Source organism: Carcharhinus amblyrhynchos, chromosome 10 (genome assembly GCF_965287045.1).
Source record: "Carcharhinus amblyrhynchos chromosome 10, sCarAmb.v2.hapA, whole genome shotgun sequence".
NCBI classification, from domain to species: domain Eukaryota; kingdom Metazoa; phylum Chordata; class Chondrichthyes; order Carcharhiniformes; family Carcharhinidae; genus Carcharhinus; species Carcharhinus amblyrhynchos.
This window is the reverse complement of record NC_137333.1, coordinates 28028639-28172817: the sequence shown is the minus strand read 5'-3', so window position 1 is coordinate 28172817 and position 144179 is coordinate 28028639. Positions and strand designations below refer to the sequence as shown.

Genomic DNA, 144179 nt, shown 5'->3' with positions numbered 1-144179 from the left:
TTCAAAGTAAAACTTATCGTCTAGGCTGACATCATAAAACACCTTGAGTTTCTGGCCTGGATCATAGCAAAGGCAAGATGTTAGTCCACCAGGTGAGTGTGAAACATTTTAGATAAGGAAGATAGACAAGTTCACTGCGTGATTGCCGAGATGTTCATAATCTTTTTAAAATCACATGGTCCATTGCATAGTGATTCATCATGTCGAGGATATCTTTGATTTGATTTGACTTTGATTTGATTTATTATTGTCACATGTATTAACATACAGTGAAAAGTATTGTTTCTTGCACACTATGTAGACAAAACATACCGTTCATAAAGAAGGAAATGACAGAGTGCAGAATGTAATATTACAATCATAGCTAGGGTGTAGAGAAAGATCAACTTAATGCAAGGTAAATCCATTCAAAAGCCTGACAGCAGCAGGGAAGAAGCTGTTCATGAGTCGGTTGATACGTGACCTCAGACTTTTATATCTTTTTCCTGAAGGAAGAAGACGGAAGAGAGAATGTCCAGGGTGCGTGGGGTCCTTAATTATGCTGGTTGCTTTGCCAAGGCAGCTGAAATGTAGACAGTCAATGGATGGAAGGCTGGTTTGCGAGATGGATTGGGCTACATTCACAACCTTTTGGAGTTTCTTGTGGTCTTGGGCAGAGCAGGAGCCATACCAAGCTATGATACAACCAGAGAGAATACTTTCTCTGGTGCATCTATAAAAATTGCTGAGAGCCATAGCTGACCTGCCAAATTTCCTTAGATTTCTGAGGAAGTAGAAGCATTGGTTGGCTTTCTTAACTATAGTCTCGGCATGGGGGGACCAGACCAGATTGTTGGTAATCTGGATACCTAAAAACTTGAAGTCTCAGCCCTTTCTACTAGCTCCGTATTGATATAGAGAGGGGCATATTCTCCTTTACGATTCTTGAAGTTGATGACAATCTCCTTTGTTTTGTTGACATTGAGGGAGAGATTATTGTTGCTACACCAGTTCACCAGATTCTCTATCTCATTCCTGTTCTCTGTCTCTTCATTGTTTGAGATCCAACCCACTATGGTGGTGTCGTCAATAAACTTGAAAATCAAATTAGAAGGGAATTTGGCCACATAGCGATAGGTGTACAAGGAGCATAGTAGGGGGCTGAGAACACAGCCTTGTGGCGTACCGGTGTTGAGGATTATCATGGAGGAGGTGTTGTTGCCTATCCTCACTGATAATGGTCTGTGAGTTAGGAAGTTCAGGATCCAGTTGCAGAGGAAAGTGCCAAATCTATGGCTGCCGGGTTTGGAGATGAGTTTTGTGTGAATAATAGTGTTGAAGGCTGAGTTGTAGTCAATAACTAGGAGTCTGACATTGGCATCCTTGTTATCTGGATGTTCCAGGATTGAGTGCAGGGTCAGGAAAATGGCTTCTGCTGTGGACCTGTTACAGCAGTATGCAAACTGTAGTGGATCCAGGTAGCCCGGGAGGCTGGAATTGATTTGTGCCATGATTAACCTTTCAAAGCACTTCATAATGATGGATGTCAGAAGCGCAGGCCGATAGTCATTATTGCACGTTTCTTGGTTTGTCTTAGGTACCAGGATGATGGTTATCTTCTTGAAGCAGATAGGAACCTTAGAATGTTGTAAAGAGAAGTTGAAGATGTCTGTGAATACCCCTGCTGGCTGATCCACATAGAATCTGAGTGCACATCCTGGTACCCCATCCGGGCCGGTAGCTCTCCATGAGTTGACCTTCAAGAAAGCTGCTCTGACATCTGCAATGATAACTCTAGATATAGGTTCATCCAGAGCTTCCAGGGTAGAGGGCATGCTCTCGCTGATCTCTTGCTCAAAATGAGTGTAGAATGCATTGAGCTCATCCGGGGGATAGAACATAGAACATAGAACATAGAACACTACAGCACAAACAGGCCCTTCGGCCCACAAGTTGCGCCGATCACATCACCTACCAACCTACAGACCTATCTATAACCCTCAATCTCATTAAACCCCATATACTCATCCAGAAGTCTTTTAAAAGACCCCAGCGAGTTCGCCTCCACCACCACTGACGGCAGCCGATTCCATTCACTCACCACCCTCTGAGTGAAAAACTTACCCTTAACATCACTTCTGAACCTCCCTCCCCGCACCTTAAATCTGTGTCCTCTCGTAGCGACCATTTCAAACCGGGGAAATAGCCTCTGAGAGTCCACCCTATCTATTCCTCTCAACATTTTGTAAACTTCTATCAGGTCGCCTCTCAACCTTCGTCTCTCCAGGGAAAAGAGTCCCAGCTCCCTCAACCTAACTTCATAAGGCATGCCTCCCAGTCCAGGCAACATCCTTGTAAATCTCCTCTGCACCCTTTCAATAGCTTCTACATCTTTCCTATAGTGAGGCGACCAGAACTGCGCACAATACTCCAAATGAGGCCTGACAAGGGTCTTATAAAGTTCCAGCATTACCTCCCGACTCCTAAACTCAATCCCTCGATTAATGAAGGCCAGTACACCATACGCCTTCTTGACCACCTCCTCCACCTGCGAGGCCGATTTAAGAGTCCTGTGGACCCGGACCCCAAGATCCTTCTGCTCCTCAACACTACTCAGACTTCTGCCCTTGATAGTGTACTCGTTCATCCCGTTGGTTCTGCCAAAATGGACGACTACACATTTATCCGCGTTGAAGTCCATCTGCCACTTCTCCGCCCAGTCCTGCATCCTATCTATGTCCTGCTGCATCTTTTGCCATCCTTCCAGATCATCCACAACACCACCGACCTTCGTGTCATCAGCGAACTTACTTACCCATCCCTCCACTTCCTCATCCAGGTCATTTATGAAAATGACAAACAACAAGGGTCCCAGAACAGATCCTTGAGGCACTCCGCTGGTGACTGACCTCCATTCAGAAAAAGCCCCATCCACAACCACTCTCTGCCTTCTGCAGGCAAGCCAGTTCTGGATCCACAAGGCCAAAGGCCCTTGGATCCCATGCCCTCTCACCTTCTCAAGATGTGTGTTGGAGCTGGCGATTTTGAAGAACAAAGAATAAAACAGCACGGGAAACAGGCCTTTTGGCCCAACGAGCCCGCACTGCCATTTTAAAATTATGAGTGCCCTCCTCTACCCATGACCTTTGTCTACACCTATTGGGGAAGATTGAGGGAAGACTAATTTAGGGACAATTTGTTACACCAATCAGCCTAAGAGCACGTTTTTGGGATGTGGGAGGAAACCGGAGCACCCAGAGAAAACCCACACAATCACGGGGAGAATGTGCAAACTCCTGCAGACACCGGCCCAAATCCATGTACCTGCACAGCAAACAGTGATAGTCACTGAGCTGTCATGGTGTCACATTAGGCTGGAATCAAACCTGGATCCCTGCCACTATGAGGCAGCAGTGCTAACCACTGTGCCACTGTGCCACATCTGCTGACCAATTGTTATCATCTCAACTGAGTTACCAGAATCACCTCCAGAATCTCAAGCTGCTGGTGTTGTGAATATTACTATGGAAGCTTTAGTTGTATCTGAGCTGATTGAGTCTCTGCTGCTTTGCTGAATGAGAAAGATACAGAATTAGTTCCAAGGGAAGAGACGGCCACTGAAATTCCAAATCAAACTTCCAGGGTCAAGAGCATCTAAATCCCGGAGCACTGCAAACAACCAAAGAGGAATTGACATCTTCCGATCACCTTTTTTATTGATGGTATATAATGATTAATGCGTCCAGACTATTATTGATCCTGTGTATAACATTGGAGTAATTTGTAATCATGACGACAGAAGTAAAAGGGAAGGATGTTATGTATTTAAAAATAGGGTGCAGGCTCCTTTAACAGCTGACCGCATGTTTTGATAGTGATGTCATTAGGCTGCTGTTTTACTTTCAGTTCTGGAGTTGACACAGTGCAGAGAGCAGCTCCTCAATAAAATCTGTTGTGTGTTGTTTGAATCCAAGTGTGCAAACCACATTCTTTTCTTACTGGTAAAACCCACAACCCCTAACATAGTTAGGAAATGAGAGTAATGATCCCGTAAGGATGATCCTGCAACCCAGCTCCTCATGATGAAAGAGAATCTGATAAATTCCATTTGATCTTTAAGCCTGAACATTGACCCTCCATTAAATTCAATCATTGATCGACAAGCATTTAACACAAATGGTCTTAAAGAATGGAGGAGATAGGGAATGAGGATTTAGATCCAGGTCCACAGAGAATGGGATTGGAAAGGTCTAACAGGTTGGTAGGACGGCTGAGGAACAGTGGAGGATTTTGAATGAGATCTTTTTCGGTACTCAGCAGAAATATATTCCGACGGTAAAGAAGGAATGTAGGAGAAGGGATAACCAGCTGTGGTTATCTAAGGAAATAAAGGAAAGTGTTAAATTAAAAGCTGATGCGTTCAGAGTGGCTAAAAGTAGTGGGCGACTAGAAGATTGGGAAAAATTTAAAAATCAACAAAGAATGACTAAGAAGGTGATAAAGAAAGGAAAGATAGACTATGAAGCTAAACTAGCACTAAATATAAAAAAGGACGGTAAAAGTTATTACAAATATATAAAGAAGAAAAGGCTGGCTAGAGTGAATGTTGGACCCTTAGAGGATGAGAGGGGGGATTTAGCGGTGGGAGATGAGGAAATGGCTGAGGCTTTAAATAAGTTTTTTGCCTCGGTCTTCACGGAGGAGGACATGAATAGTTTGCCGATCTTAAAGATAGAAGGATGGTAGGAGTTGAGGGCCTGAATGCGATTACTGTCACTAGAGAAGTAGTGCTTGATAGACGAATGGGACTGGAGGTGGACAAGTCCCCAGGACTGGATGGAATGCATCCCAGGGTTCTGAAAGAAATGGCAGAGGTGATAGTGGATGCCTTAGTAATTACTTACCAAAATTCTCTGGATTCCGGGGAAGTGCCGGAAGATTGGAAAACGGCTAATGTTACGCTGCTGTTTAAACAAGGTAGCACACAAAAGGCAGGGAATTATAGGCCGGTTAATTTAACGTCTGTAGTTGGAAAAATGCTAGAATCCGTCATTAAAGAAGAAATAGCGAGGCATCTAGAAAAGAATGGTTTGATCAAGCAGACGCAGCACGGATTCGTTAAGGGGAAGTCGTGTTTGACGAATTAATTGGATTTCTATGAGGATGTGACTAGTGCAGTAGACAGAGGGGAACCGGTGGATGTGGTGTTTTTAGATTTTCAAAAGGTGGTTGATAAGGTGCCTCATAAAAGGTTGCTACAGAAGGTTAGGGTGCACGGAGTTGGTGGTAAGGTGTTAGCGTGGATAGAGGATTGGTTGTCTAATCGGAGGCAGAGAGTTGGTACCAATGGATGCTATTCTGATTGGCGGTTGGTGACTAGTGGAGTGCCGCAGGGACCGGTGCTGGGGCCTCAGCTATTTACCATTTATATAGATGATCTGGAGGAGGGGGCTGAGTGTAGGGTGACGAAATTTGCTGATGACGCAAAGATGAGTGGAAAAGCAAATTGCACGGAGGGTGTGGAAAGTCTGCAGAGGAATCTGGATAGGCTGAGTGAGTGGGCAAGGACCTGACAGATGGAGTATAATGTTAGCAAGTGTGAGGTTATCCACTTTGGCAGAAATAATAGTAGGAGGGATTACTATTTAAAAGGCGAAAAGCTGAAGCGTGCTACGGTGCAGAGGGACCTGGGGGTCCTTGTGCACAAGTCGCAAAAACCCAGACTGCAGGTGCAGCAGGTGATCAAGAAGGCGAATGGGATGCTGGCCTTTATAGCGAGGGGGATAGAATATAAAAGTAGGGAGGTCTTGCTGCAACTGTACAGGGCACTGGTGAGGCTGCAGCTGGAGTACTGTGTGCAGTTTTGGTCGCTGCACTTGCGCAAGGATATTTTGGCCTTGGAGGGAGTGCAGAGGAGGTTCACTAGGCTGATACCGGAGATGAGGGGGTTAGACTATGAAGACAGACTAAATAGACTGGGTCTGTACTCATTGGAGTTTAAAAGGATGAGGGGGGATCTTATAAAGACGTATAAGATAAAGAAGGGAATGGATAGTGTAGAGGTAGAGAGATTCTTCCCGCTTAGAATGGATAGCAGGACTAGAGGGCGCAGCTTCAAGATAAGGTGGGGGCAGTTTAGATCAGAGTTGAGAAGGAACTTCTTCACTCAAAGGGTGGTGAATCTCTGGAATTCTCTGCCCGTTGAAGTGGTGGAGGCTACCTCGCTAAATATATTTAAGTCACGGGTAGATAGGTTTTTGACAGACAAGGGAATTAAGGGTTATGGGGAGAAAGTGGGAAAGTGGAACTGATCCACTTCAGATCGGCCATGATCTTATTGAATGGCGGGGCAGGCTCGAAGGGCTAGATGGCCTACTCCTGTTCCTATTTCTTATGTTCTTAACAGGAGTAGATGGGATAATTATAGATAAAGAAGCAATATGGACAAAGAGAGGAGAAGACTTTGGATGCTGATTGGCGTATTCAATGCTCACAATGTGTTCTGCTCTACATTGGGGAGTTCAGATACAGACTGGGTTTCCGCTTTGAGCAACACGTCCACTCCTTCCACACTCATGGCCCTGAGCTTCCTGTGGTTTGTCATTTCAATCCTCCACCTTGCTGACACTCTGACCTTTCTGTCCTTGTCCTGCAACGGTGTTGGAATGAAGCTCAATGCAAGCTGGAGGAACAGCAGTTCCTCTTTTGAATGGACTCTTGACAGCATTCTGGACTCAGCTCTGAGTTCAACAAATTCACGTCAGACTCTCCACCTTCATTCCGGCTTTTCTGCTGCTTTCATTTTGTCTCATTGCTTTCTTTATTCCTTCCTGTTACATTCCGACAGTTACCAGGCAACCAGTCACACCTGGAGACTTTGGGGGCACAACTGTCCCAAAAAATAAGTAGTTTATTTGTTCGTGTCATGGCTTACCTTAACACTGCAATGAAGTTACTGTGAAATTCCCTTAGTCGTCACACACCGCCACCTGTTCGGGCCAATGCCTTTCAGCACGCCTTTCAGACTGTGGCAAGAAACTGGAGCACCCGAAGGAAACCCACACAGACACGGTGAGAACATGCAGACTCCGTACAGACAGTGACCTAAGCTGCGAATTGAACCTGGGTCCCTGACGCTGTGAGGCAGCAGTGCTAACTACCGTGCTAGTGCTCAATGTGCAGGAATATGGCAGTTTTTGGCACCTGTGTTGTGGGAGAGTTTGGTTTAATGAATTTCCAGCACTCTGTACTGCACAGAGGCCATCAAGGGATTTATGCCAGTAGGTGTGTGGGGGCTAATCCCACTCGAGAGGCAGGCAGCAGCGTGCTGAGGGTCCCTCTGTTTGTGCACAGATCTCCCTGGGACATCCCTCGCCCCCGAACCGTCCAGGGGTCTTCAATGGCTTCTAGTCCCACCAGCGAGCCCACCACGCCAGGTCCCTGTTGATGGGAGAGTAGACGTGATCCCCACTGATGTGCACCTGCACTGGCAGGGTGCAAAACCTTTTCAAGCCCAGACGATTGGGTCCTGGGCTCGCTAAATAGATACAGAGCATCTTCTGCATATTGTAATCAGCCTCACGCTGTTCCCCGGAGCCAGGCTGCTTCAAATGGACGGGGAAGATCGCAACTGACCCCACGCTGGTCACCAATCCCATTTGTTTCCCTCCCACTGACATTCCCCGGCTCACTGAGCTACTCGAGCAGCGCAGCGGGCCGGGAGAATTGCACCTCATTGTTCCGTGGGAGCATTGAAGAGAGGCTGCGATTTGAGAGTGGAGAGCTGTGGGTGAGTAAAAGTGACTTTTTCTTTTAGAAACTAACTTTATTTTTTAGTGGGTTTTTTTTTGATTGTTTTTTTTTTAAGTTTGACCCCGGTTTGACCCCGGAAGTAGTTGCGAGGGCACTCGGGTCGCGTTTTTTTTTCACCTTTAAAAGTTTACTCACCTCGGGGGTCCAGCCTCATTGTTCCGTGGGAGCATTGAAGAGAGGCTGCGATTTGAGAGTGGAGAGCTGTGGGTGAGTAAAAGTGACTTTTTCTTTTAGAAACTAACTTTATTTTTTAGTGGGTTTTTTTTTGATTGTTTTTTTTTTAAGTTTGACCCCGGTTTGACCCCGGAAGTAGTTGCGAGGGCACTCGGGTCGCGTTTTTTTTTCACCTTTAAAAGTTTACTCACCTCGGGGGTCCAGCCTCATTGTTCCGTGGGAGCATTGAAGAGAGGCTGCGATTTGAGAGTGGAGAGCTGTGGGTGAGTAAAAGTGACTTTTTCTTTTAGAAACTAACTTTATTTTTTAGTGGGTTTTTTTTGATTGTTTTTTTTTAAGTTTGACCCCGGTTTGACCCCGGAAGTAGTTGCGAGGGCACTCGGGTCGCGTTTTTTTTTCACCTTTAAAAGTTTACTCACCTCGGGGGTCCAGCCTCATTGTTCCGTGGGAGCATTGAAGAGAGGCTGCGATTTGAGAGTGGAGAGCTGTGGGTGAGTAAAAGTGACTTTTTCTTTTAGAAACTAACTTTATTTTTTAGTGGGTTTTTTTTGATTGTTTTTTTTTAAGTTTGACCCCGGTTTGACCCCGGAAGTAGTTGCGAGGGCACTCGGGTCGCGTTTTTTTTTCACCTTTAAAAGTTTACTCACCTCGGGGGTCCAGCCTCATTGTTCCGTGGGAGCATTGAAGAGAGGCTGCGATTTGAGAGTGGAGAGCTGTGGGTGAGTAAAAGTGACTTTTTCTTTTAGAAACTAACTTTATTTTTTAGTGGGTTTTTTTTGATTGTTTTTTTTTTAAGTTTGACCCCGGTTTGACCCCGGAAGTAGTTGCGAGGGCACTCGGGTCGCGTTTTTTTTTCACCTTTAAAAGTTTACTCACCTCGGGGGTCCAGCCTCATTGTTCCGTGGGAGCATTGAAGAGAGGCTGCGATTTGAGAGTGGAGAGCTGTGGGTGAGTAAAAGTGACTTTTTCTTTTAGAAACTAACTTTATTTTTTAGTGGGTTTTTTTTGATTGTTTTTTTTTTAAGTTTGACCCCGGTTTGACCCCGGAAGTAGTTGCGAGGGCACTCGGGTCGCGTTTTTTTTACCCGACTATAAATTAGACCGGAGGGGTTTCCCGATACTCTACACGGGTAGAGTATCCCAGCCCTCCCCCCTCCCCTAACCTAAAAAAAAAGAGAGAGAGCTGGTAAGACTGCTTTTGTATTTGTGTGTGCTGTAAGTGCTTTGGCTCACAGGGCCAAAGAGATAAGGTAAGTTGTAAGTTTTTTTTTCCCTTTTTCCTTTGGGTTGCTATAAGGGGTAAATATGAGTGTGAGACCTGTATGTTGTTGCCAATGCAACATGTGGGAGGTCTTGGAGGCTCCTGGCCTGCCAGACATCCACACCTGTGCTCGGTGTGTGGAGTTGCAGGCCCTACGAAACCAGGTTAAGGAGCTGCAAATGCAGCTCGAGGACCTTCGGCTAGTTAGGGAGAGTGAGGACGTTATAGAAAGGAGCTACCAGCAGGTAGTCACACCAGGGCAACGGGATGAGGGCACTTGGGTTACCATTAGGAAGGGGAAAACACGGGTGATGGGGAGCACTCCGGTGGATGTCCCCCTTCAAAATAAGTACTCCGGCCTGAGTACTACTGGGGGGGACAGCTCATCTGAGGGAGGAAGCGATGGCCAGCTCTCTGGAGCTGAGCCAGTGAGCCAAAAAATCAAAAAGGGAAGCAGAAAGGTAGTATTAATAGGGGACTCCACAGTGAGGGGCGCAGACAGGCGTTTTTGTGGACGTAGAAGGGAGTCGCGGATGGTGGTTTGTCTCCCTGGGGCTGGGATCCAGGATGTCTCTGGGCGGGTCCCAGACATCCTGAAAGGGGAGGGTGAGGAACCGGAGGTAGTAGTACATATAGGTACTACTGATGTAGGTAAGAAGAGGGAGGCACTTGTGAAAAAGGACTATAGGGAACTGGGTAGGCAGCTGAGGAAGAGAAAAGCGAAGGTAGTAATCTCAGGATTGCTGCCTGTGCCAAGGGAGAATGAGGGAAGAAATGAAATGAGGTGGAGGGTGAATGCGTGGCTGAGGGACTGGTGTAGAGGGCAGGGATTTCGGTTCCTAGATCACTGGGACCTCTTTAGGGGTAGGTGGGACCTCTATAGTAGGGACGGGTGGCACTTAAATACCAGGGGGACTAGTATCTTGGCGGGAAGACTGGCTAAGGCTACCGGGGGGACTTTAAACTAGAAAGGATGGGGGGAGGGAACTGTGTTGGGGAAACTGGGACGGAGGAGGTTCGCTCCCAGGTAGGGGAGGACCGCAGGCAGTATGCGAGGGAGGTTAGACAGGTGGTGGAGATGGGAAATGCCCAGACTGAGGGGCTGAAGTGTATATATTTTAATGCAAGGAGTATAGTGAATAAGGTAGATGAGCTTAGGGCGTGGATAGCTGTTTGGGATTGTGATGTGGTGGCCATTACGGAGACTTGGATGTCTCAGGGACAGGACTGGGTACTTCAGGTGCCAGGCTTCAGGTGCTTCAGGAAGGACAGGGAGGGTGGCAGAAGGGGTGGTGGCGTGGCACTGTTGATCAGGGATAGTGTCATGGCTACAGAGAAAGAGGATGTCGTGGAGGGATTGTCTACAGAATCTCTGTGGGTGGAAGTTAGGAACAGCAAAGGGTCAAAAACTTTGCTGGGTGTAATCTATAGGCCGCCCAATAGTGACAGGGAAGTTGAAGTGCAAATAGGGAAACAGATTCTGGAGAGATGTTTTAATAACAGAGTTGTCGTGATGGGAGACTTCAATTTCCCAAACATCGACTGGAATATCCCTAGGGTAAGAGGTATAGATGGGGAGGAGTTTGTTAGGTGTGTTCAGGAGGGTTTCCTGACGCAGTATGTGGACAAGCCTACGAGGGGAGAGGCTGTACTTGACCTGGTACTGGCGAATGAACCAGGGCAGGTGATGGATCTTTCGGTAGGAGAGCATCTTGGATATGGTGACCATAATTCTATCTCCTTCACAATTGCGTTGGAACGAGATAGGATCAGGCAGGCTAGGAAGGTGTTTGTCTGGGGTAAGGGGAGATACGAAGAAGTCAGGAAGTTACTTGGACAAATAAACTGGAAGGAGGCGTTCTTAGGGAAAAGTACCGAAGGAAGGTGGCAGATATTCAAGGAATGTGTGTCTGGAGCTCTGAATGACAACGTTCCGATGAGACGAGGGGGTTTTGGTGGGTCGAGGGAACCGTGGTGCACAAAGGATGTGTTGAACCTAGTCAGGAAGAAAAGGAAGGTGTACAAGAGGTTCAGGGAATTAGGAGATGTTAAAGATCTTGAGGAGTATAAGGACTGTAGGAGGGAACTTAAAAGGGAAATTAGGAGAGCCAGAAGGGGTCATGAGAAGACCTTGGCGAGTAAGATTAAGGAGAATCCCAAGGCCTTCTATAAATATGTGAAAGGTAAAAGGATAAGAAGAGAAGGGATAGGACCGATAAAAGGTGAGGGGGGAAAGGTTTGTGTGGAACCAGAAGAAATGGCGGAGGTGCTTAACGAGTACTTCGCCTCAGTATTCACGGTGGAAGCCGATCTGGGAGATTTTGTTATGGATTTGCAGCAGATGGAAAGGATTGAGTACGTGAATATTAAGGAGGAGGATGTGTTGGAACTTTTGAATTCTATCAAGGTAGATAAGTCGCCGGGACCAGATGGGATGTACCCCAGGATACTGTGGGAGGCGAGGGAAGAGATTGCAGAGCCCCTGGCGATGATCTTTGCGTCGTCAATGGAGACGGGAGAGGTTCCAGAGGATTGGAGGATTGCGGATGTAGTTCCTATTTTTAAGAAAGGGAACAGAGATAGCCCGGGAAATTACCGACCGGTGAGTCTGACCTCAGTGGTTGGTAAGCTGATGGAGAGGCTTCTGAGGGACAAGATTTACGAACATTTGGAGAGGTTTGACATGATCAGGAATAGTCAGCATGGATTTGTCAAGGGCAGGTCGTGCCTTACAAGCCTAGTTGAGTTCTTCGATAATGTGACTGAACACATTGACGAAGGAAGTGCCGTGGACGTAGTGTACATGGACTTCAGCAAGGCGTTTGATAAGGTCCCCCATGCAAGACTTCTTGAGAAGGTGAGAGGGCATGGGATCCAAGGGCCTTTGGCCTTGTGGATCCAGAACTGGCTTGCCTGCAGAAGGCAGAGAGTGGTTGTGGATGGGGCTTTTTCTGAATGGAGGTCAGTCACCAGCGGAGTGCCTCAAGGATCTGTTCTGGGACCCTTGTTGTTTGTCATTTTCATAAATGACCTGGATGAGGAAGTGGAGGGATGGGTAAGTAAGTTCGCTGATGACACGAAGGTCGGTGGTGTTGTGGATGATCTGGAAGGATGGTAAAAGTTGCAGCAGGACATAGATAGGATGCAGGACTGGGCGGAGAAGTGGCAGATGGACTTCAACGCGGATAAATGTGTTGTCGTCCATTTTGGCAGAACCAACGGGATGAACGAGTACACTATTAAGGGCAGAAGTCTGAGTAGTGTTGAGGAGCAGAAGGATCTTGGGGTCCGGGTCCACAGGACTCTTAAATCGGCCTCGCAGGTGGAGGAGGTGGTCAAGAAGGCGTATGGTGTACTGGCCTTCATTAATCGAGGGATTGAGTTTAGGAGTCGGGAGGTAATGCTGGAACTTTATAAGACCCTTGTCAGGCCTCATTTGGAGTATTGTGCGCAGTTCTGGTCGCCTCACTATAGGAAAGATGTAGAAGCTATTGAAAGGGTGCAGAGGAGATTTACAAGGATGTTGCCTGGACTGGGAGGCATGCCTTATGAAGTTAGGTTGAGGGAGCTGGGACTCTTTTCCCTGGAGAGACGAAGGTTGAGAGGCGACCTGATAGAAGTTTACAAAATGTTGAGAGGAATAGATAGGGTGGACTCTCAGAGGCTATTTCCCCGGTTTGAAATGGTCGCTACGAGAGGACACAGATTTAAGGTGCGGGGAGGGAGGTTCAGAAGTGATGTTAGGGGTAAGTTTTTCACTCAGAGGGTGGTGAGTGAATGGAATCGGCTGCCGTCAGTGGTGGTGGAGGCGAACTCGCTGGGGTCTTTTAAAAGACTTCTGGATGAGTATATGGGGTTTAATGAGATTGAGGGTTATAGATAGGTCTGTAGGTTGGTAGGTGATGTGGTCGGCGCAACTTGTGGGCCGAAGGGCCTGTTTGTGCTGTAGTGTTCTATGTTCTATGTTCTATGTTTCTTTACTTTCCCCATTCCCACTGTCTTTATCTTTTGTCCCATAAAATCATTTCATCATTTCATCTCTCCGCCCTCCACCCTATCACACAGCTTCCCTTCTGTTCTTCCACACCTCTCCCCATTGGAACCACTCCCTCCGGATCTGTCCAGCGAGGATGCCCGCAGAGTCCTGTGGGAGGACCTGCTGCAGGTCAGCCCAGAGGGTGTCGGTCGGCTGGAGGCCGATATCACCCTGGCTGAGCTGACCGGTGCCCTAAACGGCCTCGGACGGGGTAAGGCCCCGGGAATCGATGGGCTGACCGTGGAGTTCTTCAGGGCGTTCTGGGACGTCCTGGGGAGCGACTATGCGGGGGTCCTGGCAGAGAGCGTTGCGACCGGGGAGATGCCCCTCTCGTGGTGCAGGGCCGTCATTGTCCTGCTGCCCAAGAAGGGGGATCTCCGGCTGCTGAAAAACTGGCGCCCGGTCTCCCTCCTCAGCACGGATTACAAAATTTTTGCCAGGGCGTTGTCTTTACGCCTCCCATCCGTGCTGGACCACATGATCCACCCTGACCAGTCCTACACGGTCCCGGGCCGCTCCATCCACGATAACATCCATCTGGTCCGGGGCCTGATCCACCATTCCCAGAGGGCTGGTAGGTCCAGCACATTCTTGTTCTTAGATCAGGAGGAGGTGTTCGACAGGGTGGAGACGAGTATTTACTCGGGACTCTGCGGGCATTCGGGTTCGGGACGCAGTTTGTGGCCCGGATCCGATGACTGTACTCTGCCGCAGAGTGTCTGATTAAGGTTAACGGGTCGCTGACGGTGCCCCTTCGCTTCGGGAGAGGGGTACGGCCGGGCTGCCCCCTGTCCGGCCAACTCTATTCCGTATGTGTGGAGCCCCTCCTGTGCCTCTTGCGGAGGAGGTTGTCGGGTTTGACTCTGCGCGGCCCGGACGTAGGGGTGGTCCTGACGGCCTACGCCGACGACGTGCTCCTGGTGTTCACGGACCCGGCTGACCTGCGGAGGATGCGAGAATGCCAGGTGGTGTACTCCGCCGCCTCCTCCGCCAGGATCAACTGGGCCAAGTGTTCCGGACTCCTGGTCGGTCCTTGGGAGACGGACCCCCTTCCGGAGGAGCTCAGGCCTTTCACCTGGAGCAGGACCCACCTCCTCTACCTGGGGGTCCAACTCTGCCCAGCCGAGGAATCCTGGCCAGAGAACTGGGGGGAGCTGGAGGCCAAAGTCTCTGCCCGCCTGGCTCGCTGGACAGGACTGCTCCGAGTGCTGTCCTACAGGGCGCGAGTCCTGGTCCTAAACCAGCTGGTCACCTCCATGCTGTGGTACCGGCTGGTCGCTTTGACCCCTCCCCCTGGCTTTGTCGCCAATATCCAGAGAACCCTCGTGCGTTTCTTCTGGAATAACTGACTGCACTGGGTCGCTGCCGAGGTTCTGCATCTCCCGATTGAGGAGGGCGGCCAAGGTCTGGTGTGCCTCCGCACGTAGGTAGCGACCTTCCGCCTCCAGACCCTGCAGAGATACCTTTACATCGAGCCTCCTCCCCGATGGTGCGCCCTGGCCACGTATTTCTTCCGCCAGCTGCACAGCCTCAATTACGATGTGCAGCTCCTGCACATCAGTCTGGGGCGCGTTCCGACCTCGTTGCAGGAGTTGCCCGTCTTTTACCAGGACCTCCTCACCGTCTGGAACGCGGTCGCCTGGCGACGCAGTTCTCCTCCGTCAGGAGTAGTGGCCCTCGTGCGGGAGCTGTTGCTCAGGAATCCGCACCTCCAGCTGTGTAACTTCAGGTGGCTGACGGAGAGGAAGGCTGTGGGCGCCGGGGTGACCAGGATCGGGGACGTGCTGGATGGCGGAGGAGCGAGCTGGATGAACCCTGGCGTGCTGGCTGAGCGCGCGGGGGTGGCCGTCTGGCGCGCGGCCAAAGCCATCCAAGACCTTAGGACGGTTGTGCTCGGCCCTGAAAGCGCACGCGAGCTCGAGGCGGCTCAGGCGTGCGGTGGGATCCCGTCTGAGCGTTCCCCTGTTTGGACGGAATTTCACATTGGCCCGAAGCCGAGACCTCCCTCCCCGGGTCAGGTGCCCCACAGCGCGAGCCGCCTCGCGGGAATGTCCTCCGTGCCCTTTTGCAGCGCGCGGAGGCGCTTCCTGTATGGGCTGCTGCTGCACACCTTCCACTACCGCGTCCTCGCCCATCACCCGGATACACCTTGGTGGGCCTTGTTGCCACCGGGCGGCGGAGGTCCCTCTACGGAGGGATCTCCCCCAATTATCTCGGGGACCTGGGGTGGAGGGTGCTGCACGCGGCGGTGCCGTACAACAGTAGGATTCACTGGTTCACGGGCTCCCGAGACTGCTCTTTCTGTGGCCTTGTGGAGTCCGTGGACCACGTCTACGTTTCGTGTTATAGATTGCACTCCCTTTTTGATTTTCTGAAGAACCTTTTATTGATGTTCTGTTTGCATTTCAGTCCCACGCTCCTGATCTACGGACACCCGGTGCGGAGAGGGGAGGGTCGGGACGCCGACCTCCTCGTGAACCTGCTCCTGGGCCTGGCGAAACACGCCATCAACAGGTCTAGGCAGCGGGCGATCGACGGGGCCGTCCGTCCCGACTGCCTGCCCCTCTACTGCAGCTACATTCGCAGCCGGGTGTCCCTGGAGAGGGAGCACACGGTGTCCGTGGGCACTGTCGAGGCCTTCCGTGCCCGTTGGGCACAGCAGGGGCTGAGGTGCCTTATAGACCCCGATAATCACATTTTGATTTGACGTGTCTTAAGTTTCCTTTGTATCTTTTGTTTCTGTTCGGGCCGTTCCCCCTCTTTTTGGGGAGCTGCCCCCCTTTTTCTTCGTCCGAGCGTAATTTAAGTTTGTTTACTTGTTTGGCCCACCCAAAAGACCGACCCAAAAGACCGACCCGAAAGATCATGGGGGATTTTGGAGTGAGGGGTTTCTTCCCAGTGCTGAGGAAAAAAAGACCGACCCGAAAGATCAGGGGGCTGGTTAATTAGTTCAATTGTTGTTATTTTTTCTGGAATTATTGCTGTCAGCTGAGTGTGGTCTGTGTCTATAAAAGGTGCTGCTTGGTGTCTGAAAGAATAGTTCAGTTGTTTGGAATGATGGGGGATTTTGGAGTGAAGTTTTTCTGCCCACTGTTGATGTTAGTTGGAGCTGTTTGTTGCTCCGATACTTGGCAACAGCCTCCTGGCCAAAGATTTCCATGGATATTCCAAGCCACCCTTAGGCCTCAGACAGTCTCTCCTCCTGGGCCTCCCATTGATTCCCATTTCCGTGTGTCTCCAGTGCAGAGTGTGAGGGTGCAGTGTGGAGAAGACAAGCTACTGGTCAGGGTCCAGCTGGATTTATTTGGAACCGGGCACCTAGTAAAAGCTGCTGATCTGACCTTGGGGACAGCAGGTTGTCGGCCAACCAGGATCTACTCTCAGAACCACACTGTCCTCTTTGACTATGGGCTCCATGAGTGTGGCAGCAGATTACAGGTAATGTGAATCCTCAAACTCTGCTTCTGAGTTTGGGCTGTAGGCTGTTCCCCACTCTTGACTCTCTCTCTTGGTGAGATGTCATTGATATTGAGGAGACAGCTGTCTCCTGCTTTATAAACCCCAAACTAGCTTTCTATTCTGGATTGTACTTTGCTCTCACTGGTCTGAGTCTCTCCAACCCCATTGTTCTGGAACTTCTCTTTGCTTCTTCCAAGTTTTCCCTCTTGTTGTTTTGAGGATTTTGTTTGATTTCCCCTCATTCAAGCCAACTCAACTGAATGTTGAGTTTTAGCCCAATTTAACCCAATTGGATTGAGTCTGAATGAAATGGGAATTGAGATGGATGGGACTAAAGAGGAACTCCACACTTCCCATTTTCCCAGTCATTGGAATAAATAGGGCCCTGATTACAAACTGTTCTATTCCCATGCTCCAAGTTCCTGACAACTTGTGGCTCATTTTCCTGTTAACTGAAGCTGTTGTTGAATCACTTCCCTGTTAATTGATTCTGGTCTTGTGCTAATGATTCCCTCCTTGCAGCAAGAGCTGAGGTTGCATAGCAACACAGCTAACCAGATGAGGCCATTCAGCCCCTGCAGCCTGTTCCCCAGTCATTACAATCAGGACTGAGCTTACCACAGCCTCCATGTTCCTGTCTTCACAACATGATTCCCTCAATGGCCAGAAATAAATGCCTCTGTCCTGAATATCCTCAGTGAGTGACCATTCCCAGCTCTGTGGGGCTGGAGAAAATTCCAAAGATTCATCAGCTGCTGAATGAAGAAATTACTCATCACATTAATCATAAATGACTGACCTCTTTCCTGAGATGACTCCCCCCTAACAGATGAACAGACAGCTTGGGTGAAGCAGCCTCTTCAGTGACCCTGTCAATCCCCCGAATTGTTTTAATGGGATGAGTTCATTGTTAAACCTGGTATAGAACATTCTCATTTCAGATCAGTTCCTCCATTCCTTAAGCTGCTGTCTTTCAGATGACTGGAGATTTCCTGATCTACAGCACCCACCTGAGCCACAGCCCACAGTATCATGGATCTGTTATTGTGAGAACCAATGGTGCTTTCGTTCCCATTGAGTGTCGTTATTTCAGGTGAGAATCTTTACTCAATTATCAATAAGATCTCCAGCTGTTAGTGACCTCTGACCCTGTCCTAAAATGGCTCCACTCCCTTTCCAGAAAAGGCAATGTGAGCAGTAACCCCATCAAGCCCACTTGGATCCCATTCAGCTCCACCAGGTCTGGGGAAGGGCATCTGTCATTCTCACTGCGCCTAATGAATGGTATGTGATGGCTGGATGCTGAGTGATTTCCTGTCCTCACTCACTGGGAGTTACACCCACTGTCTCCAACTCTTGTTGTCTTGTCCTTCAGGTGACTGGTTTACAGAGCGCACTTCGACTGTCTACTACCTGGGTGAGCTCATTCACGTTGAGGCCTCTGTTTCAATGAGCAACCACATGGCCCTGAAGCTCTACATTGACAGCTGTGTAGCTACATTGAGGCCAGGCCAGGACTCCAGCCCAAGATACAGCATCATTGACTACAATGGGTAAGGAGCTCTCTGCTTTCTTCAGCTGCTCCCATCTCGATGGTTTCTCTGAATTCACTTCATGTCCCTTTGTCCGTCTTTCTTCAGTTGCCTCCTAGACAGCAAAGCTGAGGACTCCTTTTCAACCTTCGTGCTCCCAGGAAATGAGCGGGAGCCGGACAAGCTCCGCTTTGACCTGGATGCCTTCCGTTTCTTTGGAGATGAGCGTTCCTTGGTAAGAGGAAGCTGATCGTTGGGGTCTCCATGTTGGGAGGGAGTCATTAAATAACAACTTGTGCTGGATGTGTCCCTCAGATTTTCATCACCTGTCACCTGAAAGTAGTTCCAGTGGATCAGAGAGATTCCAGGAACAAAGCTTGTACTTGGCAGAAGAGACAGAATGTGTAAGTTTCCCCCTCTCCCTCAGGGATGTTTGTGTGCATCGCTTCTCCACAATCTGATGGATTGACCGATTCAATTCTCTCATTTAGCTGGACACCATTGGAGGAATCGCACTTTGATATTTGTGCCTGTTGCCATGTGGGGAACTGTGGGGCCACAAGGGATTCTGGAATTGGATCCAGAGGAAGGAGAGATCTTGGAGCTGAAGCTGGTAGGTCATTGATCCTCTAGATGTGGGAGCTTCCCCTTTTCCCCTCTCTAACTGGAATGGTTGGTTATTGCAGAGAGTGAAGCAGGATTGAAGTGGGAGGCTGAGGCCTCACTTGGACCCCTGCTCATTCTGGATACTGATGGGACCAACCTGGCAACAATCTCCCTGAATGAGGCTGAGGGAAGGATACAGGAGAGATCTCCAGGGGGTGAGTTGGCTGGCTGCTGGTTTCCATTTCCCCCTCAGTGTTACTCTACTAACCATTGGTTTCTCATTGCTTTGAAGGTGTGGAGTCTGAGGTGGTCCTGATTGTGACACTGACTGTGTCAGCTGTCTCTCTGATCTCTACTTCATTGATCACCTTGTTCCTGTACAGGAAACACAAACAAACTGTTAACCAGTTGTCAAATGATCAATAAAGCACTGACTCCTTGTTTCTAGTGTCTGGGAGGTGATTAGCACATGTTAGCTCAATGGCTCCATGGGACTGTGAGCCAATTCCAGCACAGAACTGGGTCTGCTGAATGATTGGTTTACTGAGGATTGAGAGAGAAACAGACTCTCTGGATTTGATGGAGCTGCTGCTGGTTTTCTGTCTGTTTTCAGAGCCTAGTGTGGGGCAGGGGTTGTGATCAGGTCAGGATCTCCTTATGGAGCTGAGCCAGGCTGCTGTGGCTGCTTCCTTATCTCCCATGATGATACTCACCCCTTTGTAGAGGTGCAGACTGATTAGAGAGTTTGGGCTTTGCTGGAATCATTGGGTATTGACCACACTGCAAACAGGATGTGCATTTGATCAGAATCATTCTGCATTTTTTTGAAGTTGTCTGATTTTTGTTTGACTCTCTGATCAGCCAGTTAACCAAGGCCTGTCAATTGTGGGGAATAGTGAATCTTCAGCTTGAACAGAAGGTGACCTGAGAGCTGGTGTGGCTTTCAGTGGATGGGACTGAACTGTCCTTCACTGGAGGTCACTGAAGTTTCTGTATGAACTTCCAGAATATCACAACATCCTGGACAGAGCAGCTCATTGAAAGACATCCTTGCTACACTCCCCCTGCACTACTGACTACATCAGCAGTGTATACCATTGACAAGATGTGCTGCAAGTCATAAAGCTTCCTTTGCACCTTCCAAATCAGTCACTGTCAAATAATGGACAATGGCAGCACTCACATGGGAACTCCATCACTGGGAATTTCTCCTAAAGTTGCCCACCATCCTGACCTGGAAATGTATTACTGTTCCTTGGATCATGATCCTGCATCTTCCTCCCTATCTGCATCCACGCTGGGTGTACCTATCCCACAGCAGCAGTTTAAGGCAACTCCCCACCACCTTTAACAGCAATGGATTGGCAATGAATGCTGAGCTATCCAGTACCCCCACAATACTGTAAATGAATATATAGAAGATAACTACCTATTCTCTAATGGGAACATTCATATGACAGATGTTGGAGAATGCAAGATTTAATGTGGGAAGAACTGAGGGAGTTCAATAGTAGAGAAATGGTGCTGGGAACATTGGGACTAGAACCACAGAACGCTACAGCACAGAAGCAGGCTTTTTGGCCCTTGCTTGTGCCAAATTTGAGGGATTTGGGGTTGTTTTCGCTGGAAAGAAGGAGGCTAAGAGGGGATCTTATTGAAACGTATAAGATGATTAGAGGTTTAGACAGGGTGGATAGTGATAGCCTTTTTCCTTGGATGGCGAAAGCTAGCACGAGGGGGCATGGCTTTAAATTAAGGGGGGGTAGTTATAGGACGGATGTCAGGGGTAGGTTCTTTACCCAGAGGGTGGTGAGGGACTGGAATGCCCTGCCTGCTGCAGTTGTAAATGTGCCTAGTTTGGGGGTGTTTAAGAGATCTGTGGATAGGTTTATGGACAAAAAGGGATTGGTTTAGATTAGTGGGTCAGTGTTTTTTAAACTGGTCGGCGCAACATTGTGGGCCGAAGGGCCTGTTCTGCGCTGTAATGTTCTATGTTCTAAACCATTTTTCTGCCTAGTCCCACTGACCTGCACCTGGACCATATCCCTCCACACCCCTCTCATCCATGTACCTTTCCAAGTTTTTCTTAAATGTTAAAACTGAGCACTACTTCATCTGACAGCTCATTCTACACTCCCACCACTCTGTATAGACCCCCCCCACTTAATATTGCCTTTAAACTTTCCCCCTCACCCTTAACCATGTCCTTAGCTTTTTCCTCCCCGTCTCTCAGTGGAAAAAGCCTGCTTGCATTCACTATCAAAGACCCATTATAATTTTATACACCTCTATCAAATCTCCCGTCATTCTTCTATGTTTCAGGGAATAGTCATAACCTATTCAACCTTTCTCTAACTCGGCTTCTCAAGTCTGGCAACATCCTTGTAAACCTTCTCTGTACTCTTTCAACCTTAAGATCCTTCCTGTAATTAGGTGACCAAAACTGCACACTATTCTAAATTTCAGTCTCACTAATGTCTTACACACCTCACCATAACATTCCAACTCTTATACTCATACTTTGATTTTATAAAGGCCAATGTTGCAAAAGCACTCTTTACAACCCCATCTACCTGTGATGCCACATGTATTAGCATACAGTGAAAAGTATTGTTTCTTGCACACTAAACAGCATCCTGCTCACAGAAGTAGAATGCAGAATGTAGTGTCAGTTATAGCTAGGGTGTAGAGAAATATCAACTTGATGCAAGGAAGGTCCATTCAAAAGTCTGGCAGTAGGGAAGAAACTGTTCTTGTCAGTTGGTACATGATCTCAGACTTGTATCTTTTTTCCCCAATGGAAGAAGGTGGAAGAGAATGTCCAGGGTGCATGGGGTCCTTGATTATGCTGGCTGCTTTTCCAAGGCAACAGTGATGCAGACAATGGATGGACACTGGTTTGCATGATGGTCTGGGCTACATCCATGACCTTTCGTAGTCTTTTGCAGTCTTAGGCAAAGCAGGAGCCATGCCAAGCTGTGTTACAACCAGAAAGAATGCTTTCTGTGGTGCATCTTTCATGGTTGAGTCACAGCAGACATGCCAGATTTCCTTAGCCTTCTGAGAAAGAGGCATTGGTGGACTTTAACTATAGTGTTGGTATAGGAGACACCAGGACAAGTTGCTGGTGATATGGACATTTTAAACTTGAAGCTCTTGACTCTTTTGTCCCTGTTGATGTAGATGGACATGTTGTCCACTACACTTCCTGAACCCAATGACAATCCTTTGTTTTGTTGACATTGAGGGAGAGATTACATCAGTTATTGGAGCATTTAGAAAGCAGTAGTAGGATCAGACAGTCAGCATGGATTTATGAAGGGGAAATCATCCTTCACAAACCTGTTGGAATTCTTTGAAGATGTCAACTGTACTAACAAGGGGAGTCAGTTGATATAGTATATTTGGCCTTTCAGAAAGTGCTTGACAATGTCCTGCATAAGAAATTATTGAGCAAGATTAAAGCACATGGATTGGGGCAAGTGTATTGAAATGGGTAGACAACTGGTAGAGGAAACAGAAGGAATTAATGACACTTTTCAAATTTGGCAGGCAGTAACTAGTGTGGTGCCACAGGGGTCTGTGCTGGGACCCTAGCTAATCACAGTATGTCAATGATTTGGATGAGAATAAAATGTAAATCTGTTTGCAGATGATACCAAATTGGATGGGAGGGTGCACTGAGGATGCAGAGATCCTTCAGTATGATCTGGACAGATTGATTTGCAGTGGGAACTGGGTGTCCTTGTGCACCAGTCACTTATGTCTTGCAGACCTTGCCAGAGTTGGCAGCAGTCAGTGTGGCTAGCTGGAGACTCCAACTTGGTCTGGTACTGTCTTTTGACATTTTTGATGGATCTCCTTAGATCATATCTGGCTTTCCAGTTGGGCAACACACGGATTTGTTTCTTTGGCATACAGTCTTCTACACACTTACTGATGAAATGGTGTACTCGTTCAGGTTGGTCGCAGAGTGTTTAAATACTGACCAGTCCACTAACTCCAAGCAGCCCTGTAGGAGATCATCCAATTCCTCAGACCAACAGATATCTTGGAACAAACTGGCTTTCAGTCTTGGACAGCCCAGGTAAATCCAGTTGGGCTCGTCTTTCAAACAAGGCCAAATATATTGAAAAGAGATTATTTGCAGTGTTAAATTAAAATATATAGGGTGATTGTTCACTCTTTTCACTCAAGTGCAATAACAAGCACTCTCGGTTGGAATGCTCTGCTGATGGAGGAAAGAACTGGACCAATTCACGCTGCTGAAGTCCTCAATACCCAGATATAACATTATCTGATCTAAAGTATGGTTGAATTCTTGCACAGATGACAGCCAGGTAATACTGGTTGAATACTTGCTCTTCTAAATAAATTTTTCTTCTAAACCTGCTACTTTGTAGTATTCACAATAAACTCTATATCCTTTGTCACTACTCTCCATATATCCCTGATGAATGTGACCCTAGGGCTGGGGTCAATGAGGAGATGAGTCACCATAGCTACTGACTTGGAATAGGCCCAAAAAGTGATGCCTTATGGATCTTGATAAGGATCCAGACAAGGAATTGCCTCATATTAGTCTGCAGCACTACCCAGGGAGGCAGTGGTGTAGTGTTGTTGTGACTGGACTAGTAATCCAGAGACCAAGGGTAAAGTTTGGGGACCCAGGTTTGAATCCCACGATGGCGTTGGTGAAATGTGAACTCAACAGAACACTAGAATTTATGATGAATAAAAATACATCTGGTCCACTTTACCTGTTCTGGTCTACACGTGATCCAGATCCACAGTCATGTGGCTGATTCATAAATGCCCCTCAGTGATAGAAAATAAATTTTGGCTCACGTCCCATGAATGAATCAAAAACCTCTCTGGGACCTGGTGCTGAAGTTCACTGCCTCATCTTGTGCAGGTGTCTTTAATAAGATGAGCAACTGCATAGAGCTGTTGGGCCAGATCAGTTTTGAAGACCATGTGCAGCAGCTTGCTCTGTTGATCAGTGGGCAAACACTTGAAAATTAGTTCTACAGTCTGACACTTTTGAAGGATGCAACAGCATTCATTGTGTTTTCAGAACATCTAACCACTCCTGTTGCTGTTCCAATCTGACACCTTCATATGATAACTTAGATGGATAGCATGATGTACACTGTGTCCAGGGAACATCTGTCAAAGTGGAAGCAGATAGTCTACACAGCACAGCATCAGCCCTCCAAGTAGGGTCCTCACTATTTCCAGCTTCCACTTGAGCTTCATCGCGCTTCACCAGCTCTGTAGTTGTACGTATAACCCTCTGCAGCCCACGGTCTTCACTTAAAGTGATTGCCTCATTGTTGAATATATGGAGTTCAAAAATTCCAGTCTGTAATCTTTCACCATGCCTTACTGCCCCGTCTCTGTTATACCCCACTGTGTTTCTTGTTTTTTCTTTTATTTTCATTTCTGACAGAAACGCACTTTTTCTAGGCATGTCTATTGTTACATTGTTTCTTGCCCATGTCATTCCTTTTGGACCTATATTACTAACATTTGTCATTCAATATCTCCTGTCTCCCATTTCTTCTAGTTCTGGTAAGTTAGAAATAATAGCACCTTTAATTCAAAATTTTGGAACTTCATTTGAGTGCCTTTTTTGTTAATCTCCATGCATGTGGCTGGTAAACTGAATTACGTAGAATCCCTACAGTGCAGAAGGAGGCCATTCAGCTCATCAAGCCCGCACTGACCACAATCCCACCCAGGCCCCACTCCCACAACTCTACACATCCACCCTGCTATTGGGCAGCACGGTAGCACAGTGGTTAGCACTGCTGCTTCACAGCTCCAGGGACCTGGGTTCGATTCCTGGCTTGGATCGTTGTCTGTGTGGAGTTTGCACATTCCCATTGTGTCTGCATAGGTTTTCTCCAGGTGCTCCAGTTTCCTCCCACAGTCCAAAGATGTGTGGGTTAGGTTGATTGGCCATGCTAAAAATTGCCCCTTAGAGTTGTGAGATGCGTAGGTTAGAGGGATTAGTGAGTAAATATGTCAGGATAGGGTGGCCTGGGTGGGTTTATGGTCGGTGCAGACTCAACGGGCTGAATGGCCTCCTTCTGCATTGCAGGGTTTCTATGATTCTATTGCCCTTGACACGAGGGTCAATCTAGTATAGCCAACCAACCCAACCTGCACATTCCCAGACTGTGGCAGGAAACTGGAGCACCCAAAGGAAACCCACACAGACATGGGGAGAATGCGCAAACTCCACACAGCAACCTGAGGCCGGAATTGAACCTGGGTCCCTGGTGCTGAGAGGCAGCAGTGCCAACCACCGTGCCACCCCACATTTGTATATCATGTCTAATTATTTCCCAACCTTTAGCTTTGTTTTACTGAAAGTTTCTATTTGAATCCTTTCCCCATGTCAAAACTATGGGGGAGGGAAGCAAATATATATCTGCACAAATAAAACGTTATCTTTGTCCCAATGTTACAATTAAACTGAGAGATTTCTTCCAAACACAACATCTCAATCACTGATAAAAGATCACAACTAGGAACTGACATTGTATTCAGAAAGTACAGACTGCAGTCATGTGGCAAATAACTGACAGTGTGACAGTGAATGCAGCTGAGATATATATTCATATTTGTATAGTTCCTAGCTCTTTAAAATACATTTGATGCTACAATATTAAATAACTATTCCAATCATGAACTTTTTTATAAACTAAAGAAAATTAGAAGGGATGTGCCCTCCTTCGCTGCTCTCCTTTAACTCACATGGCAATGCCAGTGTTGGGGTAAGCACAGTAAGAAGTCTCAGAACACCAGGTTAAAGTCCAACAGGTTTATTTGGAATCACAAGCTTTTGGAGCACTGCTCCTTTATCAGGTGAGTGGAAAGGTAGGTTCACAAACTCAGCATGTATAGACAAAGACACAATTGCAAGATAATGACTGAAATGTGAGTCTTTATAGGTTCAGACAATGCGAGTGGAGAGAGGGATAATCACCGGGTAAAGAGATGTGAATTGTCTCAAGCCAGGATAGTTAGTAGGATATTGTAAGCACAGGTCAAATGGTGAGGGTTACAGGTTGTATGACATGAATCCAAGATTCTGGTTGAGGCTATCCTCGTGTGTGCGAAACTTGGCTATCAGTTTCTGCTCGGCGATTCTGCGTTTTTGTGCGTCTTGAAGGTTGCCTTTGAGGAACGCTTACCCAAAGATAGGAGGCTGAATGCCATTGGCTATGAAGTGTTCCCCAACTGGAATGGAACACTCCTCCCTGGTGATTGTCGTGTGGTGTCCATTCATATGGTGTCATAGCATTTGCATAGTCTGGCTGATGTACCATGCCTCGGGGCATCCTTTCCTGCAGTGTATGAGGTAGACAATGTTGGCGGAGTTGCATGAGTCTGTACTGTATACCTCATAGGGTGGTACACTCACATGTGATGGTGCTTTTTGCATCGATGATCCGGCATGCCTTGCAGTGATTGCCGTGGTCGTTGTTCTCCTGAAGGCTGGGTAATTTGCTGTGGACCATTGTGAACCCACCTCTCCACTCACCTGATGAAAGAGCAGTGCTCTGGAAGTTTGTGCTTAAAATAAACCTGTTTGACTTTAACCTGGTGTTGTGAGACTTTGTACTGTGCTCCTTTTACATCTTGCTGTTGGATCACTGCTGCTGCTTCACTCTGTCGCAATTGGCCTGAATGAAGAAGGTCAGGTACGACAGGGACTTTGCAATTCGAGCAAAGGCAAATCACTACGGAATGGTAATTTGCTGGTGATGGCCACTCTGAGGAAGTTACAAGCCATGGTGTCACTTGCTGGTGACATTGATAATGATGGACTGCTTGTTGGTGATGTTGTCTTGTTCATTAATGGTGTTGCTAATGTTGATCGTTTCGACTTTTCAGGTGTAGGTGGAAGATGTTCCTTTTCGTTTATTTACCAGTTTCCATCTTTACCAACAACATTTGCTGAGTTCCAGGTTTTCATGATCAGATTCTGCACATGTACAGTTTGTTCTTTCAATAATTCAGACAGGGATTTGGCATGTTTGTTAAAGTGTTAAACATCTATCTGTGCTTCAGATTTGTTGTCTTACTTTCTCTCAGTCACTTGGAGGGAGCATCTTGCTTATAAGACATTCTGCTACTTATTGCGGACAATTATGTAGATCAGAGTGACAATGAGGCAAGATTTTGATTTGGAGCACTGGCTCCCCATTTCATGGTCCGCTCAAAAATGTGGATGGTCCTATTAACCTATGCTATGAAGTTTAAAAAGTCAAAGTAAAACTCAGCATTTCAGCAAGTAAAAATCACCATTTTACCCAATCCCACCGGTTAATCTGACCTGCAAAAAGACACAACAGGTATTTGACAGCCAAAGTCAATGTTTACACATAGGATATTTGCACAGATACATACTTTTAATAAGATATAGACACAAATGACTATACTATAAGCATAAATGGGACACATTTCTATTAAATTTCATTGAATTCATAACATAACTGCTCATTTACGAGGTTCTGTTACAAATTTTTTGCTATTCTGAGTAATAAACATAGTCAAGAAGCAATACATTTTATTTGCTTGTAACTAACTAACCAGCTGAACCATATCAAAAAACTGAATTTTTAATCTAACTTTTTTTTGCTGCTGGAGTCTGCGTGTTTTGCCAGATTAACTACTGCTCAATTGAAATATAATGTTCTTGAAAATTAGGAAATTAGTTGCATCAAAAGATATATTTTCATAAAGCAATATATAGACAAAAATATTCTCAGGTCAAAAGCAGTAATTTGAAAAACTGCAGTTGTTTTTAGAATTATTGTGAGAAACAAATATATTTTTGTAAGTTAAAGATTTTTTTTTATGAACTGAATTTGATTAAAGTATTCATATCTTTATCTTAACATTTTTAAAAAAACTTAAACATATGCATTCTTATCAAATTGCTTTGGAGGGATCCCTGCGTTCCTAGTTGATTTCATGTCCTCTGCGACATTGTGTGCCATTGACCGGGAAGAAAAGAGAGACGCTGTAGCACTGTAGCCATAACCCACTCTGAAAGAAAGATTCATAAAGTTCAACAATCAGTTCAATTCCCTATTAAATCTATGAATTAAAAAAATCTATAAAGATGCTATTTAAATATCTTGTTTAGGTTGTGTTCCTGATTCGTCAATAGAGAAACCTCATCAAAATGGACAAATCTGTCATTTTGAAAACAGTAATGTTTCACAACTACATTTATTTCCTCCTGTTTCCTCTCCTATTCATGCTGCAATTCATTCAAGTGGTTGTTACTCAAGTGCAAACTCAAGATATTTTTGGCTGTTTAATTACCACAGAAGATATCACATCAAAGGCATTTCCTAACGTTATACATCCATGCAATAACACCTAGAATATTTGTGTAGTAATTAAGAGGTGGAACCCCAGCTGAGGCTTTTTATCTGTCCCTTGACCAGCAGACTGAAGTTGTTCAAGTGCCCCAATTTCCTTCATTTCCTTACTCAGCATCGCTGGGCCAAATGAACAATCAATCCCTAACCTGCTGTCCTATAACGCTCCTTTTTTGATGATTTAAACAAAGAACAAAAACAGCCCGGGAAACAGGCCCTTCGGCCCAACTCTCAATGTTCTGTTCGACAACCACTGTCTCCCTGACCCCATATTTACCAGTTGATCTCTGGCATTGTTTCCCTGAGACTCCTCTCTTTGATTCCCACCGTCTCCCTAACCCCATGGAGCCAGAGATGCCAGGGAAGAGAGGTGGGCGTTGTTATGTTGATTAGATCAATCTTGGTGAAGCACATGGTTAATTGAGCACATATAATGAGACACTTACTGACACAACTAAGGGATAGGGTGGCAACAGGAGATAAATAACTGTAATGTTTTACTCTCTGAATACATCTATTCCCAGTAAAGGCCTGCTTTGGTTTCTTCTTTCCCAAACTGGCTATTATGAGTATATCACAGGATTTTGGTGGGGGGCAGAGGGAATCTGCTGGAGGTGTGAGGACCAGCACATCCTTCCTTGGATATGGAACCCAACATTGCTCACAATATTCCAAATGTAGCTCTTTCTGGTTGTATCAAAGCTTGGTATGTCTCCTGCTCTGCCCAAGACCAAAGAAACTATAAAGAGTCGTGAACATAGCCCAGTCCACACTCAAACCAGCCTCCTATCCATTGACTCTGTCTATATTTCCCGCCAACTTGGAAAAGCAGCCAGTATAATTAAGGGCCCCACACACTCTGGAATTCTCTCTTCTACCTTCTTTCATCGGGAAAAAGATACAAAAGTCTGAGGACATGTACCAACCGACTCAAAAACGGTTTCTTCCTTGCTGCCATCAGACTTTTGAATGGACCTGCCTCGCACTAAGTTGATCTTTCTTTACACCCTAGCTATAACTGTGACATGACATTCTTCACTCTCTCTTTTCCTTGTCTATGGATGGTATGCTTTGTCTCTATAGCATGCAAGAAACAATACTTTTCACTGTATACTAAAACGTGTGACAATAAAAAATCAAATCAAATTACCAGAGCCTTATAAAGCCTCAGCAGTATATCGCTGCTTTTATATTCTAGTCCTCTCAAAATGAATACAAACATTACATTTGCCTTCCTAACTACAAACTCAACCTGCAAGTTAACATTAAGTGAATCCTGAACTAGAACTCTCAAGTCCCTTTGTGTTTCTGATTTCTGAATGCTCTCCCCATTTAGAAAATAGCCTATGAACATAGAACAACATAGCACATAGAACCCTACAGTGCAGAAACAGGCCCTTCGGCCCATTGAGTCTGCACTGACCACAATCCCACCCAGGCCCTATCCCCATATCCCGACACATTTACCCGCTAATTCCTCTAACCTACACATCCCAGGAGACTAAGGGGCAATTTTAGCATTGCCAATCAACCTAACCCGCACATCTTTATGCCTCTATTCTTCCTATCAAAGTGCATAACCTTACACTTTCCCACGTTGTATTCCATCTGCCACTACTATGCTCATTCTCCTAATTTGTCCAAATCCTTCGACAGCCTCCTCACCTCCGCAATACTACCTGTCCCTCAACTATCTTTGTATCATCTGCAAACTTAGCCACAATCACCTCAAATCCTTCATCTAGATCAGTGACGTATAAAGTGAAAAGTTATGGTACCAATACTATCCGCTGTGGAATTCCACTAGTCACCCACTGCGATCCTGAAAAAAAATCCTTTTATTCCCACTCTCTGCCTTCTGTCACTCAGTTGATCTTCTATCCATGCTAGTACCTTGCCTCTAACACCATGGGCTCTTATCTTAGCAGCCTTGTGGAAATCCAGCAGGCGGGCGACACAGTGGTTAGCACTGGGTCGCAATGCCAAGGACCCAGGTTCAAGTCCAGCCTCGGATCACTGTCTGTGTGGAGTTTGCACTTTCTCCCCGTGTCTGCATGAGTTTCCTGTGGATTCTCCTCCTACAGTCCAAAGATGTGCAGGCTAGATTGAATGGCCATGCTAAATTCACCCTGGACTCAGAGGATTGGCAGGATAACTATGTGGGGTTACGGGAATAGGGCCTGCGTGGGATTGTAGTCAGTGGAGACTCGATAGGTCAAATGGCCTCCTTCTGTGCTATAGGGCTTCTATGGATTCTATGATAACATCCACTGGCTTATCTTTGTCTAATCTGCTTGGTACCTCCTCAAAAAAACTCTCACAGATTTGTCAGGCATGACTTCCCCTTGAAACCATGCTGACTTTGTTTGATTTTATCATATGCTTCCAAGTATTTTGAAATCTCATCCGTAATAATAACGGATCTTAAAATCTTACCAATGCCCGAGGTCAGGCTAACCGTCCTGTAATTTTCCTTCTTAAACAGGGGTGTTACATTAACAATTTTCCGGTCCAGTCCTCTGAAGCTTTCCCTGACTCCAATGATTCCTGAAAGATCACCACTAATGGCTCCACTATCTCTTCAGCTATCTCCTTCAGAATATAGTCCCTGACACAGGTAATTTATCCACCTTCAGACCTATCAGTTTCCCTAGCACCTTTTCCTTGGTAATGGCCACCATACTCACCTCTACCCCCTGACTCTCTTAAACTTTTGGTATGTTACTGGTCCCTGCCATTGTGAAGATTGATACAAAGTTCCTACCATCCTACCTCTGCCATTTCTTTGTTCCACATTACTACTTCTCCAGCATCATTTTCCAGTGGTCCAATGTCCACTCTTAACTCTCTCTTACCTTTTATATATCAAAATATCTTATTTTACATTACTGGCTAACTCACCCTCATATTTCAGTTTCTCCCTTTTTTTGTTGTCTTCTGTGGGTCTCTAAAGACTTCCCAATTCCCTGGCTTCCCACTAAACTTTGCCACATTGTATGCTTTTTCTTTTACTTTTTGCTGCCCCTGACTTCCCTCATTAGCTATGGTTGTCTCATCCTCCCCATCATATGCTTCTTTTCCCTTGGATAGAAATTTTGCTGCATCTCCCGAATTACTATTTTATATAGTCCCAGCATAACTTCCCTGCTCTTATACTCTATGCCTCAGCTATTAAAGGCATCTACCCAATATGTCTTCTTACTTTATCCACCTGTTCTACTACCCTAAGGGACCTGTGTACATGCAGACATAGAATCCCAATGGTGCAGAAGGAGGCCATTTGGCCTATTGAGCTTGCACCAACAAGAATCCCACCCAGGCTGTATCCCCATAACCCCATGTATTTACCCTACTGAACCCCTTGACACCAAATGTCAATTTCACATTGTCAATCAACCTAACCCACACATCTTTGGATCCTGGGAGAAAATCAAAGCACCTGGAGGAAACCCACATGAACATGGGAGAACATGCAAAATCCACACGGTCACTCAAGGCTAGAATTGAACCCGGGTCCCTGGCACAGTGAGGCAGCAGTGCTAACTACTGTGCTATCACGCTACCCAAGATCCATCAGATCCCCCAGATCTCCCTCTGTGCCTCCCAGGGTCCTGCTGGTTCATCATGTACTCCTTTGCCTGATTTTTCCTGCCCAAATGTATCACCTTACATTTATGCATCTTCTGTGGAAGCCAAGATGGATCACTTACTCAACACTTCTGTCCTAAAATTGTTGCAAATGCTTCAGCCTTGCCTTTTGTATTTATGATCATAGAACCCTACAGTGCAGAAAGAGGCCCTTCAGCCCATCGAGTCTGCACCGAACACAATCGCACCCAGGCCCTACCCCCATATCCCTACATATTATACTCACTAATCCCTCTAACCTACCCACCCCTGGACACTAAGGGGCAATTTCTTAGTATGGCCAATCAACCTAACCCTCACATCTTTGGACTGTGGGAGGAAACTGGAGTACCCGGAGGAAACCCACGCAGACACAAGGAGAATGTGCAAACTCCACACAGACAGTGACCCAAGGCAGGAATCGAACCCAGGACCCTGGAGCTGTAAAGCAGCAGTGCTAACCACTGTGCTACCGTGCCACCCTGTGTTGGTGTTATGTGTTGGTCTCCCCCCTTCATTTAGGATGGGAATATTTGTAGAGCCTCTTCCCCCAGTGTGTTGTTTAATTGCCCGTCACCGTTCACCACTAGATACAGCAGGATTGCAGAGCTTGGATCAAATCCATTAGAATTGCTTGGCTCTGTCATTCACTTACTGCTTCCGCTGTTTGATATGTAAGTTATCCTATGTTGTAACTTCACCACTTGACATTTCATTTTTATGAATGTCTGGTGTTGCTCCTGGCATGCCCTCTACACTGTTCATTAAACCAACATTGATCTTCTGGCTTGGTGGTAATGGTAGAGTGGGAGATATGCCAGACCTGAGATTACAGATAGTGGTCAAATGTAATTCTGCCACTGCTCATGGACCACAGCACCTCATGGATATCCAGTTTTGAGTTGCTAGATTTGTTTGAGATCTATCTCATTGAGCCCAGTGATACTGCCACACAACATGATAGAGGGTATTCTCAGTGTGAAGACAAAGGCTCTTCAGTAGTCACTCCTACCACTATGTCATGGATAGATGCATCACAGGAGGCATGGTGGCACAGTGATTAGCACTGCTGTCTCTCAACGCAAGGAACCTGAGTTCAATTCCTGCCTTGGGTGACTGTAGCTTGCATTGCATGGGCTTCCTCCGGATGCTCCAGTTTCCTCCCACAGTCCAAAGATGTGTAGATTAGGTGGATTGGCCATGCTAAATTGTCCTTCAGTGACAGTGAGACTAGCAAGGTAAATACATGAGGTTACGGGGATAGGGCCTGGGTAGGATTGGTGTAAAGCAGGTTTGGTGGGCCAAATGGCCTTTTCTGGAACCATAGGAATGCTATGATTCTGCAATCTGTGACAGGCAGATATGCGAGGATGAGGTCAAGTAAGATTTTTTCTCTTTGCGATTCCATCAACACCTGCTTGTCCTTTACGACTTGGTCAGCTTAGTCAGCAGAGATGCTACCAAGCTATTCTTTGTGATGTTAATTGAAGTCCTCCACACAGAGTGTGGCCATGCTCAGTGCTTCCTCAAAGTGGTGCTTGACCTGCCTTAAGTCAAAAATTGTCAATCTTATTTGCAAATTGCTCACAGGCTTGTCATTCCCCATCTTTGCAACCCTCCACTCCTCCCACACCTCCCAGCCTTGTAATTGAATCTTTTGAGAACGTCCTCTAAATTGACTCTATGCTCCCCAGGTGATGCCTCTGTTATTAAGACATTGTTCAGATACATGACCACTCTGGGGATCCCTGCAAGAGGCTTTGCATGGTGCACTGAAAGATAGAGCAAGCAGATGAAATGCTAAAGGATAGTCTCATGCATTGTAATGAGCTGTTATGCATACTAATTGTGACAAATTCCTTTGAATGTTCTTCCAGCTTAAGCTGTCGGTACATCTGACAGTTAAATCCATTTTCATGTACTTGGGGACTCCTGACAGTTTAGAAGAAAGATCTTTTATCCTAGCAATAAGATTTCTGTCTATTTGAGCAGCTCTGTTTACCATCAGCTTTTAATCACCACAAATCCTCACTGTAATTTCTAATTTAGCACGATACTATTGGTGTAGCCCACTCCAAGAACTGTAAGGTTTGATTATCCCTAGGTCTTCCAACCTCTTCAACCCAACCTCAGCTTTTCGATGTACTGCACGACTGATGTTTTGGATCACTGGGACTGTTTCTGGGGAAGATGGGATCTGTACAAATGAAACACCCTGCACCTGAACCACATTGGGACCAACATCCTTGTGGGTAGGTCTGCTGGTGCTGTTTGAGCTTAAACTAGTCTGGCAAGTGGACAGGGCACAGTACATGAGTAAAATAGAAACACATCATGGTATAGTAAAGGAAGCAGTCAGAGTGAATTCAGTTAAGTTGAGTGAAGAGTGTTAGGCAAGGCTGGGTGGTGTTTACTTCAATGCAAAGAGTGTAATAGGTAAGGCATGGAAATGTGATATTGTAGCCATCACAGAGACATGTTTGAGAGAAGGGCAGGACTGGTAATTCAATGTTCAGGGCATAGGATCTTTAGGTGAGACAGCAGAGAGTGTAAAAAGGGAGGTGGTGCAGCTCTATCAATTAAAATAAGGCAGGATCTGGCGAAAGTTGACTGGGAACAGCTCCTTGTAGGTAAATTTACAATGGAGCAGTTGGGAACATTCAAATAGGAACTGGGGAGAGTACAGATCCAACATGTATTCTATAGGGGGAAATGTAGGAGCAATGACTTCAGGGAACCCTGGCTGTCCAGGATAATTCAGAAATGGATGAGGAGGAGGAGAAAGGTTTTTAGCAAGTCCAAAGGAAGCAACTCAGCTGTGGCCTTAGAAGAATATAGGAAGTGCAAGAGGGAACTTAAGAAAGCAATTAGAAGAGAAAAAGAGCCGGGGATGGGGGGACGGTCATGAAAAGGGACCTGTGAACAAAATTAGAGAGAATCTGAAGATATTTTATAAATCCATCAAAGGGAAGAGGCTAACCAGGGAAAGAGTAGGGCCCATTGGAAACCAAGGGGGTAATTTGTGTGTTAAGCCACAGGACATTGGAAGGGTGTTAAATGAATACTTCTCATCAGGAAAAGGAGAACACAGGTATAGAATTCAGGAAAAGGGATTGTGAGGAACTTGCACAGTTTGATATAAGAATGAGGAGGTCTTGGGAGGATTTAACGGGCTTAAAAGTGGACAAGTCTCCAGGCCCGAATGAACACATAGTAAATACATGGGGTTTGCATTTGCCTTAGGGATGGTCTCCCCACAACGATAACACTCAAACTCTTGCGGCTGAGGATTTCTCTTCTTTCTCTGGAGCTCCACTGGGCCTTCACTACTGGTACTCTGAGCAGCCACTACTTCTCTCCCAATTTTGGTCACCTCACCCTTCATGCCTTTCTCTTGTGAGACCTCATAAAGGCCCTGTGGCCCATGGTCATTCACCCCTTAAATGGACCAAGCTACCACAGGCGGTTAAACTGGAATTTCACCACCTTTGGTCGCAACACAGGAAGATATTTTAAATTGTATGCTCCCTCATAAAACAACATGATAAATGGGCACAAAAATAAGCAAAATACTCATATGCTGGAATCTGAAACAAAAACAGAAATCTGGAAAAATGCAGCAGGTCTGGTAGCATCTGTAGGGAGAGAAATCAGAGTTAACACTGAGTCAGTCTGACTCTTTATTGGAACTAAAAGAAAGGGAGAAGTGTGTTGGATATTACACACAGTAAGAAGTCTCATAACACGAGGTTAAAGACCACCAGGTTTATTTGGTAGCACAAGCTTTTGGAGCATTGCTCCTTCTTCCGTTGAGTGAGTTGACAACTGAAAAATGAGGAACACTACAGTTGTAAACCTGACAGTTTCTCACAGATCAGACCAAAAAACACACCCGTCAATTCAATGGACTGATCAAGACCTTTGATCTGGACCTTAAGAGCACCCTCCATTGCTCTCACCCAACCTACTCCCTGCACTGGAGAGCTCTACAGCCTCCTGAAGATACACATGGCCAACGCACCTCACTGTCCCATCGTATCAGGCAATGGGACCCTGTATGAAAACCTCTCTGGCCACGTCAAGGGCATCCTGAAACCCATCATACAAAGGACCCCCAGCTTCTGTCACAACACTACAGACTTCCTATACAGAAACTCAGCACACACGGAGCAGTTGAACCAGGAGCACTCCTCGTCACAATGGATGTCTCGGCATTCTACACCAGCATCCCCCACGTATGCTGGTGTAGAATGCATACGTGGGGGATGCTGGTGTACTCAATGCCAACAACTGCCAATCTCCAGATGCAATTCTACAATTCATCCACTTCATCCTGGACCACAACGTCTTCACCTTCAACAACCAGTTCTTCATCCAGACTCACAGAACAGCCATGGGGACCAAATCTGCACTTCAATATGCCAACATCTTCATGCACAGGTTCGAACAAGACCTCTTCACTGCACAGGACCTTCAACCGATGCTATTCACTAGATACATTGATACATTTTTGTCCTTTGAACTCACAGCGAACAATCACTGAAACGTATGATGAATCAGTAAGTTCCATCCCGCCATCAGACTCACCGTGGATTACTCTCTGCAATCAATTGCATTCTTGGACACACACATAAGAAAGTAAGAACATAAGAAATAGGAGCAGGAGTAGGTCATCTAGCCCTTCGAGCCTGCCTCACCATTCAATAAGATCATGGCTGATCTGAAGTGGATCATTTCCACTTTCCCGCTTTCTCCCCATAACCCTTAATTCCCTCGTCTATCAAAAACCTATCTACCCGTGACTTAAATATATTCAGCGAGGTAGCCTCCACCACTTCAATGGGCAGAGAATTCCAGAGATTCACCACCCTTTGAGTGAAGAAGTTCCTCCTCAACTCTGATCTAAACTGCCCCACCCTTATCTTGAGGCTGTGCCCTCTAGTCCTGCTTTCCTTTCTAAGCAGGAAGAATCTCTCTACATCTACCCTATCCATCCCTTTCATTATCTTATATGTCTCTATAAGATCCCCCCTCATCCTTCTAAACTCGAACGAGTACAATCCAGTCTATTTAGTCTCTCTTCATAGTCCAACCCCCTCATCTCCGGTATCAGCCTAGTGAACCTCCTCTGCACTCCCTCCAAGGCCAATACATCCTTGCGCAAGTGCGGCGACCAAAACTACACACAGTACTCCAGCTGCGGCCTCACCAGTACCCTGTACAGTTGCATCAAGACCTCCCTGCTTTTATATTCTATCCCCCTCGCTATAAAGGCCAACATCCCATTCGCCTTCTTGATCACCTGCTGCACCTGCAGACTGGGTTTTTGCGACTCATGCACAAGGACCCCCAGGTCCCTCTGCACCGTAGCATGCTGCAGCTTTTCATCCTTTAAATAGTAATCCCTCCTCTATTATTTCTGCCAAAGTGGATAACCTCACACTTGCTAACATTGTACTCCATCTGCTAGGCCCTCGCCCACTCGCTTAGCCTATCCAGATCCCTCTGCAGACTTTCCACACCCTCCACGCAATTTGCTTTTCCACTCATCTTCGTGTCATCAGCAAATTTCATCACCCTACACTCAGTCCCCTCTTCCAGATCATCTATATAAATGGTAAATAGCTGAGGCCCCAGCACCGATCCCTGCGGCACTCCACTAGTCACCAACTGCCAATTAGAATAGCACCCATTGATACCAACTCTCTGCCTCTGATTAGACAACCAAACCTCTATCCACGCTAACACCTTACCCCAACTCGGTGCACCCTAATCTTCTGCAGCAACCTTTTATGAGGCACCTTATCAAACGCCTTTTGAAAATCTAAAAACACCACATCCACGAGTTCCCCTCTGTCTACCGCACTAGTAAGAAGTCTAACAGCACCAGGTTTTAGTCCAACCGATTTATTTGATAGTAAATAATTTGATAGTTGGACTAAAACCTGGTGTTGTCAGACTTTTTACTGTGTTTACCCCAGTCCAACGCCGGCATATCCACATCATACCGCACTAGTCACATCCTTATAGCAATCCAATAAATTTGTCAAACACGACTTCCCCTTAGCGAATCCGTGCTGCGTCTGCTCGATCAAACCATTCTTTTCTAGGTGCCTCGCTATTTCTTCTTTGATGACGGATTCAAACATTTTTCCAACTACAGACGTTAAACTAACCGACCTATAATTCCCTGCCTTTTGTGCGCTACCTTTTTTAAACAGCGGCGTGACATTAGCCGTTTTCCAATCTTCCAGCACTTCCCCGGAATCCAGCGAATTTTGGTAAATAATTACTAAGGCATCCACTATCACTTCTGCCATTTCTTTCAGAACCCTGGGATGCATTCCATCCAGTCCTGGGGACTTGTCCACCTTCAGTCCCATTAGTTTATCAAGCACTACCTCTCTAGTGACAGTAATCGCATTCAGGCCCTCAACTCCTACCATCCTTCTATCTTTAAGATCCGGCAAACTATTCGTGTCCTCCTCCGTGAAGACTAAGGCAAAAAACTTATTTAAAGCCTCAGCCATTTCCTCATCTCCCACCACTAAATCCCCCCTCTCATCCTCTAAGGGTCCAACATTCACTCTTCACTTCTCCATCAAGGACAGTCACCTCAGTACTTCACTGTACCGCAAGCCCACAGATAACCTCACAATGCTCCACTTGCCCAGCTTTCACCCTAAACATGTTAAAGAAACCATCCCCTATGGACAAGCCCTCCGTATACACAGGATGTACTCAGATGAGAAGGATCACAGCAGAAACCTACAGATGCTGAAAGATATCTCATAAGGACAGGATATGGCACTCGACTCATCGATTGACATTTCCAATGTGCCACAGCGAAAAACCGCACCAATTTCCTCAGAAGACAAACACGGGACATGACGAACAGGGTACCCTTCGTTGTCCAGTACTTCCCCGGAGTGGAGTAGCTACGACATTTTCTTCGAAGCCTTCAACATGTCATCGATGAAAATGGACATCTCGCCAAGCCCATCCCCACATCCCACTTCTTGCCTCCAGACAACTGCACAACCTCAAACAGCTTATTGTCCACAGCAAACTACCCAGTCTTTAGGAGAACAGTGACCACGACACCACACAACCCTGCCACAGCAACCTCTGCAAGACATGCTGGATCATTGACACGGATGCTATCATCTCACATGAGAACACCATCTTCCAGGTACATGACACATACTCTTGCGACTCGGCCAACATTGTCTACCTGATATGCTGCAGGAAAGAATGTCCCGTGGCATGGTACATTGGTGAGACCATGCAGACACTATGACAACAGATGAACGGACACCACTCGACAATCGCTAGACAGGAGTGTTCCCTTCCTGTCGGGGAACACTTCAGCAGTCACGGGCATTCAGCCTCGGATCTTCGGGTAAGTCTTCACACTATCTGTAATCCCCCACGACTTGCCTGGGTTTACAAAATCTCACTAACTGTCCTAGTTTGAGACAATTCACACCTCTTTAACCTGTGCTTAACCCTCTCTCCACTCACATTGTCTGTACCTGTAAAGACTTGATTATCTGTAAAGATTCGCATTCCAACCATTATTTTGTAAATTAAGTCTGCGTCTATGTATGCCCTGTTTGTGAATACAACTCTCGACTCACTGAAGAAGGAACAACGCTCCAAAAGTTCATGCTACCAATTAAACCTTTGAACTTTAACCTGGTATTGTGAGACTTCTTACTGTGCTTACCCCAGTCCAATGTCATCTCCACATCATGGATATTATACAGTCAGTAACCGATGGAGGAGAAAGGTCACTGTCTAAAGTTGTTGAATTCAATGTTGAGTCCTGAGGGCTGTAATGTGCTCTATCGGAAGATGAGATGCTGTCCCTCCAGCTTGATAAAGAAACAAATCCTCTGTAAGAATGCGTAAATTGCTTTGTGTATTATCGTATATTTATTGCCATAAAAGTAGGATTTTAAACACTTCTTCAATCGATATAGTATCTCAGTAAGCTTATTTGATCTTACCTTGGAGTATCTTTACCACTAGATAAGGAGAAACAAAGTATTGCACCTCCTAATATGGAAAGTGAAGATCCAGCCCAACCAATAAACAAAGCAGCTCCTAATTCATATCTACAGAAGAACATAAACATTTTTAATTTTTTCTCTTTGACAAGTGGACTTAATGTTTAAAAATTTGTAGCAATTTTGTTAAACTATGGGCTCACTGGCATGAATTAACACTTCAAGTATTCGGTTTTTGTGACAGGGACACACAAAACCAGGACCTTAAAAAGTTGCTGCCTTGAACTCTATCAATTGCTATAAATTCATACCTACACTGTTTGAAACCACAACTAAATGGGCATCATTTATGGCCAGTTTATAGCACACTTGCCTCTGAGACGGAAAGTTATATATTCAAGTCCCATTTCACAAGAATCAAGGCTGATACTTCAGTGCACTTTCGGAGTGCTGACTTTTGGGTGAGGTATTAAATAAACTGAGGTCAGCTCTGCTCTGTTCGGTGAATTAGCTGTTACGTGAATGCATTGTTTTGGAGAAGAGCTAGGAGTTATCCCTATTGTCCTGGCCATTATTTATCCCTCAATCGACATTAAAAAATAGATTGCTGTTTACAATTTTGCTGTTCATAAATCAGCTGCCACATTTCCAAATTACAACAGCCACCATCCTTCAAAAAATAATTCTTTAGCCGTAGAGCACTTTGGCGTGTCCAGTGGTTGGCAAAGGAGTTATATAAATGCAAGCCTTTATTTCCTGTATGTAAAAGTTTAACATATATAAATCAGCATAGATCCAAAACAACATGATGGAAGTGAAATTATGCAAAACCATACAAAAGCTACAAGGAGAGATGAAGAATGGCTTAAAATTACTACAATTAATCAGGTAATAGTCACAGATTTTATATAGATTAAACATTTATGATAAATGTCACAACTTGTTACTGTTCTAATTGAAGCAAAGGAGTAATGAAACAGTTGTTAAAAAATTAAGGATAGATTATACAAATACAAACATTGCTTAATTAAACTGTTAGCATTATTGAAAGACAAGAATACAGGGTTCATATTCCAGTTAGCAGACATTGAACTCCAACACTTCCATCTGGATCAGGACCCTATCATCAAACATTAGGCAGTTGATTCCAGGACCATCACTAACCGGATCTCCTCTGCAGGTCTGCCCTCCATGGCTTCCCACTTTATAGACCACAGCCCTGAAAAACCTGCTCTACCTCATTCACATCATCCGGTCTTTCACGGGGCTACCTCACTGAACATATTTCCTCCTATCTTGATATGGCACCTTTTCTCCACTTGTCCAGCCTTTCCCCATTACATCCATATCTCTTCTGATGCCTCATCATTTCAACAATTTCCAGTTCCTGGTTGACTATGGACTTCCAATTCCTCCAAACTTCTATCTCCTGCCAGGTCGGAAGCTCTCCATTTCATTCCTAAATAGAGCTTCAACTATTTTCCATCCAAAAACTTCTTTCTTTAGGATTAGGCCATTCAGCCCATCAAGTCTTTTCCACCATTCAATATGATTATGGCTGATCGTATACTTCAGCGTCCTTTATCCACATAACTCCAGAATCAGCTGTAAAGGAATAGTGCTTTTTTTGCACAAAATAAAGAAAGGCAAAATCACAAGCCTGTGTTGAAAATAAACAAGTCCCAACCGCAATAATACAATCATGGACCCACTCAGGGTTTGCTTTATACAGGACTCGGTATAATAGTTCCACCTACTGAGTTAATTACCAAGCCCTGTAGGGGTCATATTCAATGACCCCTACAGGGAGGTGATTCTCCATACAAGTCCTGTGGGTTATTACAACCCACACTCTGCCCATAACCCTTAATGTAATTAATCAGAAATCTGTTGATCTCTGTTTTAAACATACACAATTACTGAGCTTCCACAGTCCTCAGGGGTAGAGAATTCCATACATTCACAACCCTGTATGTAAAGAAATTTCTCCTCACCTTAGTCCTAAGTGACTCCTCCCTTATTTTGAAATTGTACCCCTGGTTGTAGACTCCCTAACCAAGGAAAACATCTTATCTGAATGTACCCTGTCTATTTTAAATATTTTGTAGGTTTCAATGAGATCATCTCTCCTTCTTCAATACTGTAGAGAATACTGACCCAGTTTTCCCAGTCTCTCTTATAAGACAGTCCCACTATCCCTGGAACATGTCTGGTGAACTTTCAGTACACTCCCTCTATGGCAGAAATGTCCTGAGGTGAGGGGACTAAAACAGCACATGCTACTCCAGATATATAACTGAAGCAAAACCCCACCAGTCATTTACTCAAATCCATTTCATTCCATTAGCCTTTCTGACAGCTTGCTGCACCTGCATATTAGAGTTCAGTTACTATACACATGAGTACCAATGTCCCTTTGTACATCCACACTTTCTAATTTCTTAGCATTTAGCAAATACTTAGCACCATCTGTTCCTTCTATCAAAGTGGATAACCTCACATTTTTCCCATGTTATATTCCATCTGCAATGTTTTTGCCCACTCAGTAAGCCTGTCTAAATTCTCCTGTAGCCACTTCATATCTTGCTCACAATTTGCATTTCTGCGTAGCTTTGTATCACCTCCTAACTTGGAAATATTACATTTGGGCCCCTTATCCAAATCATTGATATATATTGTGAGTAGCTGGAACCCAAGTACTGATCCTTGTGGTACCCCAATCATCACAGCCTGTCAATGCGAGAATGACCCATTTTCCTACTCTGTTTTGGCCTGTTAGCCAATCCTTAATCAATGATGGAATGTTGCCTCCTATCCTATGTACTTCTATTTTGCTAATCAAGCTCCTGTGGGAGACTTTATCAAATGCCTCCTGAATGTCCAAATATACTACGTCCATCAATGCTCCTTTATCAATTTTGTTAATAACATCTTCACAGAACTCCAACAAGTTTGACAAACATGATTACCCATTTGTAAATCTAGCTGACTATATCCAATCAGATCATGATTGTTAAATTTTTTTTATCACATCCTTTATAATAAAATATAGCATTTTCACTACTACGGTCAATGCAGGCTTGGAGGGCCAAAGGGCCTGTTCCACTACTGTAATTTTCTTTGTTCTATTCACGTCAGGTTAATAGGCATCTCTCCCTTTTTCAGTGGTAGCGTGAAGTTTGTAACCTTCCAAGGACAGCAGGGTGGTACAGTGGTTAACACTGCTGCCCTACAGCGCCAGGGACCTGCGTTTGATTCCAGCCTTGGGTCACTGCCTGTGCGAAGTCTACACGTTCTCCCAGTGTCTGTGTGGATTTCTTCCAAATGTTTGGAGTATTGTGTATAATTCTTCCAGAAGGATGTGGATGCTTTGGAGAGGTTCACCAGATTTTGCCTGGTGTGGAGGATATTAGCTATAAGGAGAGGTTGGATAAACTTAAGAACATAAGAAATAGGAGCAGGAGTAGGCCATCTAGCACTTCGAGCCTGCCCCGCCATTCAATAAGATCATGGCTGATCTGTCGTGGCTCAGTTCCACTTTCCCGCCCTCTCCCCATGACCCTTAATCCCCTCTCTTATCAAAAACCCATCAACCCGCGTCTTAAAAATATTTAGCGAGGCAGCCTCCACCACTTCGGGCAGAGAATTCCAGAGATTCACCACCCTTTGAGTGAAGAAGTTCCTCCTCAACTCCGTTCTAAACCGCCCCCCCTCTATCTTGAGGCTATGCCTCCTAGTCCTGTTATCCTTTCTGAGAGGGAAGAGTCTCTCCACCTCTATCCTATCCATCCCATTCATCATCTTATACGTCTCAATGAGATCTCCCCTCATTCTTCTAAACTCTAACGAGTACAAGCCTAGTTTATTCAGCCTCTCCTCATAGCTCAACCCCCTCAACTCCGGCATCAGCCTAGTAAACCTCTTCTGCACTCCCTCCAAGGCCAAAATATCCTTGCGTAAGTACGGCGCCCAAAACTGCACACAGTACTCCAGCTGCGGCCTCACCAATGCCCTATACAGCCGCAGCAAGACCTCCCTACTTTTATATTCAATCCCCCTCGCTATGAAGGCCAGCATCCCATTCGCCTTCCTGACCACCTGCTGCACCTGCAAGCTGTGTTTTTGCGACTCATGCACAAGGACCCCAAGGTCCCTCTGCACCGTCGCCTGCTGCAGTTTTTCGCCACGTAAGTGATAATCCTTCCTACCATTATTCCTACCAAAGTGGACCACCTCGCACTTGCCAACATTAAATTCCATTTGCCATTTCCTGGCCCATTCGCCCAGCCTATCTAGATCCTTCTGTAGACTCTCCACACCCTCCGCACAATTTGCCTTTCCTCCAATCTTGGTGTCATCAGCAAATTTCGACACCCTACACTCGGTTCCCTCCTCCAGATCATCTATATAAATGGTAAATAGCTGAGGCCCCAGCACCGACCCCTGAGGCACTTGAGGGGTGACCTGATAGCGGTCTACAAGATTATGACTGGCATGGACAGAGTGGATAGTCAGATGGTCTTTTCTAGGGTAGAAAAGTCAAGTACTAGGTTTAAGGTGCGTGGGGAAAAGTTTAGAGGAGATGTGCGAAGCAAGTTTTTTTTACAGAGAGGGTGGTGAATGTCTGAAACGCACTGCCTGGGGAGGTAATGGGAGTAGGTACGATAGCAGCATTTAAGGGGCAACTAGATGAATACACGAAGGGGATGGGAATGGAAGGATATGGATTCTATAAGTAAATACAGTTTAGTTTAGGCAGGCATCATGATCAGTGCAGGCTTGGAGGGCCGAAGGGCCTGCTCCTGTGCTGTACTTTTCTGTGTTTGCTCCAGTTTCCTCCCACAATCCGAAAAATGTACTGATTAGGTGCATTGGCCATGCTAAAATTCCTCCTCAATGTACCTGAACAGGCACTGGAGTGTGGCGACCAGGGCATTTTCACAGTAACTTCATTGCAGTTTTGCAGCATTAATGTAAGCCTACATGGAACCAAGAAGGTAAACAAGGGCAATACAGTTGATGTTGTCTACATGGACTTTAGCAAGGCCTTGACAAGGTGTCGCATAGTAGGTTGTTGCATTTGGTTGAATCTCACAGGATCCAGGGTGAAATAGCCAATTGGATACAAAATTGGCTGGATGACACAAGATTGAGGGTGGTTGTAGAGGGTTTCATAAAGTCCCTACAGTGCAGAAGGAGGCTATTCAGCACATCAAGTCTGCACTGATACTAATCCCACCCAGGCCCTATCCCCGCTTAGTTACCCTGCTAATCCCTCTAACCTATCTCATCCCAGAACACTAAGGGTTAATTTAGAATGTCCAGTCAACCTAACCAGCACATCTTTCGACTGTGGGAGGAAACCAGAGCACCCAGAGGAAACCCATGCAAACACGGGGAGAACGTGCAAACTCCACACAGATAGTGATCCAAGCTAGGAATCAAATGTGGGTCCCTGGAGCTATGAGGCAGCAATACTAATCACTGTGCCACCATACCACCCGCTGTTTTTCAAAGTGGAAACGTGTGACCAGCAGTGTGCCTCAGGGATCGGTGCTAGATCCACTGTTACTTGTCATTTATATTAATAATTTGATAAGAATTTAGGAGGCATGGTTAGTAAGTTTGCAGATGACACCAAGATTAGTGACATAGTGGGCAGTGAAGAAGATTATCTAGGATTGTAACGGCATCTTGATCAACTGGGCCAGTGAGTTGCTGAATGGTAGATTGAGTTTAATTTAGATAAATGCAAGGTGATGCAGGGCAGGACTTACTCAGTTATGGTAGAGTACTGAGGAGTTGTAGAACAAAGATATCCAGGGGTACAGGTTGATTGCTCCTTGAAAGTGGAGTCACAGGTGGACAGGGTGGTGAAAAAGGCATTGGGCATGCTTGGTTTCATTGGACAGAACACTGAATGCAGCAGTTGGGATTTCTTGTTAAAACTCTACAAGACATTAGTAAAGCAACACTTGGAATGCTGTGTACAGTGCTGGTCACCCTTTTATAGAAAGGATATTACTAAACTAGAAAGAGCGCAGAAAAGATTTGCTAGAATGCTACTGGGACTTGATGGTTTCAGTTATAAGGAGAGGCTGGATAAACTGGGACTTTTCTCCCTGAAGCGTAGGAAGCTGACAGGTAATCTTATAGAGGTGTGTAAAATAATATGCATAAAAGGGCATAGATGAAGTGGATAATCAATATCTTTTCCCAAAAGGTAAGGGAGTCTAAAACTATGGGCATAGGTTTAAGGTGAGAGGGGAGAGATACAAAAGGTTCCAGAGGGGCAATTTTTTCACACAGAGGGTGGTGAGTGTCTGGAACGAACTGCCAGAGGTAGTATTAGAGGCAGGTACAATTTAGTCTTTTAAAAAGCATTTGGACAGTTACACGGGTAAGATTTGTATAGAGGCATATGGGCCAAATGTGGGCAATTGGGACTAGCTTAATGGTAAAAACTGGGTGGCATGGATAAGTTAGGTTGAAGGGCCTGTTTTCATGCTATAAACCTCTATGATTTATGTCCATCATGGCCCTTTTTTGGGCTTCAACTTCTCTTCAACAGGGTGTAATCTGTCCTTGTGGACTCTATACACAAGGTACATTACTTTGTTTACCTGGGACACAAAAGTTTCCCTTTTCACCCTGACACCAGCCTTGGAGCCTAATGCTCTATCACCTGCCCAGACTTTGGCAAATCAGACCACAGGACTGGGCTCCTGCTCCTGGCTTACAAGCAAAAACTGAAGCGGGAAAATCCATCAAAGAAAGTTGTGCGATGTTGGTCTGAGGAATCGAATGATCTCCAATGGGACTGCTTAGAGTTAGTAGACTCATCAGTATTTTAAAAATCTGCAAGCAGCCTGAACGAGTACGCCACTACTGAATTCATTAATAAGTGTGTGCCAAAGAGACAAATTTGCGTGTTTCCCACACGGAAACCATGGCTGAACAGGGATACCCAGTGCTTGCTGAAGTCTAGGTCTGAGGTGTTCAAGTCAGGCGACCCGGACCTATACAAGAAAGCCAGATATGATCCAAGGAGATCTATCAAAGTTGCCAAAAGACAATACCAAACCAAGCTAGAATCCCAGGCTAGTCACATAGACCCCTGGCAACTAAGACATAACAGACTAGAAGATGAAGGCATGTAAAATCTCTAGCACCCCTCCCCAATGAGCCCAATGCATTCTATGCCTGTTTTGAGCAAGAGGTCAAGCGAGAGCATGCCCTCCAACCCAGAAGCCTTGGACGAACCTGTGTCTGAGGTCACCATTACAGGTGTCAGAACAGCCTTCTTGAAGGTCAACCCATGGAAAGTGACTGGTCTAGATGTGGTATCCAGATGAGCACTCAGATCCTGCACAGACCAGCTGGTGGTGATATTTGCAGACTCTCTTTACAGTAATCTGCGGTCACTAGTTGCTTCACAAAGATGACTGTCATCCTGGTACCAAAGAAAAGCCTAAAAACTGTCATCTGGTGGCTCTGACATTCATCATTATGAAATGCTTTGAAAGGATACTCATGGCTCAAATCATTTCGCCCTCCCAGATTGCCTGGATTCATACAGTTTATCTACCTCTACAACAGGTCCGCAGCAGACGTTATCTCCCTGGCCCTGCAATCAACCCTGTGATATCTAGATAATAAAGATACCTTTGTCAGACTGCTATTTATCAACTACAGCTCACTTCAACACCATTATTCCTATAAAACTCATTGCCAAACTCTGTGGCCTGGAGCTCAGCTCCTCCCTCTGTGACTGAATCCTGAACTTCCTAACACAGACTGCAATCAGTAATGACAGGTATCACCACCTCCACTATCATCCTTAACACCAGTGCCCCATAGAGCTGTGTCCTCAGTGCTTTACTATATTCCTTTAATACCTGTGACTGTGTGGCCAAATTCTCCTCCAACTCAATTTTTAAGCTTGCTCATGACACCACGATAGTGGGTCAGATCTCAAACAATTACAAGACAGAGTATAGGAAAGGGACAGAGAATCTGGTAGACTCTCCCTCAGTGTCAACAAAATGAAGGACAAAGAACAAAGAACAAAAACAGCCTGGGAAACAGGCCCTTTGGCCCAACGAGCCCGTGCCGCCATTTTAACATTACCAGTCCCCCTCCGCCCATCACCTTTATCTATGATTATGGCATTCCACATTGAGGGAAACTAATTTAGGGACAGGATTAAGGAGATAGTCATCGACTTCAGGAAGCATAGTGGAGGACATGCCCCTGTCTACATCAATGGGGTGAAGTAGAAATGGTTGCGAGCTTCAGATTTTCTAGGTGTCCAGATCACCAACAACCTGTCCTGGTGCTGGTGCTATCATTAAAGCCTTTCTTTCGTAGAAGACTAAGGAAATTTGGCATGTCCACTAAAGCTCTCACTAACATTTACAGATGCACCATAGAAAATATTTAGAGTTTGGTATGGCTCCTGCTCTGTCTAAGACTGCAAGAAACTACAAAGGGTCATGAATGAAGCCCAGTTCATCACTCAAACCAGCCTCTCGCCCACTGACATGTCTACAACTTCCCACTGCCTCAAAAAAACAGCCAACATAATTAAGAGTCCCACACACCCTGGACATACTCTCTTCCACCTTCTCCCATCAGGAAGAAGATTCAAAAGTCTGAGGGCATGTACCACCTGACTCAAGAACAGCTTCTTCCCTATTGCCATCAGACTTTTGAATGGACCTATCTCACATTAAGTTGATCTTTCTCTACACCCTAGCTATGACTGCTATGACATTCTCATGGGCGTTAACAGCAGTAAACTGATGTTAGGTACAGAACTTTCCCTCCATTCCTGATTAATTCAGTCAATGGAAAGTTCTGTACCTAAAAAGCAATGACCCTCTAACCTAAACCAATCCCTTTCCATCCATAAACCTATCCACGGATCTCTTAAACGCCCCCAAACTAAGCGCATCTACAACTGCAGCAGGCAGGGCATTCCAATCCCTCACCACCCTCTGGGTAAAGAACCTACCTCTGACATCCGTCCTATATCTACCACCCCTTAATTTAAAGCCATGCCCCCTCGTGCTAGCTTTCTCCATCCGAGGAAAAAGGCTATCACTGTCCACGTTATCTAAACCTCTAATCATCTTATATGTTTCAATAAGGTCCCCTCTTAGCTGCCTTCTTTCTAACAAAAACAACCCCAAATCCCTCAGTCTCTCCTCATAGGACCTTCCCTCCATACCAGGCAACATCCTGGTAAACCTCCTCTGCACCCTCTCCAATGCCTCCACATCCTTCCTATAATGTGGGGACCAGAACTGCACACAATACTCCAAGTGCGGACGCACCAGAGTTTTGTACAGTTGCAACATGACGCTGCGACTCCTAAATTCAATCCCCCTACCAATAAACGCCAAGACACCGTATGCCTTCTTAACTACCTTATCTACTTGATTCCCAACTTTCAGGGATCTATGTACACATACACCTAGATCCCTCTGTTCATCAACACTATTCAGAGTCCTACCGTTAGCCCTATACTCTACACATCTGTTATTCCTGCCAAAGTGAATTACCTCACACTCTTCCGCATTAAACTCCATCTGCCACCTCTTGGCCCAGCTCTGCAACTTAGAACGGCACCTTCCTGGCTCGCTAATGTCTCCCATCCCACCAGGAGAGATTACCATTGGCGGGGATTAAAGCTGGTCCCCAGGATTAAAGGGGGTCAGATGTGATCACCCTGCTAGTGGGGACAGAGGCCATTGAGGACCCCCAGGAAGTTGGGGGGGTGCCCTTTGAACAGTGCCAACCTGGCATCCTAGCACTTCTCAAGAGGCACTGGGCTGATTGGTGGTGGCAAGGGGTTGGTGCGGAAAGACCCACTGCATCAGTGGGGTTGGGGGAGGGGGGGAAATCGGGGCTGGAAAAGGGGTGGAATTAGGGCTGTACATGGGGTGGGTGGGGGGAGGGGGAGGGGACTGTCACTGAGGCTGCCAATTGGGGGGATGGGAGGGTTCCTGGGAAGCAAATGGAGGGCCAACAATCAAGTGGCCAATGCCACTGCCACATTTGTTAGGGACTCTATGATGCACCAAGTCCTAGAGATCCATTCCACTCAGCTCGCCTAAAAACAGGTCAGAAAAGCTTTCATATTCCTCCCCGAAGGACACTTCATTTTTTTCGGAAGAATTGCCCCTGTGGTCTCACCAGTAACTTCCACAGTTGCAGCAAGACTTCCCTATTCTTATACTCCAAAATCCTTGAAATAAGGGCCAACGTTCCATTAACCTTCCTAATCAACTGCTGCACATTTGTGCTAACTTAACTGTATTTTATGTAAAAGTAGCCCCAAGGCACTGTGTTGCAGCTTTCTGCAGTTTTTCTCCATTGAAATAATATTCTATCCTTTTGTACTCCCTTCCAAGATAAACAACTTCACACTCTCCCACATTATATTCTATTTGCTATTTTTTTGCCTAGTTACTTAAAATCTCAATATCTCTTTGTAAACTGTTTACCTCCCTCTTGCAACTTGCCTATCCATTGTTTTAGTATCATCTGGCTATTGTACATTCACATCCTCCCTTCAAGTCATTAATATACATTGTAAACAGTTGCAGTCCCCGCACTGAACCCCACTCTAGTCACCAACCTGAAAAAGTACCCCTCATTCCACTCGCTGTTTTCTGCCCATTTGCCAACTCTCTATCCATGCCAAAATACCATCTCCAACACCATGGACCCTTATCTTATGACTTAAACTTTTGTGAGATACCAGGAAGAATGCCTTCTGAAAGTCCAAAAATAACACATCTACCAGTTCCCCTCTATCCTCTCTGGTTGAGATTTCCTCTAAGAATTAGTCAGACATGTTTTCCCTTTCATGAAACCATGCTGATTTTGCTTGATTAGATTATGATTTTCTAAATGTACTGCTATTACTTCCTTAATAACTGATTCCAACATTTTACCAACAATAGATGTTACGCTAATCTGCCTATCGTTAACTATGTTTTGCTTCCCTCACTTTTTGAATAGTGGTGTCACATTGTCAGTTTTCTAATCCTCTGGCACTTCTCCAGAATCCAAGGAATTTTGGAAAATTACATGCAAAATGCATCCACTACATTTGTAGCTACTTTTAAGTTCCTAGAATGTAAGCCATCAGGGCCAGAGGACTTTTCTGCCTTCAGCTCCATTAATTTGTCTAATACTATTTCTCTAGTGACGGTGATGGTACTTTATTCCTCCCACCGTAAAGACTGGGCAAAATATTTGTTTAACTATTTGCCATTTCCTTGTTCCCCATAACTAGCTCCCAGATTCATTTTCTAAAGGGCCTATATTTGATTGCTTTCTTTCATTTAGGTATTTAAAGAATCTCTTACAGCCTGATTTTACTATCAAGTTGCACCCATTTTCGGGCGTGAAAGCTTGGTAGAGTCAGGCATGAGGCGAATAGCATGATCCGTGCCTGCCCTTGCACCAGTCTTCCCTTTACCAAGAACCAAAAATGGACATGCCCCTCTACCACGGCTACGTTCGCGGCTGGGTGTCCCTGGAGAGGGACATATATCTACTGCTGAGGCCTTCCGTGCCCGTTGGGCACCGCAGGGGCTGAGGTGCCTTATAGACCCCGATAATCACATTTTGATTTGACATGTCTTAAGTTTCCTTTGTATCTTTTTTTCTGTTTGGGCCGTTCCCCCTCCTTTTGGGGAGCTGCCCCCTTTTTCTTTGTCCGAACGTAATTTAAGTTTGTTAACTTGGTTTGACCTGAAAGACCACCAAAAATGGACACGACGGCCATTTAAATGTATTTGCATGCATTTAAATTGACCTGATGGGCTGCACGTCCAACTTTACCATGACAGTGTTCGCCAATCCGGAATCAGCGCGAAACAGACATCCTCCATAAAAGTCTGATTTGGGCACTCCATCAGTGAGGGATAGCGAGGATAACTATCTCATCTGACGAAGGGGCAGAGCCCCGAAAGCTAGTGGCGTTTGCTACCAAATAAACCTGATGGACTTTAACCTGGTGTTGTGAGAGTTCTTACTGTGTTTATCCCAGTCCAATGCCAGCATCTCCACATCATGACTACCAGAAAGTGACCCAGAAACCTCCCCACTAACTGGATCCACCGACTTGTCAGTATCTGGGGTGGTGATTTGAGGTGGAAGCTGATGCCAAGATGGTGTCACCCTCAGAAGTCCCTTCATTCATATCCTCTGACAACACATCTGAGCTGCCCTGAACAGGGTGGGTGGGAACTGCAGAGGGGCTTGTAGTCCAGAAAGCCCTGGGGCGTCCAGTTCTGCCCCTGCAACACAGGACACAAGATTAATTGCAAAGGAGGGAGAAGAATCTGGGATGCAAAACATGTGATTCACATTTCTCCTTTGTGCATAGAACAAAGCCAAAGAAAATTACATCACAGAACAGGCCCTTTGACCCTTCAAGCCTGTAGCGACCAGGCTGCCCATCTGATTGCAATCCCCTAACCTTCTGGGGACCATATGCCTCTATTCCCATCCCATTCACATAGCTGGAAAGATGCCCCTTAAAGGTCACTATCGTATCTGCCTCTCTGACATCCCCCAGCAGTGAGGTCCAGGCACCCACTATCCTCTCTGTGCAAATAAATATGCCTCGTACATCTCCTTTAAACCTTGCCCCTCACACTCAAAACTCGTGTCCCTGAGAAGTTGCCTCAAAGTGAGTGGAGGAATGACAGGTGCTCACATCTCAATGGCAGTCTGATCATACTGTTGCTGACAGCCCGCATCTCACCTTACCTTGAGAGCTCCAGTGGCCGTTCCTCAAATAGGGAGAGGAACCCAGAGGTCTGGCTCACCAACCTCTGCCTTAGCCCTCTCGTGGGGTTATGTTCAGTCTTCTCCTATGGTGACAGAAGGAACCAGGAAAGAAATGATGGTGTGACTACTGCAGAATATCAGGTGGTGGTTCTTACAGGCCAAGCGCAGTTGGGCTCTTGGGGGGCATAGGAAGGTGGTTCTTGGGAGTCAGGAGCCAGAAGCATGCAGGGTGCTGGGGATGGGAGGATCTGGAGGAAGATGCAAGTTGGAGTCTACCCTTGTTGCCCAGATGACTTCTTGCAGCATTGCTTCCTGGTTCAGTGGGAGGGGCGGGTGGGGGAGTGGTGGGCAGGGCCACTGACCAAGGTGGTGACTGCCTCCCAGGCCACATTGCTGTCAGAATCCCTAGGTCTGCATCTTCCTAGCGGGAAAGAGAGTTCCTGCCTCGCCTCTGCTCATCCAGTAGTCAGCCCGGGTCACCCTCAAAAAAATCACAGGGCTGGTTGTGCACACATGGTCCTGTACTACCTCCCTGTCCATTCTTGAATTTTTAATGTGGCTGCCCCTCACTAGGGCAAATCAGCTGCAGGCAGTTTGACAGAGCATTCCAGCAAGTTACATGCAGTTTGCTTGTTAGCATTGAGTGGAAGGCAAGTAAGCACTTGCAGGTGTGCTGATTAACAGGGGGGAGAAAGAGGGAGATGTCACACAGCCATTGGAGCCCGGAGGAGATGGGAGCCTAATGCGGGAAGGTCCAGGGCGAGGGCAAGGGCGAGGCTAAGGGTAATCTCACTCTGCTTGAGATTGGTGGGGGGGGTCCACTGCCACTCTGCCTGAGATCAGTGGGGGGAAGGGGTCCACGATCAGTCTGGGTGGTGGACGTAGGGAGATAAGGCAACTAGTAACATTATGGGGAGTGGGGCAATGTCTGTGGGGACCAGGGGAAGTGTAATCTGGCCCGGGAGGGATGTGGTATGGGCACGCTAATCTGTCATTTTTTTCTGTGCGTATGCAATTGGAGGTGCCGATCGGAGCTGCAGGGTTTTGGGTGAGTTAAGCCCCGCTCACAGGCTTGTGCAGCACGGTTCAGACTAGCTGCTATTTCTGCAGGCACAGTGCATGCAGGCACACCTGAGAATGGGTCTAAAAGTCAGATCTGAAACTCTCCCAGTTTCAAGTCTGCCCAGCATTTAGAATCAAAATGGTAAAATAGGGTCCTTTGTCAGTTTACTTGCTTACTTGTCATTCCTTACTCGTTATTTTCTTGCTCTTTATTATCTTTTAGTCCTCCTTAGCTAGGTTGTGAATTTATCCCACTCTTCAGGGCTATTACTTTTGCCTCTTCATATGCTTTTTCTTTAAATTTAATACTCTCATTAACTTCCTTAGTTAGCCACGGTTAGTTTATCTCTCTCTTAGAATCTTCCTCCTTATTGGGATATATTTTTACTGAGTGTCATGAAATAACTTCTTAAATGGCTGCCACTGCTTATTTGCTGTCTTTCCTGATAATCTATCCATCCAACTAGCTAACTCTATCCTCATTTCAAAGTATTTCCCTCTATTTAAGTTAAACACAGTTTTTTCCAACCAAGCTTCTTTCTCTCAAACTGAATATTAAATTTTATCATGTTATGATCATTACTTCCTAGGGGATCTTTTACTCTGAAGTCACTTATTAAACCTGCCTCATTACCAATGACCAGATTCAAGATAACCTTTCCCTGGTTGGCTCCATAAAAAATTGCTCTAAGACACCATCTCTAATGCATTCTATGAATTTGTTGTCATAGCTACCCTTTCTAACTTGATTAACCCAGTCAACATGAAGATTAAACCATCCATAATTATTGCCCTATTCATTACATACTTTCATTATTTACTGATTTACCCTTTTCTACAGCATGGTTGCCGTTTGAAGATCTATACACTACTACTACCAATGTCTTCTTTCCCTTGTTTTTTTACATCCACCCGAAATGACTCTACATCATCCGAGTCTAGATGGTCTGTCACTACTGACCCAGTTTCATCTCTTATTAACAGTACCCCCACTACCTTTTTCCTCCTCCCTTCCCAAAAGGTCAAATATCACTGGATATTAAGTTCCCAGTTTTGATCTTTGTTTAACCATATCTTGGTAATGTTATGAGATCATATCTATCTCGATTTGTGGCATCAGTTCGTCTACCTTATCCTGAATGCTTTGTGCATTAAGATACAAAGGCTTTAAACATATCTTTTTGCCATTTTTAATCATCCTAACTTTCCTTTGTACTGTGCCCCTATTTGTCTCTCACTCTTGAATTTTTTGTCTACAGTTTTTGTATCCTGCTCAGAGTTCAGGATGGTTAGGTGCCTGGTTGCCCTTGTTGACCTTCCATTTTTCTTGCTGGTACCAAAGTGAAGAAAGGAGAAATTAATTATTGACACATCAGGTTCCTTAATTAAAGCAAGATCTCATTGTGTGTTTGAGCTGACAAGCTGTTGAGCTCTGAGGTCTGCTCCTCTTACCAGCTTCGGATGCTAATGTCTTACCCTGGAAGAGCACACAGATCATTCACCTACTTATGGCACTATTGGGTGTTCCTATGCTGGGCCGCCCACGCACCAACATCCACTGTGACTTCTGTCCAGGCTGTTCTGGCCAGACTGGAGAACCTTCTGTTGCTATCCCTGGAAAACGACAGCTCCTGCCTCTCCTGGATAGTCAAGAACAGAAGATTCTACCCTCACTCTCACTGGGGTTCAGCTCCCACAAATACAACAGGTTCTACACGTATTGACTTTCACCGAGGCATAAGCTCCACACATGCACTGTTGCTGAAGTACAGGGTCAAGAGACACTGACGCCAAAATTGTTAAGGGTTTCACTGACATTTGTTTTCAACTTCAGGTTCCAAGGCATAGACTCTCAATGGGGTACAGGTCCCACACATACTATCACTGGATACAGGTTCCACAAGTACTGACTTTCTTGAGGTATGGGTTCTACTGACATTAACTATCAAAGTTTTATGGGTTTCACATCTAATACCCCTTGAAGGTACACAGGTTTCATAAACACTGATTTTCACTGAGATATAGCTTACAGAGTTGTATATTCCACACACACTGACACTTACTGAGGCGCAGGTTCCAGACACACACTGACTCTTATTGGGTTACAGAATCATAGAATCTACAGTGCAGAAGGAGGCCACTCGGTCCACCAACCTCAAACCTACCCAGGTCCTATTCCCATAATCCCACATATTTACCCTGACGATAGGATCAATTTAGCATGGCCAATGCACCTAGTAAAAAGTCTCACAACACCAGGTTAAATCCAACAGGTTTATTTGGTAGCAAAAGCCACTAGCTTTTGGAGCGCTGTTTCTTCATCAGGTAACCAGCATATCTTTCAGACTGTGGGAGGGAACCAGAGCACCCAGAGGAAACCCACGCAGATACGAGGAGAATGTGCAAATTCCACACAGACAGTGACCCGAGACTAGAATTGAACCTGGGTCCCTGGTGCTGTGAGGTAGCAGTGCTAACCACTGTACAGGTTCTATGTACAATGAGTCCTGCTGGAGGAACAGTGGAGGGACATAGAGCATTGCCGGAATTTTACTGCCCTGCCTGCCATTGGAATCAGAGTGGGCAAGGAGCGGACAATGGGAAGGTCGTTGACCTCGGGCGGGATTTTATGGTTTTGGGATGTTCGAGGCTGTAAAATCTCACCCCATAGGTTTTGCACTTTGATTTTAGTACGGGTGAGCAGTTTCACTCCAGATATGACTCAGGTAACCCACTATGAAACTTACCAAATAAAGTTTATTTAAGAACACAGTTAACATATAAATAAAACTCAGTATAACTTCTATCAACTACAAATTTTAATCATGAAACAGTATAAACCTCAACAGCCAGCTAATTATACTGTTCCAAGCAAACAGTATCATTTAAACATACACCCCTTCCCAGGCTTGGCACGAAAAAACTATTAAGCTCACATGATGCTGGATTTGGCAGTTTTTATTATCTGCTGTGAATTGATCCAATGAAATGTTGGATTACAACTGACACTTTCCAGTCCTGAAACTTTCAGCACATCGAGAGAGAGAGAAAAAGAGGGAGAAAAAAAGAGAGAAAAGAAAGGGAGAGAAAGAGAGAGAAAAAGACAAAGAGATAAACGAGAGCAAAAGAGAGAATGAGAAAAACAGAGAGAGGGAAAGAGGGAGAGAGAGAGAAAAACAGAGAGATAGAAAAAGACAGGTAGAGAAACAGAGGCAGAAACAGAAAGAGAAAAGAAAGAGGGTGAGAGAGAGAAAAAGAGAGAGAAATAGAAAGAGAGAAAGAGAGAGAAAGAAGGAGCGAAGAAGAGAGAGGGAGATAAAGGGGAAGAAAGAGAAAGATTGAAAGAGAAAGAACGAGAGAGAAAGAAATAGAGAGACAGAGGAAGAGGGAGAGAGAAAAAGAAAGGAAGAACAAGAGAGGAAGAGAAAAAGAGAAAGAGAGAAAAAAAGAGTGAGAGAAAAAGAGAGCGAGAAAGAGAGACAAAACAGAGAAAGAAAAGAGAAAAAGAGCAAGAGAGTGAAAGAGAAATGAGAGAGAGAAGGACAGAGAGATTGAGAGAGAAAAAGGGAGAGTGAGACAGAAAAGAGGGAGAGAGTGAGAGAAAGAAAGAGAGAGAAAGGGGAGAGAGAGAGAAAGGGGAGAGAGGAAGAGGGAAAGAAAGAACGTGAAATACAGGGAGGGAGAGAAAGAGGGAGAGAGAGGGATAAAGAGGGAGAGGGAAAGAAAGAGAGAGAAATACAGAGAGGGAGAGAAAGAGGGAAAGAGAGAGGGATAAAGAGAGAGAAAAAAGAGAGAGAAAGGAGTGAGAGAAGGAGAAAGAGGGGGAGAGAAAAGAGAGAGAGAAAGAGCAAGAAAGAGAAAGAGAGAGAGAAAGAGAGAGAGAAAGAGCAAGATAGAGGAAAAGAGAGTGAAAAAAGAGAAGAAAAAGTCAGAGAAAAAAAGGAGCAGAGAGAGAAAGAGGGAGAGAGAGAATGACAGAGAAAGACAAAAGGAAGAGAGGGACAAATGGAGAGAGAGAAAAAGAGGGAGAGAGTAAGAAAGGGAAAAAAAGGAGAGAGAGGGAAAGGGGGGAGAGAGAAAGAGGGAGAAAGAGGGAGAGAGAGAGAAATAAAGAGTGTGAAAGAGGAAGAGAGAGAGAAAAAGAATGAGAGAGAGAAAAAGGGAGAGAGAGAGAAAGATGGAGCAAGAGTGAGAAAGAGGGAGAGAGATAGAAAAAGAGAGAAAGAGAGAGAGAAAAACGAGAGAGGAAAAGAGCAAGAGAAAGAGAGGGAGAGAAAGAGAGAAAAGGGGGGGGGGGAGAGAGAGAAAGAGCAAGAGAGAGAAAAGGAAAAAAGAGAGCAAAAAAGGAGAGAGAGAAAGTACAAGAGAGAAAGAGAGAGATAGAAAGAGGGAGAGAGAGAGAAAGTGGGAATGAGAAAGAGAAAGAGGGAGCGAGAAAGAGAAAGATAGAGAGAGAAAGAGAAAGGGAGAGGGAAGGAGGGAGACAGAGAGGAGGAGAGAAAGATGGAGAGAGAGAGAAAGAGGGGGAAAGAAATAAATAAAAAGAGAGAGAGGAAGGGGAGAGAGAACGAGAAAGAGGGAGAGAGAGAGAAAGAGAATGAAAAAGAAAAAGAGCGAAAAAAAGAGAGGCAGACAAAAAGAGAGAAAAAGCAAGAGGGAGAAAGAGAAAAAGAGAGAGTGAAAAAAAGAGGAAAAAGACAGAGAAAGAAAGAGAGAGAAAGGGGAAGGGAAAGAGAAAGAGGGAGAGAGAGAAAGTTGGAGAGAGAAAGACAGAGAGAGAAAGAAAGAAAGAGAGCAAGAGAAAGAGGGAAAGAGAGAGAGAAAGGGAGACAGAAAGACAGAGAGAGAGAGAAAGAGAGAAAGAAGTAAAAAGAGAGAGTGAAAAAAGAGAAAAAAGAGAAAAAAGAGAGGGAGAAAGACGGAGAGAGAGAGCGGGAGAGAGAGAGAAAGAGGGAGGGAGAGAAAAAGGAGAGAGAGAAAAAGAGGGAGGGAGAGAAAAAGAGGGAGAGACAGAGAGAAAGAGGAGAGAGAGAGAGAAAGAGTGGGAGAGAGAGAGAGGGGGGAGAGAGAGAAAGAGGGAGAAAGAAGGAAATGAAAAGAGAGAAAAAAGAGAGGGAGAGAGAGAAAGAGGGAGACAGAGGGAGAGAGAGGAAAAGAGGGAGAGAGAGAAAGAGGGAGGGAGAGAAAAATAGGGAGAGAGAGAAAAAGAGGGAGAGAGAGAGAAAGAGGGAGACAGAGGGAGAGAGAGGAAAAGAGGGAGAGAGAGAAAGAGGGAGGGAGAGAAAAATAGGGAGAGAGAGAAAAAGAGGGAGACAGAGAGAAAGGGAGAAAGAGAGAGAGAGCAAGAGAGAAAGAAAGAGCAAGAGAGAGAGAAAGAGGGAGAGCGAAAGAAAGATGAGAGAGAGCGAGAGAAAGAGGGAGAGAGAGCAAGAGAGGGAGAGAGAGAGAGAAATAAATATGGAAGGAGGTAGAGAGAGAAAAAGAGGGAGTGAAAGAAAGAGAGAGAGAGGCAGGGAGAGAAAAAGAAAGAGAGACAGAGAAAGAGCAAGAGAGTGAAAGAGAAAAAGAGAGTAAGAAAAGGAGGGAAAAAAGAGAAAGAAAGAGAAAAAAGAGTGACAGAGAAAAAGGGAGGGAGAGTGAGAAAGAGGGAAAACGAGAGAGAAAACGCGAGAAAAACAAGAGACAAAATGGGAGAGAGTGAAAAAAGAGAGAAAGAGAGAAAAGAAAGAGGGAGAGAGAACCAAAGAGCGAAAACAGGAGAGAGAGAGAGAGAGAAAGAGCGAGAGAGAGAAAGATGGAGGGAGAGAGAGAGAACCAGAGAGAGAGAGAAAGCCACAGACAGAGAGAAAGAGAAATAGAGAAAAGGAGAGAAAGAAAAAAGGGAGAGAAAAGGGAAGTGTGAGAGTGAGGGAAAAAGAAAGAGAGAATGAGAAAAGGAAAAAGAGAAAGAAAGAGGTTGAGAGAAAGAAAGCGTGAGAGAGAGAAATAGGGGGAGAGAGAACATGATAGAAAAAAGAGAGTGAAAGAGAGAAACGGTGAGAGAGAGTGAAGGAGAGAGAGAGTGAAAGAGAGAGAGAGAGACAAGAAAGAGACGGACATGAAAGAGAAGGAGAAAAATAGAGAGAAGACAGAGGGGGAGAAAGAGAGGGGGAGAGAGAGAGAAGGGGAGAGAGAGAGAAGGTGGGGAGACAGAGAAGGGGAAAAAGAGAGGGGGAACGATGGAATGAAAGAGGGAAAAAAAAGGGAAAAAGGGAAAAAAGGGAAAAAAGAGGGAGAGAAAGGGGGAAAAAGAGCGAGAAAAGATAGAGTGAGAGAGAAAGAGGGAGAGAGATATGGTAGGCGAGAGACAGAGGAAGAGAAAAGGAGAGAGGACAAGAAAAAAAGAGAGAAACAGAGAGAGAGTGAGAGATTTAGTGCAAAAGAGAAAGAAAAGGGGAGAAAAAGGGAGAGAGAAAATATGAGAGAGAAAGAAAGAGAGAAGTAGAGATAGAAAGAGAGAGCAAAAAAAGAAAGAGAGAGAAAGAAAAAGAGAGAAAAATGAAAGAGAAAGAAAGAGAAAAGGAAAGTGTGATAGAAAAGAAAGAGTGAGAGAGAGAAAAGGAAGAGAGAGAGGGAGGAAGAGAGAAAAAAATAGAGACAGACAGAGAGAGAGAGAAAAAGAGAGAAAAAAGAGAAAGAAAAGGAGAGAGAAAAAGAGAGAGAAAAAGAGAGAGAACAGAAGAAAGAGAGAGAGAGGGAGGGGGAAAAGAGAGAGAGAAAGTGAGAGAGAAAGAGAGGGAGAGACATACAGAGCAGAAAAGGCCATTCTACTCATTGAGTCTGCATCACTCTCTGTCAAAGTTTCTTACCAAGGCCTTGTTCCCCACCTTACCCCTGTAAACCTACACATTTATCATGGCCAACCCTAACCTCCAGATCTTTGGACAGTGAAAGGAAACTGGAGCACCTGGAGGAAATCCAATAGCATGGGGGGGAATATGTGGGAAGTTCACTTCAGACTTCAACCACCCTCTGGTGAACAACAAATTTCCTCACATCACTTCTACTCCTTTTTCCCATTATATTGAATCTGTGCTCTTTAGAATCATAGAATGCCAACCATGGAGAAGGAGGCTATTTGGCCCATCGAGACTACACCAACAACAATACCAACCGGCCCTATCCCCACAAGTCCAAGTATTTGCCCTGTTAGTCCCCTGACACTAAGGCCAATCAACCTAACCCACACAATTTGGAGCATGGGAGGAAACCAGAGCATTCACAGGAAATTCATGCAGGCACAGAGAGAACATGCAAACTCCATACAGAAAGTCACCCAAGGCTGGAATCAAACCCATATCCCTGGTGCCGTGAGGCAGCTGGGCTAACCAATGTTCCACCTTGACGTACTCTCAAGAGGGAACAGTTTCTTACAATTTACCCTGTCCATGCTGTAGAAGTGTTGGGTTCTATTTACTAGTGACTAAGGATTTTGAACAATAAAAGTTTATTATGTACTTCGGAGCGAATGCCTGCACTACCAACCCATGGCCCCTCATGTGCTCATGTAATCCTAGTGTCCATGTGACCACCCAGTCTATACCTACTCCTCAGAACCTTGAATACCTCTTTCAAGTCTCTTCTCAGTCTTCTTTTCACCAAGGAAACCTGATCCAACCTCTCCAATTTATCCTCATAGCTACCCTATTATCCCTGGAATCATTGTTGTGAATCTGCCCTGTATGCTCTTCAATGCCTTAATATTGTTAACATAGAACATGGAACATTACAGCACAGTACAGGCCTTCGGCCCTCAATGTTGTGCCGAGCTATATCTGAACCCAAGATCAAGCTATCCCACTCCCTATCATTCTGGAGTGCTCCGTGTGCCTATCCAATAACTGCTTGAAAGTTCCTAAAGTGTCTGACTCCACTATCACAGTAGGCAGTGCATTCCACACCCCAGCCATTCTCTGGGTGAAGAATCTACCTCGGACATCCCTCCTATATCTCCCACCATGAACCTTATATTTATGCCCCCAAGTAACAGCTACATCCACCCGAGGAAATAGTCTCTGCACGTCCACTCTATCTATCCCCCTTATCATCTTATAAATCTCTACTAAGTTGCCTCTCATCCTCCTCCGCTCCAAAGAGAAAAGACCCAGCTCCTCAACCTTTCCTCATAAGACCTACCCTCCAAACCAGGCAGCATCCTGGTAAATCTCCTCCACACTCTCTCCAATGCTCCCACATCCTTCTTTTAGTGAGGCGACCAGAACTGAACACAATATTCCAAATGTGGTCTCACCAACGCCCGGTATAGTTGCAGCATAACCCCTCAGGTCTTGAACTCAAACCCCCCAGTAATTAAACGCTAACACACTATAAGCCTTCTTCACAGCTCTATCCACTTGAATGGCAACCTTCAGAGATCTGTGGATATGAATCCCAAGATCTCTCTGTTCCTCCACATTCCTTGGAACCCTGCCATTGACCCTGTAATCCACATTCAAGTTTGTCCTACCAAAATGAATCACCTCGTACTTATCAGGGTTAAACTCCATCTGCCTCTTTTCGGCTCAGCCCTGCATCCTATCAATGTCTCTTTGCAGCCTACAATGGCCCTCCACCTCATCCACTACTCCACCAATCTTGGTGTCATCAGCAAATTTACTAACCCACCCTTCAGCCCCCTCTTCCAAGTCATTGATAAAAATCACAAATAGCAGAGGACCCAGCACTGTGTTACACCCTGGTAACTGGTCTCAGTCTGAAAATTTTCCTTCCACCACCGCCCCCTGTCTTAGAACATAGAACATAGAACACTACAGCACAAACAGGCCCTTCGGCCCACGAGTTGCGCCGATCACATCAACACCCACCAACCTATAGACCTATCTATAACCCCCAATCCCATTAAACCCCATATACTCATCCAGAAGTCTTTTGAAAGACCCCAGCGAGTTCGCCTCCACCACCACTGACGGCAGCCGATTCCATTCACTCACCATCCTCTGAGTGAAAAAATTACCCCTAACATCACTTCTGTACTTGCCTCCCCGCACCTTAAATCTGTGTCCTCTCATAGCGACCATTTCAACCCGGGGAAATAGCCCCTGAGAATCCACCCTATCTACTCCTCTCAACATTTTATAAACCTCTATCAGGTCGCCTCTCAACCTTCGTCTCTCCAGGGAGAAGAGTCCCAGCTCCCTCAACCTAACTTCATAAGGCATGCCTCCCAGTCCAGGCAACATCCTTGTAAATCTCCTCTGCACCCTTTCAATAGCTTCTACGTCTTTCCTATAGTGAGGCGACCAGAACTGCGCACAGTACTCCAAATGAGGCCTGACAAGGGTCTTATAAAGTTCCAGCATTACCTCCCGACTCCTAAACTCAATCCCTCGATTAATGAAGGCCAGTACACCATACGCCTTCTTGACCACCTCCTCCACCTGTGCGGCCGATTTAAGGGTCCTGTGGACCCGGACCCCAAGATCCTTCTGCTCCTCAACACTACTAAGACTCCTGCCCTTGATAGTGTACTCGTTCATCCCATTGGTTCTGCCAAAATGGACGACTACACATTTATCCGTGTTGAAGTCCATCTGCCACTTCTCCGCCCAGTCCTGCATCCTATTTATGTCCTGCTGCAACTTTTGACATCCTTCCAGACCATCCACAACACCACCGACCTTCGTGTCATCAGCGAACTTACTTACCCATCCCTCCACTTCCTCATCTAGGTCATTTATGAAAATGACAAACAGCAAGGGTCCTAGAACAGATCCCTGGGGCACTCCGCTGGTGACTGACCTCCATGCCGAAAAAGACCCATCCACAACCACTGTCTGCCTTCTGCAGGCAAGCCAGTTCTGGATCCACAAGGCCAAAGGCCCTTGGATCCCATGCCCTCTCACCTTCTCAAGAAGTCTTGCATGGGGGACCTTATCAAACGCCTTGCTGAAGTCCATGTACACCACGTCCACAGCACTTCCTTCGTCAATGTGTTCAGTCACATTTTCGAAGAACTCAAATAGGCTCGTAAGGCACGACCTGCCCTTGACAAATCCATGCTGGCTATTTCTGATCATGTCAAATCTCTCCAAATGCTCGTAAATCTTGTCCCTCAGAAGCCTCTCCATCAGCTTACCAACCACTGAGGTCAGACTCACCGGTCGGTAATTTCCCGGGCTATCTCTGTTCCCTTTCTTGAAAATAGGAACTACATCCGCAATCCTCCAATCTTCCGGAACCTCTCCCGTCTCCATTGATGACGCAAAGATCATCGCCAGGGGCTCTGCAATCACTTCCCTCGCCTCCCACAGTATCCTGGGGTACATCCCATCTGGTCCCGGCGACTTATCTATCTTGATAGAATTCAAAAGTTCTAACACATCCTCCTCCTTAATATCCACAAACTCAATCTTTTCCATCTGCTGCAAATCCGTAGCAAAATGTCAGGGGCAGGTTCTTTACCCAGAGGGTGGTAAGGGATTGGAATGCCCTGCCTGCTGCAGTTGTAAATGCGCCTAGTTTGGGGGCGTTTAAGAGATTGGTGGATAGGTTTATGGACGAAAAGGGATTGGTTTAGATTAGTGGGTCAATGTTTTTTTTAAAAAAAAAAGACTGGTCGGTGCAACATTGTGGGCCGAAGGACCTGTTCCGCGCTGTAATGTTCTATGTTCTATGTTCTAAATCTCCCAGATCAGTTTCCACTGTGAATACTGAGGCAAAGTACTCATTAAGCACCTCTGCTATTTCTTTTGGTTCCACACAGACCTTTTCCCCTTCACCTTTTATAGGTCCTATCCCTTCTCTTCTCATCCTTTTACTTTTCACATATTTATAGAAGGCCTTGGGATTCTCCTTAATCTTACCTGCCAAGGTCTTCTCATGACCCCTTCTGGCTCTCCTAATTTCCCTTTTAAGCTCCTTTCTACAATCCTTACACTCCTCAAGATCCTTAACATCTCCAATTCCCTGAACCTTTTGTACACCTTCCTTTTCCTCCTGACTAGGTTCACCACAGCCTTCGTGCACCACGGTTCCCGCGACCTACCAAAACCCCCTTGTCTCATTGGAACGTTGTCATGCAGAGCTCCAGACAAACATTCCTTGAATATCCGCCACCTTCCTTCGGTACTTTTCCCTAAGAACGCCTCCTTCCAGTTTATTCGTCCAATTGTCTGCCTGATGTCATCATATTTCCCCTTACTCCAGACAAACACCTTCCTAGCCTGCCTGATCCTATCTCGTTCCAACGCAATTGTGAAGGAGATAGAATTATGATCACCATTCCCAAGATGCTCTCCTACCGAGAGATCCATCACCTGTCCTGGTTCATTCGCCAGTACCAGGTCAAGTACAGCCTCTCCTCTCGTAGGCTTATCCACATGCTGTGTCAGGAAACCTTCCTGAACACACCTAACAAACTCCTCCCCATCCAAACCCCTTACCCTAGGGATATTCCAGTCGATGTTTGGGAAATTGAAGTCTCCCATCATGACAATCCTGTTATTACTACATCTCTCTAGGATCTGTTTCCCTATCTGCACCTCAACTTCCCTGTCACTATTGGGCGGCCTATAGATTACACCCAGCAAAGTTACCGACCCTTTGCTGTTCCTAACTTCCACCCACAAACACTCTGTAGATAGTCCCTCCACAGCATCCTCCTTCTCTGCAGCCATGACACTATCCCTGATCAACAGTGCCACTCAGCCACCTCTTCTGCCACCCTCCCTGTCCTTCCTGAAGCACCTGAATCCTGGCACCTGAAGTACCCAGTCCTGTCCCTGAGACATCCAAGTCTCCGTAATGGCCACCACATCACATTCCCAAGCAGCAATCCACACCCTAAGCTCATCTACCTTATTCACTACACTCCTGGCGTTAAAATATATACACTTCAGCCCCTCAGTCTGGGCATTTCCCTTCTCCACCCCCTGTCTAACCTCCCTCTCATACTGCCTGCAGTCCTCCCCTACCTGGGAGCTAACCTCCTCCGTCCCAGTCTCCCCATCACAATTCTCTCCCCCCATCCTTTCTAGTTTAAAGTCCCCCCGGTAGCCTTAGCCAGTCTTCCCGCCAAGATATTAGTCCCCCTGGGACTAATGATACAGCCAGTTACTTATCCAATCGGCCAAATTTCCTTCTATCCCACACCTCCTTACCTTCTTCATGAGCCTACCGTGAGGAACCTTATCAAACCCTCAAGGTTCTCAGTGATAGTTGCACAGAACTGGATGCAATAATCCAGATGAGGCCTAACTTTTATTTCCTTTTTTATTAGCAATTCTGAAAGAAACCACGCCATTTAAAAGCTATTTGCAATTACAGAAACACCTTCTCATTGACAATAGAATCATCTTCTGATAAGCATAAAGTGCCTTTTGGTTAAATCATAGAATCCCTACAATGCATAAAGGAGCCATTCAGCCAGCACTGGGAACAATCCCACCCGACTCCATTTCCATAGGCCCATATATTTACTCTGCTAATACCCCTGATTCTAAGGGGCAACTTAGAATGACTAATCAACCTAACCTGCACATCTTTGGACAGTGGGAGGAAACTGGAGCACCCGGAGGATATCTGTGTAGACATGAGTAGAACATACAAACTTCACAGTGACCCGAGGCGAGAATTGAACCCAGGGCCCTGGCGCTATGAGGTAGCAGTGCTAACCACTGTGCTACCATGCCACAGTTGCCGCTAAGTGACTTTATGGTGTGTCTATTTACAGCAATTAGACCTTCTGAGGGTTAAAATTGGGATGTTTAGCATCCATTTCTCAAAGTGCTATGAAATCAAACAAAACACAAAAATGAGTTCCAAAATGCACATACACATTTCTGATGGGAAGTGTGGAGGATGCCATTTTGATAAGTGGGTTTATGCAGACAAACAATGACCGCCAGCTGCATGCAGAGCAGACAGATGATGATGATGTGAATCTCTGCCTGACATTGATTTGAACACACTGCTGCCGTTTTGCAATACTGCTCTCCAATCAACGCGTAGCAAAACATAATATTAAACAACAGGAAGAACTCCACCCCTGGGCCCCACCACAAATTTCATTATTAAAGGAATCAAACAGCACTTGCAGCTTAGTTACTGGATTTATTCCAGATACTGATGTGACTTGAATATAGTTTTGAAGGTTTCACTTTGTGAATTCCCTTTATGCATATTCTCCATCTCCCTTTCCTAGTACTCCTACAAAGCTGCTTCTCCAGTAGCTGCAGCAAGTGAGGTGCATGACTTCCAGCTTTGAATGTAGCCACGGTAGAGGGGCAGACAGTTGGTGCTAACCATTGTCCTACAATGCCACCCCAATCAATTAGAGATTCCCCATGAAACTCATGGGGATAATCACAAGCATTTCCAATGTGTTACTTGTCAGTTTAAATATTTCCTGTCTACATGAATATTTACCTCACCCAAAAGTTTCACAAAATAGAACAGCTTAAATAACATACAGACACTCCAATATGCTCACTCGCTTGTAATCTCTCAATTCGAGGATGATGTCTACTCAGGGTCGAGTTTCTGCCATGTGTCAACACAGAAGCATAGGAAACAGCAGCAAGAATAATTCATTTCAGTCCCTCGAGCCTGCCCTGTCTTTCAACTCAATCATGGCTGGTCATCTAGAATCATAGAATCCTACAGTGCAGAAAGAGGCCATTCAGCTCATCAAGTCTGCACCAACCACAATCCCACCCAGGTCCTGTCCCAATAACCCCATGCATTTACTCCAGCTAGTCCCCCTGACAATAAGGGGCAATTTAGCTTGGCCAATCCACCTAACTCACACATCTTTGGACTATGGGAAGAAACTAGAGCACCCGAAAAAAACCCCACAGACATGGGGAGAATGTGCAAACTCCACACAGACAATGACCCAAGCCGCTTATTGAACCTAGGTCCCTGGCGCTGAGGCAGCAGTGCTAACCACTGTGCCACCCTCAGTGCTGTTTTCTTATCCTATCCCATATCCCTTGATGTCTTTAACATCCAGACATCTATTCATCTCTGTGTTGAACGTACAAAATGAGTGAACCTCCACAGCTGTCTGAGATAGAGAATGCCAAGGATTTACCACCCTCTGAATGGAAAGAAATTCTTCTGAACTCAGTCCTAAATGATTACCTGTTATTTTGTGACTGATCCCTGGTTCTAAACACCCTCCAGACTGGGGAACCACCCTTCCTGCATCTACCCCTTTTGTGTCCTGTAAAAATTTTATATGTTTCACTTAGATCACCTCTCATTCTTCTAAAGTCTTAAGAATACAGGGTCAGCCTCTTCAATCTCTCCTCACAGGACAGCCTATCATCCCACAAATTAGTCTTGTGAATTTTCATTGCACCCCATCTATGGCCATCATATTGTACATAGATCCCTGAAAGTTGGGAGTCAAGTAGATAAGGTTGTTAAGAAGGCATACGGTGTCTTGGCATTTATTGGCAGGGGGATTGAATTTAGGAGTCGCAGCGTCATGTTGCAACTGTACACAACTCTGGTGCGGCCGCACTTGGAGTACTGTGTGCAGTTCTGGTCCCCACATTACAGGAAGGATGTGGAGGCTTTGGAGAGGGTGCAGAGGAGGTTTACCAGGATGTTGCCTGGTATGGAGGGGAGGTCCTATGAGCAGAGGCTGAGGGATTTGGGGTTGTTTTCGTTGGAAAGAAGGCAGCTAAGAGGGGATCTTATTGAAACATATAAGATGATTAGAGGTTTAGATAGGGTGGATAGTAATAGCCTTTTTCCTCTGATGGAGAAATCTAGCACGAGGGGGCATGGCTTTAAATTAAGGGGTGGTAGTTATAGGACGGATGTCAGGTGTAGGTTCTTTACCCAGAGGGTGGTGAGGGATTGGAATGCCCTGCCTGCTGCAGTTGTAAATGCGCCTATTTTGGGGGCGTTTAAGAGATCCGTGGATAGGTTTATGGACGAAAAGGGATTGATTTAGGTTAGTGGGTCATTGTTTTGTAACTGGTCGGCGCAACATCGTGGGCCGAAGGGCCTGTTCTGCGCTGTAATGTTCTATGTTCTATCATATTCTTCCTTAGTGAGAGACAACATGGTTTTGAGAAGGGGAGATCGTATCTCACGAACTTAATCAAGTTTTTCGAGGAAGTGATGAAGATGCTTGATGAAGGTAGGGCAGTGGATGATTTGACAAGGCCTCTCATGGCAGGCTGATGGAGAAGGTGAAGTTGCATGGGATCAGAGGTGAGCTGGCAAGGTGGATCCAAAACTGGCTCGATCAAAGAAGACAGATGTTAACAGTGGAAGATGCTTTTCTGAAATGAGGGCCATGACAAGTGGCGTTCCTCAGGGATCAGTGCTGGGATCTTTGCTATTTGTAATATATATATAAAACTGATTTGGAGGAAAATGAGATTGGTTTGATTAGTAAGTTTGCGGATGACACAAAGGTTGGTGGATTTGCAGATAGTGATGAGGACAATCAGAGGATACAGCAGGATATAGATCAGTTGGAGATTTGGGCAGAGAGATGGCAGATGGAGTTTAATCCAAGCAAATGTGAGATAATGCAGATACAGAGAGGAAATACATAGTAAATGGCAGAATCCTAATAATATTGATAGGCAAAGGGATCTGGGTGTATAGGTACACAGATCACTGAGAGTGGCAATGCAGGTGGAGGAGGTAGTCCAGAAGGCATATGGCATGCTTGTCTTCATAGACCAGGGCATTGAATTTAAAAATTGGCAAGTCATGGTGCAGCTTTATAGAATGTTAGTTAGGCCGCACTTGGAATATAATGTTCAATTCTGGTCGCCACACTACCAGAAGGACGTGGAGGCTTTGGAGAGGGTACAGAAAAGATTTACTGGGATGTTGCCTGGTATGGAGGGCATTATCTATGAGGAGAGGTTGGAGAAACTTAGTTTGTTCTCACTGGAATGATGGCGGTTGAGGGGAGACCTGATAGAAGTCTACGAGATTATGAGGGGCACAGACAGAGTGGATAGTCAGAAGCTTTTTCTCAAAGTGGAAGAGTCAATTACTAGGGGGCACAGCTTTAAGGTGCGAGGGGCAATGTTTAAAGGAGATGTACGAGGCAGATTTTTTTTTACACAGTAGATGGGGGTGCCTGGAACTTGTTGTTGGGGGAGGTAGTGGAAGCAGATACGGTAGTGACTTTTAAGGGGCATCTTGATAAATACATGAATAAGATGGGAGTAGAGGGATATGGTCCCCGGAAGGGTAGGAGGTTTTAGTTAAGTCGGGCAACATGGTTGGTGCAGGCTTGGAGGGCTGAAGGGCCTGTTCCTGTGCTGTGATTTTCTTTGTTCTTTGTTTATAAGGAAAGTGTACACAATACTCAAGGTCTGATCTCACCAAGTCTCTGTACTATTGGCACCTTTACTCATGTACTCAAATCCTCTTGCAATAAAGGTCAACACCCAGTTTCTCTTCCTAATCACTTGCTGCACCTGCGTGTTAGCTTTCAGTGACTTATTATCAAGGAAACCCAGATCACATTGGATATCACTATTTCCCAATCTCTCCACATTTAAGAAATACTCTGCATTTTTGTCTTTCCTACCAAAACAGATAACTCCAAATTTTTCCACATTATATTCTAGCTGCTATGTTCTTATCCATTCCATTACCTTGTCCAAATCCCCTTAAAGCCTCTCTGCATCCTCCTCACCACTTCCATTCCCAATTTTGTGCCATTAGCAAACTTGGAAATATTATATTTGATCTCGATATTCAATCACTCATATAGATTGTGAATAGCTGGGATCCCAATCCTTATGGTACCCCATGAGTCGCAGACTGTAAACCTGAGAATTTATTCTCTGTTTTCTATCTATTAACAAATTCTCAATCCATGCAAGTACATTACACCTAACCCTATGCACTCTAATTTTGGACACTAATCTCTTGTGTGGGACTTTACCAAAAATCTTCTGAAAATCTGAATATACCAGATAAATGCTTCCCCATAACTATTCTGCTAGTTACATCCTCATACAAACTCCATCAGGTTTGATAAATGTGATTTCCTTTCATAAGTCGTTATTGACACTCCCCAATCCTACCATTAATTTCTAAGTCTCCAGTTTACATATTCTTTAGAAATGTTTCCAGTACTTTTCCCACTACTGATATCTGTAGTTTCTTGGTAATTAATGCCCAGTTAAGGGCTTCACCTTACTACCACTGGTATTAAACCAGCAGCAGCTAGGTGACTCACCATGTGCAGAGCATGAAAAGCAAAGCTTGGCATATTTGCTTGTGGGCTCTGTAGGGGCAGGAACTCAGTGCACCAGCATCCGAAAAGAATGGAGACACTGAAAGCAATCCTACTGCCCTTGCTCCTAATTCTCCCCAACGTACTCCCTTCCCTCACTTGCCTATACCTGGATCCCAGGCCTCAGGTTGGTGTTAAATCTGCAGCACCACTGCATCTCCAGTGATCTTGCTGAGTACAGAAGAATTGCCAGCTTCATTGGCTGATAATTTTTGACAAGCAGGATTCCTGTCCTCAGGGTCCTTGATCCTCAGGGCAGAATCACTACTGCCTGCAAAGTGACTGAGTGACTCAAGAACCCTCGTCAGGAACAGTGATTCCGAAAGCTTGTGGGTTTACTATCAAATAAACTGACTGGACTTTAACCTGGTGTTGTGATACTTTTTACTGTGTTTACCCCAGTCCAACACCGGCATCTCCACATCATGACTCAAGAACCAGCAGGCCTTCCCTAAAAGAGACAACATGGAGGTTTCATTGAATCCACAAATGGCAGCTGAAGAGAACTCATAGGATTCATCCATTGACACTATATGTCTTTGCAAAAGCACCATGAAGATAGGATCTGCATATGGTGGGATCCTGGCCAGGAGTGACCTGCAACCAGAGCAGGGGAAATGAGTTGGGTGGATGCTAGTTGGCTGGAACATGAGATCACATACAAGTGCTATGGCAGAGGGTGGGGTGATTTAAGGAGAAAAGGTGATGGTATGTACACAGAAATGATTGGTACATTGGCTTACCAGAAAACATGTGGAAACTGGGTAAGGAGACACAGAGGAATCTAGCATCAACCTTGCAAAGGATTTTGTTCATAATTTGGAGTCCATCATTTCTAATGCGGGCATGGTGCCCAAATATGTCACCATCCTTGTGGATCCAGACAGGATGCAGCACCAAACGAACATGATGCAGCACCTGACTCATTGTTCTCTGGAGCACTGTACCTGGTGGCTGCGGTGAGTGGTTGATTTTCTTTGGAACTTCTTCTCTGTATTTCTGGTTCTCAGGGTTTTTGCTTTTTATTTCCGTAGTGGAAGTTAGGCGAGGGGGTAGTTGGGAAGGGAGAGCGGGGGGGTATAAAAAAAAGGCAATAGTAGGCAGCGCTGGGAGCGGGCAGCAGAGTGAGGTGGGAGCAGAGTGAGAGCTGTAAGGGCTTTGGCTCACTGGGTTTAGGCGAGAGCAGGCTTAGGCAAGGTGAGTTACTGGTTCCATCTTTCCTGTGTTCTATTTCTGTATACATAATTCCAAGGGTGGTCAGGTAAATGGCAGGGTCTATGGGGAGACGCTTCAGCTGTGTTAGGTGCCATATGTGGGAGTTCCTGGAGACAGCACGTCTCCCAAAGGCCCACATCTGCATCAAGTGTTTAGAGTTGCAGCGTTTGAGGGCCCGGGTCAGGCAATTAGAGCTGCATTTAGAGGATGTATCAGGTCAGGGAGAACAAGGCAATAATGGATATGAACCACGGTCAAGTGGAGATCCCAGGGCCTGGGGGTGGGGGGTGGGGACGGGGGATGGTGGTGGCGAGGGGGAATGGGTGGGTAACCATTAGGAAGGGGAAAAAGAAGAATAGTCCTGGTCCAAAGACTACCCCAGTGGTCTCCCAAAAGACATCAACAGGGGTACAAAAGGTAAGACAGGAGGACCAGAGTGCCTCAGAGGGAAGGAAGGGGGCTGGCAATGAGATAGTGGTGAGGGATGGGAGGGTTAAAGGAATTGATAGGTGGTTCTGTGGACAAAAGTGTGACTCCAGGATGGTAGTCTGCCTCCCTGGATAGGGGTACAGGATGTGTCAGAGAGGATAGAGGGAATTTTGAAGGGTGAAGGGACCCAGACTGGAGTAATTATACACATAGGAGAGAAGGACATAGGAAGGAAGAGCGGGGTGGATGGACATAGGAAGGCAGAGCAGGGGTGGATGTACGTAGGCCATTCAGGGAGTTGGGGGCCAAGCTGAAGAGCAGGGCCTCCAGGGTGGCGTTCTCTGGGCTGCTGCCTAGTCATGATGTGGATGTGCCGGCGTTGGACTGGGGTAAACACAGTAAAAAATCTGACAACACCAGGTTTAAGTCCAACCGATTTATTTGATAGTAAACGCACTAGCTTTCGAGGGGTTTCCCTCGAAGAAGAGGGAAACCCCTCGAAAGCTAATGAGTTTACTATCAAATAAATCGGTTGGACTTAAACCTGGTGTTGTCAGACTTTCTGCTGCCTAGTAACAGTATGGCTAGGAATAATGAGATCCTACAGCTGAATGTGTGGCTGAGGGATTGGTGCAAGGTAGAGGGCTTTATTTTTGTCGATCACTGGGAGGTATTTGTGAGAGAAGGGCACCTGTACAGGAGGGATGGGGAACATTTGAATGGGCGGGGGACAGATATCTTAGCTGGGAGGTTAGCCAGAGTGTTTCGGCAGGGTTTAAACTAATATGGGGGGGGGTGGGGATGAGACTGATAGCTCAGTAGGTACTGGGATTGGGAACGAGTTGGGTGACAGGGTAGGTTTGGTTGAGAGGAAAATTATGCAGGGGAAGGAGAATCCGAGTGGGCCTGGAGGTTTGGATTGCGTCTGTTTTAATGCGAGGAGTGTAATGGGTAAAACGGATGAGCTTAGGGCCTTGATGTTTGTGAGAAATTTAGTTGTGGTGGCAGTGACAGAGACGTGGTTAAAGGAAGGGCAGGACTGGCAGCTAAATATTCCCGGGTATAAGTGATTTAGGTGTGACAGAGGAGGGCTGAAGAGAGGTGGCGGGGTGGCGTTGTTAGTTAAGGAGCACATCACAGCGTTGCAGAGGGAGGATAATATGGAGGAGTTAGGGATTGAGTCGCTGTGGGTGGAGTTGAGGAATAGGAAGGGAGAGATTACTATGCTGGGGATGTACTATAGGCCACTCAATAGCCCATGGGCAGTGGAAGAAGGCATTTGTAAAGACATTTTAGATAGGTGCAGAAAGAATAGGGTTGTTGTAGTGGGTGATTTTAATCTTCCTGGAGTGGATTGGAAGGAGCCTAGAGCTGGGGGTTTGAATGGGGAGGAATTTGTAAAATGTGTGATGGAAGGGTCCTTGGAGCAGTACGTAACTAGCCCGACTAGGGAGGGGGCTATATTGGATTTAGTTTTGGGTAATGAGCCGGGTCAGGTGGTTGAGGTTGCAGTGGGTGAACACGTGGCTAACAGTGACCACAAGTCTGTCTACTTTCGGATAATAATGGAAAAAGATGAGTGCTGTCCGAAGGGAAGGGTGTTGAACTGGGGGAAGGCTAGATACAGCCGGATTAGGCATGAGCTGATGGATACTGATTGGGAGAGGTTGTTTGCGGGGAAATCCACGTTCGGCAAGTGGGAGGCTTTCAAGGGAAAACTGAAAAGGTTGCAGGAAATACATGTGCCAGTAAAGAGGAAGGATGGGAAAGGCAGGATTAGAGAGCCGTGGATTACAGGAGATATTGAAGACTTTGTCAGGAAGAAGAGAGGGGCATATGTTAGGTGTAAGCAACTGGGAACGGAGAGTGCGCTGGAGGAATATAGAGAGAGTAGGAGGGAGCTCAAAAGGGGAGTTAGAAGGGCGAAAAGGGGGCATGAAATGGCTTTGGCAGATAGGATTAAGGAATCCAAAGGCATTTTACTCTTACATTAGGAACAAAAGGGTGGTTAGAGGGAAAATCGGTCCCCTTAGGGACGGAGGAGGGGAACTGTGCGTAGAGATATAAGATGATTAGAGGTTTAGATAGGGTGGATAGTGATAGCCTTTTTCCTCGGATGGAGAAAGCTAGCACGAGGGGGCATGGCTTTAAATTAAGGGGGGGTAGTTATAGGACGGATGTCAGGGGTAAGTTCTTTACCCAGAGGGTGGTGAGGGATTGGAATGCCCTGCCTGCTGCAGTTGTAAATGCGCCTAGTTTGGGGGCGTTTAAGAGATCCGTGGATAGGTTTATGGATGGAAAGGGATTGGTTTAGGTTAGAGGGTCATTGTTTTTTAACTGGTCGGTGCAACATCGTGGGCCGAAGGGCCTGTTCTGCGCTGTAATGTTCTATGTTCTATGTTCTAGAGTCTGAGGGAATGGGGGGGATCCTGAATGAATACTTTGCATCGGTATTCACGAAGGAGAGGGGCTTGGTGTCTTGTACTGTCTTGGAGGGAGCTGTAGGCCAGTTGAAAGAAATACCCATTACGAGGGAGGAAGTGTTAGGGTTTTTAGGCAGCATAAAAACTGATAAATCTCCGGGGCCTGATGGCATTTATCCCAGGCTGCTTAGGGAGGTGAGAGATGAAATTGCTGGGCCTCTGACACAAATCTTTGTCTCTTCCTGGACACAGGTGAGGTCCCAGAGGACTGGAGGATAGCAAATGTGGTACCGCTGTTTAAAAGGGGCAGTAGGGATAACCCTGGTAATTATAGGCCGGTGAATTTGACGTCAGTGGTAGGAAAGTTGTTGGAAAAAATTCTTAGGGATAGGATGTATATGCATTTAGAGCGTTGTGATCTGATTAGGGATGCGCAGCATGGCTTTGTTAAGGGGAGGTCTTGCCTTACGAATCAGGTAGAATTTTTTGAGGAGGTGACAAAAACGGTTGACGAAGGACGAGCCGTTGATGTTGTCTGTATGGATTTCAGTAAGGCGTTTGACAAAGTCCCTCATGGTAGGTTGGTTGAAAAGATTAATGCTCAGGGATACAGGGACAGGTATCTAGATGGATTGAAAACTGGCTAGGTAACAGGAGACAGAGAGTAGTAGTGGAAGAGTCCTTTTCTAGCTAGAGGTCTGTCACCAGTGGTGTGCCACAGGGCTCAGTACTGGGACCTCTTCTATTTGTAATATATATAAATGACTTGGAAGAAGGCGTACGTGGTGTGATCAGCAATTTTGCAGATGACACAAAGATGGCAGGATTGGCGGACAGTGAGGAGGGGTGTCAGGCAACACAGCAGGATATAGATAGGCTGGTATATTGGGCAGATAAATGGCAGATGGAATTTAATCCTGATAAGTGCGAGGTGATGCATTTTGGAAGGAATAATGTAGAGGGGAGTTACATGATAAAGGGTAGACCTATTAAGAGTATAGAAATGCAGAGGGACCTGGGAGTGCAAGTGCACAAGTCTCTGAAGATGGCAACACAGGTGGAGAAGGTTGCGAAGAAAGCTTATGGTATGCTAGCCTTTATAGGAAGGGGTGTAGAGTACAAGAGCTGGCGTCTAATGCTACAGTTGTACAGAACGTTGGTTAGATCGCATTTGGAGTATGCATCCAGTTCTCGCCACCTTACTACCGGAAGGACGTGGAGACCCTGGAGAGAGTGCAGAGGAGGTTTACCAGGATGCTGCCTGGTATGGAAGGACTGGGTCATGAGGAAAGATTGGGTAAATTGGGGCTGTTCTCCTTAGAAAGAGGGAGATTGAGGGGGGGATCTTATAGAGATGTATAAGATAATGAAGGGTATAGATAAATAGAGATGTATAAGATAATGAAGGGTGGCAGGCTTTTTCCTAGATTGGAGACAAATATCACGAGGGGCCACGGGCTTAAGGTGAGGGGGGAGAGGTATAATTTGGATACTAGAGGGAGGTTTTTCACACAGAGGCTCGTGGGGGTATGGAATGCACTTCCAAATAAGGTGGTGGAGGCAGGCACGCTGGACTTATTTAAGGTTTACTTAGGTAGACACATGAGCGAAATAGGGATGGAGGGTTATAGGAGAATGTTTTAAATAAGGATCAGAGCCACGGGACGTTCCTGGAAATCAACTGTTACATGTGTTGATGTTTTTTCTCTTTTACTCCGCAGGTGCATCGGTCCACCTTGTTGTCTAACGAGGGGCATGCACATGGTGGGTCGTGCGTGGGCTGCTCTTGGATGTTTCGAGAGTGGCCTAGTACTTCGCGTCGTTTGTGTACATTGTTAAAACTGGACCAGCAGATGGGCACCACGACAGCTCAGTGACTATCACTGTTTGCTGTGCAGATACATGGGTTTGGGCCAGTGTCTGTGGGAGTTTGCGCATTCTCCCTGTGGTTGCGTGGGTTTCCTCCGGGTGCTCCGGTTTCCTCCCACACCCCAAAGATGTGCTCTTAGGCTGATTGGTGTAACAAATTGTCCCTAAATTATTCTCCCCTTAATCTGGTTTCCAATGGGGGTACCATAAGCATAGACATGGGTCAAGGGTGGAGGAGGAAAAACACATTGTTAAGATGGCAGCGTGGGCTCGTTGGGCCGAAGGGCCTGTTTCCCGTGCTGTGTTGTTCTTTGTTCTTTGTTTATTCTCCTAATTCTGGGAAATAAAGCTGGATAGGTGGTAGAGAGCATTTTAGTGATAGAGATGTTCACACAGTACAATTTAAGATTGTTACGAACAAAAATAGACAAGTAACAAAAAAAAGGTTTTGAATGGGGGAAAGGTGGATTTTAATAAAATAAGGTAGGATCTAGTTTAGGTAGACTGGGAACAGGGACTAGTGGGGAAATCTACACAAATGCAGTGGAGGGGTGTTCAAAAAGGCAAGCCCAGCATGTTCCCTAGGGTAACAGGAAGGAGCAACAAGCTCAGAGAACCATGGATGACCAGAAATCTTTAGGATATGATGAGAAGAGAAAGAAAGACTTTTAACAGGTACAAGGAGAACAAATCAATCAAGGCATTAATGAAATACAGAAAGTACAGAGTGGAGCTCAAAAAAGCTATTAGAAAAGTAAAGAGGCGATATGAGAAAGCTCTGGCTCGTAAAAGGGAAAATCCCAAGATATTCATTAAGTGTATCAATGGGACGAGGATAACAAGGAAAAGTATAGGGCCCATTAGGGACCAAGGGGGTAATCTGTGGATGGAGCTAGAAGACATTAGTGGAGTGTTGAATGAATACTTCACATCTGTCTTCACCCAAGTGAATGAGGATGAAGGAATGGAATTCAGGGAAAGAGATTTCGAGGTTCTTGAGCAAATTGACATAGGGAAGGACAAGGTGTTGGCAGGCTTAAAAGTGGACAAATCACCAGATCTGAATGAATTGTGTCCCAGGCTGCTGTGGGAGGCAAGGGAGGAGATTGCACAGGCTCTGATACAAATGTTTAATTCCTCTCTGGCCACAGAGGAGGTGCCAGAGGATAGAAGAACAGTTAATGTCGTTGTGCTATTTAAGAAGGGTTGTAGAGGCCATCCCCACACCCCCACTAGCCTTCAAACAACCACGCAACCTCAAACAGACCATTGTTCACAGAAAACTACCCAGCCTTCAGGAAAACAGCGACCACAACACCACACAATCCTCCAACGGCAACCTCTGTAAGATGTGCCAGACCATAGACAAGGATACCAGCTTCACACATGAGAACACCACCCACCAGGTACATGGTATCTACTCATGCGAGTTGGCCAATGTTGTCTACCTCATACGCTGAAGGAAAGGATGACCTGAGGCATGATTCATTGGCGAGACCATGCAGACTCTATGACAACGGATGAACAGACACAATGCAACAATCACCAGACAGGAGTGTTCCCTTCCTGTTGGGGAATACTTCAGCAGTCAAAGGCATTCAGCCTCCGATCTTCAGGTAAGTGTTCTCCAAGATGGCCTTCAAGGAACACAACAATGCAGAATTGCCCAGCAGGAACTAATAGCCAGCTGAGGCCATGAGGATGGCGTCAAACAGGATCTTGGGTTCATGTCACACTGCATGTGGCTCCCACCATTTGGCTTGGGCTTGCAAAATCTTACTAACTGTCCTGGCTTGAGATAATTATAGAACATAGAACATTACAGCGCAGAACAGGCCCTTTGGCCCACAATGTTGCGCCGACCAGTTAAAAAACAATGACCCTCTAACCTAAACCAAACTCTTTCCATCCATAAACCTATCCACGGATCTCTTAAACGCCCTTTAAACACCTCTTTACCTGTGACTATCCCTCTCTTCACTCAAATTGTCTGAGCCCTTAGAAACACCACTTGTCACAGCCCTCCATTCAGAAATGCACCCTTCCACTGCTACCCTCTGTCTTCTATGACTGAGCCAGTTCTGTAACCATCTTTCCAGTCCACCTCTGATCCCATGTGACTTCACCTTCTGCACCAGTCTGCCATGAGGGACCTTGTCAAAGGCCTTACTGAAGTCTATGTGGACAATATCCACTGCCCTAACCTCATCAATCATCTTCATCACTTCATCGAAAAACTTGATCAAGTTAGCGAGACATAACCTCCCCTTTACAAAACCATGTTGCCTCTCACTTATACATGCGCTCATTTCCAAGCGGAAATAGATTCTGGATATGGATCCTGTCTGCACTTTTATAGAAATCCGTCAGAGATTTTTTGACTCCAAGATAACAAAAATACATCCTTAAAGTTGCAAAAACAATGCTCGGAGTGGACCGGGCAAACACAAATCCATTCCTTGCTACGCCAAAAAACAAATTCAACTTCTAATTGAATCCAATTCAAGGTCCTCACAAAAGATAGAAACAAGACCCAAGCTGACAAGGAAAGGTATTTTACTCCATCTTGAGCTTGATCTAACATTTGATTTTAGCCAAAAGGCTGAAAAGCGATCTTAAACCATTGGGATTCAATTTTTGTTTTAACACAGGAATTGAAGCAAAATAGGTCATTCCCCCATGCCACCTTGCACCCCTGACACAACGAGGATATAGTAGGGTCAAATCTGTGTCTGCATCTTGGAGAATTAAAGAAACATGCTGAGGGCTACATTCCATTATAACCAATGGACATTCCTGGTTTTTAAAGTTAGCAGGTGACATTCACCTCAGTATTCATGCTAGGTCATCCCTGTCAACGTGATAAATAGTATCACAAAATCAAAAAGTGTGTGTAACGACAAGGGTTAAAGTCTAGGACTAGTGCTGAATTGCAGATTATGACTGTAATTTATTGCACACAGAGAGAGGCCAAAGCCATGCTTAAAGATCTGTCAGATGTAGATCTCTCAGAGTGGCAAAATAGAGCAGATGGAGCAGGCTAAACTGCATTCGGGTCGCTTTCAAACAATTTCCAGCTTCACCGAAATCTCTGCAACAGAAGTTATGAAAAAGCACAATTGCTGGTCAGGGGTGGGTCAGGCCTCAAACAGGATACAATATGCCCCTTCAAGATTAATATGCTCAGCTTTCAGGTCATGATTAAGAAAACATGGTTCTCAAAAAATGTAGCTAGGTGCCTCCTTCTGATCCTTTTGGAGAACTGGTCACATGGACACTCCTCCAACTGAGGAAGCTGTATTCTCGATATGAAGGTTATTTCCTCAGCTTCACACAGCTTTTTATCAGTGCTCTGCAATTCAGCAACACGAGCGTGCAGATTCTGTGCCAGAAAGCTCATACTGGTAATCATCTACAAAGCATTCATTGCTGGGGTCGAGAACCCACTCACTGACAAGTTGCCCTACTGAAGGCTTGGCTTCACCCCGTTGGCCTCTGACTATTTCTTTGCATAGAGGATTTTCATGACTTTATCTGGCACCTTGACCCAAAACTGAACCAGAAATCTTCCAGACACAAAGTAGAGTTTTCACTCCAAGATTAGGTACTTGTTAGCTATGCAGCAGGATAAATGAAAGAAATAAAAGATGAATAGCACCAGAGCAGGCAGAAATGCAACTATTCCTGTGCTCTCTTCATGTGAACCCCCTATCCAGAGGAGTCATATTTAATCAGCCTAATGGTCTGTTCCATGGCATTTTGTGAATGTTGATAACATGGAGTCAAAATATCCTGTTTATCATCCAGCGGTCACACTCTGGTTTCTTTTGGCAGCTCAAATGCTGATGATATAATGGACCCGTGCAGGATAAAGGCATCATGCTGCCAGCATGCTGAGCACTGAACTATATGATGTACTGAGTATGGTTGAGAGAGTGGTATCCCCCTACACAGCAGTATGTTGCTAAATTAAAAGTGTCACCTACAAAGTGGTGTGTGTAAAGTCAATGGCACCCTACATAATAGTGAAACATGTCAACTTGACAAAGCCACATGTTTACAATGCCTGCTTGCTTCTAGCAAGGAAGACTGAAATGCATTTGTCTTGTTTGTCATATAGAGTTCAATGACCTTCCTGAGACAACACTGCCACTGCTTACATACTCCCAGTGAAAGGGATAGTGAAATTGACGTTCAGCACGGCTAACACCAGGAGTGCTCACAAAGTGGATGCCATTTTGAATGCTATACAACCAAGTGCAATGGCCTCAATCTTAAATATTCTCAAGACACATCACTACTCAAAGTAGGCAACTGTACTTTTTCTATCTTTACCACAAAGAACCATCAATGAACATTACTGAAAATTGAGTTCAGATTCTCGTGCAGAAGAGAATAAGAAATTTCTATTTTTCCATTTCCCAATTTTAAAAATCTGATGGAACATCTTCAGCATCCATTAATACATTAATGAAGGATTCAACATTACATTCAGCACTGCATCTAAAACGACCATTATTAATTCCAACTCTCTTTCCATACCTATGGTAGTGCAGGAAGGCAGACTTTTATCTGTTTCCATCGCTAGTAATTCCCAGAACAGGTCACTAGTCAATCACCAGCGGCTTATAGTTTGAGGTGCACCACTTCACATCAAGTCTGGCTGACCAGGAGTCTCTCCCACTCTTACCACCAGTCATTGGCATGTTTGGAAGGATGTGCAGGTTGACACCCAAACTGTTTGGCCAAGTAATGAACACACATTCTTTAGCCATCAGGTTCTGGGGTGAGACTGAAACCTTCAGCTTCTGGCTCAGAGGAAGGGATACTACCTATTGTGCCTCCTCCTAATACTAATAACACATACTTAATATAAGTCAGTGTAAAAATGACAAAAAATGCCATTATTTAGTACCAATTCTATCAAGCTACCTTTTGCAATTGACAAATTATATTTCATTACATCAAATTAAGGAAACAAAATTGTTTCAGGGCATTATTTCATTTAACAATATAAAGAAATACCCAACTTTCAATACTAACATTTCAAATTAATAAATCTCAAAGAACTATGTTCTGAGGACTGTACTGTAGTACTAATAGATTTGTTTGACAGTGTACTTTGGAGGTAACAATCTCAGCTTCCATTTATCTGTCATTTGACTTAGTATAGTAGAAAATTAAGCCGGACTATTATGCAAACTTACTTTTGTTCTACAATCATGGGATCATAGAATTCTGCAGTAATTCGATTTGCATACCAAGAAAAAGCAATTACAGATGCCAATCCTGTGGGGAATAGATTTGCATTAGTCCAGCAAGAATAACTAATTATAGAATTGAAAATCCCTTATACAACAGGTTAATTTCATGTTATAGATATCTCATTCAAATAATAGCTTGAAATAAACTTGAATTGAAGGGTTAATGATCATGAGGTGTTGGCCTGAATATAACTATCAGCAGCAAAAAAATGGCACTACACTTACACTCGCCCATGCATATTCCTCAGGCTTTGGCACCATGATTCGCTGTAACTGAAGAGCTAAAAGAGTGCAGCATCCTTTACAGGGCACTAGTGAACAGTGTGTGTCCCCTCAAACAATCACATTAAAGAATTCTTACCAGGACATGCAGAGTCTAAACCTGGAAGTGTAAGTTAGAACATTTAATTAAATGTAAAATCATAACCACAAAGCAAGATGGAGAGAAATAAAAATGGAATTAAGAGATAAAAAGGATGGACAGTCAAACTAAGAAAAGATTATTAAAAACCACCTAATCTGAAGGAATGGCGTTCTACTTGTCAAAGTAAATGTTCAGAGCCATAGGGATAGTTTTGCAATAATTAAGAATTAGCACGGAATTAAAAATACACTTACAATTCATTGGGGAAGCCTAACCTTTTCTAGTGTGGTTAGTAGATATCTAATTGGTAAGGGGACAACCTCACAACATTCTTTGTAGACAACCGGCGACACTCAGTGAAATATTGCTAGAGTAAAACTTGTGGAGGAGCAGAACAATCTGCACAGCAACTTCCCGATTTCCATGCTTAATGGTGTATATGCAGATTGTTTGGATGAAAGTTCATAGAAATGAAACATTGGCCTGGATTTCCATTCTTGAGATGGGCAACAGGAACTGGGAACACTCTCAGCTTGGCCCACTCATCTTGGAAGAAAGCAAAGCTAGGATTTTCATTGCTTGGGGCCGAGTGCAATCTGGAGTTGACCGAGGAGACCCAGAAAAAATGTGGAGGCAGCTATAAAGGGCTGTCAGGTATAGAGACAGCTGCTTAAGACCCATGTTGATGCACTGAGACATTAGACACAAAGACCCTCCATCCTTCAGCCCTCACATCCCTGTCACCCTCCAAATACTCCCCATGCTCCATCCATGCCACCTCGTGGACCCATTTCTATGATGCCTCCTGCCCCCCGCCAGGCTCTGTCCTCCAACCCACCCCCATCGCCCTTAAGCCCTCATGTCAAGCCCATTGACCCACTGTACATTTTTTAGAACTAATTAACTCTATCAAGTATAGTGGGAGGTATAACAAAGCTATGAAAAAGTAATTTGTTGATAACTTTCTCCAATATTGAAAAAGAGTCTGCACAACAAAATAATAGAAATGTCAATCATCCAGACCCATTTAAGAGTCAAAAACCACAAACCACAAACCCTTGAGACAAATTAACTTTTGCTTCCTCCCACAATCCACAGGTTATGTGGATTGACCATGCTAAATTGTCCCTTAATGTTGCAAGATGTTTAGGTTGGGGGATTAGTAGGGTAAATTAGTGGTGTTACAGGAGTTGGCCCTGGGTGGAATGCTCTGTTGGAGAGACAGTGCGGACTAGATGGGCTGAATGCCCTCCTTCTGCACTGTTCAGGGTTTTATGACAGTTAGGAATCCTGGAACTGGAATGTACTCATCATTGTTAAAGATCTGCTGAGTCAATTAGACACAGTGAAATTCCAGGACATTAACTCTGGTCCTCTCTGCATAAACACTGTCAAATATTCCAGCATTTCCTGTTTTTATGATAGCAACCTAAAGGCCTGAAGAAAGTATCCAGAGAATGTGACTTCAAATTACATAATAGAAGTTTGAGGATTTGTCTTCTGTTTAAATAAGACAATCTTTTATTTCTTACCAAACTTAAATGCCCATTCCCCCGTTCTTCTCCCTATTTTGTAACCTCCCTCATCCTGACAACCAATTGAGGCCTCTGTTCTCCAATTCTGCTCTCCTGTACATTACCTATTGTAATTACTCCACCATTGGCAATTGTTTCTGAGCTGCTTATGCCGTCTGGACTTCCCACCTTAGTTTCTCTATTTCTTTATCTCTCTAGCTTCTCTTTTAAGAATCTCCTTAAAACCTACCTCAAAGATTTTGGTCACTTGCCTGAATTCTGCCTCATTTGGTTCAATGTCATATTTCTTCGATAACACTCCCATGAAGTGCCTTGACACTTTTTAATACATTAAACACACACTGTTACTGTTAATGTCCTTTGGAGAAGACCAGCTGATTATATTTGATCAGGTCCATATGTAACTTCATTACCATGTTGTTTAGTTGTGTAAAATTCATTGCAAATACTACAATTGTTTAAGAAAAATGCATTCCACCACCTTCTCAAAGCCATCTAAGGAAAGGCAATAAATGTTGGTCTTGCCATCAATGCTCATTTTCTGAGAATGAATTTAAAGATGCAGTTTAATAGTCCATGATGTTCTTAATAATTCTGCAGAAGATTGACAGCACAGTATTGGCCTTATTTTACAAGTCAAGTGAGCAACCTGGTTTATTATCTCTTAAATAAATGTTATTTTACAATTTCATCCTGAGTAAAACACACATTGAAAACCAGCTGAGGATTGGATACAACTCCACTTACACACTTGTGATCATCCTTACCAGAAAAAATGAATAGCATTCCTGCGCAAACGGTAATTTTCCCTTTAATTTTTTCTGAGCCTCCAATTTTTGTGCATTTCATCCCCACCAGTGATAACATGAAACCAAAAAATCCCAGACAAACAGCAGTAATCATGAGACCTCTGCAGACCTGTATGTAGGCTGAATGAGAAAGAAACCAAATATTAGTAAGTTTCAAATGTTCAGTCAGGTTATTTACTATTTGTTGTATTAGAAATTAGAATTTACAATAAATTGATGGTGTGAAACACTTTTTCTCTCTTATACATTAACCAGTCAGATTTATCTTTAGTCATACACTTACTCTACTTTCCAAAGAGTAGGACACTGCATAGACTAAATACAGTTGGTGAGATGACAAAAGTAAATCAAGAAATAGCAACTAAAAAATACCTGAATACAAATACTTGAATTTTAAAGAATGAGAGACTAAGTGAAGAGTCTCATGCTTTTAGGTTAGAATAAGAGATTACAAATTTACATTTTTTTTTAATTAGCATTTCACTTACAAAAAGAAACCAATATTAAGGATATAAATGTTCAGCACTTGTATCCATTCTGTGAAGTTGCAAGGGATTATGATCATGCAAGAAGATTCACTTCCAAATGTATACAGATAGCATGTCTTGGGCGGCACGGTAGCACAGCGATTAGAACTGCTGCTTCACAGCTTCAGGGACCTGGGTTCGATTCCCAGCTTGGGTCACTGTCTATGTGGTGTTTGAACATTCTCCTTGTGCCTGCGTGGGTTTCCTCCGGGTGATCCAGTTTCCTCCCACAGTCCAAAGATGTGCAGGTTAGGTTGATTGGCCATGCTAAATTGACCGTAGATGCATAGGTTAGAGAATTAGTGGGTAAAATATGTATGGACATGGGGGAAGGGCCTGGGTAGGATTGTGGTTGGTGCAGACTCAATGGGCCAAATGGCCTTGTTCTGTACTGTAGGGTTTCTGTGATTTCTATGTAACAAGGAACCTTGGACCATTCTCTATCATGGAGAAGGCAGCAAATGACATTTAAATCTGAACATGAAGTACAGAAAAGTCTACAAGTGAGTTTTGGAAAGAATGCAGAGAACATATGAAACATGACATACCATTGGGAGATGGGAAAGGAACTTTCAAAATATTTCTTACCTGTTTTTGCAGAGCTTATTGAAACAATAGTAAAATACAAATTCAAACACAGTACATAGGTAAAGTCACAGCCTTGGAAAGAAGATAAACAAGAAGCAATTTTCAGGGAGCACAAGGTACCCTGTAAATTGGATTGCAGTTTCAATATTCCACTCCAAACTGGAAATACATTTGTATTAAATGAATGAACACCCCTGTTTTTAAGGACCCAGCTGCTATCTTCAATAACATATGCCATTCAGCATCCTACAATAGACCCACAAATTACATGACAACACTTTTATTGTAATACGAAAATCATCCCAGTTAATCGGTGCTGTTATGTTGATTCCTAATGCATCGCTTTTTCTTTTTTTAGACAAGTTGTTTGGAGAAATGGGCATTAAAAGAGTACACATGAACAGGAAGAGCTTTCGCTGAACATGTGGCATGTTGTACAGGCCTGTGCAGCACTCACCATATCTTCATTCTGTGCCAATTCCCCCTCTCCCAGAGCATAATTCAGATGCAGTCTACTTAAAAGTTTATTCCTGCAGTTGTAACTCATGACACCTGCCAAGAACTGCACTGCCAACCTTTCCCACCTACTCCCCCACCATAGTATATTTTTAAACTGTGCTTTCACCAAAAGCTCTGATAGAAATGTATCAGCATCTTGAGCAACACTTCTGCTGTATATTCATTTCAGGCAGTAGTAGGTTACATTAGCAATGGTGGTACTTCAGTGTGAATATCTAAATCAAGCAGATGCATTCTTCACCACTTCAATAATTTTGTATCCTTCCCGATAAGGCTACAAAATAGGAAGATAGGAAGAGCAAGATTTATCTATTCTGACAGAATTCTCCAGCAGTATCTATTTTGACTAAATGATTTCTGCTCCCCTGCACCAAGAATCTTTTCACTCTTCACCCCAAATACCAACACGGGCTTTTCAGTCCAATCACATTCTTTGGACTAGCTGTTAACTAGACAATGTGTACCATCTACAAGATGTAGTGAACCAAGGGTCCTTCAACAACACCTATCAAATTTACAACCTCTGCCATTTTGGGGAGCTGATGTGATCCACCCCTGTATGGAGTAGGAGCTCTTCATCATATTTCTCTTCACAATCGTAATACTTTTCTTCCATGTTGTAAATTTATTTTGTAGAATGCAACTTGTTCTTCTTCTTGAAGGTACACTGATTCTTCTTAGGGGAAGCTGGTCTAGCCTAATAAACGTTTGCAATGTGACCCATTTTTCCACAATTCTTGCATTGATGATTCTTGCTCCGGCATTCATTTGCTGAATGGTCCATTTTGACACATCTGTGACATGCTTGTTGCCATTTTGACCTGGCAGTTCCCAACTTGTGAATCTTCATTCCTATGCCAAACTGTAAAACCACTTTAGCAGCTAGATCTTGCAACACTGCATTTTCTATTGCTGTCTTTGCTGTAAACATATGTTCATAAACAATCTTCTTTTAATAGTCTCATTTTGTGGGTTAGGTTGATTGGCCATGCTAAATTGACCCTAGTGTCAGAGAATTAGCAGCGTAAATATGTGGGGCTACAGAAATAGGGCCTGGGTCGGATTGTGGTCGGTAAAGATTCAATGGGCTGAATAGCCTCCTTCTGCACCGTAGTGATGCAATGATTTTTCAGACCTTATACTAGATGATCTTGAAGAGTATCTTTTTATGACTCAGCGGCAGCCAGTTAGGAGGCCACCTCGTCTGAAGACTCAGCCACAGGGGTGTGCCCCAAATGGTCCTGTCACCCACAGGAAAATCCAGCCCTTGAGTTCTGGCCCATGTTCCACAGTGCACCCCAGGAGCTGGTTTAGGGGCTAGTATCCTGGGCACTCCATAACTCCAGCAATGCTGAGGTGAGCCACAGCACCTTAACCTAGAATACCAAGAAACTAAGTTATCTTGCGCTGACAGACTTTGTCCAGTAATGAAACCCAACGGCTGTGGCTGATGCCTCCTTAAGTCTGAAGGAACACAGCATAATGGCTTTCCTCAATGTAATGTGATGGGGTTCCTTTGAAATGAATTTATTGGTCTGGTTACATGCAAGTGTCTTACTAAGCTGTCATATATGTTGAGACTAGATTGCATCAGAGCCATGATGTCTAATTTTGTCGAAGGGCAATGATTGTTATGCAGGGGTGTTAAACAGTCCCCCAGTTTAGTCAGTCTGTTAGACAACATGCCTGATTTCGCCATCCAGTGAAGTTGACTGTTACCTGCATCAGAACCTTTATAACAGGTGTAGAGAGAAACTTCTTTCACTGGTTGCTTTCAATTGATTTTCTGCCATTTTGTCCAATAAACATCCCAGGCTGCTTTTAATGACAGGAGGACATCATTCAGCTCCTCAAGTTTGTTCCGCTATTCAATCATATCATGGCTGTTGGCGGCCCACTGGCACAGTGGTTAAAACTGCTGCTTCACAGTGCTAGGGACCTGTGTTTGATTCCCAACCTTGAGTGACTGTGTGGAGTCTACACATTCTTCCCGTATCTGTGTGGGTTTCCTCTTGGTGCTCTGATTTCCTCCCTCAGTCTGAAAGACCTGCTGGTTGGATGCACTGGCTGCACTAAATTCACCCTCTGCGTACAGAGTGTGGTGACTCGGGGATTTTCACAGTAATGTCATTGCAGTGTTAATGTAAGCATACTTGTCATACTAATAAATAAATTTTAAACAAACTCACAATGTTGTGCTAGCTGTTGACTTAATTTATTTTTCAAATGGCCATAGCCATACAGCAGAGTGTTACTGCTTTTCAAATATGCCAGATACTGCCTGGAATCTCACCTTATCTGATCAAAAACCCCCCACCTCCACCTTTAAAAATGCATGGAGAGGATCCATACTTTTTTCTTTCTTCACTGGCACTTTAACTTTTAATCCTGCTGCTGATGTCTCCCAGTCTTCTAATATTCGAAATATGAGGACCACAATGCTTTTGTCAGGATTTTTTTTGATGTTTTCAATGAAACAATACCCTGACTCATTACCAATTTTCTTCTTGTAATGGCGTAACTATGTTAGGGGTTGTGTATTTTTAATAAAATAAATTATGTAGTTGCACACATAGATTCAAACTAACAAGAACAGATTCTGACCCACTTTTAAAACTACGATGTGGAAAGGTCGATGTTGGACTGGGGTGGGCACAGTAAGAAATCTCACAACACCAGGTTAAAGTCCAACAGGTTTATTTGGAATCACAAGCTTTTAGAGTGCTGCTCCTTCATCAGGTGAGTACTTTTAAAGCAATCACACAACTACTTAAAATATATAATAGCTGCTTTCAATGACTTTTGCACGTATACATGAAGACTGTGATTGCTCCCATACTCTGTTTAGAATTATACCCTGAATTTCTGTATTCTTCCGACTGAAATGAATCACTTCATACTATTATTCTGCATTAACTTTCATCTGTCACTTGTCCACTCATTTGAGCAATCTGTCCATAACCTTTTGATGTTCTACACTATCCTCCTCGCTGTTCACAATGATTTCAAATTTTGTATCATCCATAAATTTGGATTTTTTTCTCTTTATACCAATATCTTAAGTCATTAATATATGTTATGAGAGCAAGGGTCCTAACACTGACCCCTGGGGGACTCCACAGCAAATCTTCCATTTATCATTCCTCTTTGTTTCTTGTCACTCAACTAATTTCATATACATGCTATCCCTTTTATTCCCTGGGTTACAACTTTCCTCACAATTCATCTGTTTAGCACTTTAGCAAATACCTTTTGGAAGTCCACATACATCACACAACAATATTACCCTCTTCAATCTTTTCTGATACTACATCAAGAAAGTCAAACAAGTTAAACACTATTAGCCTTTAACCAATCCATGTTGACTTTTTTTTTATTAACTCACATTTTGTCCCAAATTATCATTTCTTGAAATGTCATCACCACTGAGATTAAACTCACTGGCCAGCAGTTGCTGGGCTTACCTTTACTTCCTTTTTTGAACAAGGGTGTGACATTTGCAATTCTCCGCCTTTGGCAAAAGCCCTGAGTCTAGGCACGACTGCAAAATTATGGTCAGTGCCCCTATTTCCACTCTCATATCCCTTGGTATGCTGAAATGCATTTCATCTGATTCTGGCTTCTTACCAGCTTTAATACAGACAACCTATCCAATGCCTTTCCTTATCAGTTTTAAATTCTTCAAATCTCTGAAGTACCTCTTTCACCATGAACTGGCTTCTTCCTTGGTAAAGGCATTTGCAAATAATTTATTTAATATCTCAGCTATGCCCTCTGCTTCTATGTGGAAACCTCCTGTTTGATCTCTACTTGGCCCAATTCCTCCTTTTAGCACCCTTTTCCTACTTATGTGCTTATAGAAGACAATTTTATTTTATGTTGTTTCCAGAATCTTAACATAGGGTAGCTTTCTTTTCGCCTGCACTTCCCTCTGAACCTTCTGAATTCAGCCTGGTTCTTGGTTTTACTATGCACTTAACATCTGTCATAACCAGATCTTTTCTTCTTCATGTCAATCTCTATTCTTCCACCATTCAGTGAGCTCTGGGATTTGGTTGCCCAATTTCCCCCTTCCTGGGAATATAACTAGACTGTGCCTGAACTATCTCATCTATAAAGACAGCAAACTATTAAGTTACAGATATACCAAAAGTATATGACGTGAGCTTTCAAAAGTCTTTAATAAGGAGGACTTCCGATAAGTCATATTTTAGACTTTCATTTCTAAGATTTTTTAGAATGGTTTATTTCTGTAATACATTTGTTGAATTATCATATCTACAATGCTTTGCACCCATATTGATTAAGTTTTTCTACAGAAACTTCAGTTCAGTTATTACTTTTATGTATAATTAATTAATAAACAATATAAAGTATGTAAAGTACACAAACTATCACTCAGCTATTGTTTTGTCATTTTAAAGTTCATTTTATGGTTTATGTAGGTGTCACTGGCTAGACCAGCATTTATCGTCCATCTCTCACTGCTCTCGAGGAGGTGATGATGAGCTGCCTTCTTGCAATGCTGTTCAGGAGAGAATTCTAATATTTTGACCCAGTGACAGTGAAGGAACAATGATATATTTTCAAGTCAGGACAGCGAGTATCCTGAAGAAAAACTCATAGGTCACTGTGAATAGTCATATAGGTCATTAAAATATCCTGCTGTCTGAATTAAACTCCATTTCAGTTCCTGTAGTCATATATTATGTGACATTTCTGAGAATATGTGTTGTGATGTGGAAAAATGTTTCCAAAGTTAATTAATAGTTAACGTTTTCTGGTAGTTTTAATTGTAAACAAATACTGAGTACTCTGAGGAGACAGCCATTCATTTAAGTTGATAAAACTACCTCTACAATATCTTTAGTTCTAGGAATGGTGCAGTAATATTAGTTGTGTTGTTTAGTTCTGTATTAGCAGAAGGAGGAGATGTTGAGCTCCTCAATGAAGATGTGTTTCTTCCATTACAAGTTGGAAAAGTGAAAAGCTGAATTTGGTAGCAAATGTTAAGCCTGATATACTTTACCAGTGTTGACCCCTGTAGTTAAATCAGGCCAGATGATGTATTCTGATTTATTGTTCCTGGGGAGAACATAGACTGTAAAAGAAATGATGCATTTACAGCTATCCTTAAAGAATGAAGTCATTGTTGCTGGATGAATGCATATTAGGTATCCCTTGTAGAAACAGAAAGGCACTTTTTGTATGACAGCTGGTGCTTATTACCAGCAGTACTGTCACTATTCAAAGGGGACATGCTTCTGTAGAAACTTAATCTTTCAGTTTGGCCAGACAACATCTTCAAACAATGATGTCAAGTCAGCTAATGCTACAAGTGCTCATTTAATTCACTGAAGACAATTCTCTTCTGCTGGGTTAGAAAATGTTACTAATGCTGGCTGTGTCTTGATATCAACTGGGATTGTTTAGTTCAGTCATTAATTTATAATCAATAATTGACTAAAGTGAGAAATATACTTTACAAATGTCAAATTGCTTTATTTAATTTTTTGGAAGACTGTAGATTGGAAGAATTTTATATCAAACATGCATTGCTAAGATTGTACTGTACTTCATCAACAACTAAACATTTGAAACAGCGTAAAGAAATGTACATTTCTTTAGTATAATACTGAGAAACAGACTCTACCATTATTGAACTAACATGTGGAAACAGGTTTAGTCTCAGTTAAAAACCAAACAGTAATCGATCTTTGGAATTCACTACCACAGAATGTAGTTGAGGCCAGAATATTGTCTGATTCAGAAAAAAAAATTAGATATAGCTCTAGGGACTAAAGGGGTCAAGAGATATAGGAGGGAAAGGCAGGGGAAGGGGAAATCTGGATATTGAATATGATGATCAGCGATAATCAAAACGAATGGTGAAGCAGGTTCAAAGGGCCTACTCCTGCTTTTTAGTTTCTATGTAATATTGTAATAAACAGTTTATATACACCTCCGTAATGATCTGGGAAATTGTTGATTCTGATGCAAAAATATGCATACTATAAATATGAGAAAGGGAAAGTCATTGGATGTGAAATATTGAAACTGTGCCATGACTGGATGTCAAAGTGCTGAGCTTGCCATTGTATTATTTAGGCTCTGTAATATGTTGTACAACTTTGCAGTATCTCCTGCACTGTGTTGAAAAATCTTTCTCAGTAACCAGTATATTTGAAATTATAGGTAAGTGTAGCAGATGTCACAGAATCACAGAAGTGTTACAGTGCAGAAGGAAGCCATTTGGCCCACTATATTTACTCTGGCTCTCCAAATGAGCATTATAACTTAGTGTTATTCTTCTACTTTCTCCCTCATATTTTTCCTATTCAAATAATCATCTAATGCCCTGTTGAATACTTTGCATACACCTGCCTCCATCGCATTTCCAAGCAGTATATTCCAGACCCAAACCACTCACTGTGTGAAAAACTTCTCTCTCACATCACATTTGCTTCTTTAAATCTGTGCCCTTTCATTCCGGGTCCTTTGATGAGTTGGAACAGTTTTTCCCTTTCTACTCTATGTAGCACCCTCATGATTAGGCTTCTTGTCTCCAAAAAATTCAGTCCCAATCTCTCCAATTTTTCCTTATAACTGAAGTTCCTTATCCCTGGAACAATTCTTGTAAACCTCTTCTGCACTCATTCTCGCTTGTGGTCAGGTGACCCATGACATCCAGGATTGTTACCGAAGTATTGATTTTTTTCATGAGCATGAATAAAAACCACAATGTGAAAGCTAAGTTTAAACCCAGCCAGGCTCTGCAATTAGAAAACAGAGCTGGAACAGTTTTCATGCAGCCAGGCCTTGGACAACCAACTTCCCATCAAAATCAAACAGACCTGAAACTGTCTGACCAGGTGCTAAAAGCCACATTGTTTTAGAACGAACCATTGTTTACGCCTCCAATGAATTTGCTTTGTTAGAAGAGTGTTACATATTGGTGGCACCCAGCTTAACAGGAAACCAGAGGCATAATGGGACAAGGATTGAATACAAGACACAGAATCTTGGAGCAGGTCATGAAGAGAGCAACCTGGAGTTGTCACTCTCTGCATTGTTGCACTTTTTTCAACAGCATTTCCAGAAAGCACCTTTGACTGGCAGTCGATCAGCATAGCATCTCAGCTCCTTGAGATATTTGATGATAAGCATCATCAAACCGCTCAGACTGAGCAGACCACTCCAGTGAGATGACCAGAAGATCAGAACCAGCCCTAGACAAGAGGGAAAGCCCAAACTGCAATTAGAAGAGCCAACTCTCAACAACTGAGGAACAGCCTGTCCCAGTCTTGTTGAATGGATATTACAGTCTTTTCAGATAAACTGTTCAAATACAGTGAAAGGGTATGGATAGGATGTAGTGAATCCTCAGAAGTGAATGTTAGAAGTAGATTTGGGATTGTTTTCTAAAGTGTCCTGTGAAGAGATTGAGTACTGTTTTTCCTTGATAAAGCTGTGTTGGACCTTCACTTAACTTGTGTCCACTTTGTCTATCTCTACATGTTATCACCTGATTTAAAAAGGGTTACTGCAAACTGGTCAAGGTTAGTCAGGAAGAGTGAAACCTTTTCACTTTACAACATTAGTGCATTCACATCCTTCCAATAATGTGGCATCCAGAATTGTACACAATATTTCAGCTGACGTATACCCCCCTTGCACTTGTACTCTGTGCCCTATTAATAAAGCCCCATATACTATATACTTTATTAGGTGTTCCCTCTACCTGTTCTGCCACCTTTATCGATCTATACACATGCACACCCAGGTCCCTTTGCTCCTGCACTCCTTTAAGAATTTTACCCCTTATTGTATATTATCACAGTCTTCTTACCAAAATGTATCACCTCAGACTTCTCCACATTAAACTTCACACTACATATATGTCCAGTCCAAATTATCTATTTTCTTTTGAAGTTCTACAATGTTCTCCACACAATTTATGATGCTTGTAAATTTTGAGTCATTCACAAACTTTGAAACTGTTTCTTGTACACAAAAATCAAGATCGTTTTATATATATCAGAAAAAGCAAGAATCCCAATACCAATCCATATGGAACCCCACTGAAAATGATCAATTCTCCATTACTCTCTGCTTTCTATTATTTAGCCAATTTTGTATCCACATTGCTATTGTTCCTTTAATTCCACGAACGATAAATTTTCTCACAAGTTTGTGTGAGGCACTGTATTAAATGCTTTTTGAAAGTCCACTTACACCATCAACAGCATTACCCTCAACAACCCTTTCTCGTGTTGCTTAAAAGAATTCCAACAGGATAACTAACACAATTTCCCCTTTATCATCGATTGTCACAGGTGAGGTGCCTGAAGATTGGAGAGTGGCAAATGTTGTGCCTTTGTTTAAAAAGGGCTGCAGGGAAAAGCCTGGGAACTACAGGCCAGTGAGCCTCACATCTGTGGTGGGTAAGTTGTTGGAAGGTGTTTTGAGAGACAGGATCTACAGGCATTTAGAGATGCAAGGACTGATTAGGGACAGTCAGCATGGCTTTGAGAGTGGAAAATCACGTCTGACAAATTTGATTGAATTTTTTGAAGGGGTAAACAAGAAGGTAGTTGAGGGCAGTGCCGTTGATATTGTCTACATGGGCTTTAGCAAGGCCTTTGACAAGATAGTGCATAGTAGGTTGTTGCATAAGGTTAAATCTCACGGGATCCAGGATGAAGTATCTATATGGATACAAAATTGGCTTTTTGATAAAGGCCAGAGGGTGGTTGTAGAGGGTTGTTTTTCAAACTGGAGGCCTGTGACCAGCAGTGTGCCTCAGAGATCAGTGCTGGTTCCATTGTTGTCATTTATATTAATGATTTGGATGAGAATACAGGAGGCATGGTTAGTAAGTTTGCAGATGACACCAAAATTGGTGGCATAGTGGACAGTGAAGAAAGTTATCTCCAATTGCAACAGGATCTTGATCAATTGGGCCAGTGGGCTAACGAATGACAGATGGAGTTTAATTTAGACATACGCGAGGTGATGCATTTTGGTAGATTGAACCAGGCAGGACTTATTCAGTTAATGATAGGGTGTTGGGAGAGTTACGGAACAGAAAAATCTAGGGGTACATATTCATAGATTCTTGAAAGTAGAGTCACAGCTGGACAGAGTGGTGGAGAAAAGATTTGGCATGCTTGGTTTCATCAATCAGAACATTGAATACAGGAGTTAGAATGTCTTGTTGACATTGTACAAGACATTGGTAAGGCTACCCTTGGAATACTGTGTGCAATTCTGGTCACCCTATTATAGAAAGGATATTATTAAACTAGAAAGTGTGCAGAAAAGATTTACTAGGATGCTACTGAGACTTGATGCATTGAGTTACAGGGAGAGGCTGGATGGACTGGGACTTTTTTCTCTGGAGCGTAGAAGGCTGAGAGGTGATCTTATAGAGGTTTATAAAATAATGAGGGGCATGGCTAGATAGTCAATATCTTTTCCCAAAGGTAGGGGAGTCTAAAACTAGCGAGCATAGGTTAAGGTGAGAGGGGAGAGGATACAAAAGTGTCTAGGGGGGCAATTGTTTCACACAGAGGGTGGTGAGTGTCTGGAAAAAGCTGCCAGAGGTAGCAGAGGTGGGAACAACTTTGTCTTTTAAAAAGCATTTAGATAGTTAGATGGGTATGATGGGTATAAAGGGATATGGGCCAATGCGAGGAATTGTGATTAACTTAGGGGTTTTGAAAAAAGGACGGCATGGACAAGTTGGGCCGCAGGGCCTGTTTCCATGCTGTAAATCTCTATGACTCTATTTAGCTATCCATGCTGACTCTTCTTAATCAATCCACATTTTTATATTTAATTATCCCAAATAAGGGTTTTGAGAAGCTTCCGCACTAGTGAAGTTAAACTGACTGGTCTGTAGTTGCGGGACTTATCCTTACAACACTTTTGGAAAAATGGAGTAATGTTTGCAATTCTCCAGTCCTCTGGATCATCTCCTGAGTATGGCCAGCACCCCTAAAATTCCCTCTCTCATTTCCTTCAATATCCTTGGATTCATCTCATTCAGTCCAGGTGCTTCATCAAATTTAAATATTGCAACTATTAAACGAGCCTGTTCAATACTTCCTCCTTATCAACTTTGAACCCGTCTAGGATCTTTGTGAATGTATTTCTTTCTGTTTAATCATTTTGTATTCCTGTTTTCCTGATTTTCCTATTTTCTAGTTGAACTAATGGTTTGTTCAATAATACTCCTTGACCCCAAAAGTAACTAAGTAATTATCAAGAACACATCTATCTTTATTAATGTCCAACATTCTCCACTGAATACTTATTCCAATTTGGAGGTTCAGCACAACCCTGACAGGTATTGGGATGGGGGGAGGGGGTGGTTACTCACAGCCGTGGGGACAGCGGGGACTCGGAGAAAGAGTGAGAATGTAGCAAGGGGAAAAGAAATGGGTGGAGGGTTGGTGTGCAGAGTGAGTGGAGATCAGCGGATGAGAGAGTGAGGGCTGATGATTTGTCTGTGTGGGTGCATGTTGAATTTGCTAGTGTGTGTGTCTGAGAGTGTGAGATAGCGAGAAAGGTGAGGGAATATATATGTGTGTGTGGATGTCCAGTACGAGAATCCAGGATTCTAACAGGGCTCTTCTCATTCGAACCAAGGAGCAGAAACACTCCTCCCCTTAAAACAACAGAAAGATCAGATCCAAGTATGTTTTTAATAAGATAACTTTATAATCAATATAAATATGCACGTGTTAAAATAGATTTCTATAAATTGCTTTTGCATGCTTGTACCTTTTGCAGAATCACTTATTTTTTATTGTTTGGCTCTTCAACATAATGAAATTGTTTCACAGCAGTTCCATCAGCAGTCTTGGGAGGTCAGAAGGTGCAGGAAGTGTAGGGTGGATCTTAGGAAAGCAAAGAGCAAACATGAGAAAGCTCTGGCAGGTAAAAGTAGGGGAAAATCCTAAGATATTATATAAATATATCAATGGGAAGAAGACAATCAGGGAAAGAGTAGGGCCCATTTGGGACTAAGGGGGTAAACTTTGAATGGAGTCAGAGGACATTTGTAGAGTGTTGAATGAATATTTCACATCTGTCTTCGCCCATGAGAATGAAGATGAAAGTGTTGAATTCATGGAGAGAGAGGCCGTGAGGTTATTGAGAAAATTGACATAGGGAAGGAAAAGATATTAGAGATAATGGCAGGCTTAAAAGTGGACACCTTCCCAGGTCCAGAAATGTAGAAAGGTTTTCCTCACATCTCCCCTAAACCTCCTGCTCCTCACTTGAACCTATGTCCTTCCTATATCGTATTGTAGTCCAAGATACTCAGCCTCACTGTTAACCACCTGGCCAATCTTTGCATCAACTTATTAATGCTACCCCTCACATAGTCATCCTTGTCATTTATATAAAATGATGACTAATAGGGGACCCAGCACAGATCCCTGTGGTGTGCCACTGGACACTGACTTCCAGTCACTAAAGCAGTCTTCTGTCATCACCCTGTGTCTCCTACAACTGAGCCAATTTTGAATCCTCTATATCAAATGGCTCTATATTCCAAGTGCAGTTGCTTTCTTTACAAATCTCCCATGTGGGACCTTGCCAAAGGCTTTGCTGAAACTACATCAACTGCACTACCCTCATCTACACACCTGGTCACCTCATCAAAAAATTCAATCAAATCTGTTAGCATGACCCCCCTCTGACAAAGCCATGCGGGCTATCCTTAATCAAGCCTTGCCTCTCCAAGTGAAGATAGATGCTCTCCTTCAGAAATTTCTCCAATAGTTTCCCCGCCACTGACATGAGATTCACTGGTCTGTAGTTCCAAACTTGATTTGCACCTGTAAAATGATACATGTATATAATCTTCCAGTATAACTAAATATAACTAATTTAACTAAACCAATATGAACAATATATGAAATTTAACAGGTTGCGTTACAAAAAGAGGAGTGCTAACGTTGGCCGATGCTGAACCCCAGGCTGATGACAAGCCTTTGGAGTTGTTCATCAGGTGGACAGTGCTAGATGTACAGCATGAAACACCATGGGGAATCCATCAGGACATGAACACTCAATCAATTACTCAACAGAACATGTGGCTTCCTCTATTGAGAGACTCGCAATTGTCACTGAGGGCCAAAGCTTGCAGCTCACTGATTGGATACTGGGCATATATTCTGACATGCATTCCATTGCCTTGTCTTTGAACTCTGATGCCCAAAGCCAGAGCTCTGCTGGCCCTCTCAGGAAAACAAAAAAAGCCAAATGGACCCCAGGACAACACATGTGCAGCTTCTGTCACCATCAGGGACACCTCTCAGTGCATTTTTATTGGGGCAGCACTTCTTCTACCATTGGCACAAATGCTTCCGAGTACCACCTCCTGCCACCATACCAGGGCCCACGCAGTGTCAGGCAACCAGAAGGTGCACAGCCCAGCCATTCCAGGCCAAGAGGCACAAGGGTCAGCAACGTGTCTCTAGCACAGCTTGCAGCCAGGGAGGTGCACCATGCCGTGACACCTGAAAGGGAATTAAAAAGAGAATTAAAAGTCACATATAGGTTTGCATGAGTGCTTTTCATATTTGAGAGCAATGATGAATGTTGATTCATTTTGTAATTAAATGAGTGCTAATTTCATATGATGTTCTGGGTTGCATTTGTGCAATATCTATGTGTGATGTGATGAATTTTAATTAGATTTACTACATGCTGTTTCTGAAGTTTATGTTCAAGTGCGTCCCTCTATTCAGCATTATTTATTGTCTCTACATTGATCTTAGCAGACATGGCCTTGGTGTTCATGGGACAGAGCGGTAAATCGAAGTGTCATTGTGCTGGAGAGAGATTATTGCAATCTTTTCAATATCTTGATTCCTGGGTGTCCGGACCATCCCACAGGCCAGCATGTACATTGGCTGACCTGGTTCACTATCCTCATCAAAGCATGGAGCTGCCTCCATTAAATTATCCTTTTCCAGGTCCTTCCCTCTCTCTCTCTGAAGGATCGGGTTGTGCAATGCAGAAAATGAATGGCAATCTCGTGGGCATTCATTGTAGAGTGCAAGCTGATCTGCCCAGATAGTGGAATCACATTTTAAACAGACCAATTATCTGTTCAGTGAGGGCCTTGTGGATAAGTGGCTTTCATTGTACCTCCTCTAGGCCCTGACTGAGTTCCATTCTGTATCATAATCCATCTGCTTCAAGGCTATTCTCTGTTCCCCAAAGTCAGCCATCCAATGGTCTGGCCTCGTGAATATCACTTGCACCTAGAATTATTATTCCTACAAAGCTCATCTCCAAACTCCATGGCCAGGGTCTCAGCTCCTCCCTCTGTGACTGGATCCTGAACTTCCTAACTCACAGACCACAATCAGTAAGGATAGGTAACAACACCTCCTCCATAATCTTCCTCAACACCAAGCTGTGTTCTCAGCCCACTACCATAGTCCTTATACACCTATGACTGTGTGGCCATATTTCCCTCCAACTTGGTCTCGAGTTTGCTGACGACACCACCGTGGTGGGTTGGATCTCAAACAGTGACGAGATAGAATACAGGAATGAGACAGAGAATCTGGTGAACTGGTGCGACAACAAAAATCTTTCTCTCAATGTCGACAAAACAAAGGAGATTGTCATCGACTTCAGGAAGCGTAAAGGAGAGCATGCCCCTGTCTACATCAATGGGGGTGAAGTAGAAAGGGTCAAGAGCTTCAAGTTTTTAGGTGTCTAGATCACCAACAACCTGTCCTGGTCCCCCCATACCAACACTATTTGATTTGATCTATTACTGTCACATACAGTGAAAAGGATTATTCCTTGCGTGCTATACAGACGAAGCATACCGTTCATAGAGAAGGAAACAAGAGAGTGCAGAATGTAGTGTTACAGTCATTTCTAGGGTGTAGAGACAGATCAACTTAATGCAAGGTAAGTTCATGCAAAAATCTGATGGCAGCAGGGAAGAAGCTGTTCTTGAGTCGTTTGGTACGTGACCTTAGATTTTTGTTTCCTTTTCCCAACAGAAGAAAGTTGGTCCTTTAGAGGATGAGAAAGGGGAGCTAGTGGTAGGGGATGGGGATATGGCTAAGGTCTTGAATAACTTTTTTGTTTCTGTCTTCACGGAGGAGGACGTGAATAATTTGCCGGGTGTTAGCGATGGAAAGGTGGTAGGACTGGAGGGTCTTAATGACATTACTGTTACTAGAGAGGTGGTGCTCGACAGACTGGAGGGGCTGATTGTGGACAAGTCCCCAGGACCGGATGGAATGCATCCGAGGGTTCTGAAAGAAATGGCGGAGGTTATAGTGGATGCCTTGGTGGTTATTTTCCAGACGTCGCTGGATTCCGGGGAAGTGCCGGAAGATTGGAAAACAGCTAATGTTACGCCGTTGTTTAAGAAGGGTGCCAGGCAAAAGGCGGGGAATTATAGGCCGGTTAGTTTAACGTCTGTGGTAGGTAAAATGTTAGAATCCGTCATTAAGGAGGAAATTGCAAGGCATCTTGAAGGGAATTGCTTGATAGGGCAGACGCAACACGGTTTCATTAAAGGGAAGTCGTGTCTGACAAATTTACTGGAGTTCTATGAGGATGTGTCTAGGGCAGTGGATAGAGGAGAGCCGGTGGATGTGGTCTTTCTGGATTTTCAGAAGGCGTTTGACAAGGTACCTCACAAGAGGTTATTGCAGAAGGTCAGGGGACATGGAGTTGGGGGTAGGGTGTTAGCGTGGATAGAGGATTGGTTGTCAAATAGGAGGCAGAGAGTAGGGGTCAACGGGTGCTATTCGGATTGGCGGTTGGTGACTAGTGGGGTGCCCCAGGGGTCGGTGCTGGGGCCTCAGCTATTTACCTATCATCTATATAGATGATCTGGAGGAGGGAACCGAGTGCAGGGTGTCGAAATTTGCTGATGACACCAAGATTGGGGGAAAGGCAAATTGTGCGGAGGGTGTGGAGAGTCTGCAGAAGGATCTAGATAGGCTGGGCGAATGGGCCAGGAAATGGCAAATGGAATTTAATGTTGGCAAGTGTGAGGTGGTCCACTTTGGTAGGAAGAATGGTAGGAAGGACTATTACTTACGGGGCGAAAAACTGCAGCAGGCGACGGTGCAGAGGGACCTCGGGGTCCTTGTGCATGAGTCGCAAAAACCCAGCTTGCAGGTGCAGCAGGTGGTCAGGAAGGCGAATGGGATGCTGGCCTTCATAGCGAGGGGGATTGAATATAAAAGTAGGGAGGTCTTGCTGCAGCTGTATAGGGCATTGGTGAGGCCGCAGCTGGAGTACTGTGTGCAGTTTTGGGCGCCGCACCTGCGCAAGGATATTTTGGCTCTGGAGGGAGTGCAGAGGAGGTTTACTAGGCTGATACCGGAGTTGAGGGGATTGAGCTATGAGGAGAGGCTGAATAAACTAGGCTTGTACTCGTTAGAGTTTAGAAGAATGAGGGGAGATCTCATTGAGACGTATAAGATGATGAATGGGATGGATAGGATAGAGGTGGAGAGACTCTTCCCGCTCAAAAAAGACAGTAGGACTAGGGGGCACAGCCTCAAGATAAAGGGGAGGCGGTTTAGAACGGAGTTGAGGAGGAACTTCTTCACTCAAAGGGTGGTGAATCTCTGGAATTCTCTGCCCGTTGAAGTGGTGGAGGCTGCCTCGCTAAATATTTTTAAGAAGCGGGTTGATGGGTTCTTGATAAGAGAGGGGATTAAGGGTTATGGGGAGAGGGCGGGAAAGTGGAACTGAGCCACGACAGATCAGCCATGATCTTATTGAATGGCGGGGCAGGCTCGAAGGGCTAGATGGCCTACTCCTGCTCCTATTTCTTATGTTCTTATGTTCTTATGAAAGTGGAAAAGAGAATGTCTGGGGCATGTGGGGTCCTTAGTTATGCTGGGCTGCTTTACCAAGGCAGTGGGAAGTGTAGACAGAGTCAATGGATGGGAGGCTGGTTTACGTGATGGATTGGGCTACATTCACGACCTTTTGTAGTTCCTTGCAGTCTTGGGCAGAGCAGGAGCCATACCAAGCTGTGATACAATCAGAAAGAATGCTTTCTATGTTGCATCTGTTTTGAAAACACTGAATGTTTTCAAGAAACAGTTAGGTATAATACCTAAGGGCGAAAAGGGGGCATGAAATGGTTTTGGCAGACAGGATTAAGGAAAATCCAAATGCATTTTACTCCTATGTTAGGAATAAAAGGGTGGTTAGAGGAAAAATTGGTCCTCTTAGGGACAGAGGAGGGGAACTATGCCTAGAGTCCGAGGGAACGGGGGAGATCCTGAATGAATACTTTGCGTCAGTATTCACAAAGGAGAGGAACCTGTTGTCAGGTACTGTCTTGGAGGGAGTTGTAGACCCGTTAGAGGAACTATCTATTATGAGGGAGGAAGTGTTATGGTTTTTAGATAGTATTAAAGCTGATAAATGTCCGGGGCCTGATGGCATTTATCCCAGGCTGCTTTGGGAGACGAGGGATAAAATTGCTGGGCCTCTGACACAAATCTTTGTCTCTTCTTTGGACACAGGTGAGGTCCCAGAGGACTGGAGGATACCATTGTTTAAAAAAGGTAGTAGGGATAACCCGGGTAATTATAGACTGATGAGTTTGACGTCAGTGGTAGGGAAGTTGTTGGAAAGTATTCTTAGTGATAGGATGTATAAGCATTTAGAGTGTGGCAATCTGATTAGTGATAGGCAGCATGGATTTGTAACGGGGCCTTACGAGTCTGGTAGAATTTTTTGAGAAGGTGACAAAAACGGTCAACGAAGGACAAGCCGTGGATGTCGTCTACGTGGATTTCAGTAAAGCGTTTGACAAAGTCCCTCATGGTAGGTTGGTGGAAAAGGTTAAGGCTCATGGGATACAAGGACAGGTGTCGAGATGGATTGAGAACTGGCTGGGTAACAGGAGACAGAGAGTAGTAGTGGAAGAGTCCTTTTCTAGCTGGAGGTCTGTCACCAATGGTGTGCCGCAGGGCTCAGTACTGGGACCTTTGTTATTTGTAATATACATAAATGAACATAGAACATAGAACATAGAACACTACAGCACAAACAGGCCCTTCGGCCCACGAGTTGCGCCGATCACATCAACACCTACTAACCTACAGACCTATCTATAACCCTCAATCTCATTAAACCCCATATAAATGACTTGGAAGAGGGAGTACGTGGTTTGATCAGCAAGTTTGCAGATGATATGGAGATGATGGACTTGCTGATAGTGAGGAGCAGTGTCAGGCAATAGAGCAGGATATAGATAGGCTGGTATATTGGGCAGAGAAATGGCAGGTGGAATTTAATCCAGATAAATGCGAGGTGATGCATTTTGGAAGAAAGAATGTAGGGGGGAGTTACACAATAAATGATAGGCCTATTAAGAGTATAGAAACACAGAGGGACCTGGGGGTGCAAGTACACAAGTCCTTGAAAGTGGCAGTACAGGTGGAGGAGGTGACGAAGTAGGCCTATGGTATGCTTGCCTTTATGGGGAGGGGTATAGTGTATAAAAGCTGGCATCTAATGTTGCAGTTGTATAGAACGTTGGTTCTCCCGCATTTGAAGTACTGCATCCAGTTCTGGTCGCCTTCCTACCAGAAGGATGTGGAAACCCTGGAGGTTTACCAGGATGTTGCCTGGTATGGAAGGTCTTTGTTCTTTGTCCTTTGTTCTAAGGCGAAGGGGTTCAAAGGATATGGGGGAGCGGGGCGGGAGGGGAGTGGGGGAGAGGGAGAGAGAAGCAGGATCAGGCTACTTAATTGAAAGATTAGCCATGATCATAATGATTTGATTTATTATTGTCACATATAGAACATAGAACATAGAACATTACAGCGCAGAACAGGCCCTTCGGCCCACGATGTTGCGCCGACCAGTTAAAAAACAATGACCCTCTAACCTAAACCAAACCCTTTCCATCCATAAACCTATCCACGGATCTCTTAAACGCCCCCAAACTAGGCGCATTTACAACTGCAGCAGGCAGGGCATTCCAATCCCTCACCACCCTCTGGGTAAAGAACCTACCCCTGACATCCATCCTATAACTACCACCCCTTAATTTAAAGCTATGCCCCCTCATGCTAGCTTTCTCCATCCGAGGAAAAAGGCTATCACTGTCCACCCTATCCAAACCTCTGATCATCTTATATGTTTCAATAAGGTCCCCTCGCAGCCGCCTTCTTTCTAATGAAAACAACCTCAAATCCCTCAGTCTCTCCTCATAGGACCTCCCCTCCATACCAGGCAACATCCTGGTAAACCTCCTCTGCACCCTCTCCAAAGCCTCCACATCCTTCCTATAATATGGGGACCAGAACTGCACACAATACTCCAAGTGCGGACGCACCAGAGTTTTGTACAGTTGCAACATGACGCTGTGGCTCTTAAATTCAATCCTCCTACCAATAAACACCAAGACACCGTATGCCTTCCTAACAACCCTATCTACTTGATTCCCAACTTTCAGGGATCTATGTACACATACACCTAGATCCCTCTGTTCATCCACACTATTCAGAGTCCTACCGTCAGCCCTATACTCTACACATCCATTATTCCTGCCAAAGTGAATTACCTCACACTTTTCCGCATTAAACTCCATCCTCCACCTCTCGGCCCAGCTCTGCAACTTGAGCAAGTCTCCCTGTAGACTAAGACACCCTTCCTCACTATCTACCACACCTCCGACTTTGGTGTCATCAGCAAATTTACTAATCCACCCAGCTATACCCTCATCCAGATCATTTATAAAAATTACAAACAGCAGTGGCCCCAAAACAGATCCCTGAGGCACACCACTCGTAACTGAACTCCATGTCGAATACTTACCATCAACCACTACCCTCTGTTTCCTATCCGCCAGCCAATTCCTAATCCAATTTCCTAAATCACCCTCAATCCCATACATCTGCAATTTCTGCAGAAGGCTTCCATGGTGAACCTTATCAAACATGTATTAGCATGGTGAAAAGTATTTTTTCTTGCATGCTATACAAAGCATTCTGTTCATAGAGAAGGAAACGAGAGTGCAGATGTTGTGTTACAGTCATAGCTAGGGTATAGAGAAAGATCAACTTAATGCAAGGTAAGTCCAATCAAAATGAATAGCGGAGCAGACTCAAAGGGCCAAATGGCCCCATCCTGCTTCTATTTTCCATGTTTCTACATGAACACCCAGATGTAGTGACGTGCAGCTAGCTGAGTTATTCTATGATATGGAGATAATGGCATTGGAATGGGGTAAGCACAGTAAGAAGTCTCACAAGTTAAAGTCCAACAGATTTATTTGGTAGCACAAGCTTTCAGACTGTTGCCTCTTCTTCAGGTGAGTCTCCTTCTTAGTTACAATATCCACACATTGCTCCTTGCTGGACTGAAGCTCTGAAGTACTTGGTTTCCACACGCAACCTTATCTTAACCGCCTCACAGGTTGACATCCTGCCTGGTGAGAATCATGTATTGTTTCTGCCAGATGTGGTTGGGGAACTATTGAAGCACCCCCCACCCCCCCAACACCGAGCTGCCTGGGGCAGACCCATACAGTCCCCATGAGGAAATGTCAATAGGGCACCAGTGCCAGGACTCTGCCTGGGGAGGGATAGAGGGGGGGAGGGGGACCAATCCCACACACATTGGGACCAACTCCACCCATCCCATGGATGTTGGGACCCTTCCACTGACATTGCCACACCCCAGCTGATTACCCTTTTTGCTCCCATGCCTCTCCCCTCTCCCGCCGCAGCTGGACTCACCACCCACCCCTCTCTCCTGCTCCAGCTGGGCTTCACCCCTGCCCGTCTTCCCCTCTCTCCCACCCTGGCAGGGCTCCTTCTCCAACACGTTATCTAACCTCCCCAGACATCTCCCAACTTTGCCCCCAACCGCCTTCCAATGTTTCCCTAAACCCCTTCCAACCTTTCCCCATCCTTCCCCTAATGCTCACCACCTCACTCTAACCTTCCTTCCAATCTCCCCATTCACCCTCAAAGCTCTCTAAGCTCCCATTCAAATTTCCCCCCAAACCTCATCTCCAACCTCCTTGACCCTCCCAACTCTTCCACACAGCATCCAATTTGTTGTAAAATTATAGGAATTTGCTTGACCAGTCTACAAGCAAGAAGCTGCTGCTTCTCACCTTCAGGCAGCTTTGTAAATTCCTGGCAGCTTTTAAAAAACAAAATCAACTCACAAATCGCCTGCAGGTCAATAACAGCAACAGCAGCTAATGAAATTGACTTGATACTGACAGAGCAACTTAACAATGAATGGAACTCAGCCTGACGGACAAGTGTTTTCTCAGCTGATCTTTCAGGTCCACATCTCTGGCTACTTAGAGTGGGTGATGAGAAATTAAAACAACAAGCCTGGCTCCACCAGACCCTGTGCCCTGGTATTTGGCACTGTCCACATTCCCCTCGCTTAGATCCTGGCTCTTCAACTATGGCAGGCACTTTTCGTGAGAACAGGAACACACACTCACTATCAGCCTGTCCTATATCCTGCAGTACAGATATGTTGAGAGAAAGCCTACCTGTATCTCTGAGCCAAATGGAGAAGATGGCTTTCAGCTTTAGAGGGTGGGCTTCAAAAGAGCTTGTGGCTGCTGGCAAGACTCAGGACACTGGGGATGACAATATTTTCCTGCCTTGAGTGTCTTCTCCCAACACACCCACATGCTATGATCTGGCATGATGAACATGCTGAGGATGTGACCACAGATGCCTTGCTTCCATCCCAACTCCCCTCAAACCAACTGATTGTCTGCTTTCAGACATCCACAAATTGCCAGGGGCTGAGCCCCAGGATCCTCAGAAGGAGGAGTTTAATAACACATGTTTAAGACCCAGGCCTGAAACCCGAAGTTGTTTTACAAAGTTTGCCTAGATCCTATGTTTTATGTTTGATTTTGGCATGGGTGAGCATACGATGTTTCATTTTGAGTATGATTCAAGTGACCCACTAGGAAACTTTTATCAAACAAATTTAGGAACACAGTTAAAATCTAACAAAAAAGCTAACATAGCTTTTACCAATTCCAAGACTTAAACATGACAGAGTACAACTCCGAACAGCTAGTTTACTCTGCTGTTCCAAGTTAAACACCATTCCACAGACACATACTTTTCTTCAGACTTAGCACAAAAACAAGTATGCTCATGTGATGCTGGATCTTCAGCTTTGTAACACCTATGAACAGAAATCCAGGCCAGCTATTTGCACAGAAAGATATCCTCAAGACAGCAAAACTTCGGAGAAGTAATCTTAGTCTCGGACAGTTTCCCAAAAACAGCCACATAGAAAACAGAAACTCCAACCCCAAAGAGAGGGGAAAAAAACACTGTTGCTTTTCTCTACTTCAAGCTACTAGTGAAGAGTGAAACTAAAAACTGGACTTTTCTGTGAAGCAGAGCTGTCCCTAACCTTGTCAATCACTCCCAAACAAGCTTCACTCTGAAATTCTAAGGAACCATTAAAACCACAAAACACTGCATTCATCCAGATTAAAATCAACACAATATCAATTATACTGCCTCTGCAACAATAGGACACCGGCTACAAATAACACCATGCCAAGGTCTACAGAAACATCCTGCAAAGAAACATGATTAAAATACATTTCTTAAAGGCACAGTACCATCATACATAGCACTAATGAAGATACCCCATTTGTTTTGGTAATTACATCCACCAATTTAAATTGGCATTGTGCCAGGGATGGCACAGTGGTTAGCAGTGCTGCCTCACAATGCCAGGGACTAGGGTTCAATTCTTGCCTTGGGTAACTGCCTTTACATCTTCTTCCTGAGCTTGTGTGGATTGCCCTCGACACTCTGCTTTGCTCCCACAGTCCAAAGATTACCATGGTAAATGCATGGATTATGAGGTTAAGAGAGGAGGGCCTGGGCAGAATGTTCCTTCAGGAGTCAGTTCAGACTTGATGGGCTGAATGCCTCTTTCTGTACTGTTGAAATTCCATGGTTCTACCTCACAAGAGGTTATTGCAGAAGGTCAGGGGGCATGGAGTTGGGGGTAGGGTGTTAGCGTGGATAGAGGATTGGTTGTCAAATAGGAGGCAGAGAGTGGGGGTTAATGGGTGCTATTCGGATTGGCGGTTGGTGACTAGTGGAGTGCCCCAGGGGTCGGTGCTGGGGCCTCAGCTATTTACCATTTATATAGATGATCTGGAGGAGGGAACCGAGTGTAGGGTGTCGAAATTTGCTGATGACACCAAGATTGGGGGAACGGCAAATTGCGCGGAGGGTGTGGAGAGTCTGCAGAAGGATCTAGATAGGCTGGGCGAATGGGCCAGGAAATGGCAAATGGAATTTAATGTTGGTAAGTGCGAGGTGGTCCACTTTGGTAGGAAGAATGGTAGGAAGGATTATTACTTACGTGGCGAAAAACTGCAGCAGGCGACGGTGCAGAGGGACCTCGGGGTCCTTGTCCATGAGTCGCAAAAACCCAGCTTGCAGGTGCAGCAGGTGGTCAGGAAGGCGAATGGGATGCTGGCCTTCATAGTGAGGGGGATTGAATATAAAAGTAGGGAGGTCTTGCTGTGGCTGTATAGGGCATTGGTGAGGCCGCAGCTGGAGTACTGTGTGCAGTTTTGGTCGCCGTACTTACGCAAGGATATTTTGACTCTGGAGGGAGTGCAGAGGAGGTTTACTAGGCTGATACCGGAGTTGAGGGGGTTGAGCTATGAGGAGAGGCTGAATAAACTAGGCTTGTACTCGTTAGAGTTTAGAAGAATGAGGGGAGATCTCATTGAGACATATAAGATGATGAATGGGATGGATAGGATAGAGGTGGAGAGACTCTTCCTGCTCAGAAAGGACAGTAGGACTAGGGGGCACAGCCTCAAGATAAAGGGGGGGGGGGCGGTTTAGAACAGAGTTGAGGAGGAACTTCTTCACTCAAAGGGTGGTGAATCTCTGGAATTCTCTGCCTGTTGAGGTGGTGGAGGCTGCCTCGCTAAATATTTTTAAGACGCGGGTTGACGGGTTTTTGATAAGAGAGGGGATTAAGGGTTATGGGGAGAGGGCGGGAATGTGGAACTGAGCCACGACAGATCAGCCATGATCTTATTGAATGGCGGGGCAGGCTCGAAGGGCTAGATGGCCTACTCCTGCTCCTATTTCTTATGTTCTTATGTTCTATGATTACAAATACTTTGGAAGCAAGTATCAATTTGGGCTCAATACATGGTGAGTCACCTGACATGAGTGAGTGCAGCCAAGCCAGATGTAAAGGATGGTGCATTGTTAGGTCACTGGAAGTTTTAATCACAGATGAGGTTTGCTGGACAGATGCTGATGAGTATTCAATGGGTACGCAGGAGAATGCCAGTGGGTATGCGCACTGAAGTCCTGTCTCTGTCATATTGGCAGATGGTATTGCATGGAGTTTGCCTTCTTACAGCCTTTGCTCCATTTTCCCTGTTGTGCTGTGGACTCAAAGGCACTGCATCTGTATCAGCTTTTATGTGGACATGTCACCTACTGCAGAGTGCAGTAAGTAGATAAAAACTGTTTATTCTGGCAGAGGTCAGTAACCAAAGATTATTTAAAATAATTGGCAAAAAAGTAAACAGAAAATTGGAAAATTTATTTTACAGAAGGTGGAAGCAGATTCCATAAGGTATTTCAAAAGGCAACTGAATACATACTTGAAGGGGACTGTTTTGCATTGTTATGGGGGGGGGGGGGGGAAGCTGGAATGTAGGACTGTTCTTTCAAGGAGTAGGGATTGACATCAATATTTAATGAAAATCCAATTATAAATTATAAGTTTGAAAGGATGTGTTTTACTGAAGTTCAACACTCGTAGTTTTTAGGAATATATCGATCTGTATAGCTTAGTTGGGCTTTTTAAAAATATCAATAAGTGTGGCTTTTATTGCCACTTATATCAGGACTTATAGATAAATTTCAATTCCTAAAACAACTTTGGAAAATGCGTTTAATTGAATAGGAAAGCAAAAGCTCTATTGTGCCATGGCGTTTAATTTATGTAAATTCCACCAGGAAGCTTATTTATTACAACTGTATCCAAGTCTTATTAAATTCACAAATTGAAATATTCTAAAAAGGTTACAAAATGTAATTTTACATACCCGCAAAAGAGAAACAAATGTTTTTCTGTTAATACAAGTCGAAAGGAAATTAAATCCCAAGCAGCTCCTCTCCCCAATGTTCAATTTGCTGTTTGTTGGTAGGTAAAGCGGTTTTTCTTAATCAAAGATAAACAATTGAAGCAGATTATATGACACAGATCAGTTTTACTGTCAGCATTTGTAGCCAATTGACTCTTCGACACATCTAACCATGAAATCAAAATACTTCCGAACTGGCAGAAGTTTAGATTTATGACACGTTTCCAAGGGAATTCGTTGAATATTCACATAAATAAAAATAACCTGGATCGTCCTAGAATACTCAAAAAATAAGATAAAAGATTTATCTAATCACGCGAGCGCAGAAGTTTCATCTTTCGGTTTTAAACCTGCTTTAATTAGGTCAGTCAGCAGGTTCAATAAAGCTGGCCAGGTAGTCTCGAAATAGTTGCAGGTTAATTATATAGAAATAGCAATGTAAAAGTACCGTCATATTTCTAATCTAGCCATTTCAGCAATTATCTTAGAATCCCTACAGTGCAGGACTCCGCCAATCGGTCCATCGAGCCTGAACCGACTTTCCGCAGAGTATTTTACCCAGGCCCTCTCCCCTCCCCATAATTGCGTAAATTTACCCCACAGTTGCGTAAAATCGATCCCCCAAATTGTGAACTAAGCTTCTTACCAAATCAGGCTGTTATTCCCTGGAAGTGCAAAATCAGAAAAGCCTTTTCCTTTGAACGGTGGTAGGAATACTTACGTATTTTAGAACAGCCACGTGAAATCTCGAAAATTTAGAAACATGCGACTTTTAACTGTGTTTTAGTAAGCTAATTTTCTTACCTTAAGTATTGTCATCTCTGCTCTCAGTTTAATAAACACTTCAAAATACCATTAAAAATGTCTTGGCGTGATTGGAGTTTAAGATCTCCGATCCTTAAATGTAATCCAATACATATTTTTTAAAATTCTATTCAAAGTATTGTAAAATAACAAATTAAAAATTTGTTCTTTGAAATTCTGCACAAATAGATTGCGAAGGGAAAAGGTATTGTTAAACTGGAATATTAAGCCACATTGCTATTCAGTAGGAAGATTAGATCACTTGTTTCAACACATTTACAAGAGATTTCAGTATTAATTTATCAGATTCCTATATCGATGAATAGAGTTAACTGAAAAATACAAGCGGTTATTTGATGCTTCAGCTCTGTACACAGTATCTAGAACCTGCGATATCTAATGAAGTTAACTTTAGAAGAGGGAGCGTTAAGAATAGAAAAAAGTAAACGAAATTTGCTTGACGAGAGATAATTTGACCTGAATAACCACAGCTCAGTGCTAAATATGTTTCAAATGATTGTGGAAGTTTCTGTTCACATCCACGTATTCCTCGGGTTGTTATTCTTAAAACTCACATAAAAATAAATCACTGTGCATTATAAATAAATAAAAGTGCAATCCAGTTTTAATGAATACTTATGATTTCTGCGTGATCTGATCAGATGCAACTTTTCTGCGCGTTTGTATCTGGCGAAACACAGAATATGTTAAAAATGTTTTTTATAATTTTGCTCGCCTTAATATAGAGGAAAAAAATCCCATTTCATCATTTGTCACGCAGCTAATTAACTTTCCTCTTGCCGATGGTTGCAAAACAATTTCTATTCAACCAGCTGTTAGTTTCTGTGTTAACAGATCGTCGAGGGGATGGTGAGAAACGGGGGGAAAAAACTGGGTGGGATTACTTTAACTGAGATAATACAACATCGGTGCAGCAAATGTATCGATTACGATACATTTACCCAATGAGTTTAGTTTCAGTGTGTACACAAGAACAATATGCTTGTCGATATGGAAATGATTTTGTTTGTAAGGACAAGGCTGGCTCTGTTCTACAAAGGTAAGTCATGTTGAGACCGGGAACTACACTAACAGGCAAATCTCATGACTCTGTGATTTCTTTCGTCTATTTTGAAGCTGGTGCAAGGATAATGGACCTAAACAAGTGGCTAGGATAACCACGAACAAGGTACTTCCATCTAAACAGAAAGGTTTGCAGTCTCTGGAGAAAGACATGGTGAACACAGCGCTGCAGTATTTAATGATAAGATCTCATGGAGATGCAAAACAACCAGATTACCATTAATGAAGTGAAATTTCAGATAAGCATTGATCAAAATCCAGAATTAGATGTTCCTCTGATGAATGGGGATGTAAGACCAACAGTGTTTGCTTTAATTTGTTCAAATAGTTTCATGGAGTGAACCGAGAAATTTAGTTTTTGCCAGTGTAGTGCGCAAGTACACATGTTCCTGGCCGCTATTAATGGAAAAACAATGAGTGTGATCTTAACAGGAAAGTAATATCAAAATGATCTGTTCAAAATCTCTAAGATTGAGAAATATATTCACAACAGAAATGTTAATATTGGGAAATAAAGGAAGGGAGTAATATTAAGAATATTCCAGAAAACAGCAGAGAGTTAAACTATGATGAAAAAAACAAATGAAAGGTAAAATATAAACATTAAGGAGAAAATCCCACCAGATGGAAATAGAACACAAGAGAAAAGGTGTTTCTTCAGATAAGAAGGACTTGGTTGTACAAAACAAGGTGTATAATACATGGTGTATTATACAGTGTATAATACAAGATGTATATTACATGGTATATAATACAGAGTGTATAACACAAAGTGTATGGTGCACAATATACTGGCTTTAATTCAAAGTGCATAATACAGAAGGTATATTACACGATATATAATACAAGGTGTATAACACAAAGTGTACAGCACTTAGAACCTTTAACACAGGGTGTGTAATACACAATGTATTTCACATGGTTTATAACACAAGATGTATAATACATTGCATAATACAAGTTGTATTATACATTGTATATAATTTGCGGTGTATAAATACATGGTGTATAAAACACTGCAAAATACATGTATAATAATGTATAATAATACATGAGGAATATTTATGTTACATTATGATATAGAAAGTTGGAAGAATGGAGGGAAATTGTAAAATGATGAGAGACTGCAAATACCAGCAATCTGCATATTCCTGCACATACCACACATTCATAAGACTTTGAGAAAAAATATTTACCCATTAGTAAAGAACAACCAGAACCCTAATACCAACCCAACTTTTTAATTCAGATGCCTCTGCAATTCTAGCACTTTCTGTTTCTTGAAAGGAAAGATTATTCAACCATTCTCCAACAATCCAGAACAGTTTTTAGGTGTCCAGATCACCAACAGCCTATCCTGATTCCCCACATGCCAACACTATATTAAGAAAGCTCACCAATGCCTTTACTTTCCTCAGAAAACTAAGGAAATTTGGTATGTCAGCTATGACTATCACCAATTTTTACAGACGCAGCATAGAAAGCATTCAGTCTGCTTGTATCACAGCTTGGTAAGGCTCCTGTACCGCCCAAGATCGCAAGAAACTACAAAAAGTCATGAAAGTAGCCCAATCCATTATGCAGACCAGCCTCCCAACCATTGTCTCTGTCTACACTTCCCACTGCCAGTATAATTAACGACCCCACACACCCCAGACAATCCCTCTTCGGTCAGGAAAAAGATACAAAAGTCTGAGGTCAGGTACCAACCAACTGAGAACAGCGTCTACCATCAGACTTTTGGATGGACCTACCTTGCATTAAGTTGATCGTTCTCTACACCCTAGCTATCACTGTAACACTACATTCTGCACGCTCTCATTTTCTTCTCTATGAACGGTATGCTTCACTTGTATAACACGCATGAAACAATACTTTTCATTGTCTACTACTATATGTGAGAATAACAAAGCAAATCAAAAAAGAACCCCTTCCCTTCAAAATGTCCAAAATCAGGACGTGACAAATTATTCTATTTCGAGAACGTAAGGGTACATACAACTCGCATACAGATTGACAGGAATTGAATGAAGACTAGACCCAGAAAGTATATGAAGGAACATATTTGCTCGATGCCATTCCGCCTGCAGTAAGTGCAGAGCCAGCACAGGCGAGGACCAAGAGCTAAAAAGGATTTATCGGACTGATTATTTGTTAAAATCACGAACCATCGAGTGCCAGCATGGACGGGAAGTCTTTGCAGTTGGATACTCCGGTGGAATCAGTCACACAGGTTTTCCAAAGATTAGCCCAGAAAGTGGCTGTGGTGATAACTGTACCGTCGATGGAAGAGACTTTCCAATAGTCTGTGGGCAATGTTGAAGAGATTAAGATAAAACCAGATACGGATAACATGAAGGCAACGATTTCAATTGTCATATTCGCCATAGGTAGGAAGTTCGAATAACTATTATTGTCGACTGGTTGTGATTTTAAACAACTTAATTCTAACTGAGCAAATTCTCTATTCTCCTATCATTCAACTTTGGAGAAGTTAATAGCACTCCGTCCAAACTCCCGGGAGGATGTGCATCGTATCCTCAGTTTCTCTGGGAAAAAAGTGAAACTGAACTTTACTGAAACTTGTGCTGGGGTCAGTTACCTTACGTCACTTTGTTCAGCATCTAAACTATGGTAAGTAGCCCTGGCGGTCAGTGCACTTCCGATACAAGTTAAACATTTATGAAGTTGTTAGAGATATTTCCAAGAAAGCGACAACAGATCCACAACCTCATTAATTTTATCAAATCCAGCCAGTATTTAATGTAAGATGAATTTACAGAAGGCATGGCGGTATTTAAGCATATTTTCATGGTGAACAAGTTAACACGTTAATGCATGTATCCAAAGCAACATTTTCTGTAGATACCGATTGAGTAGATTCAAAATAGATCTCCATCAAATTTTAAACAAACTGCAGAAATAATCTCTGAAAAGATACTGGCTGATGAATTATACATGATGTGGAGGTGCTGGCGTTGGACTGGAAGAAACCTCAACACCAGGTTAAAATCTGACAGGTTTATTTGGTAGCACAAGTCACAAGCTTTCAGAGCGCTGCCCTTTCATCTAGTGAGTGGGGGTTCCATTCACAAACAGGGCATATAGAGACATAAACTCAGTTTACAAAATAATGGTTGGAATGTGAGAGTCTTTACAGGTAATCAAGTCTTAAAGGGACTGACAATGTGAGTGGAGGGTTAAACACAGGTTAAAGAGATATGTACTGTCTCCATCCAGGACAGTTAGTGAGATTTTGCAAGTGTTGGGGTTATAGGCAAGGCGTGGGTGTTACAGATAGTGTGACATGAACCCCAGATCCCAGTTGAGGCCGTCCTCAAGTGTGCGGAACTTGGCTATCAGTCTCTGCTCAGCGACTCTGCGTTGTCATGTGTCATGAAGGCTGCCTTGGAGAACACTTACCTGAAAATCAAAGGCCTGTAAAGACTCACATTCCAACCATTATTTTGTAAATTGAGTTTGTGTCTTTATATGCCCTGTTTGTGAACAGAACTCCCACTCACCTGAGGAGTGGACCAGGTATGTTCATAATGCTCAATAACTGAACACTAAAATTGAATTATTCACTAGAATCTTTCCATAGTCCTTTAGAATATTGAAAATATCGAGCAGATCTCCCATGGCGATGCTCAAACTTAGAAGATCTGGTAGTTTTACACAGAGGGATGTAATCCAGAACACATAGCAACTAAATTTTATTTTATTACATCTTGAGTGTTTACCAATACAGGGAACAATGATAATTGTATCTTAATGTTTAGGATGATTATGGAAGAGGACACTGAATATTCTAGAGTAAGAATAATTAGCTGTGGGAAAGCCAACTTCAGTGAGGTAAGAACAGATCTGGGCTGAATTTGGTTGACAGGAAAAATGGTACATGAACAATGAGCTACTTTCAAAGAAAAAATTATTCAGGCACAGTCAAGGTGTATTCCCTATCATAGAACCCCTTCCGAAGACATTTAGCATGCTTGGTTTCATTGGTCAGAACATTGAAAACAGGAATTGGGACATCTTGTTGAAGTTGTACAAGACATCAGTAAGGCCACACTTGGAAATGATTGAGCTGTCTTGCATGCCTTCGATACACAGTCCACGTTTCACAGGCATACAGGAGGGTAGTGAGTACCATGCTGTAGACCTTCAGTTTTGTTGCTGGGCTGTTTCCTCGATGTTCCCATACAGTGGAGTGCAGTCCACCGAAAGCAGAACTTGCCTTTGCTATTCTGCAGTTAACTTCTATATCAATAGTCACTGCTTGCGAGAGGGTGCTGCCAAGATACGTGAACTGGTTCACTGTCTATAGTTTCTGTCCTTTGATTGTGATTATGAGTTCTGTGTACAGTGCATGAGGAGCAGGCTGGTGCATGACTTTGGTCTTTTTAATGTTGACGGTGAGTCCAAAGTTGTCACAAACCATGGAAAATTTGTCCATTCTGACTTGCATCTCTGGCTCTGAGCCAGTATACAGGGTGCAGTCATCAGCAAAGAGGAAGTCTCTCAGAACAGTCTCCTTCACTTTGGTAATAGCTTGAAGACTGCTCAGGCTGAAGAGCTTCCCATCCACTTTGTACTTGAGGCTGATTCCAGCACCACTGTCCTGGAAGTCTTCATTCAGCATGGCAGTAAACGTCATGCTGAACAGTGTGGGTGTGAACACACAACCCTGTTTGACGCTATTGGTGACAGGGAATGCCTCAGAGGATTCTCCATCATCCAATACTCTGGCCATCATGCCATCATGGAACTGGCATACCATCTGAATGAATTTGGGGGGGCAGCCAAACTTTGACATGATCCTCCACAGGCCTTGTTGGCTAATAATGTAGAAGGCTTTTGCAAGGTCAACAAAGGTTGTGTAGAGCTCGTGATTCTGCTCTTGACACTTCTCCTGAAATTGGTGTGTAGCAAAAATCATGTCAATAGTCCCGCGACCTTTGCGGAAGCCACACTGTGACTCTGGAAGCAGGCCCAGGTCCAGATGAGTGACCAGACAATTTAGCAGGACTCTGGTGAGGGTTTTTCCTGTGATGGAAAGCAGCGAGATTCCTTCGTGGTTGTCGCATACTTGCTGATTGCCCTTCCTCTTGTAGAGGTGTACAATGGAAGCATCTTTAAGTTCCTGAGGAATGGATCCTTGCTTCCAAAAGGACTGGAACAACTCAGTAACCTTCTTGATAAGTACAGGACCAGCAGCTTTGTAGATCTCTGCGGGTATGACATCTGCCCGTGGGACTTTGCCACTGGATAGCTGGCTGACAGCTTTTGTGACTTCGGCTACTACCAGTGGGTCACCCATGGTGCTGTTGGTATCGAGCTGGGGAATCCTGTCTATTGCCTCAACGTTAATAGGTGATGGTCGGTTGAGGATGGCCTAATGAAGACGGTGCTCTTCAACAAGTAGAGTCTGTACCTCCTCATCATTCTCATCAAACCAGTCACGCTGCTTGCAGGTAGAGGGCTCGAGCATCTTCAGTGCAGATGTATGGATAGCATCCCTGAAGCATTCCCAGTTGTCCTCAGCACTACTTGCAAGGTGTAGGTCAGCAAGCTTGATTTCTAAGTCTTCAGCCAATGCTAAAGCTATGCTGGTGTTCTTTAGCTTGGCCGCATTGATTCTTTTCATAACCTTTCTTCCTTGTGGTCACCTCTTGGGTCTGATGCGGAGCCTCATTTTGGAAATAATGAGCCTGTGATCTGTCCAGCAGTCAGCACCACACATGGCCTTGGTCACTCTGACATCCTGCCTGCAATGCCTATAGGGCATTGGTGAGGCCGCAGCTGGAGTACTGTGTGCAGTTTTGGGCGCCGAACTTACGCAAGGATATTTTGGCCTTGGAGGGAGTGCAGAGGAGGTTTACTAGGCTGATGCCGGAGTTGAGGGGGTTGAGCTATGAGGAGAGGCTGAATAAATTAGGCTTGTACTCGTTAGAGTTTAGAAGAATGAGGGGAGATCTCATTGAGACATATAAGATGATGAATGGGATGGATAGGATAGAGGTGGAGAGACTCTTCCCGCTCAGAAAGGATAGCAGGACTAGGGGGCACAGCCTCAAGATAAAGGGGGGGCGGTTTAGAACAGTGTTGAGGAGGAACTTCTTCACTCAAAGGGTGGTGAATCTCTGGAATTCTCTGCCCGTTGAAGTGGTGGAGGCTACCTCGCTAAATATTTTTAAGACGCGGGTTGATGGGTTTTTGATAAGAGAGGGGATTAAGGGTTATGGGGAGAGGGCGGGAATGTGGAACTGAGCCACGACAGATCAGCCATGATCATATTGAGTGGCAGGGCAGGCTCGAAGGGCTAGTTGGCCTACTCCTGCTCCTATTTCTTATGTTCTTATGTTCTTTTCCCCTGACAATGACATAGTCGATAAGATGCCATTGTTTAGAGCGGGGGTGCATCCAGGAGGTCTTGTTATGGGTAGACAGACAGAAGGTTGTGTTGGTAATGAGGAGGTCATGTGCTGCACAAGTCTTCATTAAGAGTAGCCCATTACTGTTACACCTGCCCACTCCATGTCTCCCAATGACTCCCTGCCAGATTGCAGAGTCACACCTACTCTTGCATTGAAATCGCCAAGGAAGTACTGCTCATTGCTGATAGTAGGGTGTCTAGTTCTTCGTGGAACTTGTCTTTCATCTCGTCCGGGTTGTTCATTGTGGGGGCATAGGTGCTGATTGGGGTGGCTTGACCTCTGTTCTGTAGCAGAAGCTGTAATGTCATAAGCCGGTTGTTCACACCTTTGGGTAGATGAACAAGTTTCCGAACAAGCTGACTCCGAATGGCAAATCCAACTCCAGCATCACGACGTTCATCGCTGCCGTGACCACTCCAGAAAAACATGTATCCACCTCTAGTTTCAGTCAACTGACCTACATTGGCAAGATGAGTTTCACTCAGGGCTGCAATGTCAATGTTGTATCTTGCAAGCTGTCTGGCAACTAAGGCTGTTCTTCTCTCTGGTCTGTCTGCTATTGGGTTGTCCAAAAGCGTGCGCACGTTCCAAGTGCCAATGGTGAGCGGTGTCACCTTGTATTTTAATTTGTTTGTTTGACCGCAAGATGGAATCCCTGCCAGCCTCGGTAAACTGGCCAGGGTGTAGTGAAGCAAGCAATGTTTAGGGCACCTTTACTAGCCCCTTCCTCATTCTACGGAGGTGAGCAGTGCGTTCCTGAAGAGGACTGTTCAGCCGCCCAGGTAGACGCCGGGTTTCACTGCTGCTTTGGTCAACGGAAAACGACCATTAGACCTGAGCTGCCTGTGTGCAGGTCCGTGACTACAGCTCCTAATGTATCCACACCTGCTGCTTCGTCGCTCGCCCATCACCACAGGACTTCAAAGGTTGAACAGGACACTGATGATGATGATGATGATGGTGGTATCGAGACTAGCGCTTGATTTGGATTAAAGTGAGGGAGAGTTGCGCAGTGTCAGCCTCACTCTCTCTTTCCAACTCCCATCTGGATCCATTGGCAAGACAAGAGTCAAGACGGCTGGAGGTGGGACTAGGCGCAATGGATGATCAGGACGCCTTCTGTATCTTGTCCTGCTCTTCGCATTCCACGAAGCTTGCAGAGACTGCCTTCTTGAACATTGGACCTTCCGTTGGTCTCGTCCGCTCAATCTGTCGGACTCTGTCTTCACATGCTGGGTTAGGCATCTCCCTGTCTCACCGAAGCTTGAGACCTGTTGGCTACCCTCACCTGGTTTAGCCGGCTTGTTGAAGCTGTTGCCCGGGGTGTGGCAGCTTTCGCATGCAAACAGCTATGGGGAGCCACAGGTGAGAGCTGAGTGCCAGGTGGGGACAAAGGGTGGACAAACCGCCCTGAAGAGGACTCAACATGTTCCCCACCAGAGGTATTACCCCTCCCTGACACCCCATATACACCAAATCAATCCACATCAATACACTACAACCAATAGCATGAGATTTAATTTTGTTAACTAATCTCTTGTGTGGGACCTTGTCAAGAACCTTTTGAAAGTCCAGATACACAACATCCACTGGTTCACCCTTGTCCACTCTACTGGTCACATCCTCAAAATATTCCAGGTTTGTCAAGCACGATTTCCCTTTCGTGAATCCATGCTGACTTGGACTCATCCTTTTACTGCTTTCCAAATGCTCAGTTAATGCATCCTTAATAATTGACTCTAGCATTTTCTCCACCACAGATATCAGGCTCACCAATCTACGATTCCCGGTTTTATCTCTCCCTTCTTCTTTAAAAGGTGGGATCACATAAGCTACTGTCCAATCCACTGGAACTCTTCCAGAGTTTATAGAATGCTGGAAAATGATCGCCAATGCATCCACTATTTCTAGGGCCAATTTCTTGACTACTCTGGGTGCAGAGCATCAGGCCCCAGGGTGCATTTCTGAATGAGGGCTGTGACAAGTGGTGTTCCTCAGGAATCACTGCTGGGACTTCTGCTGTTTGTAATATATATAAATGATTTGGAGGAAAATGTAACTGGTTTGATTAGTAAGTTTGTGGGTGACACAAAGGTTGGTGGATTTGTGCATAGCAATGAGGACCATCAGAAGATACAACAGGATATAGTTTGGTTGGCGGCTTGGGCTGGGAGATGGCAGATGGAGTTTATCTGGGCAAATGTGAGGTAATGCATTTTGTAAGGCCTAGTACGGATAGAAAATATATAGTAAATGGCAGAACCCTTAGGAGTTTTGATAGGCAGAGGGATCTGGGTGTACAGGTGCACAAGTCACTGAAAGTGGCAACGCCGGTGGAGGAGGAAGTCAAGAAGGGATACGGCATGCTTGCTTTCATCGGCCATGCTATTGAGTTTAAAATTTATATTGCTTTATAGAACCTTAGTTTGGCCGTGCTTAGAATATAGCGTTCAATTCTGGTCACCACACCACCAGAAAGATGTGGAGGTTTTGGAGAAAAAAGGTTTACCAGGATGTTGCCTGGTATGGAGGGCATTAGTTATGAGAGAGGTTGAAGAAACTTGGTTTATTGTTATTGGAATGTCAGAGGTCAGAGGTTGACTTGAAAGAAGCCTACAAGATTATGAGGGACATGGACAGAGTGAATAGTCAGGAGATTTTTCCCAGGGCAGAGGAGTCATTATGAGAGGGCATAGGTTTAAGGTGTGAGGGACAAACTTCAAAGGAGATGTAAGAGGCAAGTTTTTTACACAGAGGTGTGGGTGCCTGGAAATCACTGCCAGGGAAGGTAGTGGAAGCAGATACAATAGTGGTTTTTAAGGGGCATCTGGACAAATGCATGAATAGGATGGGAATAGAGGGATATGGTCCCCGGAAGGGTAGGGGGTTTTAGTTCAGTCGAGCAGCATGGTCAGTGAAGGCTTGAAGGGCTGGACAGCATGTCCTAGAACCAAAGAGCCATAGAACACTACAGCACAGAAACAGGCCTTTTGGCCCTTCTTGGCTGTGCCAAACCATTTTTCTGCCTAGTCCCACTGACCTACATCCCTCCGCGCCCCTCTCAGCCATGTACCTGTCTATGTTTTTCTTAAATGATAAGAGTGAGTCTGCATTTACCACTTCATCTGGCAGCTCATTCCACACTCCCACCACTCTCTGTGTGAAGACCCCCCCCCCCCAATATTCCCTTTAAACTTTTCCCCCTTCATCCTTAACCCATGTCCTCTGGCTTTTTTTCTCCCCTAGCCTCAGTGGAAAAAGCCAGCTTGCATTCACTCGATCTGTACCCATCATAATTTTATACATCTCTATCAAATCTCCCCTCATTCTTCTATGCTCCTGTGCTGTAATTTTCTTTGTTCTTTTTTCTTTGACTTAGCGGGTTTTAATTCCAACAATTTCCCCAATATAATTTCCTGCCTAATATGGATTTCTTTTAGTTCCTCCTTCATGGTAGACCCTCTGTTTAGATCCAAAATATTTGTTCAGCTGCTCTGCCATCTCTTTGTTGCCCATTATAAATTCATCTGATTCTAATTGCAATGGACCTGCATTTGTTTTCACCAGTCTTTTTCTCTTCACATATTGATAGAAAAGGTATTGGCCATAATTTTTCAGTCTCCCTTAGACTCAGAAGTGAGCCCAGAAAATTAGAAAATTGCAAACATTACCAATTGTTCATAAAACAGTGTAAGGATAAACTCAACAACTACAGGTCAGTCAGTTAAACTTCATGGTGGTGGGAAATCTAGAAACAGCAATTTGGGACAAATTTAATAGTCACATGGATAAATGTGGTTAATTAAAGGAAGTCAGCATGGATTTCTTAAGGGAAAATAGTGCTTTACTAACTTGTTGGTGGTTTTTTGAAGATGTAATAGAAAGGGTTGATGAGGTCAGTGTTGCTGGAGTACATAGAACATAGAACATAGAACATTACAGCGCAGAACAGGCCCTTCGGCCCACGATGTTGCGCCGACCAGTTACAAAAACAATGACCCACTAGCCTATACCAATCCCTTTTCGTCCATAAACCTATCCAGAGATCTCTTAAACGCCCCCAAACTAGACGCATTTACAACTGCAGCAGGCAGGGCATTCCAATCCCTCACCACCCGCTGGGTAAAGAACCTACCCCTGACATCCATCCTGTAGCTACCCGCCCTTAGTTTAAAGCCATGCCCCCTCGTGCTAGCTTTCTCCATCCGAGGAAAAAGGCTATCACTATCCACCCTATCTAAACCTCTAATCATCTTATATGTTTCAATAAGATCCCCTCTTAGCCGCCTTCTTTCCAACGAAAACAACCCTAAATCCCTCAGTCTCTCCTCATAGGACCTCCCCACCATACCAGGCAACATCCTAGTAAACCTCCTCTGCACCCTCTCCAACGCCTCCACATCCTTCTTGTAATGCGGGGACCAGAACTGCACACAGTACTCCAAGTGCGGCCGTAGTAGTACAAGTAGTACAAAAGGACTTCCAAAAAGGCAAAATACAATACCACACAACAGTCTTGTGAGAAAAGTTATTTTTCACAGAATAAAAGGACAGTAGCAACATGCATACAAAGTTAACTGAGTGGCAGGGAACAGGGGCAGGGATGGTTAATGGATGGTTTTCAGGCTGGAGAAAGTTTTGTAACGGAGTTCCCCAGAGATCATTATTGGAACTCCTGCTTTTCCCTTGCAGTGCCAGGGAGCCAGGTTTGATTCCAGCCTTGGGTAACTCTCTGTGCGGAGTTTGCATGTTCTTCCTGTGTCTGCATGGGTTTCCTTCAGGTGCTCGAGTTTCCTCCCACAGTCCAAAGATATGCAGATTAGATGGATTGGTTATACTAAATTGCCCTTAGTGTCTCAAAATGTGTAGATAAGGAAGATTTGCAGGTAACTGTATGAGGTTACATGAATAGAGTGGAAGGGTGGGTCTAGGTAAGATCTTCTGTTGGAGAATTGGTGCAAACTCAATGGGCCAAAAGGCCTCCTTCTGCACTTCAGGAATTCTATGAATCCAAGTTGCTGGAATGGGCAGATAAGCAGCAGATGAAGTTCAATGTGATGAATTGTGAGTTGATACGTTCTAAGAGAAAGAACGTGAAGAGACAGTATAAAATAATGAGTACAACTCTAACTAGGGTGCAAGAGCAGAGGAACCTGGGTGTATATACATGTGTAAGTGCATATAGAAAAAAAGACAAAGAACAGGAACAGGCCCTTCGGCCCACCAAATCTGTGCTGACACAGGTGCCTCTTTAATGTAATTTGTTTTTGCCTCTACATTGTCCATATCCCTGAATTTATATATAGATGGATATTCATGTATCTATCCAGGTGACTCTTGAACATTGTTATAGAAAATACTTCCACCACATCCTCCGGCAGCACATTCCAGGCATTCACTACCCTCTGTGCGAAAAGTTTTCTCCTTACACGTCTTTCAAATCTTCCCACTCTCAATTTCAACCTATGCCCCTGAGTAATTGAGCCTTCGACCCTAGGAAAAAGACTCTGACTATCCACTCTATCTAAGCCTGTCATAATATTGAAAACCTCCTCCAACTTTGTTCAACTTTTCTTCTTAGTCCATATTCTCCTAACCAGGCACCCTTTCCAATGCCTCAACATCCTTCCAGTAGTGTGGCGACCAGAATTGTACACAATACTTCAAATGCGGCCTAACCAAAGTCTCTTACAGTTACAGCATGATTTTCCAATTCCTATATTCAATGTCCCGGCCGTATGCCCTCTTGATCATCTTGTCCACCTGAGTTGCCACCTTTAGGGAACTGTGAACCTGCCATTTACTGTATACTTTCATCCTGAGCCGACCTTCCAAATCGCATCACCTCACATTTGTCCAGATTAAATTCCATCTGCCATCTTTCGGCCCAGGTCTCCGGCCGATTTATAGCCTGCTGTATCCTCTGATAATCTTCCTCATTATCTGCTATGCTCCCAATTTTTGTATCACCTGCACATTTACTAATCAGACCATCTACATTTTCCTTCAAATCATTTATATACATATATTGCAAACGACAGACGCCCCAGCACCAGATGCCCCAGATCCTTGTGGAATGTTGCTTGTCTCAGACCTCCAGTTAGAAAAGTACAACTTCTGCTGTCTGTTTTCTATCCATCTTACCAGCTCACTTCAAATCCCATATGACTTCACCTTCTGTATCAGCCTGTCATGAGGAACTCTATGAAAAGCTTTACTAAAATCCATGTATACAACATCCACTACCCGACCCTGGTCAATTTTTCTTGTCAATTCCTCAACACACTCAATCAATTTTGTAAGAAGCAACCTCCCCTTCAGAGAACCATGCTGCCTTTCGCTAATATGTGTGTATTTGAATGTCTGCAATATATGAAATAAGGTTAATGAGCTTATAGAGCAGACTGAAATTGGCAAGTACGATATTGTTGCCACAGAGACGTGGCAAGGGGATGAGGGCTGGGAGCTAAATATCCAAAGAGGCACATCCTATTGAAAAGACAGGCAGGTGGACAGAGGGGGTGTGGTTGCCTTGTTAGTAAGAAATGAAATTAAATCGATAGTTAGAAATGACATAAAGTCAGAAGATACAGAATCTGTGTGGGTAGAGTTGAGGAACTGCAAAGGTAAAGGGACCATGATGGGAGTTCTGTTCAGTCTTCCATGCAGTAGTGAAGATATGGGGCACGCGATACACCAGGAGATAGAAAAAGCATATAAGAAAGGCAAGGTTATCGTGATCATAGGGGATTTCAATACGCAGATAGACTGGTAATGGATCCCAAGAAAAGGAATTTGTGGAACGCCTATGAGATGGCTTTTTGGAGCAGCTTGTGGTGGGGCCCACAAGGGAACAGGTAATTCTGGATTTGGTGATTTGTAATATGGCAGACATGATATGGGAGCTTAAGGTGAAGAAATCCTTAGGAGGCAGTGACCATAATATGATAGAATTCATCCTGCAGTTCGAGAGGGAGAAGCTGGAATCAGATGTAATGGTATTACAGATGAGTAAAGGCAACTACAGAAGCATGAGGGAGGAGCTGGCCAGAGTTGACTGGGAGAGGAGCCTACTAGGAAAGATGGTGGAACAGCAATGGCATGGGTTTCTGGGAGTAATTTATAGGACACTGCAAAATTTCATCCCAAAGAAGAGGAAACATGCTAAGGGGAGAACAAGGCAATCGTAGCCGATGAGGGAAGTCAGGGTCAATATAAAAGCAAAAGAAAAAGCATATACTATAGCAAAGATTAATGGGAAACTCGGGGATTCTGAAGACTTCAAAGACTAACAGAGGACAGCTCAAAAAAGAAATAAGAAGGAGCAAGATGATATATAAAGGTAAGATAGGCAGTAATATGAAAGAAGATTCCAATAGTTTTTTTTACGTATATAAAGGGTAAGAGAAATGGACATTGGACTGCTGGAAAATGATGCTGGAGAAGTGGTAATGGGCAACAAAGAAATGGTGAATTAATAGAATAAGTACATTGGGTGGAAATTATCTAAAGGTCCATTGACCTCAGGCAGGAATTTCTGGCCTTGGGGAGTGTGTGGCCGGAAAATCCCAACGTTTTCATCAGTCTTCCTTTACAATGCACTTCCAAGAATTCCAAAATCTCATCCTTAATAATAGACTGAAAGTCTTACGATCAAAGTCAGGCTAACCGTCTTGTAATTTCCCATCTTTTGCCTCCCTCTCTTAAATAGGGGTGTGGAAGGCACCAGTAACATATCAAAAATTCAACAAGGTTAGGGGACAGAGGTGGGTATGATGGCCATTACTATGGAGATGGTGCTAGGGAAGCTGGAAGGTCTGAACATAGAACATTACAGCGCAGTACAGGCCCTTCGGCCCTCGATGTTGCACTGACCAGCGGAACCAATCTATTGGCCGCACTTGGAGTACTGTGTGCAGTTCTGGTCCCCGCATTACAAGAAGGATGTGGAGGCGTTGGAGAGGGTGCAGAGGAGGTTTACTAGGATGTTGCCTGGTATGGTGGGGAGGTCCTATGAGGAGAGACTGAGGGATTTAGGGTTGTTTTCGTTGGAAAGAAGGCGGCTAAGAGGGGATCTTATTGAAACATATAAGATGATTAGAGGTTTAGATAGGGTGGATAGTGATAGCCTTTTTCCTCGGATGGAGAAAGCTAGCACGAGGGGGCATGGCTTTAAATTAAGGGGGGGTAGCTACAGGACGGATGTCAGGGGTAGGTTCTTTACCCAGCGGGTGGTGAGGGATTGGAATGCCCTGCCTGCTGCAGTTGTAAATGCGTCTAGTTTGGGGGCGTTTAAGAGATCTCTGGATAGGTTTATGGACGAAAAGGGATTGGTATAGGCTAGTGGGTCATTGTTTTTGTAACTGGTCGGCGCAACATCGTGGGCCGAAGGGCCTGTTCTGCGCTGTAATGTTCTATGTTCTATGTTCTATGTTCTATTGCCCCTCTAACCTAAACTATTCCAATGTTATCCATATGCCTATCCACTGACCACTTGAATGCCCTTAAAGTTGGCGAGTCCACAATTGCTGCAGGGAGGCATTCCACGCCCTTACATCCTCTCTGAGTAAAGAACCTACCTCTGACATCCGTCCTATAATTACCACCCCTCAATTTAAAGCTTTGTCCCCTTGTGTTAGCCATCACCATCCAAGGAAAAAGGCTCTCACTGTCCACCCTATCCAATCATTTGATCATCTTGTATGCCTCAATTAGGTCACCTCATAACCTTCTTTAATGAAAATAACCTCAAGTCCCTCAGCCTTTCCTCATAAGACCTTCCCACCATACCAGGCACTATCCTGGTAAACCTCCTCTGAACCCTTTCCAATGCCTCCACATCTTTCTTATAATGTGGCAACCAGAACTGTACGCAATACTCCAAGTGCGGCCGCACCAGAGTTTTGTACAGTTGCAACATGACCTCATGGCTCCAAAATTCAATCCCTCTACCAATAAAAGCTAACACACCGTACACCTTCTTAACAACCTTATCAACCTGGGTGCCAACTTTCAGGGAGCTATGCACACGTACCCCGAGATCTCTCTGCTCGTCAACACTACCAAGAGTCCTTCCATGAGCCCTATATTCTGTATTCGTGTTACTCTTACCAAAATGAATCACCTCACACTTTTCCGCATTAAACTCCATTTGCTACCTCTCAGCCCAGCTCTGCAGCTTATCTATGCCCCTCTGCGAACTGTAACATCCATCCTCACTGTCTACAACTCCTCTGACTTTGGTGTCATCAGCAAATTTACTATTCTAGCCTTCTATACCCTCATCTAGGTCATTTATAAAAATGACAAACAGCAGTGGCCCCAAAACAGATCCTTGAGGTACAGCACTTGTAACTGAACTCCAGGTTGAATATTCCCCATCAACCACCACCCTCTGTCTTCTATCAGCTAGCCAATTCCTGATCCAAAGTGCTAAATCACCCTCACAGTCCCATGCATCTGCATTTTCTGCAATAGCCTACCATGGGGAACCTTATCAAACGCTTTGCTAAAATCCATATGCACCACATCAACTGCCTTACCCTTATCCACCTCTTTGGTCACCTTTTCAAAAAACTCGATAAGGTTTGTGAGGCACGACCTACCCTTCAGAAAACCGTGTTGACTATTCCTAATCAATTTATTTCTCTCTAGATGATTATAAATCCTATCCCTTATAATTCTTTCCAAAACTTTGCCCATAACAGAAATAAGGCTCACTGGTCTATAATTCCCAGGATGGTCTCTACTCCCTTTCTTGAACAAGGGGACAACATTTGCTATCCTCCAGTCTTCCAGCATTATACCTGTAGCCAATGACGACATAAAGATCAAAGCCAAAGGCTCTGCAATCTCCTCCCTAGCCTCCCAGAGAATCCTAGGGTAAATCCTATCCAGCCCAGGGGACTTACCTATTTTCGTACTCTCAAGAATTGCTAACACCTCTTTATGTACCTCAATCCCATCTAGTCTACAACCTGGTATTGCAGTATTCTCCTCGATTACACTGACTTTTTCCTGCATGAATACTGACGAAAAATACTCATTCCATGCCTCTCCTATCTCCTCAGGCTCCACGCACAACATCCCACTGCTGTCTCTGACTGGCCCCAATCTTGCCCTAACCAATCTTTTATTCTTGACATACCTGTAGAAAGCTTTAGGGTTCTCCTTGGTCCTATTCGCCAAAGTCTTCTCATGTCCTCTTCTAGCTCTTCTTAACTCTCTCTTTAACTCCTTCCTGGCTAATTTATAACTCTCCAGTGCCCTAACTGAGCCTTCCCGTCTCATCTTTACATAAGCCTCCTTCTTCCTCTTCACCAGAGATTCAACTTCCTTAGTAAACCCCGGTTCCCTCGCTCGACCACTTCCTCCCTGACTGACAGGTACATATTTATCAAGGACTCACAGTAGCTGCTCCTTGAATAAGCTTCACATTTCAGACGTTCCCAGCCCCTGCAATTTCCTACTCCACCCTATGTATCCTAAATCTCACCTAACAGCCTCATAATTACCTTTCCCCCAGCTATAACTTCTGCCGTGTCTGAAGGTGGATAAATCACCTGGACCAAATGGACGACATCCTAGTGTTCTGAAGGAGATAGCTGAAGAGACAGTGGAGCATCTGATGGTGATCTTTTAGGAATCACTGGAGTCAGGGAGGGCTCAGAGGACTGGAAAATTGCTAATGTAACACCATTTTACAAAGGGTCATCTGGATGCAAAACATTAGCTCTTTTATCTCCCCTTATAGATGCTGCCAGACCTGCTGAGATTTTCCAGCATTTTTTTCTTTTGGTGGTTAATGTAACACTTTGTTTAAGAAGAGAGGGAGGCAGAAGATGGGAAATTTCAGGACGGTTAGCCTGACTTTAGTCGTTGGTAGGATTTAGAGCCTATTATTAAGGATGAGATTTTGGAATTCTTGGAAGTGCATTGTAAAATAGGGCAAAGTCAGTATGGTTTCATCAAGGAGAGGCCACGCCTGATGAATCTGTTAGAATTCTTTGAAGAGATATTGAGCAGGTTAGATAAAGGAGAGCCAGTGGATGTTATCAACTTGGACTTCCAGAAGGCTTTCGACAAGAGCTGCACAGGAGGCTACTGAGTGATGTGAGAGCCCATGGTGTTAGAGGCAAGGTACTAGCATGGATAGAAGATTGGCTGACTGGCAAAAGCATAGAGTGATGATAAAAGGGTCTTTTTCAGGATTGTCCCCGATGACAAGTGGAGTTCCACAGGAGTCAGTTTTGGGACTACAACTTTTCACTTTATAGATCATTGATCTAGATGAAGGAACTGAGGCCATTGTGCCTAAGTTTGCAGGTGACATAAAGATAGGTGGAAGGACAGGTAGTGCTGAGGAAGCGAGAAACGGAAGAAGGACTTGGACAGGTTAGGAGAGTGGGTATAGTAGTGGCAGATGGAATGCAACATGGAAAAGTGTGAGATTATGCACTTTGGTAGGAAGAATAGAGGCATAGACTATTTTCTAAATGGGGAGAGAATTCAGAAATTGGAAGCGCAAAGGGACTTGGGAGTCCTAGTTCAGGATTCTCTTGAGGTTAACTTGCAGTTTGGGTTGGTAGTTTGGAAGACAAACAGGGTAGACAAAAGCAGGGTATGCCCCTGCTTTTATATTTCAGTCCACTCACATTCATTGCGAGAGGACTGAAATATAAAGGCAGGGGCATACCGCTGAGGCTTTATAAGGCTCTGTTCAGATCAGATATGGAATATTGTGAGCAATTTTGGGCCCTGTAAATAAGGAAGGATATGCTGGTCCTGGAGAGGGTCCAGAGGAGGTCCATGAGAATGATCCCAGGAATGAAAAGCTTGATGAATGAGGCGTGTTTGAGGACTCTGGGTCTGTACTCGATGGATAGAATAGACATGGGGAAGATGTTTCCATTAGTAGGAGAGACTAGGATCCGAGGGTACAGCCTCAGAGTAAAGGAACAACCTTTTAGAACTGAGACGAGGAGGAATTTCTTCAGCCAGAGGGCAGTGAATCTATGGAATTCATTGCCATAGAAGTTTATGGAGGCCAGGTCATTGAATATATCTAAGACAGAGACAGATAGATTCTTGATTGGTAAGGAGATCAAAGGTTGAGAAGAAAAGGCGGGAGAATGGGATTGAGAAACGTGTCAGCCATAATTGAATAGTGGAGCAGACTTGATAGATTGAATGGCCTAATTCTGCTCCTGTAGTTTTATGATCTTATGGTGTAAGTCATTAAAGGTGATAGGAAAGATTGAGAGAGCAGTTAATAAAGCCTACAAAGAACAAAGAGAACAAAGAAAATTGTAGCACAGGAACAGGCCCTTCGACTCCAAGCCTTCACCAACCATGCTGCCCAACTGAACTAAAACCCCCTTCCGGGGACAATATCCCACTGTTCCCATCCTATACATGGATTTGTCAAGGTGCCTCTTAAAGTCACTACCACATCTGCTCCCACTGCCTTCCCAGTAAGGAGTTCCAGGCACCGATCACCCTCTGTGTAAAAAAAATTTGCCTCATACGTCTTCTTTAAACCTTGCCCCTCACATCTTAGACTATGCCTCTTAGTAATTGACTCTTCCACCTTGAGAAAAAGCTTCTGCCTATCCACTCTGTGCCACACAATGTTAGCGCTATCTCTTGCATCTGAAGGCTGTGAGATTCCTCCAAGCAGCCTGGCAATTGCTGGAATGTCTCTGACACCCCCTCCTGCAGTCTCCAGGGACAAGTGTCGCATGTCAGCACCGTGCCTCGCCAGGCAGGAGTTGTGATGTGGGGGTCCCAAAGGAACTTGAGGCAATACTGAGAGGTCTGAAGCTACAAGTTTGTGGCGAGACAGGGAGTGGGTTGCTGTGGACATTCTAGGTGTGACAGACAGAATTGATGCCATGACAAAGATGAATGGACAGTCAGCTTTTCAGCCAAATCAAGTCATTCATTTTCATGTGGCATTGGGCACCAGTCTTCAGTGGGGTCCCCAGGCCACATTAGTATTCCTACTCCTAGATTATCTACCCTCTCAGGGATACAGAATGGCCCGCCTCTCTTCCACAGCATCCAGCAGCCTTACCAAGTCTCCCTCGGTGAGGTATGGGGCTGCTCTGTGTGTTGCCATGTTCCTGGTGTGACTGGCTGCGAGTGCAGTGGGAGCATTTCGGTGCAGCTCCCCCTGGTTAGCGACACACATCCGCGGCCACTTTAGGTGAGACACCAGCCTGGGGACTCCATAATGGCATAATTCACGTGGAGGCAATTTCAGTGCACTAAGTGTGGGATGATAGCAGTGCCTAATGTGCCTGAAGGACGACCAGGGCTCACTCCATTATCCTTGCTGTATGACACTTAGGGTGCAATCTTATGACCCCGTGTTCCGCTGCCATAGACCTCAGTTCAGTAGGAAGGTGGTACGGCACTTGTGTCAGGTCCTTGCAGCACCTCTAAGGATAGGAGGACATCCGCTGCCAGTGACGATGAAGGTTACGGCGGCCCCCAACCTCTACAGTGTCCTTCCAGACCACCAGCAGGGATGTCTGTGGGATTTCCCAATTCTCGATCAACAAGTGTATCCGCGAGGTGGCAGATGTCCTGTTCAATTGGGCAGACCAGTACATCAATTTTGATATAGGCCAGGCTCAGCAGGAAGCCCGGGCTGCAGGCTTTGCCACCATCACTGGGACGCCAAATGTAAGGGGGGGGGGGTGCACAATCAATTGTACACACATTGCCCTGCAATCCCCAAACATCAGGCACCGTAGTTCATCAACAGGATGGAGTTCCATTCCCTGAACATGCAGATTGTGTCCAACCAGAATGAACATTATGCACCTGTATACACACCACCTAAGGATCGTGCACAATACCTTCATCCTGCAGAGCTCTGACATCTCCAGGGTCTTTGAAGGCCAGCCCAGGCTGCTGAGATGGATCGTGGGAGACGAGGGCTACCCAGTAAGAGCTTGGCTGATAATGACCATGCAACCACCCAGTCATAGAATCCATACAGTGCAAAAGGAAGCCATTCGGCCCATTGAGTCTGCACTGACCACAATCCCACCTAGGCCCTATCCCCGTAACCACACATGTTTACTCTGCTAATACCCTGAAAGTGGGGTCAATTTAGCATGGTCAAACAACCTAACCTGCACATCTTTGGATCGTGCGAGGAAACCAAAGCACCCGAAGGAAACCCACGTGGACACAGGCGACACAGGCAATTACCTGGAACTGAACCCAGGTTCCTGGTGTTGTGAGGCAGCAGTATTACCACTGTGCCACCATGCCACCCACATCATGGTGCACTAGGCTCCAGAAGATGTGGTTCCACTGCCTGGACTGCTCTGGCAGGGCCCTCCAATACAGCCCCCTTAGGGTCTCAGGCATTGTAGTGGTCTACTGTATGCTTCACAACCTGGTGCAACAGTGGGGAGGCTGAAGAACCAGATGTACCTGAGAAGGAAGGGGCCAATGAAGATCTGGATTAGGAGGAGGCTGAGGAGGAGCCAGGAGATGAAGAATGGAGGAAAGAGGCAGCAAGGACCTGACAAGGTAGGGCAGTGAGGGAGACCCTCATTGTTACAAGATTCTATGATCAGGGAACATGCAATCCACCATCTCCAACCCCCAACCCATCCCCCGGAACCTGTAACACCCCCTTCCCCCGAACCCTTGGCAACAACCTCCGCCATTGGTCCTATTGACCAGCTTCAGATGACCCTCTGCAACTGTGCCACCTTCTCAAGGGCTGCTGCCTTAGCCCACTGTTTCTCAGCACTGTCCCGCTGGTCTCCTGCAAACTCTGCAGCTCCTCAGCCAGTGGCTGCAGAATTTTGAGAAGCCTGTTCAGTCCCTCAGCTGTGGTTCTCTGTGACTTGGCCATGGCCCTCTGGGACTCTGCTGTAGCCTGCTGTGATTCGGCCATCGCTTGGAGCCTGCCACTCCTGGTGAGGATCCCCTGCCTCAGGCTTTCCACTATAGATGCCAGCCTTGCAGTGTTGGCCTGGGAACTACACAAGGCAGGCAATGGTTGGTCTGTCCGAAAGCTTTGGGACTCCTCCCAACAGCCTCGCAGTTGGTCCAGTGTGGCTGTCAGCCCCTCCTGCATTTCCTGGCTCTGTTACTGCATCTCCAGCAGCTGAGGGAGAAGTAATCTCAGAGGCCCAGTAGGTAACCTGGGGCAGCTGAATCCTCGCCTGTGGCAGGCTCCTGCATGCCAAAGCTCTCAGGCATTCCCTCCTCCACCCGATGTAAATCAGCAGATGTGTCATGCTCACCAAAGAGTGACTCAGAAGCCTCACCAGTAACTGGGTCCACCAGCGTGTCAGTTTCTGGGATGGTGAGTTGTGAGGTGGAAGCTGATGCCAAAACAGTGCCACCTTGGAGGTCCCTTCAGCCATATCCTCTGAGGTCTCAGCTGAGCTGTCCTGACCAGGATTGGCGGGAGCTGCAATAGGGGCCTGGAGACAGATGGCCCTGGTGCATCCGGTTCCGTCCCTGTAACACAGGATACAAGGTTAAGTGCAAAGGAGGGAGAGGAATCTGGGATGCAAAACATGTGATTTGCATTTGTCCATTGAATGTAGAACAAAGCACAGAGAAAATTTCATCACAGGATCAGACCTTTCGGCCGTCCAAGCCTGCAGCGACCAGGCTGCTGATCTGATTTGTAACTCCCTACCCTTATGGGGACCATAAGTCTCCATACCCATCCCATTCACATAGCTGTAAAGATGCCCCTTAAAGGTATCTGTCATATCAGCCTCCGTGATCTCCCCCAGCAGTGAGTTCCAGGTACCCACTACAATCTCTGTGCAAATAAATATGCCTCCTTTAAAACTTGCTCCTTTGCTCCGAGAACTCATTCCTCCAAGACGTTTCTTCAAAGTGAGTGGAGGACTGATAGGGTGCTCACATCTTGGCAGCAGTCCGACTATGCTATCGCTGACAGCCAGCATCTCCCCTTCCCCTGACAGCACCTGCTCCTCAAAGGTGGTGAGGGCCCGGAAGTCTGGCTCCTTGTCTTTGGCCTCTCTCTGGTTTCACGGTCGGTCTTCTCCTGTGGAGACAGAAGCAGACATGAAAGAAAGAAAAGGTGGCACAGAATATCAGGTGGTGTCCCTTAGAGACCAAGCGCAGTGGGGCTCTTGGGGCAGATAGGAAAGAGGTGCTTGGGAGTCAGGGGCTGGAAACATGCAGGGTGTTAGGGATGGGAGGATCTGGGGAGATTTGGGGAAGATGCAACACTCACCCTTGCTGCCCAGATGAGGTCATTGACCGTTTTGAGGCACTGCTTCCTGGTTCAGAGGGCCAGTGCTCTGGCATTGTCCAAAGCAGTGACTGCCTCCCAGACCATAGTACCTCTGACATCTGTCCTATATCTATCACCCCTCAATTTAAAGCTATGTCCCCTTGTGTTAGCCATCAGCATCCAAGGAAAAAGGTTCACACTGTCCACCCTATCTAATCCTCTGATCATTTTGTATGCTTCTATTAAGTCATCTCTTAGCCTTCTCTCTAACGAAAATAGCCTCAAGTCACTCAGCCTTTCCTCATAAGACTTCCCATCATACCACGCAACATCCTGGTAAATCTCCTCTGCACCCTTTCCAATGCTTCCACGTCCTTCCAATAATGCAGCGACCAGAACTGTACACAATACTCCAAGTGCGGCCATACCATGACATCATGACTTCGAAACTCAATCCCTCTACAAATAAAAGCTAACACACTGTAGCCTTCTTAACAAACCTATCAACCTGGGTGCCAACTTCCAGGGATCTATACACATGGACACCAAGATCTCTCTGCTTATCTACACCACCAAGTATCTTATTATTAGCCCAGTACTCTGTATTCCTGTTACTCCTTCCAAAGTGAATCACCTCATGCTTTTCCGCATTAAACTCCATTTGCCACCTCTCAGCCCAGCTCTGCAGCTTATCTATGTCCCTATGTAACCTGCAACATCCTTCCACACTGTCCACAACTCCACCGACTTCAGCATCATCCACAAATTTACTAACCCATCCTTCTATGCCTTCATCCAGGTCATTTATAAAAATGACAAACAGCAGTGGCCCCAAAATAGATCCTTGCGGTACACCACTAGTAACTGAACTCCAGGATAAACATTTCCCATCAATCACCAGTCTCTGTCTTCTTTCAGTTAACCAATTTCTGATCCAAACCACAAAATCACCCTCAATGCCGTGCCTTTGTATTTTTTGCAACAGCCTACAGTGGGGAACCTTATCAAACGGTTTACTGAAATCCATATACACCACATCAACTGCTTTACCCTCATCCACCTCTTTAGTCAAACTCAATAAGGTTTGTGAGGCACGACCTATCCTTCACAAAACCATATTGACTATCCCTAATCAAATTGTTCCTTTCTAGATGAATATAAATCCTATCTCTTATAATCCTTTCCAAAACTTTGCCCACAACAGAGTGAGGCTATAATTACCAGAGTTGTCTCTACTCGCCCTCTTAAACAAGGGGACAACATTTGCTATCCTCCAGTCTTCTATTACCGTAGACAATGACGACATAAAGATCAAAGCCAAAGGCTCTGCAATCTTCTCACTAGCTTCCCAGAGAATCCTAGGATAATTCCCATCTGGCCCAGGGGACTTATCTATTTTCACACTTTCCAGAATTGCTAACACCTCCTCCTTATGAACCTCAATCCCATCTATAATAATAGCCTGTATCCCAGTATTGTCTTCGACAACATTGTCTTTTTCCTGTGTGAATACAGATTATATAATAATTATAATAATACAATACTGTTGGATCTTATCTTCAGTCATTGTTTGACCTCCAAAGAGAACAGTAGTTCCAGGCAGCAGCTCGAGTCTGCATGCTATCATACCATCAAACAGGAGACAACAGAAAGAGCTCTCTCCAGATACATGCACTTTGGAATTCTCTTCCTGATACAGATTGGAGGAGGATTGATTTAAACAGCCCTGATTTCTTCTCTCACTAACTGTCCTAAACAGAAAGGTATTTTTCATTTTTGATTTCCCCCTTTTCAAGTGGTGGCGTATCTTCCCCAACTCTTAAATTTTGGCATGTTCCATTCTTCAATGAATAACTTGCGTGGAAAACTTGAGATAATTTGAAAATGATCCACTTATTCCTACTCTCTGTATTCTGTTAACTAATCCTAAATGCATACTAACATATTCCATCAAACCCATGAGCCCTAATTTTATATTATAACTGAAATAATTATAAAAATAATTATGAAATAATTATAATTGAATATAAAAGTAGGGAGGTCTTGCTGCAGCTGTATAGGGCATTGGTGAGGCCGCAGCTGGAGTACTGTGTGCAGTTTTGGGCGCCGCACCTGCGCAAGGATATTTTGGCCTTGGAGGGAGTGCAGAGGAGGTTTACTAGGCTGATACCGGAGTTGAGGGGGTTGAGCTATGAGGAGAGGCTGAATAAACTAGGCTTGTACTCGTTAGAGTTTAGAAGAATGAGGGGAGATCTCATTGAGACGTATAAGATGATGAATGGGATGGATAGGATAGAGGTGGAGAGACTCTTCCCGCTCAAAAAAGACAGTAGGACTAGGGGGCACAGCCTCAAGATAAAGGGGGGGGCGGTTTAGAACGGAGTTGAGGAGGAACTTCTTCACTCAAAGGGTGGTGAATCTCTGGAATTCTCTGCCCGTTGAAGTGGTGGAGGCTGCCTCGCTAAATATTTTTAAGAAGCGGGTTGATGGGTTTTTGATAAGAGAGGGGATTAAGGGTTATGGGGAGAGGGCGGGAATGTGGAACTGAGCCACGACAGATCAGCCATGATCTTATTGAATGGCGGGGCAGGCTCGAAGGGCCAGATGGCCTACTCCTGCTCCTATTTCTTATGTTCTTATGTTCTTATAATTCCTGTTCAAGTTAGGTAAATAAGAATTATTATATTAACCTCTTGGGCAGCAAATTATCTACTTAAAGGAAGAGGCAGAGATGTGAATAGATATGCTGAGGGAATTTCAGTGCCTCATTCCTAGGACTGAAGGAACCATGTCAATGGTGGCATGATGGAAATGGGGGGATACACAATAGACAAATATTGGAAGAGCACAAGGATCTCTGGAGTGTTTGTATCCCTAGAGGAGATTACAGAGATAATACACAGTGGCACACTAGTTAGCATTGTTGCCTCACAATGCCAGGGACCTAGGTTTGATTCTGGTCTTGAAATCATAGAAATAATGGCCTTGGATGATTTGTGATGATACTGTGCCTTTAAGAAATGTATTTTAATCTTGTTTCTTTGCAGGATGTTTCAAGCTGGTCCTAGCATTTTATTGGTGCTGTGTTTGTCTATAACTGGTATCCTTTATTAAATTTAATCTGGCCTTATGCAGTTCCAAGACTGGGGAGCCTCAGAGGATTGATTCAACAGTCAAAGAACAAATTCAAAGCAGATGATTAGCAGAAGTTTAATCAGATTTGGAACAGGTTAATATGTATCCAGCATGCTTTTGGATGACCTCAAGTTTACAAAGGGTGAAAGGTGATAAGTCAGCCAAGAAAGCATTGGATAGTCCAAGCTGTGGGTAACAAATTTAAGGATGTGGGTTTCAGCAGCACATGAGCTGAGAGAAGAATGAAACAGGCAACAGTATAGAAGTGGAGTAAGATAGTCTTGTGATGGAGAGGATACAGGATCTGAAGCTCAACTTAGGGTCAGATAAGTTGTGAGTAGTCTGGTGCAGCTTCAGTCAGTTACCAGGCACAGGAATGGGCGCAGCATTTTTGGTCTACGCAATTGTTAATTGCGGGAAGTTACTTGGTGACAAATTGGAGTCAGTGGAGTGGTGAACAAAGGTAGTAATGAGGTATCAACTTACATGTGGAACGTGACTTTTTGTTTTGGACAATTATTTCAGAGACTGCAAACAGATCAAGAAGGATAAGAAGGAATAATTCGCCATTGTTGCAATCACGCAGGATATCATTTATGACAGAGACAACTTTTTGTGTGTTGTAGCAGGTTCAGGAACCATATTGAAAGACTTGCAGAAAAGATGGGCACAAATTTGAGAGGCTACAAAAATTTAAGGATTTTAGTGAGGAAAGAGAGTTCAGGGGTGGAGCAGCAGCTTGTCAAGAGAGAAATGAACCAAAAGTAGATATTTTAAGGAGAGAAGTCACCATGGCACATTTGAAAAAAAGGGAGCAGGAAGAGAGGGGACTCAAAATAGTATCAGTTGACATAAGAGCCAGAAAGGGAATGTGGTTGATTTTGTGAATATAGGGCCTCCTGGATGTGAGTTTTGACAGGGAGTGAAGAGGGATAAGTAAGAAACTAGAGACAGTATAGGACAGGGGGTGCCAAGTGGAGCTTTGGCCATGACAACTACGGGAAAGGAGAGAAGCAGCAGTGACAACCTGAATGAATAGCCTCAAGCTTCGTGGTAAAGTCCATGAGCTTTTTAAACTTATCAATGGAAGTGAGGACAGACACAATGGCCCAATCATCCTATTTAATTCATTATCAAGATGTGAGCATTACTTGTACACTCATTGTCCATACAATTATGTAGCTTGCTAGGCTTCTTTTAAAGAATAATTAAGAATCAACCATGCTGAAATTGGAATTGAATGACATTTTGGTCATACCAAATAAAAACTACAAGCTTCTTTCTCAGAAGGCACTCATGGACATATATATAAAGTTTGGGGATTTTTACAGGCTACTTCACAAAAGTCATTTAATCTATTTAATAGTGAGCTGCTTGAAATAATCTTTCACCGACTCTGAATTCAGTTTTGGGTCAGGTCAAATGCTACAGTGTCTACTTTGGAATACACTCTGGTTTACTGCATGAATGTTGGCCAATTAGTTGTTTTAGACAATGTATAACTGACCTTGAACTTGATGCTTTCTCCACATCATTAAATCATCAATCAATAATATTCAATTAACTGTCTATTACTTGACATTTTTATTGTGCAGTTATAAAGTCTTGCACTGTCTTCTCTTGGGGTCAGAGTTACTCTATAGTGTCTGGGAGAATACATAGAAACATAGAAACATTGAACTAGAAGCAGGACTAGGCCATTGGCCCTTGAACCTGCTCTGCCATCCATTTTGATCATGGCTGATCATTGCATACAATATTCTGATCCCCCTTTCCCCCATTACCTTGATCCTTTTAGTCCTTAGAGCTATATCTAATTCCTTCTTGAAATCAAACATTTTGGCCTCAACTACATTCTGTGGTAGTGAATTCCACACATTCACCACCATCTAGGTGAAGAAATTTCTCCTCACCTCAGTTCTAAAACCATCCTCAAACTATGACCTCTAGCTCTGGACTATTCATTGGGAGCATTCTTTCTGAATCTACCTGTCTAATTCTGTTAGAATTTAATAACTTTCTATGAGATCCCCTCCTACTCTTCTAAATTCCAGTGAATATAACGCTAACCCATTTAGTCTCTCCTCATATGACAGAGCTGCCATCCCAAGAATCAGCCTGGTAAACCTTTGCTGTACTCCCTCTATAACAAGGGCATCTTTCCTCAGTTAAGGACACCAGAACTGCACACAAAACTCCAGGTTTGGCCTCACCAATGCCCTATACAGTTGCAGCAAAATATCCCTAACTCTACCCTCAAATCCTGTCACTACCAAAGTCAATGTACCATTTGCCTTCTTTACTGTCCACTGTACCTGTGCTTTCAGCAACTGATGCATGAGGACACCAAGGCCTCACTGAGTATCCACCTATATGGATTTACAAGTCATAATCTGTCTTCCTATTATTGCTACCAAAGTGGATAACCTTACATTTATCCTCATTATACTGCTTCTGCCATGCATATACCTACACATTCACCTGTCCAAATCACACTGAAACATCTCTGCATCCTCCTCACAGCTCACCCTCCCACCTAACTTTGTATATCTGTAAATTTGAAGATAATACATTCAGGTCCCTGTTCTAAATCATTAATATATATAATGTGAACTGTTGGGTTCCTAGCACAGATCCCTGCAAAACCCCTCTAGTCACTGACTGCCAGTCAGAAAAAGACCCATGTATGTCAACTCTTTGCTTCCTATCTGCTAACCAGCTTTCTATCCATCTCAAGACATTAACATAAAAACATAGAAGGTAGCAGCAGGAGGAGACCATTTGGCCCTTCAAGCCTGCTTCCCCATCCATCACGATCATGGCTGATTGTCCAACTCAATAACCTAATCCTCCTGCTTTGTCCCCATAACCTTTGACCCCATTCACTCTAAGTGCTATATCTAGCTGCCCCTTGAATACATTCAATGTTTTGACATCCATTACTTCCTCTGGTAATGAATTCCACAGGCTCACCATTATTTTGGTGAAGAAATGACTCCTCATCTCCATCCTAAATGGTCTACCCTGAATCTGCAGACTTTGACCCCTGGTTCTGTACACACCTATCATCGGGAATATCCTTGTGTATCTACCCGGTTTAGTCTTGTTACAATATTGTAAGTCTCTGAGATTTCTCCCCCCACCCCTTCATCTGAACTCCAGTGAAAACAATCCCACCCTAGTCAGTCTCTCTTCGTACATCAGTCCCACCATCCCCAGAATCGGCCTGGTCAATCTTCGTTGCACTCCCCTGAGACAAAGAGCATCCTTCCTCAGAAAAGGAGACCAAAACTGTGCACAATATTTTAGGTAAGGCCTCACCAAGGCTCTGTATAATTGCAAAAACAGATGCAATTATGCAGGGATGCAGGGAAATTTGTTGAGTGCATTCAGGAGGAACTTCTTATTTAGTATGTGGAAGGCCTGACTAGAGAGGGGGCCAAACTTGACCTCCTCTTAGGAAGTAAGAAAGGGCAGATGACAGAAGTGTTTCGTAGAATCATAGAATCCTACAGTGCAGAAGGACCATTCGGCCCATCAAATCTGCATCAACCACAATCCCATCCAGGCCCTATCCCCATAACCCCATGTATTGACCCCATTAATCCCCTGACACTAAGTGGCAATTTAGCATGGCAAAACCACCTAACCAGCACATCTTTCAGACTGTGGGAGGAAACTGGAGCATCCGTAGAAAACCCACACAGACATGGGGAGAATGTGCAGACTCCACACAGTCACCCAAGCCAGGAATCGAACCTGGGTCCCTGGTGCTGTGAAGCAGCAGTGCTAACCACTGTGCCACCGTGCTACCCATCATTTCGACTGTCACCTGAAGATTTGGGAAGATTGGCACTGGTTAGTTCCATTCAGCATCACCCTACCGAGGGGTTCCTCGCACCCTTTATCAGTGCACAGTGCAGTATGGAACCCACCTGCCCAGGGTGGGGGTGGGAGGAGGTGGCCAACAGGCAAATTCTGCTGAATGAGCTACGGCAAACTACAAAAGGATGGAGAAGTATTTCTAACCTGTACAAGAGTCACGGGTGTGCGCGTGTTGCTGCAAGGTTGGTGAGTTGTTCTGTTCCGCATTTTTAAAAATGTTATTAAAAGACCGGGGAATTAATTGGAAATATCTCTGCCTTTCTCCAGTGTTTCTGCTCGAGTTGCACATTTCAGAAAAAATGTGTTCACCGGCTCACCCAGTCACGATATCTGCTCTGCACCGACTCCAGCGAGCAGTGTCCAAAGTTCAAACTCCCGCTTCTCCCTGCTGAGGTCAGAGGTTAGGCATGGTGCTCACGAATGACAACTTTACACAGCACCTCAAAGCCCGGAAATCACAAACGCACTCTCGGCTTAGCTTTCCTCATCCGTTTTCAAACTCACACCACCAACCAACTCCCCTCCCTGCCCAAAGCCACCCTCCCAAAAGAGCAATGTACCGCTTCAGTTACTGCACCAAGTTTCTGATCCAGTCAGAGGTTGCGAGGATTGAGAAAGAAGTTTCCAGAAAGGAGTCCACTCATACCATTCCTTGTGCAAGGAGCAGTGCGCCATCTGAAAAGCAGCACACTTGGTGGGCTGAGAATGGCAGTTCCGAGGGCTGCCTCCACCATTTGGCTGATGATGTTGATGAGGTTGTCCATGCCCCACAGGTAGCCACCCTCCCGATTGCCCTCCACCCAGGCCACCCGGTGATTCTGTGTCATGTGGTCAGGTAACAGCACTGTCTTCCCAAAGCCAATCATCCAAACCTTGGCCAGCACCAACTTGTCATGGAGAAACACGAGAGAACTTCCCACCACCTCATGTGTGTTGAAGAACTCGGAGCCCTCCAGTGCTATCCTAAATTCTTCCAATCGCGTCAAGTAGTTTCTCAAGATATTTCTATTGCTGTTCACAAAATCATCCAGCGCCTCCATAACCTCCTCTTTGAGTCTGGTTTTCTTGAAGCTTGTACTGCAGGAACCATCAGTTTTCCTTATGCCTTCTATCCTGAACCCTAGTATTACAACTGAGCTGAGCATCTGCCGCCACTGCATGTAACGTGGAGTTAACATTTTAGTGAAGGATCACTTTGGGACCAGTGACTACAATTCCATTAGTTTTAAGATAGGAGGGAGAATGATAGGTATAGGTTCAATATCCTTATTGAACCTTGCCCCCTTACCTTGAACTTGTGACTCCTTGTATTAGTCATTTCCGACCTGGGAAAAAGCTTCCAACTGTTCACCCTATATATGCCCTACATAATTTTATAACCTTCTATTAGGTTGCCCCTCAATCTCCGCCTTTCCAGCGAGAACAACCCTAGTTTACTCAATCTCACCTCATAGCTAATGCCCTCCATACCAGGCAACATAGAACCCTACAGTGTAGAAAGAGGGCCTTCAGCCCATCAAGTCTGCACCGACCACAATCCCACCCAGGCTCTACCCCCACATCCCTATATATTTTACCCACTAATCCCTCTAACATAAACATCTCAGGACACTAAGGGGCAATTTTAGCATGGCCAATCAACCTAACCCGCACATCTTTGGACTGTGGGAGGAAACCGGAGCACCTGGAGGAAACCCATGCAAACATGAGGAGAACATGCAAACTCCACACAGACAGTGACCTGAGCCGGGAATCGAACCCAGGTCCCTGGAGCTGTGAAGCAGCAGTGCGAACCACTG

At 44.5% G+C, this 144179-nt stretch overlaps 1 protein-coding gene across 1 annotated transcript; it reads right to left on the bottom strand.

Annotated features, from left to right (window-relative positions):
• Positions 1 to 27789: 27789 nt before the first annotated feature.
• On the bottom strand, positions 27790 to 117331 carry LOC145349480 (claudin-10-like). Its single transcript, XM_080198018.1, has 7 exons — positions 117215 to 117331; positions 99133 to 99145; positions 93716 to 93838; positions 84934 to 85152; positions 82211 to 82292; positions 39906 to 40013; positions 27790 to 27925 (listed from the first exon to the last, which is right to left on the bottom strand). Exons 1-7 carry the CDS (start codon positions 117329 to 117331, stop codon positions 27790 to 27792), a joined length of 798 nt encoding a protein of 265 aa, XP_080054144.1.
• Positions 117332 to 144179: the final 26848 nt, after the last annotated feature.

Coding starts and splice junctions, on each gene's coding strand:
- LOC145349480 (XM_080198018.1), bottom strand. CDS start 117,331: ATGACGTTTACTGCCATGCTGAATGAAGACTTCCAGGACAGTGGTGCT. Junction 85,153..93,715: donor TGATCGACTGCCAGTCAAAG/GTGCTTTCTGGA, acceptor TACAACAAATAG/TAAATAACCTGACTGAACAT. Junction 27,926..39,905: donor AGTGGTAAAGATACTCCAAG/GTAAGATCAAAT, acceptor TCTTTCTTTCAG/AGTGGGTTATGGCTACAGTG.